Genomic DNA, 144,179 nt, shown 5'->3' on the forward strand with positions numbered 1-144,179 from the left:
TAATAGCATGGGCTGTTTGTGTTGTTTATGACCGATGCCAAGAATTGTGTGCCTCTCATGTCTAAGTGTTGCCTGATGGTGAGAATCTTGGTTTCGGCATGTAAGTGTTCTATTGGTGTGGATTGTGTACTGCCAAGGATGATTCTCAGAGCTGTGTTTTGTATTATTTGTAGTTTGTTTAGTTGTGTGTTGGATATGGCAGGGTGCCAGGCTGGGCTGGCGTAGTTTATTATGGAGCGGATGTATTGTTTGTATACTGTGATGAGCGTTTCTTTTTGTTGTCCAAATGTTGTGCCTGTTAGTGATCTTAGTGCATTTAGTCTAGGTCTGCATTTCTTGATGATGTTACTGACATGTGGAGCAAATGACATCGAAGTGTTGTATGTGACTCCTAGGATTTTTTTGTTTCGTGTGTGTGTGGAATTGTGGTGGTGTTCAGCGTTGCTGTGGGTCTGTACTGATGTTCTTTGTTGTGACTAGTGAGTAGTGTACTTGTGGATTTTGTTGGTGCTACCTGTAATCTGTTTTGTGTGAGCCAGTTTTCAAGTTGTGTTATGTAAGTCTGTACTTGTGTGGAGCATACGTTTTTGTCTGCATGTATTGATATGATTGTTAGATCTTCTGCATATGAGGAGATGTATATGTTGTTAGGTGGTGTTGGTATGTCATGCATGAATAGGTTAAAAGTGTTGGGCTTAGGACAGAGCCTTGTGGGACGCCGTTCGGGGAAGTTTCTGATTTTGGATGACTCGCCATTGTAGTGTACAAATGCTTGTCTGTCTGTTAAGTAATTGGTGAGCCAGCGTTTGGTGTTGTTGTGTAGTGTGGTGTTGTAAACTTTGTTGATGAGAAGTGGTCTAGAGATGGCGTCAAAGGCTTTACTTATGTCTATTGTGATTAGCAGTGTTCTTTGTGGTGGGCGTCTGGAGTTAATGCCATCTTGTATTTTTGTGTGAGGTTGGTGAGTAGTGTTGTTGTGGAGTGGTGTGGTCTGTAGCCATGTTGAGTGGGTGACAGTGGTATGTGTGGTGTGGTTTTGCGTAAGATGAGGCGTTCTACTACTTTTGATGGTGTGCAGAGTAAAGTTATAGGTCTGTATGAAGCTGCTTGTGTAGGTGTTTTGTTTGGTTTTAGAAGTGCTATTATTTTCCCCAGTTTCCAAATGTGTGGTATAATGCAGTGTGCGTATGAATAATTGGCTATGTTTGTCAGTGTTTGTGTGCCATGGGGACCTAGATGTTTTAAATGAATGTTTGAAATGTTATCGATGCCCATGGCTGCAGAGTTTTTAAGTTGTTTAATGATTCTAGCAGTGTCTTCTGTTGTGGCTAGTATTACTGTGTAATCTAATGGGAACTGTTGTTTGCGTCTGTAGATGTGTCTGTCTTCTTTGTATTTGCGTAGGTGGCTGATTTTTGCGTAGTGGTTTATTAAGATGTTGGCTTGTTGTTTGCGTGAAGGGATCTTGTCAGATGTGGTGATTGAGGCGTGACTTTGAATGTTCCCACTGTTTGAATTGATGAGACTGTTGATAGTTTTGTGTAGTTTGGGTGGGTTGGTTCTGTAGTCTAGTGTACCTTGAAAAGCTTGCCAGTTCTCTGTCTGTTTTTGAGTTAATTTGGTGTTTATTTGCGATTTGTGTGTGTGGGGTTGGTGTATTTCTTAAATTGTTTCGTTCTGTTATGAGTCTGTTTATGTCAGGCGTGAAGTTTGGGTTGTAGTGTTTTCTGTTGCCTTTAGGAACATTTCTTTTGTCTGCATTGTTTATTATGTCGTTGAATTGTATTGTTGTGTTGTTTAGTGTCTGTGATGATGTTATGTGTGTGTGGTTTAACTCCTGGAAATGAGCCTCAGTGGTTTCCAAGTACTCATCCCAGGCAGCGCTTGTAGTTAGGGATGGTGTGTCTTGTATGTGAGAAAGTGTCATGTGTGGTTCAGAGTGTTATTAAAATAGGAAGGTGGTCTGATGATAGGTCTGTTTGTGTTTTCCATGTGATTGATGGTGCTATGTTGGGTGAGCAAAAAGTTATGTCTGGGGAAGTGAGACTAAAGTTGGCTTGGTGTGGTATGTGTGTGTGCATATCTGTGTTGTTTAGTATGTATAGCTGATCTAATTGTGTTGAGATGTCTGTGCCTCTTTGTGTGATGTCTTGATGGGCGTACCAGTCTGTGTGTTTGGCATTGAAATCTCCTCCCAGAAGTATATCTGGGAGGGTATTCAACGCCTGCAGTCTAATTGTGAAGTTTGCTGGTAAACCCGGTGAATATTCTGGAGGGATGTATGTGTTGATGATTGTGATTTGTTTATTGTGCCCTATTTTGATATTAAATGCTTGTAGTTCTGTATGTCTGTCTACTTGTGTTAGTGTTCTGATGTGCTGCGTTTTTTCAATGTAGGATATGTTATGGTGTATGTATGTGATGAGGCCTCCGCCATCACCATGTTGTCTGTCTTGTCTGATGGCTGTGTAATTTGGTATGTTGGGTGTTTTATGTGTGTGTTTCAGTTTTGTTTCTTGAATGATGGCTATGTGGATCTTTTGTTTGTGCATGAAATGTTTTAGTTCAATGTGTTTGTTGTGAATGCCGTCAATGTTTAATTGTAAGATGTTTATGTTGCGGCGATTATGTCTAAGTGTGTGAGTGCGTGTATTTAGTGGTGCATTTCTGTGGGTGTTGGGGTTTGTGGGGATGTTTGATTTGTTGGAATGGGTGATGGTGTTCTGGGATTGGAGGAAAGTGTGGTAGATGTGGGAGATGGTGATCTGTGTGGTGTTGGTTGGTTGGTGTTTTGTTGGATAGGAAGTGCTTGTTGTGTATTGTTATTGTTTGTTTGTGTGTGTGTGTTACGGCATATGATGCACTTCCAATGTACATTGTAGTCTTTTAGTGTTCTCAGTGTGGTGCACCGAAGGTGTACCCACCCACCACACAAGTTGCAGTGGACTGATCCACCCCGGCGCGAGAAGCTGTGACTCGTGTGCTGCAGATGGGACATGTGTAGGGGCCTGGGTTTAATTCTATGTCACCGGCTAGGATTAATTGTAGGGATATAGTAGCCAGGTTACCATATCCCTTCAGAGAAAAACTGGAATCCAGTTGCGCGGCGCCACCCGGCGCGGTACCCTGCGGAGCATTGGGAACCACTCCTCCTCTTCTCCCCTCCCTTGTCTTCGCAGTGGGGTTGTATTGTGGACGTTTGATCCAGGCGGCCGTCGTTTCCACCGCCGTCTGGAGAGGTCCCACGACGATGACGCGTCCACTCCGGAACCATTGAATGGATGTAGCAATGTCCATTGCATTTTAACATACATGTTTGCTCAGTTTATATTTTGGTTATCCACAACAGCTGATAGAGGTCATTCAAATCAAAGTACTGTACAGTAATCACACTAATGGTCACAGTAAAGTGAACCCCCGTATTTGCAGGGGGATGCATACCGTAGATGCCCCCCCCCACAAATAGCTAAAATCCGCAAATACTTAAAACCTCTAAAAACACTTAGAACTGCCCATTTTGATATGTTAAACACAAGAAAAACCCTGTAAAAATGCTTATACCCGAGTATTTTAATAGTTTTATCACAAAAAAGTGCATTTAATCATGAAAATATGAAAATACAGTAATTAGTGAATATTTCTCAGTGAAAAATACCGCGAATGGGCGAATTTTCCGCGAATAATGGGTAGATATGTTCCACCGAGAAACCCACGAATGCGAGTCCGCAAATCGTGAGAACGTGAATACGGGGGGTTTACTGTATAATGTTTTTTTGTTCAAGTCTGTCATTTGATTAACCTAGGTACATTAGTCAAAGTTCTCAGTTTTGGTCAAATAATTTAATTCACAAATTTTGTCCATTGAACATATATGGAATTTTTAAACTTTTACAAAAATTTCTGGGCCTTTTACTTCCCATATCTCTTTTGGAGAGAGAAGTCTGTCTAAACAATTGAACAGTACCACATTCCTTTACATGCTGCTTATGGTGTCTTGTTTTTAACCCTGCAAAATAAGCAATTTTTGTAAATGTTCAGTAATCCTTGATTGTTGAATTAAAGTAATTTCTAGTAGCTGATTTAGACAATAGTCATCTGTTAATTGGGCATTCAGAATTCTCTAGTTTCAATAGTGACACCACAACTGGAGTACTGTATTATGAACTTGGCTCAGTTTTCACTAGTAAAACTAGTGTTTAGGATGGGTAGGGGCCTTACATTTTCTGAGAATGGCTGGACCTCAATAAGGTGCTGGCCTAATGCCAAGACCAAAATATATACCACGTTATCTAACCAACCTTCACCCCGGTCTACGAGCAGTCATTTAATCTTCAATGCTACACATGAAAATGAAAGAAAGCACAAACCATTTTTAAGTAAATCAACTAATGCAAGATATATGAGAATTCTAGGCGCTTTATCTTTGATGCTCTATCTCAGAGAAATTATTAGAAGTAAAAAAAAATTGGATTCACTACAGTAAAATTACTTCTCGTGCCCCACAAATAGCAAGAATAAGTTCAAGAATAACTCAAAATTACAAATATCATCTGATGACATTTTACAGTGCACTCCTCCTAGCTGGCTAAAAATCTGATGGCTTGCCTTTCCTTTCCCTCAGAAGTCATCTAAATCAGTTAAAAAGATAAACATTCATTACACAATAATTACCAAATGGACATAATACACATATTATTTTACAATTTTTATTTGACTTTGATAAAGCTTTGAATACATTTTCTAGTTCATAAATGTTCTAAATGCCAGAGTGAATATAATAGTATAGTAGTAGACTGTAATTTGCCATCCCTATCAATGTGAATCTCTCCTTAATTTCTAGAAATGAGAGAAATAAAAAATATTTCATAATCTTGTATAAAAAGACAGTACATTTTATCTACACAATATCTGGCGCAGAGACCCCCCAGTATATTTCCCCAATATTTTAGGTACACTTTTCTTTCCATGGGAAATGATGAGGACCACTTCCTGACCCTCCCGGAAGAGCTAATAATGATTAAAGCTCTCGCAGGGCCCGGAAGATGACATTGCTCTTCCTTGGTGGAAAGTTTAAGATCCCTCTCGGCTCCCATCTACTACTGCTGACAACCAAGCCAAAATAGCAGTATAACAGATATTACACATAAAAAGTCTCTTTCGGGACTACTTTTGTTGCTATACCATTAAAGCTGAAGTATTGATTGGTTTATGGTGGTTGACAGCAGTTGCAAGGGAACAATGCAACCCAATTATGAGTTGCCTATATATCCACACATTTCAAAAAGTGACATTCATGTTGGTTCAATAATTCTACATATATAATCATAACTATAATATTCATTTGGCTAATAACCAACAAGCAAGTTACATAAAATCCACATCTGTACACACCTACAAATCATTGTACCATGAGCAGTTAAAATTTTGCACAATTTATTATGTATATTCATACTGTATACCCTAGCTAACAATGCAATGCAGCATCCCACTGCAGGAGCTGTGCTTATACTTAAAATGAAAAAAAAAATCACCAGATTAGTTTTGAACACAGTAAATATCTCTAACAGATCATTGTGCTAACTTTGTACCTGATCAAAAGCTCCTGGATAAAACAGTTAATTCTAGCACCGTGTTACAAGGAGCAGAAACATTAGCTTGGGAAAATGCCCTAACAGTCAGATCTAAGGGCACTCATTTTGTTCACTAGGAACCAGGAGCCAAATTCTTACTGCACTCACACACACTCCTGCTTGCTTATAAAAAAGGAACAGTGCGCCATCACCGACTAGAGTTAGTCTGAGGGAGCATAAGCAGTGTCTGCTTATGCAGCATCATCTACAATAACAAATATGGATCACTAAATAAAGACATTTGTACATGAACATACAAACTAACATATCTTTGGCAATGCTCAGACTATGACTGAGATTACAAAAAATTATATAACTATAACCATTTGTGGAGGATATGATGATAAAAGTGGAATGTGGGCTGTACCTTGACTGCTATCAGTACATGCTGCTTCAACCCTGCTAGCTTATGCCAGGGAAGAGCTGGCAGCCCTCTGCCGGGGGCGTTCTCTGCCACAACCCAAACCTGGCCCCGCACCCAATAACCCGCCTCGTCGCGGGCAACAAACTATATCACAGTAATAACGGCAGTGTTCGCCAAAGTGAATAATACAGGTACACATGGCCTTCTTGTAATTTACAAGCAGTTTGACTTAACACCTAAGAAGGCTGCAATGTGCCACAATATAATTATAGTAAAGAGATGCATTAATACACCGCTGCTACTTCTCTCAGCGATGCCTCCCTGCCCAGTCTGTGACATCACCAGACAGAACACATTTGTCGAACACTGGATAAGCCTAAGCCCTGAGATGATTCAGGTGATTTGTATGACTCAGGGATGGATCATTACTGCAACATGCTAGCCACTGCCTTCATGAGACCAGGCTTGAGTGATGCTGCGGCCATGTGTTGCGGCTCTGGCCGCTACTGTGTAGAGGATGCTGCAACCAGCACCCAAATCCAACCAAACTAAAGTAAAAACTAGTGGGGTCTTCAAAACCAGAAGGAGAGACATAGACATCTCCATGCAGAGCCTCTTGAGGAATCAATCCTCTAAATATTTAATCTACTTATATAAATATAAATAAAGAACAACATAACAGTATATATTTGGGCTAAATTCAAATGTAATTCCGACAGGTTATTTTATTACTCAAATTTTTCTTCTGAGCCATCATTTTTTGAGTGATATTCATCACAGCTGCTCCAGAGGCTTCCTCAATGCTACAATCAAAAGGGACGGCAAAATATCAAATACTCAAACTTCCCAAAAGCCATGCTACAGAAGTCTACATATTATAATACCTTAATGAACGCAACAGTGTGTACGTTGCTGTTGCCTGGGTGGTCCAATGATTTCTTACTTAAATTACAATATTCTTATTACTTTTTCCTCTTCTCCTCCACTACAATAGATGCAGAGGTTCATTCTGATCTCACCCAGCAACACCACCGCTACATTTAAATATCCAGACACAAAAGTTAACAGCAGCCAACCTTGGCAGTTAGGATCAAAGGGATTGTAAAACAATGTTACACATCTGACCTGTCTCTACATCATCACCTTTACATCAGAAAGAAAAAATTATAATGTATTATATTAAAAAGGGCTTACAATCCTCAGTGCTACACAGTAGATCATGGTTATTCTATACCCATGAAAATGGATAAGAGGCGGGACCATACTATTATTATTTTGAGGCCCCTCCTCTTGATTGCAAAGTCACACACACAAAAATAAGATATAAAATATAAAAGTCCTTTTTCAAAATAAAGTCCTATTTGGTTTGTGATGCAGATTTTCTAGCAGTTAACATCAAGACAGAGCCTTCTTCGGTCAAGGTCAACATATTCAAGACAAAGTTCCAAGCTTGTGACATAAGAAAATTTCAAGCTTAAGGAGAACCCCGCAATATTGTGGTTCATTATCTTCATAAACAGTCAGCAGGGTTTGGACATTGACAACACTTAAAAGTTTGACTGCTGCTGAAAACTTTTTCTATGCCACTTTGTGGTCACTTGTTTCTGGGGACGAGTATATGAAACACTATTCATGGAAAAATTATGTCAATATATCAAGTAGACAATTACACTATGATGGGAAAATGTCTGTCAGTGAAAAGAATTATAAGTAATAAAAATAACAAATGATAATGGTATCCAGCTTCAAGCATATTTTCACTGAAAGTTTCACTTACGGTCTGTAAAGTATACGGAATCAACAAACACTTCTTGCCGGGGGAAGGCAAAAATGACCTTACAAACTAACAAGTGGGAGGAGGTGGTAGTTACACTTCCCCCAACTAAACTAAGAAAAGCAAACACTGCACTTCCACTAATTGTAGGGTCCCAGATATAACAAGTTTTGCACAAGGTGGCAAGGTGCCCAAGCTCCCGCTACCAGCGCTCAGTTACCCCACCAATCAGTCCCTGAGGCCCCGGAAGCGTTGTAGTTGTTATAACCACTATTTCCGCTGAAGCCTCCATAGCTCCCATAGTGGTTGAAATGAGGGGCAGCTGCAAAGTAAAATACCAATCATTAATCAAGTAGCAATGTTTAAAAATATTCTTAAATTTAAGATTACAGTATCTCGACAATTATGGTAAAAATGGGATCTAACTGTACACTTTTTTAATGAGGGAAAAACTGACATTAGATTTCCTTTATTAAAAATATTTTCTAGTTGTAGTTCTGAAAAGTCATTACTTGCCAATTTTTAGTGAAATGGTCGACTTCATACCATATTTTACCATATACACACATTGTATTCATGTATCTTGTAAAAAATACTGTCAATTTTCTCTTCATGGCTAAGAAACAAGGGCTCCTTCCCCAAAAGTTTTAGCTAGAACAATGTGTGCCCCTAACGTTTTCCTACTGGAGATTCCCTGAAACCGGATTTTTCACCTCTCGTGTTCTTTCCTAATTACATTAGTTATACTGAAATAGGATCAATTAATTCTGTGAATTTCTTTCTGGTAATTATATGAAAAGGCAATTTTAACAAAATTAATTGTTCAGACATTTGATTCCTTACTCAAAATTAATTGTTCTGACATTTGATTCCTTACTCAAATAAAAGGAACCACAGACCATGTATAGGTTTTTATAAACTAAAATTTGCAATCTTGTTGAGGTGTATGTCTTTTAAGGGGAGCACTGACGCCATAAGGCCCCATTATAAAGTAAATGATTGCTTCTACCCTATTCCTGAAGAGCTTTGCTTAAAATCTGTACCACTTATTCTACAACTAATAATGAAATTTCTCTTGCGGGGAAATTGAGAAATTCGACCTCCAAGTTCATTTGTTTCACAGCTGAAAAAACCATAATGTCACTTTTCAAAATTAATATGTAAAATTAAAGTTGCACAGAAAAGTGATCTTCCCGATGAAAAAATAAAGATACATAGTTATACTACACTCTGTAAAAGTTTCACTGAATTTGGTTGTCTTCTTGGAGAAATAAGCATTTAATTTTGAAAAAACTAAGTTTTGAAAAAACAGCAAAAGAAAAATAATTTTGGACTTTCAAAAATCCAGAGAGAATCTGGACGTCTAGAGCAAGTTATCCCTATCATTGTAACCATACTGTTTTCTCTGACACAACCCACAGAAAGAATGGGATATTTTAGGGGTGAAAATTACTTTAAAAAAAAAAAAAAAAATTAAATTTTTTTTTTTTTATACAATTTGTTGTTTATGGTACCATACAAATGATCAACAAACCTGTCCTTGAACCAATCTAATTAAGCCTGTTTTATGGGTGTTGGATGATAAAAAGTACATGAATATTTTTTATGTAAATTCTGAAAACTCAAAGCTGGTGAAATATGGCCATCCTACTGTGAAGGTACTGTAAAAACATTTTGCTTGTTTGTCCAAGATGAAAAATGACCATTGTGGAAAATCAAGATGGTCAAGTTCATTGCTAGTGCAGTGCATGCATTCTTGAGGAAGTTTGAAGATCCCAACAATATCCTTCAACCCTTAGCTACACAAACCCTAATGTTGTAGAGATGACATCAATATGGGCATCAACGGCATTCGAAGTGGGAGTTCAGTCATATGATGCTGGAGATAATGGCTGTCTATCTTTGGTTTCCAAACTTGCAAGTCTGGCTCCTTTTACTTGTATGTATCTAGCATTTTCATTTCCTCATTTGGTTTAGCGAACACACTTGCTTGTAAGTATATAGCATTTTCTTTTACTTCATTTGATTTAGTGAACACATCACTACTACTTTGTCTCAGTGTGACTGTACATACTAAGCACTGGAGATGATTTACTAAGAGTAAAACTATTTGAGAATATCAGCCAAAACATCAGCTTAGCGTCCACCAAAATAATATGGCATTATTCCCACCTTTGCATTTTTAGACTAATCTCCTGAAAACTTCCCTGTGAGCATCACCATATTCAAGGAATTGACTATTTCTTTACTTTCAAAATTTCACAAAAACTATGCAAAACCACTATTAAAGTACAGTCGACTGCCGCCTATTCGCAGATTTTTCTGTGGAATGTCTCCAAATTGTTTGTGGAAAATTCAGTAATTCATGGATTTTTTTGTCGTGGAATATTCACTATTTACTGTATTTGCATGTTATTTTTCGTGACTAAATACATTTTTTATGATAAAAATTATTTACTCATGTTCAAATGTAAACAAGAGTAAAATATCAATAAAATGTCATTTTTTTCCAATGCATATTTAAATATTTCTAACTCAGAGAGATAGAAACTTATGTAAGCCTTGGGAAAGAAACAGGTTTGTAAGATTTGCCCTGGTAATAAACCAGTTTTCTCTCCCCTCTTTAATGTGAACCCTCCCCAGCTCCATGAAACCGGTTTTCTCACCTCCTAGTAGCTGCTCAGAAATTATATTGAAACAAAGCTGCTCAGAAATGTTAAAATATTACAGCGATATTGAAATGTTAAAACATTAAAGTGATATCGAAATATTAAAATGATATTACTGCAACATGTTTTAGTAGGACAGTTAAGGTTACACGTAAACATATCAGTTCACCTTCTCAAGTTATCCTCTTTCTCCATAATAATTCATGAATAACTTCACTATTTTGATATTTAATGCTCTCTCTCAGTACTGTAAATATCCTTCAATGAAATATGAATTACTGTATCATTAACATAAATATATGAAACAAACTCCAGGAAGTTCACAAGCCATCAAATGAGCGCATGCATACATATGTACATTACAATTTTTTTATTGCTTTGACGTAGGCTCCATGATGACATGCTTTTGGCCGGAGGAGTTGGAAGTATCCAATCACAGAGCTTGTAGCAAACCCCCCCTCTCTCTCTCTCCATGATGACACGCTACTGGCTGGAAGTGTTGGAAATAACCAATCACAAAGCTTGTAGCTCAGATGCTTTGTGTATACTAGTCAGAAGGGATAGTTGTATTTTTTTTCTCTCTCACTGAGATATGAGAGAGAGATTTTTTATGCATATGTAACGTGTGTTATCTGTTTTGTAAAGTTTTATAGATAAACGTGAAATAATTTAGTAATACAAACCTGTTCAGGTTCAATTCCAAAGCTCATGCTCTTAGACGGTGGCCACTTGCATTATTTTCATTACATGAATTTTGAGGACCTTACTAATGTTCAGGGTGGAATTCTCCCCTAGTTTTCAACGTCTCTATTTTAAGTCTTTAATAGCATAAGAATGATATTTATTTCTCTGTTATTATTTCACCGGCTGACACGGGTCCCCGATCCAGAAAAAGGATTTTGACAAAGGAAAAATCTATTTCTGGGAGGGGCCCGTGTCACCTGGTGACCCACCCTGTTTTTCATTCTCTCCTCCCATGGTAAACATCATTCTAGTGGGGTGGGTGCTAACATGGAATGCGACTAGTGTTGCCTTGTGTACAGTCCATGAGTAGTGCATGGGCTTGTATCGGCACCTCTCTCGTTGGGACTTTTGACATTGGGAATCTTTATAGGGCAGGGTCCCGTGATTGTGACAATCTCACCCCTTTACCATATACGACTCCATTTCTTGGAGCTCGCTCTGGGGGTAGTAACCCCAGCTTTACATTTAGCTTTTCTCTGGTATCTAGCAACGGAATTACCTAGAAATAAGTGCTGAATGGATTATTTCACCGGGTGACATGGGTCCCCGATCCAGAAATAGATTTTTCCTTTGTCAAAATCCTTTTTTCATATTTTCCACGCTATAATTACAACCTTTTGCATTTCAATAACTAGGAAAATATAGTAAATTAGATAAGATTTTAGCACAATTCTATGGAATTCCAAGTCTTTTTCTGGTAGATAAGCAGGAGAGGGGTGTAGCTCTGTCAATCATTTTGACATATTGACGTGAAGGGTGCTGGGCAAACACACTCTCTCTCTCTCTCTCTATAAGGTTAACCTGAGTAGTTTTCACAAGTAGCTATAATCCATATATTTTTAAGGGCAATGTTGTAAGATGACTTTGAAATATTAAAGTGTTTTAGGATGATAGTTTAAGGTATATTTGGTGTAGGATGATAGTATAATGTATATTTGGTGTTTGAACTACAACAGAATTTTTCGTAGGGATAGGTCCCAGAACCCACTCTAAAAACACTTATAACTGCCAAATACTCTGTACCCCTTTAACTAAAATGCTTATAACTGGCTATTTTTCTTGTTCACTGTGTAATTTACTAGTTCAAACAAAAATACACCCCAAAACATCCAAAGTCATCTTACATTACCCTCCCTACATTCACTCGTACGTATATACACCCCTGAAATGCTTATGCCTATTTTAAAAGTTCATTGCCCAACTTGACAGTTCAAACAAAAATATACCTCAAACCATCATCCCAAAACACCCAAACATCATTTCAAAGTTATCTTTACGTTATGTACCCACCTACAACTGTTACTCTTAAGTATCTACTATATACACACACATTTTCTTTGGCCTAATGTAACTTTGCGCATCGTCTGCTGTACTGCGCATAATGTACGTACATTTTATTGATATTTTGCCGTGTTGTAAAATGACTCTGAAATTATATTTGCTGTACAGTACATTTTTTAGGATAATACTACTGTACAGATCATATCTAATTTACGTCGGTAGTTTAGAACAACGGGACACATTCCTCCAACAGCGATAATTTGTTACGTAAGGTTAGTATTTTTGTGATAAAAAAAATGATTTAGTACAGTAAGTTCTTGGTTTACATCGTACGTGACCTACGTCGTTTTGTGGCTAGTCCTCACCATCACCCATAAATTTATTAAAAAATTTTTGTTCCATCAATCTCTCTCTCTCTCAGTATACATAAACTTTAATGAGAAAACACAGCAAAATATCAATAAAATGTTATTTCACTTACAGAATCCATTTATACTGTATTATTATACTGATGACTTAATCACCGTAAAAATATTTAAAATCCTTATTTCATACACAGGCAACTCGGAACCCCCAGTAGCAAATTCCCTGATGACGGAATCTCTCTCTCTCTCTCTCTCCCGTACATCAGTACTGTACTGCACATATCCTTTAATGAAATATCAATTACTGTACCAAAAACCTAAAAAAGCCTGTAAATAAACCAATTCGGCAAGTTCACCACGAGATCGATGTAGGTAGTGTTGCCATATTTTTTGCTTTGATTTATTGTACCATATTTCATTACTATGATTATCACCCACATTATAACAGCACACGAGAATATTTTATCACTGTTGATGTCTCATCTCTGACCACCATAAAAATATTTAAAATACAAATTTTATACCTAGGCAACACTCAACACTCTTACTCTTCCCCATCCCCCCATAGTTTAACCGTGCCATCAAGTCTTGTCCAAAGCTAGTTACTGTGCTTAGAATTTGATGTACAGTATAAACACCTCAGTTCTCTCTCTCTCTCTCTCTCTCTCTCCCTCTCTCAGTATAGATATCCTTTACTGAGAAAATAACAGCAACTTAATGAATAGAGTGCTGCTCTACGAAAAAAAGCGAATTAAGTGATAATTTTAGAGATACGGTCCATAGAAAAATTCATGAACTAGTGAAAGTTCCCGCCTGACACTGAAAAAAATGTACCATAAAAATCCGCAACAGTGGGGGTCCACTGTATTAAAATAGGCAGTTACAAGCATTTTTAGAGGGGGTCTCTGTTGTTTGAAAGATTAAAATAAGTAGTTGTGTGTGTTTTTAGAGGGGTGTCAAGTTTTGAGGATTTTAGCTATTTGCAGGTGGTTGTGGTCCCTATCCCCCCCCCCCCAAATACCTGGGGTGACTGTATGGGAAGTCTACAAACTAAGTGGATGCGGTGGGCAAGTTCCGACAGATGTGCAGCTACACCTATTGTTTGGGAATAAAGCATTGTACAAACACCCTTAATAACAAGTTAAAGTATTACCAGATACCAAATTTTTTTTTTTATTAATTTCTAATGACATACCTGCATATGCCTCTTATAAAAGCAGTGCCAAGAGATCATATGAACACAAAATAACGATCTCAACATCTACACATTAAGCCATTTTAATAAGATTTGGAAGAACAAATGCTATCAACCTTATATAAATACTGAATGACAGTGTTCTGAATTCTCAAGTGCAATTACAAAAATATGAGTGTGTGTTGTGTCAAAAAGATCAAAAGATAATGGCAGCAGACAGGATGTATGTCTTTACGAACTGAGACAAAATTTTCCCAAGTGTAATGCAGCTGTGGAACTGAAGTAAATGCATATGAACTCCCACGAGTTTGATCCTGAGTTAAGGTAATGAAAGAAAAGGTGTCAAAAGTGTCCTTGATGACAAATAACTTCAATTAGCCTATGGGGGGCACAGACTCAAAATTTTGTTTAATGTTCCAAGTAAACAACTAAAGGTTTTCAATTGTAGCAGTCAAAAACCTTTGATACAGGCAGATGGGGCAAGTTGGTTACATCACTTTTCAGGTCGTTATAGAAATGCAACTCGATGGGATATCCCAGACTTGACTGTAATTAAATAGTTAGGTAATTTAATCTAAAAATTTCTAGTCACTTAAACAAGATTTTAGTATTAAGTACTTGAACAAATATGCACAGAACAGCGCTTGACTCTCATATGGTTGAGATGAAGGAACTTTTGAACAGTTCATTATTGTCAAAATTAGATGGCAAAAAGTACTCAACATTCAAGGCAATACTTACCTATTCAAATCTTATTGAGTGCAAAAGAAAGAAAAATACCACAATAACTAACCACCTCCAAAGTTGTTGAATCCTCCACCAGGCCGTGCAGGACCAGTAGTATGATTAGCTTTGTTTCGGTCAGCCTGGCGGTAATCACGAGATCCAAATCCACCACCAAAGCGCTTTCCGCCAGTGCGTCCACGGGCTCCACTACCCCAACGACTCTCGGAAGCAATGGCTTCCAACCACTTGGGTAATTCCTGTTTGGCTTCTTGCAGTAATTCCACAAGATCACGAACCATGTTACGGTTCTTGTCATTAAAGAAACTTGTGGCGAGACCTACAATGTTAAGATAAATCTTATTATAAAACCTGAAAACTCTTCAAATTGGAAGTTCTCAAAAAGCTTTTCTAAGCTAACCAAAATAAAACAAATTTAAATAAACAAAAAAACACACCCACCACTGAAAAAGTATAATTTTAATTTTTAATTATTTCTGTTCTTTTTTTCTGTGAAGCTTCCTTTGCAAGTTTATGTATATATAGGTTTGTTCCATTTAAATACTTCAGCATTTAAAATAATGCAACACTGTATGGCTTCCTTAAGAGATATACTTACCTAAATTACCCATACGTCCAGTTCGACCAATACGATGAACATATTCCTCTATATCTGATGGCAAATCAAAGTTGATGACATGTTTTACATGTGGAATGTCCAAACCACGAGCAGCAACCTAAAATAAAAGAAATTCATCCAGACTTGCAATCAACTCGCTGATGGATAAAGTTTCACAATTTATCAAGACTTGCAATAAACACACAGCTGGTCACTAACAAATTATAAATTCAATAAAGTAATGGAAGACAACGTACTGCAGTGGCAACTAGTATGGGGCACTGGCCAGAACGGAACACCCTGAGAGCATCTTCTCGTTCTCGCTGACTGCGATCTCCATGGATGCTGGTGACGGGGTAACCATGTCGATATAAGAACTCTTCTAAGGCATCAGCACCTTTCTTGGTCTCCACAAATACTAAAGTGAGGGATTCTGAAAACCAGTACTTACATAAATTCTCTTGAAAGAATAAGTACATACATTTAGCTTACATTTAATAGAAATTTCCTTTAGCATCTGCCTAATAGGTCCCATACCTACAGACCAAGCAGGGCTTTTGCAAGTAGATTGGCAACATTTCTGATAGAGAGAACCTTTACAAAAAGGAAGTGCTTCTTTCTATAGAAGTCCTTAAGGATGTGCCAGAAGAAAGGAACATATTGCTGTAAAGGACAAGCAAAGATTCATGGTTAACGTGAGAAAAGAAGATCATTGTCAATATGAAACTGGAAAGATATAAATCCAATGACGGGAAAACTGATAGAGCTCTCAAAACTCGACATGATTTAGCCAATGTAATGAGAAGGGGCAAGAAGCAATTAGTCAGAAAATAACAGATATGCAAGTTGAAAAGAAGTACAATTAAAAGAAAAAGGGGCATAAAGAAGAACCAAATAGGAATCAGGCAGGCAAAAGAGCATTGCATAAGACAAACGACAGTAGTGATTAATTTAATCTCTAGTCATGTAGGTAAAATATGAAGAAATAACAATATACTGTAACATACTATTAAATTTACTTGCTTATTTTCCTGTCTTCTGAACAGAAACCTTTTTTTTTTTTTTGAGTTTGGTGAAAAGTAGAGAAAAGTTTTTAAGGGAGATTACATACCGAGGTATTTAAACATAAAGGCAAGGAAAATATGATGCCCAATCAAGGTGCTGATTCAACCATCTGACTGGTCAAGCCATGATTCTTGTCCGATAATTCTTATAAAGTATTTCTCCAACCAGTTTAATTTTGTCAAGCGGTATTGTTGGCTTCATCTCTGCTCCTGCTTATTACAGTACACAGCTTTCATTCTCTTTCCTGTTTTGTTGTTATTTCAAAATGCATCATTTCACACAATGTATGATGTGTTTGGGACTCTTTAGTCAATAACATATGCATAGAAATATAGCTGTATAATGATTGAGCAGAGAGATAAGATAGATAAAAAGAGAGAGAGAGAGAGAGAGAGAGAGAGAGAGAGAGAGAGAGAGAGAGAGAGAGAGAGAGAGAGAGAGAGAGAGAGAGAGAGAGAGAGAGAGAGAGAGAGAGAGAGAGAGAGAGAGAGAGAGAGAGAGAGAGAGAGAGAGAGAGATATGTCTGGGGTGTGCGTGATATATAATTAGCCTGTCCCTCACGGGTTATGCAATAAAGGTAATGCTGAGCCTGAAGAACAAAGATTGGGAGGAGGGGGAGGGGAGAAGGGGTTGTCCAAGGGGTTGACCAGCATTTTAAAAGTATGCCTAAAAGAGGGGAAGCTTTTGAAGAAATACACCTGAGGAATATTTTTCCCCAGTGAATAAAATAGCAATGATCATATAGTAAATTTAAAAACTGCAGGGGTAAAACATTACTTTGTACACACACACAATGGTGTATGTTGTAAGACCCAACAAAAGGAATAGTACAGGAAAAACAGATACAGGGATATGTTACTACAATATTTCACTAATTTCTCACATTCTCACAGATTAGTATATTTTATGCATGGTACTTTGAATCTAACAAAAGGTAATATTTTTTTAATTAATTGCCCAAGTTCTGTTCGTCTTCACCCTTCAACTACCCAGCACATTTTTCAGGCATGTGCATACAAACTGGCTTGAGAAACCCATTCACTCACTTTTTATAATAGAAAAATAAGAATACATTTCTTTAGAGCTGTGTACTTTTTCCCTTCACTTTCAGCTTCCTTTAAACTTAATTTAATAAATAAAAAATGATAAAACATTTCAGTTTTTAGATAAAGATTTTGTTGTATGCACAGACTTTAGGTCGACTTAAATTCTTGTGAAATGAGCTCTAAAAGTAAAACTGTAGAAAAAAAAAAGCTATGAACTACTTTCCTAGCATTATACAAGGGTAGAAATTTGTACCATAGGAACAGAAAAAAGCTATTACTACTATAAAACTAAATAAAACAAAAGACCTGACAATTTTTATACTTTGAATTCTGATCTAATTTCTGAGTTGAAATCACTATAAAGGACCTTAGGTGGGGATACAGAAGTTAAGACATTCTCTCCTGGCTCACACACACACACACATTTTTGTTGTACTCTTTAATTACCGATAGTTGATTTGATTCATGAACGTTTGGTACAATGATCTGGCATTGACCAGCTGGTATTCAGTTACAGTATTACATTCTGATATAAACAAATGTTCAATTTATCAGTGTACCTTAACCTTACCACTATATTATTACATACACTTAAATCAAACCTTTAGGCACTTCAGTAATTGTCTTTCTGGTTACACAGGCACCTCGACTTAATCGTTACTTATCGGAAGTGTCATCATGCCCCCAAAAAAGGTGGATTTTAAGCTTATTATTTTGCAAGCAAAGTAGGTTTGACTATCTCTTCTCTTGTGTTAAAAGTTCTAACTAGAGTGTACAGTATAACTACATAATGTGTCTGTTGGACACTGTTAAATTTATACTTTAAAAAAGTAATTCTTTTTAAAAGTGAGTGTCACACGGTTTATCTGGCAATGAGGTACTAAGAAATTCTGAGTGTTTGGTTAAATTAAGTGCATATAAGTACAGAATCTATATTTCAGACAAACTAATGCAAATCACTGTTAAAAAATATAATTTTAGAGTCTATAATGAATTTTATTAAGTGATTTTGTCTCGCTGTTTGAGAACATGCTCTAAAGTTGTAACAGTACCCATTTGCAAAACTCTAATAATACATTTGTATCTAAACTATTGATAATTCAGATAAAACTGTATATTTACTCCATCCAATTATATAGCACTTATTACAACTTTATATGAAATAACACTGTGATCATATGCCATTTGCATTCTGGTAATGTTTACATTCTCAAAATCATCAGCTGACAGTTTTACCGACATAATTACTATTAGTTGCTAGATGAAGCATGATTCAAGATACATTTTTTTTTTGTAAATTAATAAAGCTTGGTTAAAAAATATAGCATATCTTCATCTATATAAAATTTTAAATTAAGTAAAACTATACATTTGTCCTTTTTGGACATCATTTTTGGCTATCCAACATATTTTGTAGCCTGTACTTGATTTCTTTCTTCAGTCACAGTTACATCATGCAACTTTAATGATATACTTTCTCGAGACCTTTTTCTTCACTGCGTGAAGGGTGAATAAAAATTAATTTCATTTTTACATAAGTCAACAATGAGAATTGCCAAGTTTTTAACAAGTCGACAACTGTAATGCAAGTCTAAATAAACATTAGTTATAGTAACTAATGTCACCAAACAGCCTCTTCTTGATTTAGATGATTATGTTAGAGCTTGCAGCTGTTTAGCTGACTAGTAGTCATTGAAACAATATGTGGTTGTTAATTATAAGAAATAGTAATGAATTATTGGGTAAATCTGGTTGAATGTGGCCATTTAGAGAGAGAGAGAGAGAGAGAGAGAGAGAGAGAGAGAGAGAGAGAGAGAGAGAGAGAGAGAGAGAGAGTGTGTGTGTGTGTGTGTGTGTGTGTGTGTGTGTGTGTGTGTGTGTGTGTGTGTGTGTGTGTGTGTGTGTGTGTGTTCTTGTAACTTACATTAAAACAAAGATGTTTGTGTTTTTTGTACTGTAGTGTTTTTTTTTTCTTTTACATGCCCTGTCTCTTTTACATATGAACTATAGCAATCAGGTAATGTTTTCATTAGGTTAAAACTGCCCAGCACTGTATTATATGTATTTTTATAAGCAATAATTTTGCAGATTATTATTAAGTACATATCTGAAACTGAATGAGAATAAATATTTTAGATAATGTACATATCAAAATGACAGTTAGGATAGGCTTTAACTATTTTATATAAACTGCTGTTCACTAAAAGCTAGAGAACCCTCCAGGTTACAGTATTATTTTGGCCATTTGCCAATCTTTGTTACTTAACTGATTTCCTTCATTTCTGGGAGAGCAGCCCCACAAAAACTGTCTGTTAAGTTGAGGTCTAAAATCCTTCTTGATAGTTTTCTTATTGTCTGTTTTTTTAATTACATATTAAAACTGCTGTCAGCCTTGTGCTTTGTGCACTCTGAATTTTTATATTTCCTGTATTTTGCTATTCAGTATTAGATTCTTGTGATGTACAGTAAACATTTAAAAGCTCGGGTGTTGGAACGCCACAAATAAATCCTTAATTGAAAATTCTAAATTGCAAACATTTCTATGTTTATATAAATGATTTTAAATTAAAAATTTCTTTTAAATATCAAATCTAACCTTATTTGCATTTTCCTGATATGCTAATTCCCATTCCAAATACTCCTGATTGTATGCTTTGATATGTTAAATTCCTTTCCAACTTGCTATTAGTTTTAAAGTTTCACAGTGCTGTTTGCAAACAGTACAGAAAAACCCCAGAAACTGGATAACAGAAAGGGCAGAAGCTGAGAATCAAATGTGTGCAAAAGGGGGTTACAAGTATATGAAAACCAGGAATGTGGAGCAATGGAGCAAGTGTAATCCACAAGGGTATTTAGGATTAAAGGTAATCGCTGTTGGTAGGTTAAGAGAAGAGTCAATCAGGATAAGTGAGGGTACAGGGTGTTCAAAAAAGAAGAGAGAAGTGTCTATGGAAGCCAAAGCTGAATGTATGATGGAACTCTTTGGGTTAATGCTCTTCAAGAAAAAGTCTGGATGTTGAATAAAAATAAAATTAGCTTAGGTGGAAAAATGGATTTGTATTTAGGTCATGTACAAGAATGGAGGATGACAGGTTGGTGCAGTGTGTGTAAATTGTAATAATTGGAAAGGCTACGAAGCCTTACAGAAATTCTGAGCAAGATGTAATTGAATAGGTCTTAACCCAAGAACCAAGAAAATTAGGTGCAAGACAGAGCTGTAAATGTGCTGGTAAAAGGCTTCTGAGTAGGTGAACAAAGCAATCAAGCTGTGGAAGATTTCTGAACAAGGTTCTTTCTCAGTTCAAGAATTACAGTATGAAATACTGTAATGACCAGTTTTCAGTTTTCTCTAAAACATGCCATTACAGAATACTATTGCATATCAGAAAAATATAATTACATACTTCATGGAAACAAATAGGCATTTTTTCATGCATACATCGTACTTTCCATTGCTGGAGTACACCTACTAAACTCACTGCTACAAAGATTACAAAATATGGCTAATTTTAACCATTTTGTTAAAAAAATTGGTTTTCATATCTATCTACTAAACTTTGTGAACATGCATATGAAAAACAATTACAACAAACTATTTAAAAAGTATTGGAACTAAGTTTGGCTGATACAATATGGGAATATTGTCAAAAATGTTAGAATGAACACAATCTAATTGTATATGTCCTAAGAAAAACGACATACACTGTAACTCCAAAATACCTGATTACCAATGGTTAAAAAACCTTGAGCCCACTGCTAAATACCTAAAGGAACTACAAGTTAAATTACCATATTTAGATTTAAAAATTCCACAAAAATGTTTACAACAGAACTGAAAGACAAATCAGCCATACTTTAAAACTTATGTTTAAGAGTTGTATTTTCCTATGGAACATAGCTACCCATGCAAAATAAGCTAGTAAGAGGGTTGATGAAGGAGAAATTTTTACTTTAAAATCTTGGATGGCACTGAATGATCTTACTTAAATGGAATGAACTGCACAAAAATAAAATGTGTACACATAATATGGTGACAGTATATGATACCATGCTGAAGCAATGAAAGCTTAAAATAAATTAGTCCCAATTTTAATTATGAAAGCCTAAAAATATGGTTACCAAACACTTACTATTTTTTTTTTAACATTAGGGTCTTAACTGTCTTGGCTGATGATGAACTTCACTATTCTTAACATTTCAATTTCTCCAATAATAAAGCAAAACACCATTTGTTTTACAGTTTGAAAAAGTATTTAGTGATATTCAGTAATGACATTTTTAAGTTGAAATGTATAGAAAATCTTTATAAAAAATTATCTGGTGCTATTATGTGATGACACTAACAGAGCTTAAATTTCTTGACTGATGAACTTCCCTATTTGTAAGATTACCATTCCTCCAATAATATAAATATTACTCATTACCCAGTATAAACCACAGAGAAATCCCTTAGTTTTCATCCAAAAATGTGTCAAGGACCAATTACTTTACTTGCACATTGATATCTAGATTACCTAACTAAAATATTCATTCATACATAGGGAACAGTATAGCTATGCTACCAAAGATGATGATGATTAAGTAAGTAGTTTTCAAAGGCCTACACCTTCATTTAAAATTAAATGAAATTATAAAATAATCCAACAGTCTAAAGTGTATTATACTTCTGAACTAAACAGTACTTGAAATCTCCTTAATCAAAATACTTGATACTGCCACTGCCCCTACTCTGTACACATGAATAAAACAATACATAAAAGATTATTAGAGAGCAGTGCTTCATTTAAGGTGCCAATCCAGTTGCCTTGAATAGTATACTTAAGGAAATTTCTTTTTAAAAGTTTCAAGCATAATCTACTACGGCCAATACCGCATTCTACTCCACATGATTAATGATCTCTGATGAAGCAACAGTGTATACAGCCAAGCCTATCGTGACAATAGTAAAGATGAGGACAGCAATGATGATAGAAAAACAGTTCAAGTGATACAAGTACATTAGATTTAATCACTTGGTTTTACATGCATGAGTAGAATGGTATGGCAATTTGATATAGTATCTTAAATAATGATACAATCACTAGTCCTACTGCTGATAGTTTTATGGTGAGAAGCAGAGATACAATACAAGCTACTGTGAAAATATTACCTTCTTGTGGAGGGAGTGCAACCATGGCCATTTTATTATCTGCAAAAAAATCTTTGTTTACAAGTAAATCTACTCCATAAGTTAAAAGGCATAACATACTACAGAAATAATTTGGGTTATGCACAGGGATATACCAAACAATGCTTGTTAACTTACAAGATGAACTTGGTTTCAAAACTCAGCAATTAACATCCCACAAACAATTACACATATTCAACACACATATTAGTAAAAAAAAAACTGAAACATAAGCTTTTGATATAATATGAAAAACTTCAACCAGCTTTATACATGTATGGCTAACCATTTTGTACCACACAAAAAATGTGATTAGTTGACACTACAAACAGTTCTACCCTATTCCATCTTGAGACTTGATGTACCAAACACCACCTCAACCCTAACATTCTTAAATGGTTCAGCAATCTTTAGCCAAAATAAACTGCTATTAACATACTCTTCCATTAAAAAAAAAAAAAAAAAACTGATTCCTTAGTGAGGACACTACCAATGCTGTCAAAGCTACTTTTAACACACTGGTTACATGAATCACAAAAGCTGGGAAGCATTAAAATAAAATGCATCTGCTCTGCTGATAAAATGGCACAAAACACTGCAATACTTAATCCTAGGCCATGAACACTGGCAATATGTGTACTTAGTTGATAATCCTGCATGTAATATAACAGGTAGCCAATACATCTTACCCGTACATTACAAAAGCATAATGCCAAGGTATCAACACAAAACAACAAGTTTCTACAAACAAAATGAATTTCTGCATGTGGATAATGACCGGAACATTCAATTCTCAATATCTTGGAGATGATCAATCATGAAATGAACCTGAAACATGAACAAACTTACCCTTATGTGCATTTCATAAGATTACTAAAAGTAAACAACATAAGAGCTGAACATGGCTTACTAATATTGTAACTGAAGGCAATGTATGTTAACCCTTTAACGCCGAAGCCCTATTTACAAAAACGTCTCCCGTATGCCGGCGGTGTTCGGTGAGTTAACGCCGAAGCGGAAAAAAAAGTTTTTTTCCAAAAATCACAGCACGCTTAGTTTTTTTAAGAGTTCATTTTTGGCTCATTTTTTTGTCATTGCCTGAAGTTTAGTATGCAACCATCAGAAATGAAAAAAATATCATTATCATACATAAATATTGGAATATATGACAACGAAAAAAAAAACTCTTATATATATACAATTGTATACAAATCGCGCTGTAAGCAAAACGGTTAAAGCTAATGAGTTAATTTTTTTTAGTTGTATTGTAAACTAAATTGCGATGATTTTGGTATATAACAAATTTTAAAACGATCAAAGCAACACAGAGAAAATATTATCACAAAATGATGCATGAATTTGTAATGCGCGGATGTAAAAAAGTTTTTTTCAAAAATTCACCATAAATCGAAATATTGTGCTAGAGACTTCCCGTTTGTTGAAAAATGAAGCTAATTGATTGAATATTACTAGACTGTAAGTGTTTTAGCTTACAATTGCAGTTTTCAACCATTTCGGTCGAGTTAAAGTTGACCGAAAGTCGAATTTTTTATATTTATCGTGATTTATATGGAAATATTTCAAAACTGATAAAAGCTACAATCATGACTTATTTTTTGTTGTATTGTACATGAAATTGCACACATTCTCATATATAAAACTTTATGTAACGACTAATATAAAACGGTGCAAATATTACGACAACAAGACGAAAGAATTTCTGAGATGTTCGGCCGAGTTACCGCGCAGACGTAAGGAAAATGTTTTTTTTTAAATTCACCATAAATCGAAATATTGTGCTAGAGACTTCCAATTTATTGCAAAATGAAGTTAAACGATTGAATATTACTAGAATGTAAGAGTTATAGCTTACAATTGCGTTTTTTGACCATTTCGGTCGAGTTAAAGTTGACCGAAGGTTGAAATTTTGGCAGTTATCGTGATTTATGTGAAAATATTTCAAAACTGATAAAAGCTACAACCATGAGCTATTTTCTGTTGTATTCTACATGAAATTGCGCACATTTTCATATATAAAAGTTTATGTAACGACTAATGTAAAACGATGCAAACATTACGACAACATGACGAAAGAATTTCTGAGATATTCGGCCGAGTTACCGCACGCAGACGTAAGGAAAAAAAATTTTTTTTTTTTCAGAAATTCACCATAAATCGAAATATTGTGCTAGAGACTTGCAGTTTGTTGCAAAATGAAGGTACATGATTGAATATTACTAGAATGTAAGAGTTTTAGCTTATAATTGCGTTTTTTTACCATTTCGGTCGAGTTAAAGTTGACCGAAACTTGAAATTTTGGCAGTTATCTTGATTTATATGAAAATATTTCAAAACTGATAAAAGCTACAACCATGAGTTATTTTCTGTTGTATTCTACATGAAATTGCGCACATTTCCATATATAAAACGTGACGAAAGAATTTCTGGCGCGGATGTAAGGAAAAAGTTTTTTCAAAAATTCACCATAAATCGAAATGTTGTGCTAGAGACTTCCAATTGGTTGCAAAATGAAGGTAAATGATTGAATATTACTAGAATGTAAGAGTTTTAGCTTACAATTGCGTTTGTTGACCATTTCGGTCGAGTCAAAGTTGACCGAAGGTTGAAATTTTGGCAGTTATCGTGGTTTATATGAAAATATTTCCAAACTGATAAAAGCTACAACCATGGGTTGTATTTTGCTGTATTGTACATGAAATTGCGCACATTTTCATATATAAAACTTTATGTAACGGCTAATATAGAGCAATGCAAAAATTACGACAAAATGATGAAAGAATTTATGAAATTTTCGGCTGAGTTACCAACCGTGCGTAAGAAAAAAGACTTATTCAAAAATTCACCATAAATTGAAATATTGTGCTAGAGACTTCCAATTTGTTGCAAAGTGAAGGTACATGATTGAATATTACTAGAATGTATGAGTTTTAGCTTACAATTGCGTTTTTCGACCATTTCGGTCGAGTCAAAGTTGACCGAAGGTTGAAATTTTTTGTAGTTGACGTACGGTACGTCCACTCGGCACCCAACAGACAATTTTAGTCGACGTATGATACGTCCAATAGGCGTTTAAGGGTTAACTGCAGTGTACATAGAAAATTCAACTTAGGGAATAGTTATGCTTATATGCACTGAAGTTCTTTATTTTGTCTTTTAAGTGTTGGCAACCTTTATGAAATTCATTAAGTTGTAATAAAAAAAAAAGCTACAAGACTAGACACAATGCACTTCACACTTTATAAATTAGTTTTCTAACATTAAGCTGTTGATCACAAAATGTGTTAGTTCTAGATAAAAAAAAAAAGTTCTAGGTTTAAAAAGTCACTCCTCAGAATTTACCTGCATCTTGTTGAAAAGAGGGGGGAAGGGGGGACTGCACAAAAAGCTTCAGTATTAGCTGCTTCATACACTCCAGCAGTCTCAAATATCCCTTAAACACTGTATTACTCACCTCAATCTTGTCTACCTTCTCTGGATTTTACGGCCCTCCTTTTCAGTACATCTCTCACATCATCTTAAGCTTCTCAAGTTTCCCCCTCCTACCACATTCCAACACTTCCAAATGATACACTCTAGACCTACCAATCATTCCTCCTCTCTTTCTGAGAATGATCAAACCATCTCAAAACACCATGATCATGGCAGCTGCTGAAACCAGACCACTGAACTCTGAACCTCCCTACAGTATATTGAACTTCTAACACTTCTATAAATCTCTACACTCCTCACCCTTTTAATTATTTTCATCCACAAAATGCAAACAGCATCTCAGGAACCTTAAAATTTTAACACTTCTATAAATCTCTACACTCCTCACCCTTTTAATTATTTTTATCCACAAAACGCAAACAGCATCTCGGGAACCTTAAATTTTTTTTTATTTTACACTAACAAAAAATCCACTTCAATTCTACTTCCACCTTGGCTTTCACAGATAATCATAATCTAGTCTCTTCCCAATCTTTTGCATATGCACTGCTACCTACCTAGTTTCACCTACTCTCTTTTTCTGTCATACTACACTCATGCATTACATTTATGCCCAAATACCCTGATAAACCAGCATCTTCCATTCTTCCGCCATCCATATAAACAATAACTGCATACTAACTGGTCTCCATTTCCACTCAACCATACTTGTTTAAATTTACTTGCAACTTTCTCTTATTGCAAACACTTTCATTTCTGCAATTTCTATTTGCAGAAACTGGTCACATCAGCAGTCATCCAACACACTGATTTGCTCCTCATTTTCTTAGCCCAAAGCCATTACAAATAGGACCAGTTTCCCTTCTCTGACTCCCTGCAGCATTATTCCGTCCTTAGATATTAAGGACCATGAAGGAAACTACTCTTTCTCTATTTGTTCAAAAACTTTTCTTTTTTTCAATTTAAAGTTTACTTTTATACCAAAAACAAAAATCTCCCAAATATGCTACTTATAAGATTCTTTAATGTGCCAGATACACACTCATAGGCAGTACTTAATGATGGGATATTGTAAGAAACAACTGATCAAATATAATACCTAACCAGTATAATAGAAAAAAAGAAAAACAACATCCACAAAACACCACCTAAAGAATAAGGCTAATTTTCTATGCTGGATAACCAAACCAATAAAACTCTGCAACTTGGAAGGCTAGCAGAAGGATTTCTTCTTGAATTAAAGAGGTGAAAATTAGAACACCATAAAATTACAAGTAGTTTGTAAAAAGGGACAAAAAACCTTCCATACTGCCTAGTATTTTGGGTAAGGCAAACACTTGGCAGCACATCTAGATGAAATGCTACTTCCTTTTTTACCTCATTTTCCTCAACATCATGTAATAACCATGCACACTAACACAACCACCACTATATCTACAATGCTTTACAGACCAGGAAAAGAAATTAACACTGAAAAAGCATAAAATAGCAAATGTTTCAAGTTGTTCAAGATGAAAACTCAGGCAGTTCATCTGGTAAGCAACAAAATGTGAATGACTAATATGCACCCTTGTTGGCATTGCTGAGTCGATCTAATCCAGCCGCATTCAGAATATCCAAGAGGAAAGATCGCTTATCATCCTCGGCTACCCAAACAATCTTCTGTGTAATGTTCTCTGATGTAGACCCAACACGGCCAACAGCTAAGAAAATGTAGTTGTCCAGGAAGTCCTGGAATTACATAAAAATTTTCATGAAAAACAATTCCTACTTACACACTAGATACATTTTCTTACATGTTAAGTATCTGAAGTGAGTTGAAAATCAAAGTGGCAAACCTGTGCTAGTCGCTGAATTTCCTTGGGGAAAGTTGCAGAAAACATAAGGGTCTGACGTCGACCAGTTGGAGGCATGTTATCCTCTTCCACAATACGCCGGATCTGAGGCTCAAAACCCATGTCCAGCATACGGTCAGCCTCATCCAGTACCAGGAATCTGTACAATTAATATTATTAAAAATATGTATTTGATACTGTACAAAAGTCACATTAATATCAATTCACAAAGGAAGGAAATTAATATGAAACTTACTTAACATAATCAAGACCAACTTTTCCACGGTCAATCATGTCAGCCAGGCGACCAGGGGTTGCAACAAGCAAGTGGCAACCACGTGATAGATCCCTCATCTGTGCCACAACATCTGCACCACCATACACCACACATGGACGCACTCGAGCCCTGTACGGAAGTTAATGAAATATGGATACCTTCCACAAACACCTCATCACCAAAAAGAGAAGTATGTCTACACAAATTAGTGCCCAACACTAATTTATAAAAGAAACTTAAAGATTCAAATAAAATGTTACAAATTAAAAATACTAAAAATAATCAATGATATGCTGGTATTTTAAATTCTGTACGCAGCATGTCAACAAGCAAAGATAAGGTAACACACCTATAAGAGAACTTGCGTGACTCATCGTAAATCTGTGTTGCCAGCTCACGAGTTGGTGCCAAGACAAGAGCAAGGGGATATTGCTTATTGCGGCCTCGGGGGTTATTATTCTTGACCTACGAAGAGGGAAAATTTAAGGTTCACAACTAATACAAGACATGCTTAATTAAAGCATTATTTTTTTTGGTAATTTCAGTGAAAGAATTTATCCAACCTTATATCCATTACCATTTTTCAACCAACTTTCATAAAATATAAATTCACACACCTGAACTGGACCCTGCTCATAAATCTGATTTAAAATGGGCACAAGAAATGCTGCAGTCTTTCCTGAACCTGTCTGGGCACAAGCCATCAGATCTCTCTTGCTAAGAATAAAAGGAAGAGCATATTTCTGAAAAGATAAAAATCAAATTCTCAAAAAGGGTATAAAATATAAGTAAAATATACGAGCAAGCAAAGATTAAGACCTATAGTTGACAGAAATTCAGGCAGAAAGTCACACAACAGAAAAGATTGGAGAATAAGGCTTTTCCTGCAAGAAATAAACTTATGCTAACACCAAAGGCAATAATACTGCACATATCTTAAATAATTCAAAATGCAACCAAGTACACTTCATGAAAGTATAATTTAAATGGTGGCCATGGGTAGTATTACTTGTCTCTTACGTATGAGCACCTTCTTAGTTAAATGGTTACTGACAATAATGCTGCAGCAGATACTAAACCTCCAACAGAGTTCATGTAAAAAATTACTACAACAATTATGGTAGGTTATTTGCAAGGGTTTTGCCTTCTTTACTTTGATAAAGCCATACTTTCAGTTTTTTCATACAAATCCATTAATCACATACCACCTATAAGCCAGTCCCATGGAAGTTTTGAAATTACTGAATAATAATAATAATAATAATAATAATAATAATAATAATAATAATAATAATAATAGGTCTTATTAAAAAGGATGGCTGTATTATGCAAATTCACTTTATACAGTATCTTTTCTATTTTCCTTATGATTCGCTTTTCGGGGTCAGCGATGTTAGTTAGCAAATGGCCGATATTCATATTGGAACAAGGATAGTGTGTGGAATGCGGAAAGTCTTTCATTGAAATATTCAATCAGAAATCCTTCGTCGTCTGGATCCAGGTTCTACTTCAGGTACCGTTGACGTTTCGACCAGCTTGTTGGTCATCCTCTGGACGTGGTTGAAAAAGATCTGGAGAAACAAGGTGCTTGGGTCGGTATTTATAGGGAGGGTCTTGATTGGTGCTGAATTATGATTGGCTGTCCAGGGCAGGTCATCTCGGGAGGAGCCTTCTCTCCCATGTTGATGTTTGGGGCTCTTCTTGCGTGTGAGTGGCATTGTAGTGCTGGGGATGAATGGGAGAATTTCGATCCTCAGATGCCAAATTTTGATTCGCTCGTTCGCTATGGGGGTCGCTCAGTGTAGGTCTTCTGCCGGCTGTGGGGAGGAGAAAGATTTCCCCGTAATGTTGAGAGTTGGTTTCTCCTTCCTAATGTGCAATGCACCGAGCGACCCCCATAACGAACGAGTGAATCAAATTCAGCATCTGAGGATTGAAATCCTCCCATTCATCCCCAGCACTACAATACCCCTTGCACACAAGAGCCCCAAAAATCAACATGGGAGAGAAGGCTCCTCCCGAGATGACATGCCCTGGGCAGCCAATCATAATTCAGCACCGATCAAGACCCCCCAGTAAATACCGACCCAAGCGCCTTGTTTCTCTAGATCTTTTTCAACCATGTCCAGAGGATGACCAACGAGCTGGTTGAAACATGTCGACGGTACCGGAAGTAGAACCTGAATCTAGACGATGAAGGATTTCTGATTGGATATTTCAATAAAAGACTTCCCTCGTTCCACACACTATCCTTTTTCCAATATGAATATCGGCCAGTTGCTGACTAACATCACTGAGCTCGAAAAGCAAATCAAAATGAAAATAGAAAAGATACTGTATAAGATAAATTCGCATAATACAGCCATCCTTTTTAATAAGACCTGTTTGAAAGAGGGTCTATTCCCTTCATATAATAATACTAACAATAATAATAATAACAATAATAATAATAATAATAATAATAATAATCTATGGACGAAGAAATCTCACTCTCATCACACTTGCATTAGTCAAGATCCTGGAAATTAACAAAGCACACTGGTCCATCATACCAACTCGTACTACTTGAACTTCATCCTTATTTGTTTTGTGGAAGGATAGAGAACAGAACTCTGAGGCTGAGAAGATGGCTTCCCCTTATGATAAGAGGTTTGTATATTTCAGAAAATAAAATTTTGCATTATAATAAACTATAAATTTCAGTACAACACAATGCCTCAATCACTTTTCAAGTAAAAGGCAAGCTTCAGAGTTACCTAAGGGCAAAATAATTAAGAGTGCAGTTCACCTTAGTTTGATGCATATGTATGTATATACACAGGAGCTAAAAAAAAAAATAACACTACAATACCATAAAAATATTGTATGAGAGAGAGAGAGAGAGAGAGAGAGAGAGAGAGAGAGAGAGAGAGAGAGAGAGAGAGAGAGAGAGAGAGAGAGAGAGAGAGAGAGAGAGAGAGTTCTGGACTGTCACACCAGCAATTAGGAAAATCTATATATAACTTAAAAGTAAAAATTCAGAAATACATCATTCTTAGAAGTAGAAAATTTATCATAAACTTAAATTCTACTAACCTGAACTGGAGTTGGCCTCTCATACCGGGCCATACTAATATTCTGTCTGATAATCTCTGTCAGCTTAATATCAGCAAATGAGTTGATTGATTGGGGAATGTCCTCCCCAGTAGCTTCAACTGGGATGTCATCATATTTGTCAAAATTGATGCCACTGTTTGACTGGAAAAACAAATATTAAATATTTCAAAACATGCTCACTTTTACTTTATATACTACATGCCATTTCATATATACTTACGAAATAAAGGCAATGCTAAAATCCTAGGATTACAAATCACCATACATACTGAGAACTAGTTATTAACTAAGAAAAACCACCTACCTTAGAACCACTATTACTGAAAAGTTCTGCCTCAAGGACCTCATTTCTTGCGAGAGGCTGAGACCAATCGTCTTGTTGATTTGAACGCTCTTGCCAACGGCTATTATTTACTCCTCCTGAACGCTCACGTTCATCTTCAATCCATCTGTTATTTCTTGGGGGACCATTAACGCCACCACCCCCATCTCTACTTCTTTCATCATAAGGTCCACGGTTGTCACTAAGATATATAACAAAATATACATAAGAAAATGTAGTGATTTGATAAATTCACAAAACTCCAATGCAAAATCCATCAAATACTACAAAATACTTTTAAGAGACTTTATGGTGGATCTCAAAATACAAATTCTATTGTAAGTAGTCGTCTATAACCTACTGCTGACACACACACTTTTCTAGTGCGTGTTCAGCTAGCCTTATGCCTACCCGAGTTTCACGATGCTCGTGTTATCTTGGCCAATACAATTTCCTTAACCTTGAACCACCACTACTTAAGAGTTTGCCCCCCACCCCTCAATCTCTCCTGCCCTTGAAGGATAATTAGATGAGTGCTTTAATATGCAAAATTTTTTTAATTAGAAAAAACTGCAAGTTAATTTTAAGAGTATTTAAAAGTTGTGTATTAGAATCAGATTTCCTGTAAGTTTAATTAGTCACAAAAATTATTATAATTTTGTTTATGTTAAATCAATGTGTAAGCCTAGCCCATTAGCTCCTATTTATTTATTGCAGTCGAGTATTGTTATTAATATACAGTACAGTAGTACATAATGTATAAATGCTACATACATACATTTTTCAAAGTGTGTGCACACATGTATTCATAAGCATATACTTCACATTAAGGAAACTATGCACTCTCTCAACACAAGCTTCTTGTGGCCCTCTTGTCAGCTTCTTCCTTTCTATTGATTTCTTGTGGTGACAAGATATTTAGAAAAGTAACTTTTTTTTTATTTAGGTGGGATGGATTTCATTTCTACAATGACTAACGACCGATGGTGGTTACTGTAGCTAGTCCCACAAAAACTTGGGGTACAATTAAAAAGATTTCTGGATTTGGGTAGACAGTTAAAAATACAGTAATAAAATCAAGCAAAGGTGGGATTTGTGTGTCCATAAAATAAGGCACACGACTGATGAGGCCCTGATGAAAACTGTAATAAGCAAGAACCATTATTCTTACGTTCTGTTATCACGTCCTCCTCTCCATCTGTCATCTGGTTCCCTGAAACGGTTTCCATCATTTCCCCTGTAACCCCCAGTGCCGCCACCTCTGTTATCCCTTCGCTGGAAGCTATTGGACTGTATGTCTCCGTTCCTTCTCCCAGCTGAAAATATTATATATGACATTTCTTAAATTATGTTATTTCTCAAAGGTCTCTATATACATGGTATCCTAGAATAGGTCTTAATAATACTGAACCTCAACCATCTTCCCCAAAAATTATACTAGCTCTGTAATAGAACTTGGGGAAAGTAAACTAAAGGTTCAACATCACCAAATATTAGTAAATCATGATTCACAATGCAGTAGCATGTTTCATAAACTATTAAAACATGGAAAATTCACTCATTTTACTTAGTACGAACGCCACACAAAAGGTTAAGGCTGACTATAAGGGAGAAAATATTAATACACATTATTGAAATCTCTGGCACCTATAAAATTGGGCTCCAGATAAAATCATGTGAAAACTCACTGAAAACAGGTCTGTTTACTGACTTGTCGGTACAGTATTGACGCACCTCTTGAACCCCATAAGAAGATTTTTGATATGCATACTTACAATAATGTAGTTTATTACTTAAATAAGAACATGAATTTATACAAGGTACACCAAACTCATATTATACATCATACGAAGATTATTTGGTGTGCTTTGTAAACAACTGCCCCTAAACACAAATATATCCTCCCCATCACTGGCAATATATCCCCCACTACAACCATACTACTATCATCCAACATAAATACAACAGAAGTTCATCATAGGTAAACCATAGTTTACATCAGATACCTCTAATAGTCTTTAGGTTTAAAGCACTTGCCTATCACACCAAGTATTTCGGTAATAAGAAAAGACTCTTAAAAGCAGACTTCAAAAAAAATCTTCTATACCAGCATATATATATATATATATATATATATATATATATATATATAGATATATATATCCTTGGTTATCAGCGGGGTTCCATCCTGGGGGTGTGATGATAACAGAAAATTGGCGATTTCCAGCGCTTTTTTGGGGTAATCGGCGCCAAAAAGTGCTGATTTTCGGTTATCAGTGCTTCTGTTAGGTATGTATTGGCGCCGATAAGCGGAAATTGGCTATTTTCAATGCTGAAAATTGCCAATTTTCGTCACTAGACAAGTGCCATAAAACCAGATTGCCATTAACCAAGCCTGCCGTTAACCGCGGACTTTCTGTATATATACATACATAAATTATATATATATTACTAAAAGGACCTCACTCAAACTAGATGGTATCTAATGGAGTACTTGATAATGTGGACTGTTTGTCCAAGAAAGCTTGTAACTTTTTGAATAAAAACTCCATTAGATACCATCCAGTTTGAATGAGGTCCTTTAGTAATTCTACTAATGCACAGAACAATTGTGTATGTAATAAAGTTTATATATATATATATATATATATATATATATATATATATATATATATATATATATATATATATATATATATATATATATATATATATATATATATATATAATATAAATTTTACCAAACCATAATTTGAGTTTTTATATGCAAAGAGGGCGCAAAGAATAGAGAGAGAAACTGAATAAGCGCACGCAGAGAAATTACTGATAAGAGAATGGTGAACGGAGAAAGGACAAACAATAGAATCTATGTCCACCTTACAGATAAGTGAGCGAGGACAACGGACAAAAGTGAAATAAGCCAAGCGTAAAGCAAGACACCGTGAATAGTTCTTTTATACAACAACCACCATGAAGATGGTTATATGAAGGGACCTTTTACTTCAAGCGGTGTAAAGACAAATCCCAGATTGCTAGCGAAGGATCCCTCAATGTTTACAAAATGTAGACCAGGGCAAATTTGTCCTCTTAACACTAGACAAGACTATTGGTAATCTCACACCTCTAGTGAAATGTGAGTGCCAAGAATTAATTTGAAACATACTGACCCTGGAGTGCTTAGAATTTATGAGAGAGAAGCTAAAAACTTAGACTCCACCTCTAAGAGGTCAGGCTTAACAGTTGGACCAACTGAGAGACCAAGCTTAACAGTGCCAACCTCTAAGGCCTGAACAGAACAGAAGAAGGTGTTTCCAAAGAGGGTCACAGCCAATTATCAACAGGGATTCTTTAGAACACGCCCCTCCCAAAGTCAAAGTGGAATATCGAAGGTTGTGCTAATAGAATGGAGAAGGGTATAAACACGAGGGCCAGTGAGACAGAAGGCAGAAGAGATAGGGCACCAGAAGAAGGGGGAGTGTCAAGCTAAAGTGTGGAGGTTTGACCCGAGCAGGCAACTGAGTGACATTTGCAAGCCTCAAGCGACTTTAAAGACTTGCAGAAGTTCCACAAGTGCCCATGGTAAAGAAAATTGCTAAGTCCAAGGTTTGGACTTACAAAACTTACAAAGTGCCTTATTAAGATAAAGATGTGGTCACTTACGGCTACCCATTTATAGGAGGAAAAGAAGGTGTTTAAGACAATAATAAACAATTTAGGGAACATATATTTCATTTAACCTTTAATTTTATTTATGAAAGAGACGGATAGCTAAAATCCAAGCACGGCAAGTTTAGTGCAACAAGCGAGTTGTTCCTACAGAGACAAAAAGCCCACATGAAACAGAAGTTTTCCAAGACATTCTCATTCCCAACAACAGTCACATCATAACACTGTGGAGCCTGCCAACAAAATCAAAGAAATGGTGGACGTGTATGACAGTTTATCTGTTCGAGGAAATTTGAATATACATAATGCAATGAATTCTTCTGGTGCCCATGGGAGCACACCTGAATCACTATTCTCCTATAGATTATGGAAAGGACATGTTCAAGCCATCTCTATCTCCCATTCATCAATTGTATCTTATGCTATCCAGCCACAACTAATATCCTTTCTAAAGCTTTCTTTTCAAATAAAAGGCCTTTTTAAAGCAGTTTCACTGTCATAAGACATGTCTGTACTACAATACAGACCTTGTAGACTTGTACATACTCTTAAGTACATCAAATTTAACAATCTTTTCATATTCATCTTACAATTGTAAAAATTTTTTTACTTCTCAATTAAAACTACCTAATACTTCTCCTTTCATTAACCACATAATGATCAACTGTACTTCCAATCACACATTTTTAACCACTATGCAACTTACTCGTTCTACTTTGCTTATTCATAATTATTTTTTTCCATATAATTCTCCCTCTCCATAGTACATCCAACTTTCTCAGGTGTACACAGACCTAAAAACAAGTCTACCATAGAGCACACTTCCCTATAACACTCTCCACTTCCATTCACTCTTGGCAATCCATAATTATTAGTTTCAGTGTCTTTCTCCTTGTTAGTTGCTGCTATTATGTAACTTAAGATTTAAATGGGTAACAGCTGTTGGTCAGGCTGGCCCAATCTTCACAAAGATCCATTAGCCTACAAATTAGTAGCATATAATACAATTATTAGATTGTTAACTCTTTTTTACCTTTGGTCATCTACACCCAATGAAAATACCCAGAGAGAGATATTTGAAACAACTTTGAATTTTCAGAGTAATAATTCTTTAAAAAGAAACAGTTCCCTGAAAAGCAGGGAATTACCGCCCATTCTCAATAAATTTTAAATAATTTGGAATACTGTTGACTAAGTTCAGCAATGGTACCAACACTTAATCACAATAAGCAAATATCTCTGGAGCTGCAAAACAACCGCAGCAATATACTGTACTGTGTACTATGTAAAAAATTAATCAAAAAGGCATACTGAGAAACAATTTTATCTGGAGCCATTCCATTAGTTGTCATAGGACATCCTAAAAATAAAGGATTAGTACAGCATACAGTCAGCATGCTATGAGGCTCACTTAGAAAAAAATTATTACGGTACATAAAACATTTTTTCAACAAACCCATTAACCATATACTGCACTGATTTATTTCCAAGGACATACAAATACTGTGCCCAGTTCCACTAACTTCTACAAGTCAACATTAAGAGGCCTCTACCATGCATACCAAAATGCTGAGTAATATGCCCAAATTACTCTCACAGAGCCTAGAGATCAAAACCCAGAGTGGAAGATAAAACAGGAAGGCACTCAATGATTAATCAGTCTGTACTGAATGAAAAACATTCTGCACTGAAAACATCATTGGTTTTATCAATACCCCATAAATCATACAGTTAGAATAGCCATTTAGGAGAGAAAAAAAATATACACAAAGCCCTAGAATCCAACACAAGTGTCAAACAGTATCAGAAAGCAAAAGAAACAGATACTGTAATACAATTAAGTTATGATGAAGCGCACATGAAGGTACATGCTCCCTTGTTGTTGTCAATATCTGACCTGATGCAAGAATTGCCCCCAACATCCAAATGTTTATATATCCATGAAATAAGAGTTGCACTTCCACATTCCCACTCAAAGAATGGCAGCAAGCTATGAGTCCCAAATTATCCCTGAAAGTCAAAGACAAAGACTGAGCATACAACTCATATGCTATCGTCTTTAATTGGAACATAACATCTGACAAAGTTGCAGCTTCATGAACACATGTCAGAAAGTTTATATTCTTCAAAATGCATTCATTCTCGGGGCCTGTGTGAAGAAAAACCATGCCTTGATGGGCCAAAGAAAGCCCTCACCCAAAAAGGAAGGACAGTAATAGGCAAAGACGGGGCAACTAAAGGAGTTTAGTAGCAACTAAAGGAGTGACTAAACCAAGAGCAACTGAAATTTGTGCTATGTCTATGATGTCTGGGTTGAAAAAGAATGGCAGATGGCCAGTAGAGTGGCTCAGATTGAAAATTGTTGTAACTATGATGCCTGGGTTGAAAAAGCATTGCAGATGAGCAGTTAAGAATGATTCAGATTCCCAGACATGACATGGAGCTCACTACCAAACTTGAAAGATGCTAGGGTTTAAATTAAGTGTACTCTGGGTCAAATGAAATACACCAATGAAACACAACCAAACTCTAGCTAAAAGGTTGTACAGAAGTCCTTTGAACAAGGTGACCAAGCAAAATGCTTATACAAGTCTGGGAAGTTCTGATATGCATTCCAATCTAAATATACATTTAATTAAGATACTGCATCTTTTTGTACCAAGCCACTGCAAGGATTCATTGAATGGGGTTACTGCAGCCCTGTTCACACACACACACACACACACACACACACACACACACACACACACACACACACACACACACACACACACACACACACACACACACACACACACACACACACACACACACACACACACACACACACACACACACACACACACACACACACACACACACACACACACACACACACACACACACACACACACTATTACTGATACAGTATATACATTTTAAGCTTAAGGGTACACTGTATTACGATATTCAATTAGTACAGTATAAAAATATTTAAGTAATCATTCCAACCTCCAAAACCCATTGTAGACTACCAGAATTTTAGGGTGACGGATTTACAAAATTCAGGCTGTCAACACTAAAAACTACGGCAACTTTCAGGCATTTAGCATGTAAGAACAGTGAAAAGGGAGTTGGAGGGGGTTGGACAGCAAGCTAAAGATTTCCCGAAAGTAAAGGAAATGAAGCAGAAGGCTCTGCAGGATCAACTGGGAGAAAACCCCACAACTGCACAAGAATTAACAGTTAAGAGGAAGCAGGAATGAAGGGGGGGTAGAAGGATAAGAAATGGATGCAGCTAGGGGCTGAAGGGAGGGTGTAAATACCCTTATAGTAATGCCTACAAAGCACCAATGTGAGGTGTACTCATGGCACTACTGTGCTATGGAGACTAAAAACTTAGACAACTGTATAAAATTTTCCCAAATCTTTTGTAAAAACGTAATACACTACAGTACTTTACACTTACTGATGCACACTCATAAAACCACATTCAACTTAATTTAAAGGAAAAAGACCAGCTGCACAATTCCATGGAATGTTCTCAAGTACTCTAATGAATTTAGGATAAAAAAAAATCCTACACACAAGTGCAAAACCACCACATCCACAGCAGTTATATGACTCAGAAGAAGACTCCATACACTTCTTTTAAAACCCTTATTTCCACCACTGCACTGGTAGTTTCACAGAACAAAGAGTAACGTAGGCATTACCGTCATATTTAGGTATGTGCAACACAGGTTTCCCAATCTTGATGACACAATTTGGTGTAATTGGGTACAGTATTACCTTTCATGGAAATAAAAAGCACAATATGATCAGCTGGGTTGTGATACAACACAATATAGGTATTATACTATACACACAAGGCAGCACATCACACAATGCACACAACCTTCCCATAAACCTTTGTTTACAGAGCATAACAACTTACGGTAGCCGTATGGGTCTCTGTCCTGGTCCCAGCCACGACCAGAATCCTGAGGTGCTCGTGAACCATACGAACCACTGAAACCGTCCCTAGAATTCCTATCTGAAGTATCTGCCAAAAGGAGGCAATACATCGCAAAGTGCTACACTTAAAACTAGCTATACTGATCAATAAGCCAAAATAATATTAAATCATGCAAAATGTAAAAATTAAAATGGAAAATCTGAAAGCAAATTACAATCATTCTCAACTGCAATTGCACTGCAACAAATAAAGTAGCTTCAATTAAAATAAAAGTATACTGTACTTCACTGCCTCATGATAAAACATTGCCATACCAAGTTCATTTTTAATAAAGAACTACACCAGTCTATCACGCTTACCATTGGAGAATGCCTTGCACAGCACAATATACATAAAAAAAAAAAAAGCCACAGTAAATAAAAATTAAGACATATTTAAGATCAAATAATGGCAATAAACCAAATCAGACAAATACAGACTGCAACAAGGGACTGTCAACATAAACCTAGAGTTAAAAAACACTACCAAATGTACTTAAAGCACGAGTGAAGGGTAAATTAACAATTCAAACTGCACTGATCCCCGTGAATTTGCAGTGGAAAATACTACTGAAAAAGGTGTTACTAAAACCTACTACTTTCATTAAAACTATAAATATCCGAGATTTAAAATTTTAAATTCTGATTTTCTACAGGCTAAGACATCTGTCTTGCTGAGAGAAGGAAATCTTCATAAATTTTCAATACCATTACAAAACTTTTCTCAATTCTCAACCATTGATTATCACACACACTCTCTGCATTGCAGATTGAGTCTGCCCTAGAAGAATTCATCAAACCTCTTCTTATTGATATTTATAAAACATTGCCATTTCAAGAATTTGCAGACTAGTGAATTCACAGATAATTACCCAATCCACAACTGAACGAATTGAGCCCTAAACATTTCTTCTAATAAAACATTCACTCTAACGTTCATTTTCACTATCGTTGTACTTCTTGACCATTTGCCAGGAAATGCTGAACATACAGTACAGCATACTTAACACCTCACCTTTTTCATATGCATTGCACGAATACTACGTCTTTCAATAAACAAAATGAAAAAAACTGCAGCTGATTTATTGTTATATCTACTGGTTGATTAAGATTCACTGAAAATGAAGAGAATGTCTTACTATCCGCATACCACTTGTAGAAATGGCCATTTACATAAAATGTTTATATCACATTATTTTTTACGTCTAATGCTAGCTTCCTAGATGAAGTTAGGGAACTAACATAAATCATGTTAAACAGTGATGCAGCCTGCATCAGTTCATGTCTACCATCTAGTATCTCATTCTTTCACTGGCAAGGGTATGTGGTCTAAAATGGTGCTAAATTATGATAAGGAGCCTGTTAATGAGCTCCAATATCATCTCCATAATTTGATGATTTTGCAGCAAAAGCAACAATGACGTTTAAGGTATATGAACAAGTGCTGAAGTCTTGAGAATGGCTTCAGAGTATTACCTCTTCAACTAAAACCAAGTTGTGTAAAGCGATTAAATAAGTTGCAGCATTTACATCCACTTATTGTGTACAAGAACAGGAAACAAATCTTAATCCGGAGTCTGCAAAAAATCAGCAATTTTCAACATAAATAACAGCCAATCCAGGCTTCTTAATATGTCATCCACGATTACAGTAAGTGGACATCGAGCTAAATATTGCGTAATTAAAAATTTTGGAATACAAATTTAATGTGTACACATTAAACTGAGGACGACGCTTTTTTAAAATTCCCTTGACTTAACTGTAGGAAGTGTAATGGTAGTGGGAAATAATAAGAGAGAGGGGAACAACATTTACTTTACCATGTTAGGGAAGTACTAATTGACATGCTAAACAAAAGAAGTGCACATTGTGCTCAAAAGCCTTTACCATTTGCAATTCTGTGCTCTTTCATCAGCTAACTCAGGATTCCAAGCAATGGAGGGGTTAGGGGTAATATCTTTCTATGAAGCACTTTGGGGAAAAAAAGGGACATGCAACAGCACCTACCAGGGTAATCATAACATTACTGAAGGTACTGAAAAAATTTCAGCCAGTAGCCTTACAAATCCTTTGCAATAATGTGACAGGGTCAATACAAATCTGAGCACTACTGTCTTACCTGGTGGACACTCTTCTAAGCGATTCCTTAGGTGGGGGGGAATGTAGCGACCGCCTGCCCGACCCCCCCGCCCACCGCCACGTGGACCAGTGTGGTCTCGCCCCTCCAAGCCTAGACCAGCAAACTGCAACAAAGCAAATACCATTGATTTCACAGTGCAGAAGCTGCAGACTTCTTACAAATTATCCTTATAAATTATACTTTTTTCACAGCAGGAAACCAAACACACAAAGAGAATTGCTATATGGTAGTCTTCACTAACAAAAAATCTTTAACTGCTAGAGTTGGCCTGCATTTACTGCACATGGGTGTTGCGGGCTATTTATCAAATATCTGAGGGGCAAAATACATGTAATCAATTAAAAAAAATGTTCCATAGTTCCTGTGCTACAATTTGCACATTTAGGATTTTTACCTTAAATGTAATATTTCCGATGAATGTAGCATACATTTGAAATAATAAGCACCTTGGTATAAAAATAAATGTAATATTTCAGATGAATGTAGCATATATTTGAAATAACAGATGAATGTAACATATATTTGAAATAATAAGTACTTTGGTATAAAAAGGGTACTAACTGTTAGTTTTCATTCATTCTTGTACCGAAATTCAGCCAAGAAATATTAAAAATTTCATATGCAACTCATTTTATCTGGACTGGATGTTCAGAAACATGAAAAGAACTTTCGCTGGTTATTTCTGAGTTCATAAAAGAAAAGAAACCAATGCATTTCTCACAAAGTAACCTTCCTTCACAGGGCAGTAACAATGTGCCAAAACTCATAGGACAATAGTGAATGTCTGCATAGTTTGCAAGAACGACACTCCACAAGGATATGACAGATGACAGATTACCTATGTAACAGAAACAGTTTTAACAAGTTTTAAGAGCACAGAATGTATCCATGGTGCATAACTGTGATGACAGTGGATTTTGTCTTAGTGCTAATGAAAAATCAAATAAGGTATACTTTCAAAAAGAGGGACACTGACCCCTTACGAATTGGGTGGATGTTTTTTTTTTTATAGTTTTTTTTTTTTTTAATATGAATGGCAACCTATTTCAAAGGACATGGAAATCAAAAGAGAGTAATAAAGTAATTCCATTCTTATATTCTTGTCATATATTCCTAATGGTGTATCTGTTTACATTGTACTGTATGTGATTATACATGTACAAAGATTATGAATATCTACTCCTGTGGGGTTTAAAAATTCATAAAAATGCAAATACTATGAATACCTACTCCTGTGGGATTTAAAAATCCATAAAAATGCAAATACCTCAAGGATGAAATAAACGGATTTATAAAAACAAATAGGAGTAATTATTTCTGTTACCCACTTCCAAATCAAGATCACAAACTGAGATGTCAAATCAAAGTTATGTCAGAGGCTAAGGATAAAAAGAAATTAAGATAGGCCTTGGTGTACACTTTAATTTTTCTAAATTACTCTTATTCAGTGTACAATGTCCCATTGACAGACGGATTAAATAATGCTGTTCACTGGTTTACAAATTAAATAAGCCATCTGCATTGACTGTACGTACTTTTCAGCATGACTGACTATACCCTATGAGCCTTGTGGCCCCAAAGAGGGATTAATGCAGCTTTAGAGCAGCCAATATAATCTAGGCAGATGTGAGTCTTTGCCATTTTCTGGGTTTATATAAAAGGAGCTTTGTTCTTCCAGATATATCACTTGAGTCACCTTGAACATGTGATTCTTTTATTATCTGAGAATAATCACATTACCTGATAACAGCAAAGTTACAATGAAGAATAACCATTACAGAAATTGTTGATTAGATTATCTATTTTGAAACACATCCAAGGCATGCCAAGACAGAAAGAACTTCAAGAAGAAAGAGCCAGACTGAAGGCTGTTGCAACACTTGGTATCACAAGTCCTGTCACATCTTGAGGTCAGGTCTACTGCTAAGGATGAGAAACAGAAGATGGCAGGGATGTAGAAGAAAACCAAGACAAAGAAGGAAAAGTCCTGCAGAGGCAAATATTCTTTCAATAATGATTTAAGCAGCAAAGAACCAACCACACAAATACCAGCTCTAGAAGCGAGACAAGAACTGGGCCTCCTATATCTGCCACATACCAACCAACTGCACTTGGTAGCTCCTAAAATGTCAAGCCTCATGTACTGACGTTGCCACAGTAGATGAGAGAATCCCTCAGCTGAACTAGTCACTTAAACCCAACTTAGATGGAGTAGTGGTCCCACCCAAAGGATCAAGCAGACTGCTATTTTCCTCCATAAAAATACTTTCAGCTACTAGACTCACGAGAACAAGTGTGTAAAGCTGTCACAGGACACTACCCAACCTCAGTTGGGTAGTGCACTGAAGGGTCCAACCTTCAAAGTACTTGGTACTTTCCCAAACATCACACCAGCCTGGGAATATGGCATTTTTAAGTGCCAAAAACATAAGCATTGCAGGAAGCACTGAAACAGGAGAATAATCTGTGGAATATGCAGCAAACACCACCTGGAATGTTTCAATCTTCAACTTGACCAAAAATCCAGACCAGACACAGTTGTTCAGTTTGAATAAAAGCAGTTCTTTTTCTAATACAGACTTTTTTTCATTCCTTTTAGTCCTTCTTTGTCTAAAATGATTGCATTACTCAACTGTTGCAACCACTACTATTGTTAGTGAAATCTGTGGGATATTTCCCTTAGATTTTCCTTTTTTCCCCTCCATAGTTTTTTCCTTTCTAATTTTGATTGATTGATTTTATGAAGTTAAGGTTGTCGAAACCAAGCATTAAAGTTCTTTCGGCCGTTTAATGCTCGAGACAGTGAAAAGATGGAGTTCGAGTGGTTGGACAGCAGGGTAAAGAGATCCATACAATAAAGGAGATGAAGTACAAAAATAAAGATGGAACTGGGGGAGAACCTCACTGTCAGCATAGTTGGAGAGGTTGGACTACATATTCAGAGAAAGAAAGCAGAAACGGAAGTAAAGGAAAAGGCTAAAAAGTGGGTGTAGCTAAGGCCAAAGAGATGCTGCAAACATCCTTTAATAATGCCTAAGTATATACATGAGGTGCACTAACTTAGAGCCCCAAGGGTCTCTTTTAATCAATTTTTTCCTCATTCCAAATCAAATCATCTAACATGCGATGCACTAGGAGCAAAAGCCCATGCTTCTTCATGGCAAGCATAATCTGAACATACATTTTTTATTATTCAGTTTATGAAAAGAGAATGGATCAACAAAAGATTAAAGACTAAAACCTATGCCCCTAGTACTGAACTTGGTACAGTTTGTTCAGAAACCCTCGGTTGCAATAGCTGTTGTGAAACACTGCATGTGTAAAATCTAGCATTTATAAAAAGGTCTAGATCAGTAATATAAATTGTGAGGAGTTTCATCTGAATAAAACATTTGTATAACTTGTGTTCTTTAGTAGGTGCCAATAGTGTAGTGTTTATTATTAGCCAGTTTTTACTCAAGATCAATGAAAAAAAAAAAAAGCTAAAAAGTGTTATCTCTCTAATACATATGTGATAGAAGACAATCTACCGCTGCACCAAATTTCAACACATAACAGGTATATACAGTACACATTTTAGGTGTCTGTCTTTCATTTGAAACATTAAATGTTCAGAAGTTTCAATATTATACACAAAAAAAATTTAAACACCATCACAAACTGGATCTAAATACAAACTTACTATAAATTCCCTAATTTTGGCTTGTTATTGCTTTTTTCCTTAGATGATACCTATTTGGCAAAATATTATGGGAATGTTGAAAGCATAGTGTATTTCACAAAATAATACTCAGCTTTGGACCACCATACCCAATGCAAAAGTGCACTCATTTAGCATTTCTGCCTCATAGCCAAAAATATAATTTTTGGTTGGTAATGAAAAACCATAAATGGATGGTTAGTCTGTAGTATGGATTCTACATACTGCACAAGATATGACTGTCACATCTCAATCCCTATTCTGATAGGTGCTGTACCCAGGCCCATTTATCAATTAAGGGGAAACTACAGTGGGGAAATGATTTTGATTGTCTACTGCTGTCAAGTGAAGTTAGTGGGTTCAATTTTAATGTTAGGTCAACTTGCATCCCACTGCTTTTACCTTTTAATATTTTGAAGCAACAGCAAATACACCAGTCCTGACACCTATCTTTAATACTAGGGCACCAGTAGACTTTTCTCTATTTTGATCTGCCTTTCCACCATAAACAATGATAGACAGAGATACTTGAAAGCCTTAACCATTTGAGATTTAAATAACACCATCATATTTCCAATTCCCGAGATTCTGATTTTTTAAGAACTTTGGGCAAACTTAAGAGTTTTACTTTTCTGTTAATTTCTATTTCCAAACATGCCACAATAACTTTAAACTATTTGGCTTCAAAATGATACCAAAAATAGGTTTATACCATTAACAAGGAAATCATTAGACAGCAATAAAAAAAGAAATTGCCATTTCCATAATCCTGCAGTGCATGCTTTGCCACCAAGTTTTGCAACCCTGACAAATGAAAATGTTTCTTAACCTCACTACATCAACAACCCTTACTCTCTCTCCTCAGAAGGTGTGGTTGAGGCAGGTAGCTGCATTGGACAAGAACAGCCTGTACTCAGTAACTTTACAGAAGGCTCAAAATCACTGAGCTCCTCCATGGAAACAGCAGCAGGAACAGGGGATACCTTTGCTAAAGTTAAGTGGTTGTAGTCCAGGAATGTAATGAAAGATGGTCACCTACAATATAAAGGGACAGCCACATTATCTGCAAGGACTCCAGGCAATGAAGCAGGGGTATGCAGTCATGAACCACTAACGTACAACAGTCTCACCCAAGGAGAGCTCAGTCTCGGCACACTCATCTGGTTGTCACTATTGAAAAGCACTTGCCAGTCACCTATACAAGCTCTAATACCACTCTCAGAAGGTTCTACTAACACAGAAAATGAGGTACACATCCTCCCACGTCCTTTACACGTTGCCATTTGCATCCAATACAAAAAGAAATATCATACATATAGAAAACTGAGAAAAACTAGCTTCAACTCCAAGTCACGCAGGTGACACACATGCACACATCCAAACAAGTGCTGGCTTACAGCAGGTGAGCAGTGGACTCCCCCTTTTCACCCTCCTACCACCAATTAACCACCATGTTTCAACATCACTTTCAAGCCCACACTGAGGATACTCCTGCATAACAAGTGATAGTTTGCATTCCCAAGTGAACAAAAATTTTTCTTCAGTACTTTTAGTAACGAAGTTTATAAAACGACTAATACACGTAGTCTAATTTTCTGCTCTAGTATATCAAACAATGCACCAAGATTGCGCAATTTTAGTTTAGACAAACAATCTTACTTAATAGCTTCTGAATTTGAATGCATGTGCATTACTATTTATGCCAGTGCATTCAGCCATATTTTGATGCTCTAAGGGGGAAAATCACTAATCTTCTGCTTTCTATTATGAAACAATGGAAAAATTAATTTTCCCATTTTTTATAGTTAAAACATTATTTGGCCGTTCTCAGCAAAATGAAAGACCTATTCTTCTTTCCCTGTAGTTTTAAATAACATTATATGAACTTATAGAAATGAGAAGGTATTGCACCATTTATAAATTTAGTCACATTTGGTAGTGTTCAAGTCCATTTTATCATTGTGTCACATGATGTCACACCCAGCCTTTCACCAACATGTACTAGTTTATGCAATATATATAAAAAAATAAAAAATGGTACATTTACCAAAGAACTAAGCATAATAAAATATTTGTACCAAGAAGTACTGCGGTTTGGTCTGCGCACATGCTTTATTACCCTACATCATATTTCCCTGTATACAAGTACAAAAAATCATTGTCAATTGCATACTTTTTCTTCTGTGTATGTTATGCTTTTTTTTTCCACTAACACCACTGTCAGGTAAAAAAAATCATAGCATACTGGGCATCATGCAGCTCAAAATGTGCATACACAGTTGCTACACAGCCCTATACTTTGCTTCTAAAGTAAATAAAATAAATGCTCTTGAATATTCTTCATCAGCTACATGCTTGTCATTTAGCTTGTCTGCAATACCTCAAGTTCACGTATTGATATGACTATTTAATTTTCAAGCGAGACATTTAATCCTAATAGATATTTTTTTTCATTTGTGCAATTACTTTAGTGTAGGCCTAACCTTACTCTAAAATCTCCTCACAATGTAAATTTAGAAAGACGGCTTTTTGTTTCACTGCGTGTATGAATTACTGAAAATCATTCTTTTACTCGTAAGATTTTAAGAGACTTTACAGAAAATTGTAACCAACATTCACATGTTGCATTGGACAGCATGATTATTTTACCTGTACAAAGGAAAATTGTGTACTGCATATCAAAGACAGCAATCATTTTTAAAAACTAGCTACATATGCATGGTTAATTGATACCACTGAAAAGCATTTTCTATCATTGTCTTTTAAGATAGTTTTTCAATAAGGGAAATGTCCACATGCTACCTTAGATATGATTACTGGCCTATACAGAAAAAGCTTAGCATACCTCGAAAGGCCGCATACATTAAAAAAAAATCTCTTTGCAGATAATTTTGTATTTTGATGCATATAAATAATGACAAAAGGATAATTTCTGATCACTGGTTTTCAAGAGTTCTACATTAAAGAAATAGATAAATGGCATATGCAGGTACAGTATACTGTACAGGAAAACTGAGCATACCACAAAAGGCTGCAAACATTAAAACACACTCTAAATAACAAAAGTTATTAATATATAAAATCTTAATATTCTGTAACATGAAGCTTTTAACTGAGCATAGCATAAAAGGTAGCACACATTCTTTACAACCTTTTATATTTGCATAGTTAAAATCTTGTAATGTACATGTATATAAAAATAAGTACTACTGAAAATTATTCTTTTAGCTCACAGGCTTTCAAGTTTTCATTAATGAAAAACACTGTACAGAGTCTTGGACTATTATTATTGTACATGTATACAGGAAAATTTAGCATACAGTAATATAATAAGTGCTTGCACAGATTGGAATTCTGGATGCTTTCTTGTATGGTATGATTATTTTCCCTAACAATTGCCAAAACTATCTAGCTTTGTTAAGTTTCTGCTTTGCTTAATGAATCATGGTGAAACTGTCATACCTCAGATGGCCAATATTAACGTTTTCTAAAACCTAGGTTATTTTTTTGTGAAAACTGATACATTAATTTCCTACCAAATACAGGAATTTCATCTAACTGTTTATCTCATTTTTATACATTTATTCCATTGTTGTTAGAATACACCAACTCCTTTCTTTTGAAGATGTCTCTTCTAAAATCTAGGCTTTAAAACACAATTGCAACTTGAAGCAGTATCCAGCTGTGAAAATATATAAATAATTTCACCAAACTTATGAACTACATATTTTTTTTTTTACCTTGTGTGTTTTCTTAAGAATAATACGGGCAAGCAAATTAGAGTAGCATTCCCATTCCAAGGCCTATATCTGAGAATCTTGGAGGGGGATCCCATATGAAATCAGGGAGATGAAATCCTACAGTTTAGGGGTCCAGATTCATTGCATTACGTAGTCAAGATCAGCACACAGATTTGTCAAATATTAATTGAAATGCTAAACAAAAAACAAAAATTGGCTATAGTTTCCTCGGCACAATCAAGTATTCTGCACAGTGTATAATCATGGCCACCAAAAATAGATCTATCTTTCAGTGGCCTCGGTATAATGCTGTATGAGCCGCGGCCCATGAAACTTTAACCATGGCCCAGTGGTGGCCTGTCCTATATCACTGCCAGATGCACGATTAGGACTAACTTTGACCTTATACAAAATAAAAACTACTGACGGAAGAAGGTTGCAATTTGGTATGTTTGATAATTGGAGGTTGGATGATCAACATAATTTGCAGCCCTCAGTAGTTTTTAAGATCTCAGGGCTAACAGAAAAAGTGTGGACAAAGTGTGGTTGGGCATACAAAGCCATCTAAATAGTTTACTTTTATAGAAAACTAAAATGAGCAGTTTATCTCCTTACAGAAGCAGATTGTAAAAAAAACAAAGGGAATAAAGCTTTGCCCCTCATGCAAATAGTGTAGTGTGCCCACAGTTGTAGTAGTAGTAGTAGTAGTAGTAGTAGTAGTAAGCGGGGATTGCCTTAAACTGATCTTTTTTTCATATATATTTGTTTGCAGATCTGTCAAAGAATTAACTGAAAAGAGGAAAGAGGCAAAAAACTTAAATACACACAAAGGGAAGAATAAAATTAGCAAGGGAGCCATTTCAAAAGCAAATCTTACTACTATTGCAGCCACACTACATTATTTTCATAATGTGCATTTCCATGATTCAATAAATATTTGATAAATGTGTGTGCTCATCTTGACTTTACGTAAAGCCGAGAATTTGGACCCCTAAACTGTAGGATTACCCTGGGAGATCTACAGTACCTTTGGAAATAACTCTGTAGTCTGGTCTAAATTTTTCATACTTTAATATCAGTACTTAATACTGGAGTTTTTGCCTTAACTTAGCTTGAAGTCTAATTAGGTATCCTTAGCCCCAAACCAAAAGTATACTAAACATCACAATTTTAATGTTAACAAGACAGCTACCATCTTTTTATATATTTTGATCATTCATGCCCATGGGAGTGGTACCAAACATGGGTTTCATGAAAGTGGGGCTTGCATTGAAGTAAAAATTCGTCTGGTTGTTACCTTGGTAATTCTGCTGCCAACACACTGAATTCAATATTACTGCCTGGTACGCCTACCCTGCCTCATCACCCAACCATCTAAACGAGAAAATTGGCTACCCCCAAGCCTAATTTCATCGTGCCAAATGGATTAAGCAACTGCGATTTGGAGGAATATTTCTCTAAACGGCGATAAGAGGCCTACCATACCCGTATATCGCACTAGGCAACAAGCCTTGGTTATGCATGGGGGAAACCCTGCGTTAGGCCTAGCACAGTCAGCAAACCTTACGGGTCTATGATTACTTCTAGACCGTCGCTCAACAATACAGCAACTTAGCATGACCGAAAAATGTCCCAAACACTCGGCTGAACTGAAGCCAGCCCCTGAGCATTTGATATAACAACGAGACTAATTAGCTTTGATGCTCCCCCGCATTTTGTCACTAGTCTAATAAAAGTTTGGCCCCTGCCAGAGCTCAAAGGTCAAATAATTTCTAATTACGAAGCGAATACAAAAATTCTCGCATTAAACTGCACAGCGGAACACCGTACTCTAAATTCCTTTAGCAAAGATCTCGGGAATTGATTGGATTGTCAGCTGCCAGCAGCCATCCACTCCAACAGCGGTGTACCGCTTCCGTACTACAGCTGACAACGATCATTCTAATTTCCACTTAAATATAATAAAATAGAGACTCTGCGTCCCCAAAAAGATGCTCACCTGCTGCTCTAGACCTACTCCATTGTGGGCGGGTACATTACTCATAGTACAAATAAAAATTAACTTTAGGATTAAAAGTTTTAAGGGAAAAGACTCGTCTGTCTGAACCGGAGGACAAAGCCAATTCTCTGTGGCTGTGTGACGTCACGACCCACTACCATAGTCATCATCTGTCTGTGCGGTTTTTCTCGCTGCTTTCTCATATTTTGATATTTTTTCTGCAAAGTTTTGGTTTCTATATTTACCAAAGTAGGTTCGATTTAATTAAATAAAGTAAAATACATATTAACCAAATCTGTATGAAATAATATAACAAAACTTGTGGATGTGTTTCGTATATTTTTTTACAATACCGTGTAGGAATTTCTACTACCAATCTATAAAATTTTATTTCATTGTATATTTAATTTATATAAATATCACTATTTTGCTCAATATATTGATATTTTTACATATAACAATTTCTTACGCAACACTGCAAGCATTTGTTCATTATTTTGGTTAAAATAGATATATCTTTCTCACACTATCCTGTAATGATATTGTTCGATTCTCATCATATAGATTTGGAAGGATTACAAGCTGGCACTATTTGGAGGTAAAGGGAAGATTAATAACTTTTATTTGTTATAATTATGTTTAAATAATTATTATTTTGACACATATTACAAATTTGAATGAAAATAATATAAAGTTTGATAGTTACAAATGATAATGAGTACATACGAACAAATAAACAATACTCGTAACCTGTATACATTTTGGTTCTCACAGAGGGCACCACCGTCCTAAGCTCTTTCCTTCACAGTTCGCCGCTGTGACTCAGGTTCGTCCATGTATATACTTTATTTTTTATCTATAAATATCTAAGTGAATCAATCGCTTCTTTTATTTGTATTGTCTTGTCTTTAAAGAACATTTAAGTGTTTATGGAAGCATCTGGATAGAAAGGCCTATACTGCGCCATAATCAGTTAAATAAACACAAGATTACCGATAATGTAAGACTTGAATTCATGCCTTACTGACAGGTCATAAGAAGAAAAGTGCATTAAACGAGCGAAATTATAATCACAAAAATCTGGATCTTGTTTAGCGTTCAGCTATGAGGAAAAATTGCGACGTCGTGGGATGCTGTCCCTAGTAGAAAATATAAAATGTTATAAAGGGGACCTTAGTTTGTGCAGTTGTGGTGAACCCCTAAGAACATCTTTTAATGTTGTAGACCACGAGTATCGTAGCCAAAGCTGAACCGTCCTTTGCTTAAAGAACGATGATTGATGTCGTCAGAAAACATATTCTAAATTTAGGTTAAAGGAAAGCCAATGTGATTGTGCCTAATCGCTTTTGGCCGTAGGGTATGGAGAGTGTTTATGTTTACTGGGCCTTGTACCAGCCGGTCCTCCTATTGTACGAAACGGTTTTGGAGACTTATGTGAGGTTAATTATCTAAGGACTACCGTATACCTGTTTCCATTTGAATCTAAGGGATGTACCCTGTACCATTTGAATCTAAGTGCTTTGCTATGTTCCAGCAGAATCCAAGGGCTATGTCTTGTCCCAGAAGAATCCAAGGGCTATGTGTTGTCCCAGAAGAATCCAAGGGCTATGTCTTGTCCCAGAAGAATCCAAGGGCTATCCCTTGTACCAGAAGCCATATACTTTTCGTTAGAGGCACAGTTAGCCTACCTGCTGTCAAGGTTTCGTCACCACCCCTTTAGGCTATTGTTAGGATGGGAGCATGTGGTACATTAGGTTGCACCACCAGTAATAATTAAAAATTCATATCAAGGGGTCTGCTCATATTCAGGGTTCATATAGGCCATTTGGAAAACACCAGTGCAAATTACGTGAGTTGTAACGTTACTCCCATTGTGTTGTTGCTTACCTGCTTGTTGAAACGACCCCAAAGCAAAACGACTTCACAAATCCGACCCATGCCATCAGTTTCATAAATTGCTTTAACTGGCTAATAGCCTATAAGTAAACTTAGCTGTGTTTAATGACTTACAATATTGGGATGACACAGGAGTGCAGAATAGGAAAACAAGAGTGAGGCTGCTCCCTGGGAAGTGAGTTGGTTTTGATTTGATGCCTAAACATTTGGGGAGACTTCTATTTGGTGATTTAGACTTAAGAATTCCACTTGAATCTTTGGGAGATTTGATGGTAGCATAGGGTAGTCAATATCCCACCGACGGGCAATTTGTTTGGTAGCCTATACAATGACATTATAATTAAAGTTGACATAATGATAAACTGGAGCGCCTTCAGTTTAGTTGGCCAAGGCTGTCGTGTAGGTTCCAACTAGGAAACTGGCAGGCAAACACAAACAAGACAAACTTTTCCTATAGTGCCAAGTCCTGACCTAACCAGATGTAACCAACCTAACCTAACAAAGGGCGGTGTACCCTAACCTGGCTGGGAGGGGGCTTCGCCCCCCCTGGACCCCCCAGAAAGCGTGGGGTCGCGAGCAGGGTCTGGTCGCTAAACTACTTACCTTGGCAGAGTGGTTGTAGTCCGGGCAGAAGGTGTTGCAAGCCTGGCCAACTAAACTGTAAACTACCCGGTAAACTTAGTGACGGTAGTGATGAGCTCAATTTCCAGAAGACCTGAGACACCCAATGACGGGTATCCTTTTGGTTCCCTCCATAGTTTGTATAGGGATGGAAAAATGTAAACATGATATTTTGCAATAGTGATGTTATTCAGTGTCACTACTAGAAAGCATGAATTGAGAAAGCATAAAAATAGGATATAGGCTAAGGCATGGTTAGGTGGGGAGAGATTTAAACTAGGCCTGGTATACAGGCAGGCTGTGAGAATGTCCAGGTTAGCCTTATGATAGTCATGTAAGGCCCAAGATTGCTCAATAGAAGCAGAAATTGTACCTTGTTGGGATCTTGGTAAATTGTGGTATTGACCTTTTGTTTGTTGTTACATTCCTCCCCAAAGGTGGGTACTAAACACACCTCTCATTTTGCACACCACCTAAACTGGTAGTTACTGAATCAGAGAAGTGCAGTAGTTGTTTTCAGTTTTACTGTAATTACCATGTAACTGTAGACTTTTTCTTATCAGTGCATGGGAAAACAAGTGTCTTGCAATTTGTTGAGTATTGCATTAGCCCCACTCTTTGTATATGCTACATTCCCAACTGCATTTTTCACGTTGCTTGGCAAATTCCACCCAAATCCCAGCTGTTGCGGGAAGTATATAGGAATTTTCAAGGTTACAAACAAGGATGTTTAGTTGGAAAAAATTTTGTGCCTTTCCAGGTTATGGCAAGCTGGTAATTACTATGCCAGTCATGTGTATGTGTTCATAGGCTCTTGTTACTCATATTTTTTTTTAGTTTATTCATGCTCTGCCCCGCTTCTTCCCTTCCTCCACTTTTCTTTCCATTACTACCTTCCAAGTAGATCAAATTACATTATTATGGGAAACTGGTTGAATCGTCCTATTCAAGTAGTTCCATATCCATAAATAAAAACTATCCCTAGGTCAACCCTATAGTAGTCTGTCATCAGTTTAACTGGTGAGAAATTTGTTCTTTTCGAATTCCTTCCCCCATGCCTAGTTATATTTATTGTAAATTGCACTTTTGTAGACATATAACCTTGAGTAAATTTATATCATAAGTTCAACCTGTAACGTCGTGTTTTTGCCCCAACGATAGGAAAAGTGGAGGTAATGCTGTACTTTGTAACTTCCTTAGTACCAGCTGTTGCTAAGGTACTCGTGTTTGTTTGTTCAGGAAAGTGCTAGTTGTCTAGTAAATCTGCAGCATTTAAACTTGTAAAAATGGGCACATACTTGACATAAAATTGAGTATAGAATAATGACTAGATCTATTTATTCTAAGTAAAGGGCGGTATGTCAAAACAGGCATGTTGTATGGTATTATATGCATTTTATAAAATACATCTTAGACGTGGAATGGTGCTGAGATGTACATGCACTTTGTGTTAGTGCCTGTTATGTACAGTAATGTTTTTGTTGTCTTGCATCTGAGCTAACATCTTGTTCTTTAATTACAGCACGATGGGTCGGGTAATTCGTTCGCAGAGAAAAGGTGCGGGATCGGTATTTAGGTCCCACACCCACCACCGTAAAGGCAAGCCTGCACTTCGTGCCATTGACTACGCTGAACGCCATGGGTACATCCGTGGTATTGTTAAGGTATGGTCTTTGTTTATGTGTATGTAAGGGGTTAATTCATTTTAAATAATTCTTGCTGCAAACACTTTTAAAAATAACTGCATTTCTCAGATTTAGACATGAAACTGTCAAAATGCAATAAAAGCAAGCACAAACTGCCTTCCTCTCATCAGCTCTCCCCTTGTAGTTAATATTTGAAGATGTTTCAGGGTAGTGAAATGCCAGTTTTTAAGCTCTTATGAAATAAGGTTTGTGAGATAAGATCTATCTTAAGAACAAACTAGTTCCTCGTTGGACGGGTCAGTGCCATTCTCGGCTAGCACTTTGCTGGCCCACATTCGAGTCTCCAACCGGCCAATGAAGAATTAGAGGAATTTGAATTTTTTTCTGGTGATAGAAATTCATTTCTCGTTGTAATGTGGTTGGGATTCCACAATAAGCTGTAGGTCCCGTTGCTAGGTAACCAATTGGTTAGCCACGTAAAATAAAATCTAATCCTTCGGGCCAGCCCTAGTTGAGAGATATATGTAGTTATAATTAGGGCAAGTTTGAGTAACATTTAATCTGAACACCATTTTAACGTTGCAATTACCTTACTACAAAATTGGTATGAAATGAGGCAACTAAAATATTCATGCATTTTTATTTCCAGTTTAAAGGTATAATAATCACATGCATGATCATTTTTTATTTCATGTCCCTGTAACAAGAAATTGATAGATGTTACCCTCAACAGAATATAGGCAAGGTCAACTTTTAACTGCCCTGAGTTTGTTCCTGGAATCTTAACTGATGTTTGACCATAAACTAGAATTTTAATTTCCTGGAAACTTTAGTTGCACTATTTGTAAATTGCACTTTAAGGTTGTATTGTTCTTAAGATATAGAAAGTTTTATAATGCAGTGTGAATGTGCTAAAGAGTGTTTTTGGTTATTCAACTGTAGATGATAAATTAGACTCCTAGTTTCAGGTATACCTTTTCTTGCAGAACATGATCCACGATCCTGGTCGCGGTGCTCCCATTGCTGAAGTTCATTTCCGTGACCCTTACCGTTATAAAACCAGAAAGGAATTGTTCATTGCTGCTGAAGGAACATACACAGGCCAGTTCATTTACTGTGGCAAGAAAGGTATGCTAATCAGTACAGTTTTGGAGGGAATTTTTAGTAGAAAATTTGTAAATTGAGAGGAGCCAATGAGTAGTACTGTTTTTAATTATGTTTTGGATGAGGTATATGGAATAATGAAGTTTATTTTTATTTTCAGCTAATTTGGATGTGGGAAATGTATTGCCCATTGGAAGCCTTCCTGAAGGTACCATTGTTTGCAATCTAGAAGAGAAAACTGGTGACCGTGGCCGTCTTGCCCGTGGCTCTGGCAACTATGCCCAGATTATTGCCCACAATCCTGACACTAGGAGGACCCGTGTAAAGCTCCCATCTGGGGCAAAGAAAGTCCTCCCATCAGCCAACCGTGCTATGATAGGTCAGTTTTTGTATACATTTTTTCCTAGTTATTTTCTGTTGTAGTGTCGTCATTACAATGAAGTTTTGCATACTGTTACCTTGCCTGGGAAGCTTTTGTTATTTGGAATGTGTATATAAATCTGTACAGTATAAGAAAAAACAACTTAACGATGAAACAGTAGAGAGGCAAATCATGGCAATAGGTCCAGTTTCACAGTGAAGAATTTAAACGTGTTTTAAAGGTTAACTTAATTAGGCATGCTTTTGAGCAATTACTTGAAGAGCTTAAGTGTAACTTGTAGTCTGAGTGATATTGATAATCTTGGTTGATCGTTTGAATGCCCTTTTCCAGTAGGTCTGGTAGGCCACTTTTATAATTAAGTTGCAGCTAAGAGTATTCTGACAGACCCAAAAAATCTTTGAAGTTTTTCTCAGTTGTATTGCATTTTGAAGGCTGCGTACATCTGAATGTCAGGCTTGGCTTTGAAGTTGACTAACAAGGTTTAGGGGTTTGGTATGTGCTGTTTTTTTTTTTTTTTTTTTCTCTCTCTCTCTTTCTCTCTCTCTCTCTCTCTCTCTCTCTTTTTTTTCCAATCGGAGAATTGCAGTAGATACATTCTATGCCTGATACCTTTAAAGTAGTGAATGCTGCTCATTTTCCAAGTCATTGCCTGCCAGTTCAGTTGAGATGTCACTATTTATCCCTGTCCAACACCACAGGTCTTGAGTTTTTATTGCAATATTGTGGAAGGTTGGGCTCTTAGATTTTAAGAAGGTTGCAGAGCAGCTTTGATGTGCTCAACATATGATGGTTTTGTTCTTTGTAAAGTCATCTTTGTTGATTTAGCTCCTTTAACTTGTGCTTTTTCACATATGGGCATTCTGTACTCTTAAGAGTAGCGATGTCTTGTGCCATATAAATATGGTAAATGTTTAAGCATTATGAGTAAGTTCTCCAAGATTATTAAACCTTGGTCATTAATGGTCTGTTGTATTAAGGTTTGTTATTTAATAGAATTTAACATTGAATGTTGAAAAAATGTTGCATCATTCATGGTGTCGTGTTTTTGATGCTTGCAGGTATTGTTGCTGGTGGAGGTCGAATTGATAAGCCCATTTTGAAGGCTGGACGCGCTTACCACAAGTACAGGGTAAAGAGGAACAGCTGGCCTAAAGTAAGAGGTGTAGCAATGAACCCTGTAGAGCATCCTCATGGTGGTGGTAACCATCAGCACATTGGTAAGGCTTCTACAGTTTCCAGAGGCAAGAGTGCTGGTCGTAAGGTCGGTCTCATTGCTGCTAGGAGGACTGGTCTTGTACGTGGTACAAAGAAAGATCCTAGGCAAAATAACTAAATATAAAAATAAATTTTGAAGAGAGCATATTTGTAATTATCCTTCCATTGAACTATAATACATTTCACGTGTGTCCTGTATGTTGATTGCATAACTGCATCAGCCTAGTTTAATAAAATAATTCAGGACATTCACAGTATGAAGACATGGTTTTGAATCACTGTTGGTGAATTACATAGTTTTACCAAAAGTAAATAGGTAATTGTAATGCAGGTGAGGTGCATTTTCTAAGAGAACACTGATGTACAGGCATAGTTCATCTCTAAACATCATGACGTTTCTTTTTGCTCCTTATATGTTGAACATTGAAAGTAAATACATAACTATAATATTGTGAAAGGTCAGGAAACAAAACTCATCCATCAAGGCTAATTATATAAGAAATTGATATTCAAGTATCAAACACAAGCCACATTTGAATATTTTAAGGGATATGTCTACACACAGTCAGTAGGTTGAAAGACTGTTCTGAGTCTTCAAACTAATGTATTTCCGCCGGCAAAATAGCCATACATTCAGCAAAGTGGAACACAATCTGAAAGACCTGTAAGCCATTGGTAGGACTAACAACTTAGGTGGAGACTTCCATAAACAAAATATTGAATAATTCGTGTATTCAAACGGCACAGACTTGGAAAAATTCACCATGGGAGAAGAAGAGTGCTCTTATATCCCTATAAGTATTAGCTGGGTCCCAGAAAACAAGAATTGAAAATTTTTATAAAAGACCATCGATTATCCTAACAGAATTGTACAATTACCTTGAGTCAAGAATTTTCATTCAGATGTCTGCAGGGAAGTTATCCCAGTGGTCAATCCTGGTTAGGATCCTAGCAAAGCTGGTACTGTATTAAGTTGTCTAAGACAAATGAACCTAAATACTTGACTCATAGCAAGCGCGGCTAAGCTGTAGGTATACCACCTTAACCAGCTGTTAAATGAAAAATTGTAAACCACACGTGAATGCAAAGATTTTCAATTACTGCATTACATGTTTTTGAAATAATGAACAGACTGGTTCTCTGGCCAGGTTAAAAGACACTGGAGGCTCGGGGCTTTAGTAGATAACCACATTTCATTTGTTTAAAAAATATATTCTAGAATGTTATCTTTACATAATTTTTATAAAACCATTAATCATAATAAGCTTTATCACCTGTGTAATGGAACTGGCCGCCCTGACTAAGAGGAGTTAAATATACCGTAATCCCACCATACATACGTAACTCACTGTCTCATTATTTTGTGTGCCATCCTAATCTGTCAGGAGGAGTGAAGATTGATTTATGAGTTTGTTAAATGCAAAAAGTTTGTTTTACAAAATCCATTAGTAATAATTAATCTGAATCAATTTTGGAGGTAGAATGAAGCACAAGAACCTCTGACGAGAATAGAAGACCCAGGTGCCAGAAGTACTATTCCTATGTATAGAGTGATAGATGCGCATGAAGATGTAACCCTGGGTAAGTACATGTGTAAGCACCAGAGGCATAAAGGCAGGTACTTCAAGAAAAGTGCCCTTCAGCATATGCTTAGGGGATGCAGTCTTGAAAAGGCAGAGTATGAGTGATTAGAATCTTGCTATGACAAGAAAACCTTTACTGATAATATGCCACAACCATAAGTAAAAGTAAGAGGAAGAAACTTGCCAGGCCAAAGGACTAATCTCAACATCTGAGAAAAGTAGTGCATTCAAGTCTCGAGCAATGGTCCTGAGCTGAGTGAGGCCTCTTGAGAGACGTAACCGTGTGCTACCAAGAATCTGTTTGAAGTAGAAATAAGAAGTCATCTGAGTCATATTCCTGCAAGTAGAGAGGGAGGTAGGTCCTCCCCTTTTGCTATTAATGTACCTGGTCTGATGTTTGGTACAATTTACTAGGTTCTCATCCACCCTGATCATTGGTACCCACAAAAACTGAATTCTTGTCTCTAGGGAACTTCATTTGGCCTGAAGGGTACAACCCACGGGAGGTATGATTTGAAAGTCACCATAAGGCAGAAAACAACTACAGGAGAAGAGCCAAAAACAAGCCATTATTGGAAGGAGATTCTCAGTGACAAACTGTGAAGATCAATAGTTTGGAGGAGAGTCTCTTTCAGGAAGGGTATGGAGCCCACTAAAATATTTAGAAGGGCTGAAGGTGAACGAGTACTTGGGCTTGAGAGGCAATGAACAGTAGCTAAAAGTGGAAAATGAAGTTGTGAGCACCACCACCAAGAAGTTACTTGGGTCTAATGGACGTCTTTGGAATTGCAAAAACTAAATACTATCAATATCGGCGTCCCCTCGGCCTCTACTGCAAACCGTTTAATTCCTTTTACTGTATCTCTGTTCATATTGCCCATCTTCTATCTTATTTTCCACATTCTAACAATTGTTTCATAGTACAACTGAGGTTTTCTCCTGTTACACCTTTAAAACCTTTTTACTCTCAATTTCCCTTTCAACACTGAATAACCTCTTAGGCTCCAGTACTTAAATTTTACCTAAATTTTATATTTAATTTCCAATTCCATGACCTACACTTGGTAATCAGTTTGATAAGTTGTAGGCTATGTAAATTCATAAAACCAATGGACGAAGCACATCCAAAAGACACTTCCAGCAAGAAAAAATCAGAACTGGGAATGGGGAGAGCAGAACTGAAAATCACTGCCATTGCAGTCTAAGAAAGAATGAGGCGATGAGTCTTCTGAGCCTCTGGTAACACTCAGACCTTCCAAGCCTGTCTGCACTGGCCAAACAAGAAGACCCCAAAGACTCTATTGAATGTCGCCAGACTGGACCATGGAAAAAATAGTCCGAGCCTCTGAGCTTTGCAACAGAGAACAGAACAGAGGGAATCTGATAGAGACATCACAAACAGGACCAGCCAGGGTCTTAGCACTCACCACAGGTCCTTACCGACATCCAAGAGAAGGAACCACTCCAGAAGAAGGAGCAGATGACAGGGTGATAGAGAACATAAGACATCTGAACAAGCAGGATAAATTGAGTTCTTGTGCTTTGTCTTACGTTACCATCATTTCTAAACGTATTGTTTGGGTAAGCTAGGCAATATTCATTACATAGGCATTTCTCTAAATGACCTTTGCATCCCGAACCCCATGACAATACCATTTACACCTGCTGACTGCTGATATTAATAAGGGTGATATGGCAATGGAGACATAACAGTGTTCTCTTGTTTAATAACCGTACAAAAAAAAAAAGATGCTCTCAAGGACACCCCACCTAAACAAGTCCTTAAAACACTGTGGTGTAAATCATCTTGAGAAGTGCTCTATTGCTCTAATGCTGTTTAATTTTTTATTGCAGATGTGTTAAAAGATTGACTCAAGGAGAAGCTGATTTGATGGTCAATTTTTTTTATTGGAGCTACCATTTGGAGGTGAGAAAAGCCACTACATTTGTTCGTAATGTGCCCTTTATCTTTATCAGTGATCTTAATTATTACTGTCTCAATTGCTTCAACCGAACATGAATTTCACCACTTTTAGAACAGTGCCTCATACAAAACATTGATCTAAGTTTATATTTCATTCTAAATTCCATTCATTCATTAACATGTCTATATGCATTTACTTCCTTGTAGAACAACTGTTTATTCTCCATGAAGCTCTATTTCACTCTCTTTTTGTCTTCATTATGTGCTTTCTTTTTCCTCTCATATTCCTCTTGAAGGTGTCAAGCAGGTGTTTTATTCGCCATGGCAGCCATGAAAGGGCCTCAAAAACAGTAGGTTTTTTCACGACACCGTCTCCGGCAGGATGATGCTGGTCGACACAGGAGCCTTTTGTCTTCCCAGCATCCAGAGAGGACCGCAACCAGACACCAGACCCGGCCGCCAACGGAACCCCATTATGTCGATCTCCATCCTGGCCAGAGTTACTCCTTTCTCCTGGGGCCGATTTTCATGGCGCATTCGGCCTCTTGACTATTCAATCCTGCCGGTCTCTCCTTAACGGCGGGACCCAGACCCACCATCATCTGTATGCCACCAGTACGAACCTTTTATAACTGAAATGCTAAGTCCCGGGGCCCCAGCCAGCGCACGGCATATACCACCATATAGTGACTAAAGGGCCCCGACACATGCGAAGTTATCCTTCCTGGCTTCAGGTGCGGAGATGGAACGGATGGGCATCTGCAGGAAAACCTCCAGTCCATGGGCCTCCACAGCTCCTTCTGGCTCAACATTGCAACGGAGGACCACTACCTCTGCCCAATTCCATTTCACGGGGCCAAAATATTCTAAATTGACCCTTAAATTTATTTTCAGGTACCTGTTGCGCCAGAGGACATACCAAAGACAGCCATCATCACGCCCTTATGTGTTCGCCTTCTCCATTGACGGTTCCAGCGGCTCATGGACAGCATCCTGGGGTAGAATAAGACGACAAAACTACGACTCGTGCGCCGTGGTGGTTCCGCTTAGTCGCTGGTGGGGTACGCCGACGAGAGTCGCTCAAACGCATTTGCCGCTAAGAGCGTTTTTTGGAGCCAAGACTGAGTGTTGAGTCCGCTAATGGCCCGGATTCCGGGGTCACCACTGTAAGGTGTCAAAGAAACGAGCAGGTAAAGGTTATACTTTATTACAGATTGTGTAACTGAGGGCCGTGAGAGACAATGGAATTGATGACCTGAGGTCGAAACAATAAACAATAATATGCAGTGAACGAGTACAAATTACAAACAGAGATACAGTTTGATGCCTGTGAATGAAGAAACATGAATATGTGACAGTATAAATACCATAAAGTAAAAATGATTAAAATGCGTGACCTGGCACGTTTTAGGCGTGACTAATTGAGCTTGAAGAAAACGGGAAGTCACCAAAGAAAACAAGCTCAGCGGAGACTTAATTAATTGAAACACTATCCTGGCGCCGAATTGGTGACTTTACAGACTATTCAATCCGTCCTCCTTGGCATACATCTGCATGCCAAGTAAAACATATCCTTCCTGGCAGCTAAATTTAAATTGGCCTCAGTCTTCTGACCAGAGGGGGTTCAAGTTCCATTTCCTTTCAAATGCCATTTTAGAAGTAGAATTGACTAGAGGTGCTCGCCTATCGCTCGCATTTGCTAGTTTCTTGTTAATAGTTCCGATGCAATTAATATACTGAAGTTGTGTAACAGGAGTAGTATTTGCACAATACTAAAGAACAGAGTTTTATGGAGAAGAAATCGGAGAAGAAAGGCTCTTCGAAGAGCCTGGAGATTGTCTTGAAGCCTTCAGAATTCCCAGAAGCCTCCGGCACGCAAACATAGGCAGAAAAGCAGCCAAGGAAATTAATATTTTAGAAGGTTGGATGCCTTAGGTGTTCTTACTGGCATAACCTTGAATGACAAAGACTGTCCTTTACAGCCCATATATTTGCCCTCCATGCAAAAAGACGCTCACTGCAAGGCCAAGTTCACAGAGCAAAGGCAGACAACAGCACCAAGAATTTTTCAGACTCTGGAAACACCTGGGCAGGCAGGCTGAACAGTTGATGAATGTCACTGCTGCTCATCGTGACTCCATTCATTCCAAGGTGAAGAGCCAGTGAGCCTTATCAGACTTGTACGCCTGAGAAATGACTGACTTCTTGAACTTACCAGCCATGGGTAAGGATGAATATAAAAATTTTTGTATGAGACGATTACCAAATCTTCCGACCTCATTGAAACAACAGAACTTGGCCATTTAGAGCACAGGAACAAAGTCATCTGTTCACACAGTAAGATCATATTAGCCTTCTGTCGCTGCCTTATTGCAGTAAGGTCGACTCTAGAGATTGATGTCAGAGATACCTAGAAATATAATTTGACCATATGGCCAAGATCTCTCTTTGAAGATTGACTTCAATTCTAGCAAGAACTAAAAAAAAATGATATCATCCCAAGAAACCATTGCTAGTGGAATCAAAATATTCAGTATGAAAGAAATGGTCCCATCATAAATTTTCAAACAAATTCCTCCAAGGCAATAAAGTCGTTTGCTCCCAGCGTACAGTCACTGATGGTATTGCAGTGCTGATGGGATTGTAAAAGCCATCTTGGAAAAGGCTGCCATGATCCTGCAAAGAGGGTATCCTGCGGTGATGAAAATCACCTTATTTTTTTTTATAGATATTACCTTGTCTATAAAAGAGCGAATTAAGAACTGCTCATGGAGTTCAGAAGGTGAGCTGTAGTGTCTGAGACAATACATGACCATCAGTACTACCACTGATGTTCTTTTCACACAAGAGCACAGAGGACCAACTGGCATCATACCTTAAAGGAAAGGTCAATGAAGAGTTTGAAGTGTGAAAGAAAGCTGTAATAGTTCTGACACAAAGTTTTAACTGATGTAGGGTCAGCTAGAAGAGTCTTTCTTCAAAAAACAAACACATTGGTTTGCTGGTGAAAGCAAGTTGATCTGCTAAAAAAAAACTTTCCAGAAAGTCACTTGATGACATCAAAGCAGGATTCTTTGAGCTAGAGAAGGCAGAGCTTCTAACTAATGATCTAGAAAAAAAGCTAGATATGTTTGAATGACAACAGTAAACACTTGGAACACAGCGATATAATACTCACAAACTTGAACTGAAAATTATTTCACAGGAAACAGACAAGTGAGAAAGCCCCATAGGCAAGAAGAGTCTTTCATCAGAGGATTCTTAAGCACACAACCAAGACAAGATGGAAAACTCGTGTGTAAAAGAAAACATATTGGAAAAGTTTTGCAATAAAACTGAACATACTGTAAATGTTCTTGCTCGCACAGCAGCCCCAGATGATGTGGTACTGACTCCCTTTGTATGTAAAATTGTTCATTAGAGCAACATTTGCTTTGGCATCATATACTTCTGTTACACCGGAAAATTGCCTTTTAAAGGCAACTTGTACCACTGACGCCCATTTTCATGTACCATCGGAACACTTTTGGTGCTTTTAACTATGGTCAAATATGATAAGCCTATTGATCATTTTTTAAAATCTTTTAATGGACTTTTGTTCTCACTTTTATGAATGAAATCTTTAACCTATTAATGACCATCGTTAATTGGAGTTCATTTAACGGTTTTTCGATCCTCCAAAACTTAATTTGTCGTCAAGGTCTTTATTGTAGTATTTGGTTGGCGATAACTATTGATTTTATCTTACTTTAGCGGCCATCTTGGAAGCAGTCCCTTCCCTGAAGCTGTAATAAAAAAGAAGAAAAAACCAGTTTGGGTGCCTATAATAATCGTAGAAATATTCAGTGTACACGAACTTACACAGAGTTTTGGAATACAGGAACTTGTCTTATACCTTTTAATATGTTTAGTCATCAGATGAATCTATTTTTGCCTTTACATAACTTTCTTGTCTGTGACTAATTTACCTTGATTTTAGCTTCTCTAATTGTCTTCTCACTTTGGTTTCTTATATTGATTTCTTCTTATTTCTTTTAATCTTAACTCATGTTTACTTTTAAAGTGGTGATCATATCTTTAATTTCTGGTGAAAGTCACATCTTTGACGACCATTGTGACCCGAGCTCATTATGTTTCATATTTCTATTCGTTACGATTTCAGTTTGCATTAGAAACTTTCTTTTTCCCAATCCCACTCCATCTTGAATCTTTCATATCTTTCCTGGACGGTGAAATAAACTCCCCTACTGTAAGGACACCAAAAAAACAGCTGTTAGTTTGTTAAACTTTTTGATGTTATTTGTATTTTGTTTTTCCACTCACGATTCGTGCTGCTTAGTCTCCAGAATAGTTGCATGCCCCATTTACTTTTATCAACAAATAAACTACTGCTGTATTCTCTCTACCTTTGGTTGGGAAAGAGGACTTACTACATTTTTGGAGAGGACCACATTGGCAAAGGGTTCATTCCCTCTCTCTCCTCGTCTCTTGTCAAGAACAAAATAGCTTCACGGAGAAAATAACGTAGTTACAAATATTTTATAAAATAAAAGTCGCAGTAAGTAAATAACAGAGCTGGCGCTGAACAGCCTGGTGCTGAAACGGCATCACTGATTAGCCAGTGCTGACTGAACTAGGGAACTGGCCACCCCCTCCTAAGGCACAGGAGGTAAGGGTCTGAAAGCAACAAAAAGTAACAAATACGCTATGCTTTCACTTAGTATACTTGTAAAAGTATCAAGTGCGGTAAATTTGTCGAAAATCCTAAGAAATTCTCAATGAAATTCTACATCCTTTAAAAATTTTCAGTATATTTCTTCGTGCCTTGTATACCCTGGAAAAAAATCGAACCTCTGTTTGCCGGGTTGCTCTCAGGCCCTTACCTCCTGTGCCTTAGGAGGGGGAGGGGCCAGTTCCCTAGTTTAGTCAGCACTGGCTAATCAGTGATGCCGTTTCAGCACCAGGCTATTCAGCGCCAGTTCTGTTACTTAATTACTCAGACTTTTATTTTTTAAAAATTATATGTAACCACGTTATTTTCTCCATTAACAAGAGATGAGGAGAGAGAGGAAAATGAACCTTGTAGTAAGTCCTGTTTCCCAACCAAAGGTAGAGAGAATACAGCAGTAGTTTATTTTTTGTATCTGAATCCAGTTATTCTACAGTCTCGGTATTTTGAAGTTTTAAGGTTATTTTTAGGACCACGTTACGGTGGAAGAAGAAATTATGCTTCGAGGGATGCCGACTGTTTATCGATTTGGCAAAATGAGCAAGATACAAAATGATATCAAGTTTGGGCGATTGCGAGGAAATCCAGCATTCATGCGTTAGGAGAAACAGCAATCAAGATCAGTAACAAGCACACCCAACCTCCATCTGCAATAATTGTCAAAGTGGAAATGACTGAAGCTGAGATAAGAGATAAAAAAAGTCTTTATTTGGCATTGCACAGTTGCCATAAAATAATTTGATGAAGCGTTTCTATTACATGAAGCACTCTCTCTCTCTCTCTCTCTCTCTCTCTCTCTCTCTCTCTCTCTCTCTCTCTCTCATTTGTTGACACTGTGCCTCTGAAAATTAATTTTGCAATGCTTGTACGGTGAGGTCAGCAACTTCTGTCTTTGGCCTGGCCTCTGGCAACTGTGGAGGGATGTAATTGTGCCTGCTGGTTTGAAGGGATGTGGTCGTTGTCAGTCGGAGTATAATTTAGCTCTGCAGGCACACGATCGTGACCATTACAATGCTTCGCCTGCTGTATCTTCACTGACTTCACCACTTTTTCCTGTACCATTTTAGTAGAAGTGATATACATAGAGGAACAAATTAATGTTATTGGTGCAAGCAACTGTGAAATGGTGGCTTGCTTCCCGCCAAAACTACGCCTAGGATTTAACTGAGAAGTTAATTTCATCTTAATTTCAGTCGCCTATCTAGCAGGCTACGAGGGACGAATGAAAATACGTGCTGAGAGAAATTGCGCTCGTTTGCAGGAAAATGTGGGAATTTTATAGAAGTCATGTAAAATATATAAATTAAATGATAATTATACTGGACTGGTTATGTTGTCGTCATTGACGGGGCTCTATCGTAGGGAAGCTGACTACAGCACTTTGTTTTCGTTTAGACGCATGGAGACTGTATGCGTTATGTCTCAGTGACTGATGATTTATGATTGTCCTGTGGTAGTCTGGGTACGTGTATTTACTCTCCTGGATCTTTGAAGATCCTGGAACCAGATTATGTGTTAACAGCATAGTTAAACTGGTGCACGGTCCAGATCGTGAACTGGCAATGCCTTGAGCGGGGAAGCATCACTGCAACTTTGTGATACTTCGGTCTAACGAAACTAGGGCACTAGACTAGTAGGAGTAAGGAGGAACCCAGGAGGTACTGAAGGCTCTCGTGACGTTAATCACGTCACACCTTGATAGTACCATAATACATTTTTGCTCAGTCATCAGGTGAGGCTGCCAGCAAGTTAGTCAGGTAAATCATAACCTATCCCTCTGAGAATCATCTCATCTCATCACATCATTGACAAACACTATATCCTTTTTAGATGGGTGTCATGATTTTCAATTTTCATCTTACCTGCCAAGGTAGGACGGGCACCCTTTTCACTATCAGCTAATGATACTTTAGTTTTCAGGACCTATCAAACAAAAGCTATGAAGAGCTGCCTCATAATGAGAACTCTGTGGGATCCAGCTTCCTCCGGTTACTTGGTAACATGATTTTTATACCAATCAGAGAACTTAGCTACAGTCATCGTCTGCCGAATATAATACTGGTGTGGGAATTCTAAGTATTTCCGGAACCTAAATTCTTGTTTAAAATTATAGTTTAACCAGAACGAAGTAAAGCTCGATAGTGAAAGCATCGCTGTAGCAATGTCGCTAATCTTGTCATAATTGTTTACTTCAAAAACTTTCCCCCGTCATTATTGGTAAGTAGATATAGTAAAAATTTCATGATGACATTTTTGTCGTGCGTCTTTACCTGATTTACTCCATGACAACTCCCAAGTTATATAAGTCCCCTTTCACATATTTTCAAGAAAAATGATGAAAGCTTGCGATGACAGTTATTGGAGGGTATTGGGTATTAATTCAAAGTCCTACTTCTAAATATCCAAAGCAATTCCCGTTATGTTTTTGCTGGGTGTAACTCCTTTGTGGGTCGTTTACATTGCTGATCAACGAGGCCAACGTGTCAAGCGTGAAGCTGAGCTTTCCTCTCTGGAGGCTGGGATGGATGCTGAGATGACGGAGCATTTTTCGCACGAGCGTAAAGGGAGTTTGAATAGCGGCATCTTCCTCCCCACTGAATTTTTTCTTTCTCTCTTTCCTGAATTAAATTAAGGTAAACACTGTGCGAACTTCCCCTTGTAAAGGAAAAAGACTAACGGAACTTGGATGAAAGTAAGTTGTTTGAGACCGTAAACTACGACGGCAGTATTTCAAAGCTATATCTTTTCAAAAGAGTGGCCCGTAAGAATAAACGATTTAAGGAATTCTTTTAGAAGCCGACCTCATAAAAGCTTGATTGAAACTCCTACATCTTTTGTAAATAAAAAAAAAAAAATTAAAAAGCCCGAATAACGTTTCTTTGCTCTGCCAACAATGACCACAGAGGTTTTAAATAGGAAAAAGGTCAGTCTTTTCTCATCCAAGGAATTAATATCCCTGCTGCGTTTGTGACCGTATACATACATGCTATATATATATATATATATATATATATATATATATATATATATATATATATATATATGGACAGTTCTTGAACCAAATTACAGAATTTGCGTACGGGTTTGGTCTGTTGCTGCCTAGTCATCTCCTTCAACAGTCAAGCCAACCCTTTGTTTCAAGATAAAACTTCAGAGTAGATCGTACCCAAGTTTTTTTTTTTTATTTTCTTCATGTTTCTTAATGACTGTAGGTTAGATTTATATTTGAATTTTTGTACTGACGCCCATACACATTTTGACAGTGAATTCATTAGATTTTTACTAAATTTCTGTAGTACCACAAATGTGTACAACGCTCAATTTAAAATCAAACATCAAAAATAGATTGAGAAATAGATTCTAATTCTATTTTTTTTTTTTTTTGCTCTGTTTATTTCTCCCAGAACTTCTATCATTGCTGTGCGTTCGGAAGCATTCACTCGTGGCGTTTGCAGCCGCGTCTGTCTTTAGTTTACCTAACGGAAGTCTCCAGGAAATAGCTGTTCTCTCTTATTCGTCCGAGAGAGAGAGAGAGAGAGAGAGAGAGAGAGAGAGAGAGAGAGAGAGAGAGAGAGACTCTAAATGCATTGATTTATGCACGGCAGGTAAGAAAATTTTTATTCAGTTATCATTATTATTATGTTCAAAGAAGAAATCCTGCAAACAAAGCAATTTGTATGAAAAAATGTTTGACTATAGGCCTACGCCGTAGAGTTCGCGAGGCAGCAATTTCTGTTGTTTGCGTTCTTTCCTAATGAAGCATTTAATTAACATCATATAGAAAGAATGTTTATTCCGCTATGAACACCAGTAAACTTACTACAGTCAAAAACCATGTGTGATGGACAAGAAGGATATAAGACATCTGAAAATGTCTTATCATTCAGATGTCAATGGCCCTGCTCAAGATTTCTATTAAACACCGTATCTTCTTATTTCCCAGATTATTTAATGAACCAGAGGATAAAAGAACACCAGATCGCTTTATGCATTGAGGAGCTTTATTTGTGAAGTTAATAACATTTTGTGTTAACGATATTGCTTCAATATAATTTGAGGAAAAAAAAACTATATGAGAAGAGTTTATAATTCTGGGTGCATTCGGACATTTTGCAGACAGCGTTGGCGAAGCTGAATGCCCATAAAGTTGCCAGATGTTTTAATTATGAACACCTTTTTCAGGATTGTTGAAGAACCTATAACTTGGAGAGTTTATTTTTTCTGATAATATATGCCATGCGGTTCATGATCTGTAAATGGAATTAAAACAGAGAGTGATTTCGTTAAATAAACGAGGAAAATGTTATATCCAGTAAAAGTAACATTTAGCGAGTTTCCTCTTGTTTATGGATAGTTTCATTTCTATAATTTTCGGTTATGTGGTTGTTATAACGAGAGACGATTTCATTTTATCGATAATTTACACCCGTGTGACCCATTATTTTCCATTCTCTCTCTCTCTCTCTCTCTCTCTCTCTCTCTCCAACCCACACTCAAGGAAGAAATTCTTCAGTTCCTCGTATTTCCAGTTACATACGTAACGTACTGACAGCTCTTGACCTTTGGCTTATTGAAATGCGTAAGAAAAGAGGGGCATTGCAATATTTATGATTTTCTCGATTATTGAAGCATTTCCAACAGCACCTCATAAACCCGGGAATCCACACTCGAGCCTTTCCGGGCGGGAAATTTATGCTCTGCATTGACCGTCAATGACATTTACTACGCTTTTTGCCTACGTCATGAATTCCTTGCCATGTATTACTTTCTTACAAACTCTTAATCTTGACTTATATAAGATTACCTTCCCTTTGTATGTATGGCCATTGTCACAAAGCCTAGAAATTGGGAAAAAAATTATTGGATTTGATATAAGGAAATGCTCGTAAGTGCTAATTATTCATAATTTTTAATCGTTGAAGTTTTTGACAAAGTTTGTATTGGGGTAATTTTTTCTTCCTGTCACTTTTATTATGATTATTCTGTAATTCGGTATATAGGAGCTCAGGACTTTACAATATGGAACGCTCGCAGGAACATTGGAGAGAACAGAGTTTTAAATGAATATGTATGATGTTCAGAAAAATAATAAATACAAGTTGAATTGTCTGTTGCTTTCTATATATAATAAATTTACACCTAAACTGTTCGTATCTATTAACAATGACTAGAAGGGGCAGCAACCAAAAGTTTATATAAATCTGCGTCTTTAGGTATAATCGAGTTGGAATAGGATGCTTTACACAGAGGTCCCGTTATCAATTCTGCACATGACGTCATGTTTTACCCATCCGCTTAACTATCAAGTTGATATGTTTTCAGTGTTACAAATACAGTCTTTGGATAAGTGTTGATACTTTCAGTGATCACTTCGTGACTATCATGGTGAAAGGTGCTATTTATCGCCACTATAATTCACAAAAGAACAATGCAAGTGGTGAAAAGATTAGCTTCAACCGTTTCTCCAAGGAACCCGAGCTGTGTAGGAAAGTGAACAGTGGCAGACGTGGAAATATCAACCCGAGAAACGCAAATGTATGTTTGGTTCTTTTCCAGCCCAATGATTTTACAAGAAACCTCAGGCTTGAGTTACTTAATGACTGCCCTACTATTGCAAGAAACTGAAAGAATATACATCACCAAACCAACGTCTACATCTGCACAATAGTACTACTGTTGATTCAGGTAATAGTTACATTTTGTCTCTTTAGTTTGGTTTGAGGCAACGGAAAGAACCATGGGTTTATAAGTATGCTTCTGTCTATTGAAGAACACAAATAGAATATCATCCACGCGATTCCAAATGCAAGAAAACGAGGTGCGAATGGGAGGATTGGACGTAGGCCTATGTGTTGGTGAGATTAACAGCAAAGGTGAAAATGGTAGTGTTTATATATATATATATATATATATATATATATATATATATATATATATATATATATATATATATATATATATATATATATATATATATATATATATATATATATGTGTGTGTGTGTGTGTGTGTGTGTGTGTGTGTTGTGTGTGTGTGTGTATTTTTGTATAGAGTATATATGCATATGCGTATATATGAATGTATATTTGTATCAGTTAATATATGTATATGTATATATCCAATGCAGCACGAAGGAACGCGTGCTTGAGACTTACAAAATCCACGTCAGTAGGTGAGTGGAAACAGGGGCTTTGAACAAATACTTTCGTAGTTTATTCTACATTTTCAAGTTCAAAGTCCCGGTTTTCACTTACCTTCTGACGTGGATTTTGTAATATGTATATATGTATGTGTGTGTCTGTATGCGTATAGGTATTTTTACATGTGCACATGTATATGTATATGGTGTGTACATTAATTGTATATATGTATGTGAATTTGTGTATGTGTATATGTAATGGGTAAATTTACGTATATGTACTGTATATACAGTATATGTAAAGTGTACATATATGTATACAACGGGGAGAGAGAGAGAGAGAGAGAGAGAGAGAGAGAGAGAGAGAGAGAGAGAGAGAGAGAGCAACAAAATATCGTTTAATGTAGAATTATCGAATTCGCTATACAAAAGGTATAAAAAAACAAAATTTCAATAATATTGGATATCCAATTGAAACAAGTAAGACACATAAATAACAGAGAGAGAGAGAGAGAGAGAGAGAGAGAGAGAGAGAGAGAGAGAGAGAGAGAGAATGAGCGTAAGCCGCAAGGCTGTGTACAAGCATAACAGGGCCAGGACCCACTCGCACACTATAAATTTCGTTTAAGTAGACTGCGTCACTATAATGGGTCTAGCCGAGACCACTGTCTAGCACGATTTACACTAGAGACTCAAGTAAAGAGTAATAATGTCTGTGCGCCGGAGGCAGAAAACGCGGGTAGAATTTGTATTATAATATTTTCATTCTCTTGTCTTTTTTCAGTCTTTTGAAAATCTGTGACACATGCTATACTCATCCACATTAGATCCCGTAAAAATTACGGCGTTTAACTTAATTTCCTCGTTAATTGAGTCTAAGCCACGCGGTGCACAGAGCTTTTATACTCCTGCGTCATTGAGACCTTGGGTTGTGGTTGTAAACCACACGTACCTCCAAGTGACGAGTAATTGGCAGGCGAATCTTGTTTACAATATTCTTTAATGCATACTTGGTTTTTAAACCCCCCCCCCTCTCTCTCTTCTATATATATATATATATATATATATATATATATATATATATATATATATATATATATATATATATATATATATATATATATATATATATATATATATATATATATATATATATATATATATATATATATATATATATATATATGTATATGTATATATGTTACAGTCAACATGCGTAATCAGTCATTTGAGTAATGACTGAAATTTCAGTCATCACGTAATGCACTTAGGGGACATTTGATCCCCCCAGGAGCTAGTTCTAAACACGGCGAAACAGTGAGTCACCTACACTGTTTCGCCGGGTTTAGTACTAGTCCCTGGGGGTCAAATGTATTTCGCCGTGTTTAGTACTAGCTCCTGGGGGGATCAAATGTCCCTAAGTGCATTACGCGTGATGACTGAAATTTCAGTCATCACGCGTAATGACTGATTACGCATGTTGACTGTAACATATATATGTGGAGCCTCGATGGCACAGTCGGTTACAACAGCAGCTTCGGACTTCGTAGAGGTCTGTGGCGCGGGTTCAAATCCGCAGCCGACTGATCAGAGAGGCGGACACTTTGCTATCCGTGTAGACACCCCAGGATTATGTATGTAATCAACGGATAGGTTTGCTTAAAAAGCAAATGGGTGTTACAGACTAAATACACGCACAAAACAAAGCCACTCCAACATCTAAAAAAACATAACAAACATCTCACACGTCTCGAACTCTCGACCTACCCGCGCAACAACTTCTCGCTGCTGGGAGAAAGAGCGTTGGGTCTGGTATGATACATGTACCATACGCTACCGGGGTCTAAGCGATGTCAGGCAGGGCAGCCGATCGAGACTACGGTCTACCCCAAAACCAAATCAAAAGTCCTTCAAAAGAAGGCATCGTGCTTACCCCATACAAAAATGGGAAAAAAGTACGTTAAAAGAAGAAGAAGAAGAGATATATATGTATATAAATATGCGTGTGTGTGTCTTCTTGAATCACAAAGGAAGAGTGTCCACGGAGTGCTAATTGGAATTAATTTTAGTTTTTTTTTCGAAAGTGATGATTTTAACCATTCTGTTCGGTGTGAATAATCTTGTAAGTGCATAAACAGTGCTCTTAATGTATTACTTTTACTGACTTTTTATGATGCTGTCATCTTGTGATTTCCTTTACTGTTTGACCACTCGAGATCATATTATCAGGGAATTTCATTCGCCACGTTGCAGTTACTCGTTGGTTTTTTTTTTTTTTTTGTATGAGTTTTTAACATTTTTTTATAAAGTGAATAGACTCGACATCAAAACCGTTATATTTAGAAATATTATCAAAACCGGGGAAGAATGTAAGAATGCGATGTGATTTTGGATACGTTCTTTTTCGAGATATTGTAATTTTTTTTTTTATTGTATATAGGTCTTCTCCTCTACCTCTATTGAGATTTTTATTCCTGTATCTCTGATTTTGATAACTTTCCCTAAGGTAACCTGAAATAAAAATCAACCTTTTATTTTGAAAATTATTAATATTGACCGCAAGATTAACCCTTTTTTTGGTTTCTGAGTCTATTACAGTATATTTAAACCTGAACTCTTCTCGAATAATCACTGAATAACATTTAGGAAAGGAACTCGCTCATATAATCGGTGTAAGAATAGACTCAGGTCACCCTGCAGGAATGAAGCACAGAATGTAGCCTTTATATCTACACCTTATCAACCAGTTTGTAATTTTAGTCATCTTTATATTTTCAAAATCTATCTTTAGGCCGGACAACAATGATGATATGGCTCACCCAAGAATATCCATTATGTATACTGATGAAATTACCAATTTGAAAGCCAGCCACTGTCGATACTTTCATATCTTCCTCTGTCTGTTAAGGGTTAACCCCGTAGTGAGGTAGTGCCGTCAGTGCCCCTCATGCGGTGCACTGTAGGCATCACTTAAGGTTCTTTGCAGCGTGTCTTCGGTCCCTAGCTGCAACCCCTTTCGTTCCTTTTACTGTACCTTTTTTCATATTCTCTTTCTTCCATCTTACTTTCCACCCTCTCCTAACAATTGATTTATAGTGTAACTGGGAAGTTTTCCTCCCGTTACACTTTTCAAACTTTTACTGTCAATTTCCGTTTCAACGCTGAACCAAATATGTCCCAGTGCTTAGCCTTTGGCCTAAATTCTATATTCAATTGAATCGATAAGGGTTGAAAAATATCATATTGGTTAATCTCTGACTCTGTTTTGTTTAGTCTTATATTTCTTTGATTGTAGTTGGTCTATTTCGACTCGAGTAAAAACAGCTGACTTTGACAGTTGTCAGGTCTGTCAAGTTACAAGTGACTGCTTTTGAGATTAAATGATGTTTCTGCTCTAGAAACTGGCAATCATCATTGGCTGTTAGAATTAGTATATATATATATATATATATATATATATATATATATATATATATATATATATATATATATATATATATATATATATATATATATATACATGTGCGTGTAAATATATTAAAAACTAAGACGGCAACTAAGTGAACAATTTTCTTGTAGTGTTGTCTGTTATATGTCACGTCAGCTTGATCTAATATAGATATGGATGATGATCAAATATATTAGTTTTAATTACAACTACCTGTATCTTTTCTCTCCCCAAAGCAGCACTGATCAAGATGAAAGATGGAGTAGCGACCAACTCAGGCCACCTAAAATCCCACACTAAACATTCTGTGCTTCGTTCGGAACTTCTCCGAGGCCCGTTGCACACTAACCACCAGCCCAAAGTGCGACTTCACAGCCTCGTGTGATTAATGACTGTTCCTTTTGGTTAGAATCTTCGCTCTCGCGACACCCCTACCCACACACACACGCACAGCTGCTGCCATCTGCCACTGAGTTTTCCACCCGCTTGAACTCGTGGCTGTCTGCACTCTGCAGTCTGCGCGCTACTCCCACTCGGTAAACGGCCTCTAGTGAACCTTCTCCGCGATATAATCACTGATGCCCTGGAAAGCAGACAGTGAAATTATTTGTTTACGATGTTGATCGTGCCTTATAACTGTTTCCTCCCGTGAATGCTTTAGGGTACCGGAATACTAGGGGATGTCGTTTTGCTGTGAAAAATAAATGGTAAGTAAAAGATTTTAGTTTAGTAGTATATATATATATATATATATAATACATATATATATATATATATATATATATATATATATATATATATCTATATATATGTTTATATATATGTATCTATATACACATATATAATGCCGATAAACACCAAAGTAGTGATGAACATCTTTATTGCTGAAAAACACACACACACACAAACACACACACACACACACATATATATATATATATATATATATATATATATATATATATATATATATATATATATATATATATATATATATACATATATATATATACTGTATATATTTCAGCTACTGATTTGTTCGGTGGAAAGCGGAGTTTTAATAAGAAGATAAACATCAGAGTGGTGATGAACACCTTTATTGCTTAGCTTTCGGTGAAGCTTTTCTCATTGTGAGAGCCTAACTTCGATTAATCTTAAGGCTTTGATGATGAAACCAGTTTTTTCTATAAATTCAAGCAATAAAGATGTCCATCACTATTCTGAGTTTATCCATGCTATATATGTATATATATATATACAGTATATATACATTATATATATATATATGTATATATATATATATATATATGGGTGTGTGTGTGTATATATATATATATATATATATATATATATATATATATATATATATATATATATATATATATATATATATATATATATATATATATATATAATGTATATGTGTGTATATATATATATATATAGAGATAGAGAGAATATCTATACAGTAAAGAATATATAACGTTATTCATATAGAACAGTTATATATATAAACAAATAGAGTAAATACGAATCTGAGTGTGTGTTGGAAACTGTGTGTGTGTGTAAAGTGTGTGTATATGTGTAGAGCTACGAATGAGAAATATGTTATAAAGATAGAGATAGAGAGAATATCTACCGTACAGTAAAGAAATTACTAACGTTATTCAGCGCAGTAGAACAGTTACACAGTACTTCAGTAAACAAACCTAGAGTAAACACGAATCTGAGAAACCTCAGTGTTGGAAACTGAACAGAAGTATAGCAAGCGGTCGAGCGCCGGGAACAGCCAGCGGAATTTCGCGGTTCTCAGAGCAAGCAACCAAAAATGAACAAATTTTTTTATAATATGTCACGCGATGGCGCGATCCGTAATGATGGCTTCAGAAGCACGAGTAATTTTCTTTAAAAATACTGTATTTTACTGTCGAATGTTTGATTCCATATTTTAAAGCACCTTTTTATGAAAGTGTTATAACGATTTTTGTATACAAGTCTACATAAATGATTTTAATTTATCGCCTGAGGTAGATCCGCAGTGATGAATGCGTCGGCAACGCTCATGATCTCTAAGGAAATCAAATACTGATTTCGAGTGATATTCAGTTAACTTTATTTATAAACACATGAAATTCTATTGATAAATGGCATATTCCGTTTCATAAAGTTATTGTGTTATTTAATGTATGTGTAGATCTTAATTTCTGACCAGTAAAACAGAGTAGACGAGACTAACAGGTCATCAAACTCGCCGCCAAGCGGATGATCTGAGATTGATCACAGCAGTTTTTCTAAGTGCACACATACATACATACATACATACACACACACATATATATATATATATATATATATATATATATATATATATATATATATACACACATATATATACACATATATATATATATATATGTGTGTGTGTGTGTGTGTGTGTGTGTGTGTGTGTGTGTGTGTGTGTGTGTGTATGCATATCTCGATGTACTCCACAATGAAAACGAAGGAGAAACCAGAGGAAAGATGAAATAGAGTTCTTAATTTGTGCCAACAGTTTCGCTTCCATCCATCAGGCAACTTTACTGACTAATCAATTTAAGAAAACATATACCGGACATATATATGTTTACATTTGACTTCAAGACTTACATAAAACATAAACAAGTAAAATGGTTAACGGTGCTTACAACTGTTACAGGATAATATAAAATATAGATTGTCTAGTACATATATCGTCCAACAGAAAATGTTAACAGTCTGATGAGGCTAAACAGGTAATTAAGTGAATACCTAAGTCAATATATTACATAATTTGTACTGTTTTTCAAGATATGCAGAAAGAGCCGGTCTGTCTTGAATAAGCCTATAATGCCATTAGAGTTATTGTTTTCACTATATTAAATACATGCCGTTTTTATTAGGATTTCTTTCTATAAAATTATTGTTTCTGAACAAGATTCTTGCTTGAGACCACTGGATTGGATAAAAACATTCTCTAGCATGTTTACTAATGACACTGTTTCTTTGATCTGTATCGATACTATTGCTGATTGTCCAATATAAAATTTATTGCAGCCACAAGGAATTTTGTATACTGCACCGTTGTCGTATATAGGGCTGTTTCTCATTAAAGTTCTGCCAATGGTAGTGCGATAGGAAAATACAACAGTCACATTTAATAGTTTAAGTGGGTGGATAATATGATCGAAGGCTGGCATGTATGGCAAACACAGTATATTCCTATTAAAATTCCTATTTCCGCTAGTGGAATTTCACAAACAAATCAAAGTAATTTTTGGAAAAAATCGGGATATAATTGGAAGGTTTCGTTCGTACGGTAACGTAAAGACCCATAAACCCAATTATCCCATGAGACCTATCATCAGTACAGTTGGTAGTGTAAAACATATGCTTTGTCTAGATTCCTTTGTGTCATTGTTAAAGCCGTTAGTTGATAACAATTTTCCAAGTCACATTTCATGAATTTGTGTATTGTTTTTGTTAATAAACTTTAAATCCAAGAAAGCTACGGACGATGAAATTAAGGTTAGTTTCGATGTAACTAGCTTGTTCAATTGTGTAACCCGTTACTGATGTTCTGGATTTTTTAAAAATGTGAGCTAGATAAATATGTTTTTACTTTACCAGTTAGTGTTATTTTAGTTAGTGTTATTTTACAATTAATTAGACTGCGTAGTAGATACTTACTTTGTTTTTAATGGTAAATATTTTAGACAGAAATTTGGTGTGCAGATGGGGAATTGCCTTTCACCTCTTCTTTCTAACATTTACATGGAATTTTATGAGAGTAGGCTGGCTAATTCCATTTTACACGACAATATACTTAGGTTCCGTTATGTTGATGAATGACATATTTAGTATTTGGAAAATTCACTTGGACACAGACCTCACATTAACACATTTGAATGGGTTAGTACCTTCGATCCAGTTTACTACTGAGAAGGAAGAAAACAAGAGTTTAGCTTTCTTGGATGTTAAGTCATTAGAAATAACAGTACTTTAAAGTTTAAAGTACACCGAAAAGATAGCAACAACAATCTGATTATCAATGCGAGATCTTTCCACAATAAACAAGTAAAACAGTCAGGAATAAGATCTATGTTTTTTAGAGCTCTTCATCTAGTCTGCCCTGAATTCTCTGATGACGAGATAGATTATATATATGGATTAGGTCTGAAGCACAATTTTACTTTACATGATATAGATGAGGGTTTCTCGCTAGCCAAAAAATTTTATTCCACTGGAGGAAATAGGAATTTTAATGGCAATATACTGTGTTTGCCATACATGCCAGCCTTCGATCATATTATCCACCCACTTAAACTATTAAATGTGACTGTTGTATTATCCTATCGCAATACCACTGGCAGAACTTTAATAAGAAACAGCCCTATATACGACAACGGGGTAGTATTCAAAATTCCTTGTGGTTGCAATAAATTTTATATTGGACAATCAGCAAAAAATGTTGAGAAACGAATTGCACAACATAAGTAGGTTACAGTATCGCTAAAGATCAAAGAAACAGTGCCATTAGTAAACATGCTAGAGAATGTTTTTATCCAATCCAGTGGTCTCAAGCAAGAGTCTTGTTCAGAAACAATAATTTTATAGAAAGAAATCTAATAGAAACGGCAAGTATTCAATATAGTGAAAACAATAACTTTAATGGCAGTGTAGGCTTATTCAAGACAGACCCGCTCTTTCTGCATATCTTGAAAAACCAGTGCAAATTATGTAATATATTGACTTAGGTATTCACTTAATTACCTGTTTAGCCTCATTAGACTGTTAACCTTTTCTGCTGTACGGACTTTGTACTAGAAAATTTCTATTTTATATTACCCTGTAACAGTTGTAAGCACCGTTAACCATTTTTACTTGTTTATGTTTTATGTGAGTCTTTAAGTCAAATGTAAACATATGTCTGGTATATGTTTTCTTAGACTGATTAGTCAATAAAGTTCCCCGGAAGAGGCCTGATGGAAGGCGAAACTGTTGGGACAAATTAAGAACTGTTTCCCTTTTCCTCTGGTTCTCCTTCGTTTTCATTGTGGAGTACATCGAGATATTTTATCTTGTGACTGAGAAGAATACAACTATTCACATACACACACACACACACACACATATATATATATATATATATATATATATATATATATATATATATATATACGGGATATATAATATAATATATATATATATATATATATATATATATATATATGAATATATATATATATATATATATATATATATATATATATAAGTATCCAGATATATATATATATATATATACACATGTGTATGTATTTATCTATCTATCTATCTATAGATTTATATATCCCCTTTTTTTTTACTTTATCTCTGTCTCCAGTATTATTTTTTATTCTTTCTCCATTACAGTCACGTTTTCTCCTCCAGTTATTCAGCTTTAGATTAATCAATCATTGAATCTCTCTCTCTCTAAAAACAATCTCTCTCTCTCTCTCTCTCTCTCTCTCTCTAAAAATCTTTAAAATAACATCTTCCCGTCAAATGTACCATGTAATTGGATTGAATGAATATTAATTTTATTTTTTCCAATATTCTTGCTTTATGGACCATAGAAAGTTCCACCGGCTGTCTCGCTACAGAAACTTCACCATCGTACCAGAAAATTGTTTTATTCTTTGTTCAAGAATTACAGTAAAACTGGTTCGTTAGTTTTCTCTTTATAGATATACTTAAATAAATGAACGAAGATCTTTTGAAAAAAAATTATAAACTTCCAAGTGATTTTTAAACATTCTAAATTTTTTTAAATATTTTGATTTAGACACATATATATGTGTATGTATGTATATATACTGTATATATATTATATACATATATGTATATATATATATATGAATATCTATATATACATATATATAAAGTATAAGCCTATATATATATGTATATATATATACAGAAATATATACATACATGCATTTTTGTTCTCTTCTAAAAGGGTAGTAGTGATTAAGGAAACCAATAAATATTGGGGTATACATTACATATTTTACCAGGGAAAGTGCATGGTAGGATTTTGATTAAGAAAGTGACAGGTGGCGGAGGGATTAATAAGGAGAGAACGGTGTGGGTTTAGACACGGGATACGGTGGGGCACGTGGATCGAGCGCTTGTTAAGAAACGGTTCAGTGAGAGGTTTAAAATAAAGAGTAAAGAGAAGCAATGTGAAGTGTTTTGAGATTGTATGATACAGAATATAAGTGTTGAGACAGTTAAACGAGAAAAAAATGCGCCGTAGTTTCTTCGGCGCAATCGAGTTTTATGTATAGCGTATAATGCTGTATGAAACTCTCAGCCGCGGCCCATGAAACTTTCAGCGACTGTCCGGTGGTGCCCCGTGTTGTTGGCACCTATAGCGGTGCCAAAAGCACGATCGTGGCTAAATTTAACCTTAAATAAAATAAAAACTACTGAGGCTGTAATTTGATATGTTTGGTGATTGGATGGTGGATGATCAACATACCAATTTCCAGCCCTCTAGCCTCAGTAGTTTTTAGGATCTGAGGGCGGACAGAAAAAGTGCTGACGGACAGACACAGCCATCTCAATAGTTTTCTTTTACAGAAAACTAAAAGTATTTTTAATGGAAGCGAAGCATTTGTGAGATATTAAGAGAGAAAGTGACTGGTTTGGTACAAAGGTGGGTTAGGCAAAGGTGTGTTGTGTCTCCATAGCTGTTTAATATCTTTATGGATGAAGTGATGAAAGATTCCAGAGAAAAGTCAACAAATGATCATGGAAAATAGTAGGATAAAATAATTGTCCGGGAATTGCTAGCAAACTTTTGAAGCATTTATTGCTTCTTAACCGTAGAGTATACAAATAATTTACTTTCTCAGTAAATATCCATCTATAATAGCCATATTTACATTTTAAGTTCTTGTTTCCTCACGCTTTTAGATAGGCCGTCGCTATGAGTGTCATAGTTTCTTCACCAAAATCTATTGTGTTTTAAATTCAAGATAACTATCGTCTCTTGATATTAAGTTTTCTCCTTTGGTTTCAGGAATGCACAAGAAATCACCCAACATGGCAGTTCTCTATCATGCAAGAACCACGAAAGAATAAAGGAAACAAAACAAAAATAGCGTCTGCAGTCTCTAGTCATGCCATTGCTCGAAAGTGTCCCAAGATGCGCAAAAACCCATTCTGTAAGGCGGTACTTGGCTCGGATGCGAAATTTCTGGGTTGCGTTAGGACTAGCAATTATAATGTCTTACTGCCTGGTGATGAAAGTCAATCCATCTTATATATCGACAGAGAAAAGTCTTCCTTTGAAAAATATCGTCGCTGGAAACAGATCCGTCGTAGAAGCCCAAGAATCCATTGCTTTGGTCGTTTGTCCTCCAATGCCTCCTAATCTGAGTGAGTATGATGTTATTTTGGGGTTTCTCTTTTGTTAAGGTCCCGTAGGGCGGTAGTGCCGTCAGTACACCTCGCGATGTACTGAAGGCAATGCTTATTGTTCCCTGTCTGCAACCCCTTTCATTCTTTCGCTGTACCTCCGTTCATATTCTTTCTTCCATCATACTTTCCACCCTCTTCTAACAATTGTTTCACGGTACAACTGCGAGGTTTTCCTCCTGTTACACCTTCAGACGTTTTTAGCCACAATTTCCCTTTCAACGCTGAATGCCCTCACAGGTCCCAGTCCTTGGTATTTGGCCTAAATATCATATTCCTAATCCTTATTCCTCTTTTGCTGAGCTTTCTTTTTGTAATTTTGCTGTTTCTTGGTCATGTCATGCACGCTTCTCTCTTTTGAATTTCTTTCCCATCTTTTTTAAACTGGACAGCAGAACATGAATGCGCGTCGTATTATGCAGTTAAGAAGACAGCATATATAAACAGTAGAATGACTTGTTTTGCGTAAGAACGAGGCAGTGAAATGACTGACAGAAAGAGATAATTTTTTTCTCGTGATTTCTTTCAAAAATTTTTTTTTTAACTTGGTATATCGTATATAACCGCTGATGGGACTCTGGCTGCTCATGGGTTCTGAAGAACTTTGAATATTGTTCAGCTTACCCCATACAAAAAATGGGAGAAAGCACGTTAAAAGAAGAAGAAGAATAGTAGTCTGTAAAAATGCTGGTCTCTTTGTGTACGTTTTAGTAATCTGTCGCAAAACTTGAGCTGAGCTGTTTCCCAGAGACCATTTTTATCACGTTGTGTAATTTCGTTCCTTCATCTTAATTTTGTTTTTAAATTCTAGGTATTCAATTGAACCTGTTTCAGTTTCAGGATATAGAGGGGTTTGGCTAGAAGTACCTGGATTCCGGCTATAGTAACACATTTATTCTTCCTAGTCGTGATATCTTGCGCTAACACACAGACACATGCGTACACACATGAACGCACGCGTATGGTGTTTTGGTACTGAAAAACGTGTAACATTCTGCAGTGGTTTCCAACCTGTGAGTAATTACCCACAAGTAGGTAATTTGGATAAGCTGTGTGGGTAATGGAAGGCTACTATACATTATCTATTGAGAATGAACGGAAAAAGTCTACGGTAGTCACTTGCACAACTTTACTTCCATCTAGTCTGTAGAGCAGTTTTGGTTAATTTTCGTTAAAATAAATTTCTACTCCAACTTTTACGTGGAACCTAAGCTTACCAGTATCCTCGGAAGCATTCTGTACCACCTTACATAATATCAGCCTTTTATATGAAATCGTTCTCGTGTTATAGTTTTATAATATATTTCAATTTTAATATACAAAATAAACTTTCCAGAATCTAAAACTTAAGAGAAAATGTCGAAAATAAACAATTGATTTTCAAAGATTCGATTACTGAGGAAAACCTGACTTGTTTCTGACGATCGTCTTTCAGAGGGACGACTAAAAATCGAAGAGAATGTGACCCTGGAGGAGGCTGAGGCAAGAGTGAGGGGCGTGGAGAGAGGAGGATTCTGGGCGCCGTCCCATTGTCGTTCCCGCTGGAGGGTAGCAGTCATCGTGCCATACAGAGACAGGTTCTCCCAGGTAAAGCTCTAGTGTGGTTTGTTGTTATGATGTCGATGTGTTACTTGTGATGTAAAATGTTGTCAAAGCTACTGTGAGAGAAAGTGCAAAGATACCAAATGCTTTCGAGTCACTTCAGCCTACTCTCACGGCTCAGTGGCACACAACAAAAGTTGGCTAAAAACTAACTGAAAGATTTCAACTGTTTCACAAATACAGTTGGCTAAGAAATGACTCAACAAATGCTTAATAAGCAAATGAGCTTTTAAGTAAAGAATTAGACGTTTGTCTCGACCTTAAATTAAATTTGTTTTTTTACCTGATCGTCCGATATAAGAATAGGTGCACTTTCTACAAGGAAGTTTATAAATGAAACCTAGAAAGATATTTAGATTTATTAAGCAAACTATATTGAAAAATGAAACGCCACATTAATATTGTAAGTTTTAAAAACTGAGGCAGATTCTTAAGAGGGTCGTTATAAAACAAAAATGGTAAATTTTAATCGTAAATATTAAATAGATCTTTGATATGAGTCAGGACTTGATATTTAAACTTTCGAATTATAACTTAGATGCTTTTTCCTTATCATTATAACGCGATAACAAGCCAAGTTTTTCATTGACTCCTGCTATACCTCATATTACTGAAACCTCCCCGTAGAGGGGTAGTGCCGTCAGTGCACCTCATGCGGTGCACTGTAGGCATTACTTAAGGTTCTTTTGCAGCGTGCCTTCGGGCCCTAGCTGCAACCCTTTTCGTTCCTTTTATTGTACCTCCTCTCATATTCTCTTTCTTCCATCTTACTTTCCACCCTCTCCTAACAGTTGATTCATAGTGCAACTGCGAGGTTTTCCTCCTGTTACACCTTTCAAACTTATGCTGTCAGTTTCCGTTTCAGCGCTGAATCACCTCATAGGTCCCAGTGCTTAACATTTGACCTAATTTCTGTATTCATTTTAATTTTATTGACACCATAGAAAGTTATTGTAAACCGGAAAAATGTTTTAACATGATTATTGATACTCGAAAAAGTTTCATATATTGAGCAAACTCTTGTATTTTGTTATTTATTCCAGATTGGATCTTTCATGAACCACATGCACAGCTTCCTGCAAAGGCAAGAGCTCAATTACTCAATCTACATCATAGAGCAAGAAGGTGAGCGGAGCTTTCGGCTCATTGTTAATGTACGCCATTCTAATGTAAAAGTGAACGAGTTATCACTGTGTAATTTTCTTCAGTTTTGAAATTGCTTATGAAGATTCTTCCTTCAAAAATAGGTATTATATGTATTGGTATACTCACACACACACACACACACACACACACATATATATATATATATATATATATATATATATATATATATATATATATTATATATCGGTACAATATATGCACATATCTAAAATTAGCTCCATTCATTATACGACAATTGCCTACATTTGCAACGTGGCCAAAACAAAGGCCATTTTTTGTACATTTAAATTCATTAACCTTCAGAAAACACCGACCTTAAATAGGATGCAGTTGCAAAACTATTTAAATTTTACCAGTGATCCCGGTAGTAAGAAGCCTTAATTAGGAACCACTGCTTGATCTGTTGAAGAACATGGCCCCCTGTTTCTACTCTTATACAAAGAGATGGTATATTTGCTATAATATAGAAAAAAGCGTCAAAAGGATATGGAGTGAGCGCCGGTCTACGGTATTTTATACAGACCGATTGATGCTTTATAGAAAGCTATTCCTGCATTGACACACTCATATTCTTTCAAAGGCATTTCAAGAAGTGAGACTAGAATGAAATCAACTTAAACGAAAACCAAGAACTCCATGACTAATCAATACATCTCACGGATATCAGACAATGCTTTGACCTTCCCTCTGACTTAGGAGACGACCTGTTCAATCGGGCGCGCCTTCTCAACGTGGGTTTCCTGGAGGCACAGAAGGAGGGTCCGTGGGACTGCTTCGCCTTCCACGACATCGATATGCTGCCCGAGGACGACCGTCACCTGTATCACTGTTCGCAGCAGCCGAGACACCTGGCCGTTGCTACTTCTAACCATCATTACAGGTGGAATTATACTCTCATATTTGATCAGGAATGAATTCCTTAAAATTTGCCAAAGAAATAATTTCCTTCTAATTTTGTTTGTTTTGTGGATTTCTTCCGTTACTGCTGGGTAATTGAAGCCACATTTTCACAAAATACCTGAGATGCTTTTTCATACTTTTGTTATTTCTATAGATTTATTTTTCCATTGGAGAATTGAAGCCGCATTTCTATTTACTGCCAAAACGTTGGATAAATTTTTCTCAGTGAGTCGTCAGTGCACCTGACGCAGTGCACTGTAGCACTGTAGGTTCTTTGCAGCGTCCCTTCGCCCCTAGCTGCAACCTCTCCCATTCCCTTTAATATACCTCTGTTCATATTCTCTTTCTTCCATCTCACTTGCCATCCCCTCCTCACAATTGTTTCATAGTGCAACAACGAGGTTTTCCTCCTGTTACGTCTTTCAAGCCTTTCTTACTCAGTTTCCCTTTCAGCACTGGATGACCTCCTAACTCCCCGGGCGTGTCCTTTGGCCTAGATTTTATATTCCATTTCATTCAGTGAACATCTAGTAACTACGATGACATTGTTGTTTGATGTCGTAAAACGAGAAGATAAGAACGACCTACAATATATGAAAGGGAATAAATGAGCCCCTTCTCCTCACAGATTGGTGTACTACAAGTACTTCGGCGGGGCGTGTCTCATGGCGAGGGAACATGTCGAGCTGGTCAATGGCTGGAGTAACATTTACTGGGGTTGGGGTGGAGAAGACGACGACATGTGGAGACGAATTGACTTCTCTGACATGAGAATCTGGAGGTACCACCACACCGTGGCCAGGTATAAGACCATTACCCATCCTCCGCAGGTGCTCAATAAAAATAGGTAAGCAGAGAGAAAATTACATATATTTGTAATGGTTTCATCCTGGATGCATATAGAGAACGATTAAGAATCTATAAGTGTTTGGACACGTCCTTAGGTCAGTGCCCATTTATGTGCTTCTTATAAACAAAAATGCAAGTAAGACAACATGATGGATTAAGAGCATTGCAAGTAAGAAAACATGGTTGATTAACAGCAATACATGTAAGACAACATGACTGATCAGCAGTAATGCAGGTAGGAAAACATAATTGATTAACGGTACTGCAGGTAGGAAAACATAATTGATTAACAGTAATGCAGGTAGGAAAACATAATTGATTAACAGTAATGCAGGTAGGAAAACATAATTGATTAACGGTACTGCAGGTAGGAAAACATAATTGATTAACAGTAATGCAGGTAGGAAAACATAATTGATTAACAGTAATGCAGGTAGGAAAACATAATTGATTAACGGTACTGCAGGTAGGAAAACATAATTGATTAACAGTAATGCAGGTAGGAAAACATAATTAATTAACAGTAATGCAGGTAGGAAAACATAATTGATTAACAGTAATGCAGGTAGGAAAACATAATTGATTAACAGTAATGCAGGTAAGAAAACATGATTGATTAAGAGTTATGGAGTTAAGAAAAACATGATTGATTAACAGTTATGAAGGTAGGAAACATGGTTGATTAATAATAATACAAGTAAGCAAACGTGATTGTTTAACGGCACTGCAACTAAGAAATCATGATTGATTACCAATAATGCATAAAAAGATCAATGATTAACAGTAATGCAAGTAAGAAAACGTGATTGATTAACAGTAATGCAAGTAAGAAAACGTGATTGATTAACAGTAATGCAAGTAAGAAAACGTGATTGATTAACAGTAATGCAAGTAAGAAAACGTGATTGATTAACAGTAATGCAAGTAACAAAACCTGATTAGTTAACTGTAATGCAAGTAAAAAACCCTGATTGATTAAACAGTAATGCAAGTAACAAAGCCTGGTTGATTAACAGTAATGCAAGTGAGAAAGCATGATTGATTAACAGTGATACAGGTAAGAGAACATTATTAATTAACACTAATGCAAGTAGGAAAACAAGTTTGATTAATACAACAGAGCTGTAGCTTACTCTAGCCTGCTTTTGATATTTCTGAAGACTTACAACTTAAGGTATGATTTCCTGCATTTCAGATATAAAATTTTGGAACGAAACACTGGTCGGTACACATACGACGGTCTGAACAGCCTGAAGTACGAAGTTAGATCCGTCAAGAGAAGGCCCTTGTACACTCGCATCTTAGCTTACGTTGGTTCGAGCGAGGAAAAGACGATTTCGTAAAACGAAGCAGAGCAAGTGGTGGACAGTTCGATGCAATTAACCTTTGGCCCTGAAGAGGCCTTCGAAAATTAAAACAGATTTAAGTATCGTGTATAACCCTGTCTCTTTAGAGTTATGTACAGAACGTAGCCTACTTAGCAACACATTGAGGGGATTATTTCAGAGTATTAATAGTGTGCTCTGTTGTGTCATCGAATAGTATGAACTTTTGCTTATTTTATCTAAAAACAGCTTTTGTTGTTGTTAGTAACCTTCAATATAAACGTTAACATATGATTTTTTTCTTTCTATGTTTTAATTTCTTTCATATATTAATTTGCTTGTCGTCTTCTTGAGCTCTCATTTATGAGCAGTCTCACCAATAAGCTCAAACGTCCTGGCTTGATATCTTAGCATTGCCATCTTTTGCAAGAAAATAATACTTCAGTAGGAAAACGTACTGTACGCAACTGCCTTTAAAAGCAAAGCGAGAAGAAAACGTGTCCCATCTGTAGGTCAAAGAGTGAAGTTCGAGTTGTAAACCAGAGAACTATAGGGAGGTCTGTGAGCCGTGGTCTAATTTCGTTGACCACTGTATAAACAGTTCTTGCTTCTACATTTGAGGACGAATATGAATAAAAACCGAACACAATCAATCATTCCTAGAACAAGAGGATTTTGAATGCAAAGGTGAGGAAGGCAAGAGAAAACAGTCTCTCTTTAGCATGTGTCCTTTGTAGACGAGCATAAACAAAGGACAACCATTGTCTCAGTCTGTGATTTCTCGGGAGGTATAAAAGGGAAAAGGAACCCACTCTCGTTAGTTTTAATGAATCTGCATTGTTGTGTCCCGAAGTTTTATCCTGCCTATGAAAGTCAACTTTCCATTTCATAATCATTAAGACACATATACATACATACATACATATATATATATATACATATATATATATATATATATATATATATATATATATATATATATATATATATATATATATGTGTGTGTGTGTGTGTGTGTGTGTGTAACTGAATCACGAAACCTGGAACGTGATGAATATATAAATAACAGCAATACCACGAAGGAAAGTCAAACAACGGAATGGTGCTAAGCCTTTCGACTTACTGTCCTTTACTTAGCCAAGTAAAGGACAGTAAGTCGACAGGCCTACCACCACTCCGTTGTTTCACTTTCCTTCGTGGTACTGGCTTTATAGTATGTATGTATATATACACATATATATTACTAGTTAACTCCAAGACAACGGTCAACCCGGAATGAACCTTACTCCAGATACGTCTTCTGTGCTGCTTCTTACACTGGTGCAAAAGTGTATTGACCGTCCCCAATCTCGCCAATCCACTTGACCCTCTTGGCAGATCAACTGTGTTTTACAGGCACTCTTGTTTCGGTAACTCTCCCAATCCATCTGTTGAGCAATTGCTCTGCCTCTCTTCCGATTCATATACCTTTTCCATTTGCTTGGATGAAATTTTGCAGGGGTATTGCAAAGGTTTAGAGTCCACTACACTGCTATGATTTTGCTTCTCGAAAAAATGACTGAATTCTAATTTTGTTTCATACTGTACTGCGATAACGGTCACCACGAGGTGAAAAGTGTAGTGTGATTCCCGTAGAGTATCCTGGAATCCAGCACTTGTGAGAGATGACTGATAACCTAAAAAAAAACGTTAATGAATCTTACGGGTTCTGACCAGTCTTTATATATTAATCGGAGGAATGAAAGAGGACTTAGGAAATCCAGTAACCATGCTGAAATCAATCGAATAGAGTTATCGTTATCTTTTCTGTGTTCATTTAATTTACCTGTTAACTTGAACCCTAAACAATATAATTTTAGATTCGTTGAAAGAAATAGCGCCAGGAAGAAAAATGAAGATTTTTCATTTGCATTTTATTAACATTTAACTACACTAGTTTAAAGTGTATAAGTCTTAGCATTATTTAACACACAGAAAATGAAATTAATCTTCAAACAAAGTCTGTGGTGTCTAGATTTTTCTATTAAGACTAGATTTTTTCAGGGATTGCTACAACTGTTTTTTTCCACTCCCGAAATAACATTCGATGTAAAGACATCATTGCTACAAAATAAGAATTAAATTAAAATCTTGTTTTCTTAAAACGAAAATAACACTAAAACTAATGGACGAATTTCTGAGATATTAAGAATTTTCCTACATCAAATATCTGCTTGATAAAGTTAGGCTGCTTTTATCCTTGACCAAAGGCAACTTGCTTTTACCCTTCATCAAGAAAAAGACCAAACTATCTCCTTTGGGGCAAAAGCCACTCCACACGTCAACCGACTGTCCTCCTTCTCCGGAAGTCGACTGATAACTCCCAAACCATCACCAAGAAGGCTGCGAAGTGACCGAAGAGAAGGACGAGGAATGGTCCCTGCAGGTGGACGATTGACAGAGGCTCGGCAGAAGAAGAAGAAGCCAACGCGATCTGGAGGAGAAATATGATTGACAGATTAAGAAGAATAACCTGAAACGTCATCGTGGATATTTGGTCAGGAGATACCGCAATAACTTGAAGAAATTTCGTCCTTATGGGCAAAAAAGGTTATTCAAGATAAGGGCACATCGTTAAGAGATGTAATAAGCAACTACATACGTCAGGGGTAACATGAAAAATAAAACTGTTACTGCAAAAATAGTTTCCCTCTGAGGCAAAGAAAGGATATTCTGAGGACATCTCATCCCAGAGTAAAGATAAGAAAACATAACAGAAGAGAGTCTATCCTGCAGATAAGTAGGATATCTAACCAAGGAGATATATTAGAAAAAATGGGAAATAAATGAAAGAAGATAGTGCATTAGAAATGCCATTAGCCTGAGTTCAAACGCAGCAAGGAGACATGGTTAAAAAGCGCATTCGAAAACTCATATACTGCTCAGAAGATGCATTTACTGCGTTAAGGTGTTCTCTAAATTTGGAGAAAATAAACGGAAGATAATAAAAAAACCTGTATATCAGGACACACGTATTATTATCCATTTATGGCGTTCATTTTTAGTAAATATTAAGAGACCACTTCCAGGCATTAATAAGCTATTATAATGCATTTATTCCAGAGTAAATACAGAGATTTAACACTGAGTAGTAATTAAACGTTCAGGACAGTTCTATTAATAGAAAAGTTATTTACTTTCAGCGAATCTGATTGCGGTTTGTGACAAGGAATAAATCATCAACAAGTTACATTTTTCTTTCTCTTCTTTAAGTAAAATCTGTCACTTGCACAATATACAAAGCAAGAATGGAATGTGAAAAATCGAGGTAAAACTGCATATGTAGGAAAATATCAGCCAGTGCAAAACAACCATAGAATAGACTTTCTTTACTACGATTTTCGTGGCTACTACGCGAACGTTGATTGTTTTTGGCATTCTCATATTCATAGACCTAGAATCATGCACGATTTGGTGAAGGTAGGTTTACCTGGCTTGAAATTGTTCTTCTAAACCCAGCCGTGAACGCAGCCGGTTGTCTTTTTGGTCTCATTGTGAAGTGAATCGTGTCGAAATTATGCGAAGTTGCCCTCTTTGTGAATCTAATCTATTCTAAACATGTCAATAACGCACATAGTATTAAATATAAAGTATACGTGCCTTAATACAGGTGTAAAGTCAATTTGAACGGAAAAACAGTTTCCGCTGCGGCAGAATTACTCATGGATGTAGACTAAACACCCTCGGTTTGAAAGGAACGTAGTTTGAGAAATCACACAACTGGGGCCAAAATTTGTTTTTGTGCCGAACCCCACCGTTAATGGCTGGTATATTTTTGTCTGGAAGTGGTGTTACACAACACAGAAAGTACCAGCACCTAAATCGGTGACCTAGGAAAGATCATGGAAACTGACGAAGCCAAATTTGGCAAAAGAAAATATAAAATAGGAAGGGACATTGAAGGAGTGTGAGGATACATTAGTTTCGAACGTGAATCGTGATTCGAAACGAACTTTTGTGGTCTCGGTAACCGACCGAACACGCGAATCCCTCGGTGAGCAGATCCGCAAGTGAATAGGAATGCCAGGTGCTAAGATCATTTATGATTATAGCTCGGAATATTCCAAACCAGAAATTGAGGAATATAGTCGCGAAATAGTGAATCATTCCCAAACTTTTGTAGACCCCGTGACTGGTGCTTCTGCACAAAATATGAAACGTAACAGTAGGTGAGATGCAAGAGGTGATTTACCCAACACGCCGGGCGACGAGGAGTGTTCACCAAGAATTTATCCTTCCCTTCTTCAAAAGCCAAAATCCATGAACAGACGCCAGGTTTGACGTGTTCGTGGATACAGTCGCTACCCTATACCCACTAACAATATCACCCTTCGAAGTCACCGGTAACCTCACAACCAACAGCCTAGGTAAGATCTGTTATGCATAATATGAGCTGAGAAGGTAGCCTGAATGTATCTATGTTAAAATAGTAAAGGATGGGGGGTCCAGTAGGGCGAATCCAACACCCACCCCAACCATTTCATGGCAGGAAAGCCCTAGGCTAAGTTAGGTTAAAGAAGGTTAGGCTAGCATGCACCCACGTTGAAATGTCTTTCGTTTGCTCATACACTGGCTGCAAATAAGCCAAAATGACCGATTTTACCAGATTTTCGGTCTGTGACTCGCGGAAACTGTTCAGACAACTATTCCCCTGTTTTACCAAGATAAACTCTATAATTCCAGGGGAAATAAATGTGCCATCTTCTAGAAATGGTAATGTTAAACCAGGGAGAACGTCAACATGTTTTCGTCACTTGGATACTTTTATTTAGCTTATCATTCTTCACGATGAACAAAGTTTGACCACTTAAGTCCAAAAATGAAGTCTCATTTTACGTGAGATTTATTTTTATTCTAATACTGTGTATGAAATAATTCATTGAATTCTTAGTGCAACCTTTGTCAAATAATTTTCTTCGTCTAATGCAAAAATATGAATGCAAAGTGATATGTCGTAGGGTGGGAACACAATCCAGAAAAACCCCAAATGATTAAACTCGGTACAGGAGAGCAACAGCATGTCAACTTACTTCTTTGGTGCCGCCCATGGATTCCTCCATGGCCTCCTTCATCCATTTCTGTATGAGACCACATTCAAAAAGCCGCTGCATCCCAATGTCAAACTTGTGCTTCCAAGGAGCATCCTTCCGTATTGGGAAGGTTAGGTAGGATGGGTATAGTTGCTCCTTGAGCGAATACACTCGAGAATTATATCCCAAGCGGCTGTACAAGATTTTGACGTACGAGTAGGTCTCCAAGTGACAGTGGGAACCTTTGAGGGTCCGCTCAACGCAGCCTTCCTGCCCGATGTTCGGCAGTTTTTCTAGCAACGGGACGAGGTCTAACTTCTTCCCGAGGGCGGATAACGTTGGGTGGGTCGAAGTAGCCAAGGCTTCGATGACGAATTCGCCGTAGTTCAGCATACATAATCTGAAATAAGGAGGCACCATCTTAAACCGTGCTGTATTCTAACTTAGTAGTAGCAGTTTTTCGTTTTCCCTTCTCTTATACTTTTGTTTTTTTTTAATTTTTAATACCAAGGGAAGTAAAACACTTGGAAAATATTTGCTATTGCATCAACATTAGTCATGTAAAATGTATTTATACACGCACACGTGCAGTAGATACATATTGTTGGAATTTTGAGCACAATTGACTCACTATCAAGGAAGGTAAACTGGTACAGAAAAGGAATAATGTCAAGAGCCTCAAGGCGGTGGAGTGGTTCCTTATACCTTAAATCTCAATACTTCAGTACATGGAAACAAATCTCTCACTGTTTTACTTATTAAGATAAATACTAGCCATATCCCACTAGAAACTAATTCACTAAATAAATCCAAACTTATCCCCCGACGGCTGAAACGTCAAATATGTGGTTTTCGGTACCCACGCTCAAGATTAACAACCCAACCCATGCCCCCAACAGATGGGCAACATGAAAAAAAAAAAGATTGGTTACGTTATCAGAAGGTCAGCGGCGGTTCTCGTAAAGCTTAAGAGTTTCAAGTGCATATCTGCCGATATACGAAGGTATAAAACAAAAGATAAGTTGTTGTAGGGTCAAAAAGTACAAACATTAAATCCAAATTTCACATCTTCGGGATTACATAAGTGACCCATTGCTATAGGGCTTTGCGCGACTCATTTTAAAAGAAAATGAAGTGTGTGTGTGTGTGTGTTGTTTGGGGTGTGGTGTGTTGTTGGGGGCGGGGGCTCTTTAATTTTGAAATTCGGCCGGGTTTTCCTACAAATATATCTAGAAAAGAACATACGTTCTCCATTAAGGTAAAAATGTCCACGAACCGCCTCTATAACTCGGATGCCTAATTTTTGTATTTTAAATAAGCTGCGTCAAGCGCGTGGTGGGGAACTTGTTGGTAATGTTATAGTACATGTCTTTGTCAATATTGAAAATTATCTTTTTTTTACAGATCTGTTATTCAGCTGGTACTTCGAAATGCCTTAATGTGCGACATGATAGGTTTTTAGTTTTTATCACTAACAACATTAACTTAGTTTTGTATGAAATGCACTAAGTTAAAGTTTTCGTTATTTCCAATCAGTATGAAAAAATAATCTTCAGTCACAGAGCCCCATAGTTTACAAAGGAACTTATCCTAAAGTGAAAGTACCTTCACTGCTCCTGAGCAACATGGAACGTGCGCCTACATCTCTTTCGTGCCGCATGGGAAGTTTTCCGCGATTTCCTACTGGATAAAGAACTGCGCAATTTTCTTACCTGTAATTGCTCTTGGCTAGTTCCTGCGCCGTCTGAATCTTCTTTGGGAAAACAGGGATGGTCAAGACCGCGATCAAGTTGCAAATGTACGACAACTCCAAGATCCAAGACCCAAGCCACCAAGGGAAGAGGAAGCATCTGATTCGCCAATCAGAAGAAATGTCATCCGGAGGGCACACCAGGAGTCCCTGACGAAGGTATGAAGAGAGTGGACAATTAAGAATGATTATAAGAAGACTGCAAAGGTCGAAGAATACAAGGAAATCAGTAATAAAGAAGTTTTTAGTAATATTTTTTCAAGAATAACCAATAAATATAACTAGATCATGTCCAGTCAAGTGAAATTCATAGCAAAACGTCAAATTTACGGCCAGGGACTATACGCAATTTATATTAAAACATAACCGGTTGACTGGTTATTGTATTCTAAGCCAAAGAAGTGGATAAAAAGACACATTAGGAAATGAAAAACAAAGCTGTGGCATTTTAATCACAAACAGGCTTAATATATATTTTACTAAATAAGGAACGATCGAATGATAATGGACTCTTCCAAAATCGATTGAATTCATTTGAGTGCATAATTACAGCTGCATAACGATGGACATGGAAGGCTAGAGTATTGTTAATTGTTGCCTGATTCCAAATACAGCCTACTCGGTGTGTTGAAGTAGGACAGGCCACTCAGACTTAACCCTAGCTCATTTGAATCTACTTTGTACTCATAAGCTCTCCTTTCTTTCTTCCTTCTCTTCAAATTTAAAATGTCTTGATTATGTATAAACCGCATTTTCTGACCTTGCGATTTAACTGTTTTGACTCTATTCGCGCAAAAGCATATTTACATTTCCTTTGACCGGTTATACGTTTATTGATCTGAAAGTATATTTTATACATATGGCAGTTAGTCGGCTGTAATGAATAGCAACCAGGTTGGAGAAGGGCATAAGACTGAAGAACTTCATCCCGTTATCTAGCCAGGGACCGGAAGCCTGAGGAGTGTCGTCGAGAATTACTGAAGCTAAGTAATCTTACTTGGCTGAAATAAAATACTGTTCTCGCAACTGTTCAGTATTACGGCTTACTCATTCTAATTACCTGCCCAATAGTTATGAGATTGAAGACGAAAGATTTTTCGTGTTGGCGATTGAGTAGATGAAACATGACGGCCGTTATGAGAAGAGACACCAGAGTGCCGGTCCACACTTGCCACGTGAAGGGGTAGAGAATGTTCTGCCACTGGGGAAGAGGAGGAGGCGTCTCCAAGATCAAGCCGAATCTGCCAATAGGAAAGACCCCGTAGGGTTGTAGTACCATCAGCGCAGCTCACGCGTTGCAATTAGGCATTACTTTTATTGCAACTGCAGGTTTTCCTCCTGTTACACATTTAAAACCTTTTTAGTCACAATTCCCCTTCAGCGCTGAGTGACCTCGTGGGTCCCAAAGCTTGGCGTTTGGCCTAAATTTTATATTCCGATTCGAAATAGGAAAGGAGAATGTTATCATAAAAGAAAAGAAGGGCGAACATTCACTCATTCCCGAAATAATTTATGGAGCCATTAAATGAGAATGTTTCGGTATGAATGAAATGGTAGGTCTAGCTTTGCAACTCTCAGGGCATCTTGGTTTTTCTGGTGGAAGGAAAAGAACGTTATGCTTTTAAAGTTAATGCAGCGCGAAGTCTGATAAAAAGGTAAAATATTTCGGTACAACAGACAAAAATGAGTTAACGGAGAAGTTAATAAAAGACGAAAAGGCTAAAACTAAGTGGTAAACAAACGAGCGAACACCGACCCTTCGTAATGATAAGGAATCGATAGGGCGAAGTCTCGGTTCCTTCCGGGCGTGATGCTGGCGAAGTTGAGCATCAGGTCGTTCTTCCCTTCCTGGATGAGGCCCTCGATGACCGGCCAGGTGGCGTCGTCTGTTGAGCGGTTTGCCAGGAGAGTGAAAAAAAGGATAATTCGATTACATCATATTTACATTAGAAGAAGTTGTACGGCTCACCTTCATGTGATATTATAAAACTATTTTCTCCCTCTTTTCCCCGTAGGAGGGTAGTGCCGTCAGTGCACCTCACGTGATGCACTTTAGGCATTAATTAAGGGTCTGTAACCTCTTTCATTCCTTTTACTATTCCTTCGCTCATATTCTTTCTTCCATCTAACTTTCCACCCTCTCTAAAAATTGTTTCTTAGTGCAACTGCGAGGTTTTCCTCCTGTTGCAACTTTTAAACCTTCTTACTGTCAATTACCTTTCAGCGCTGAATGGCCTCAGAGATCCCTGCGCTTGGCTTTTGGCCTAAATTTTCTATTCTGTTCTCCTTCATTCTGTCAGAGCATTACCTTGTGTGCTATCTCCCTAACTGATACAATTCTATAGCGAACAGATTCAGGTATGGAAAACATGTGTGCGCGCGTATTTGTGCGCGTGTGAGAGAGAGTGGGAGACTGACATTGAATCGGATATATATATATTTAATAAAAAAATTTTGCAGTTGATATATTTTAGTATTAAAGTTCCATTACTAAAGTACATTTCACCTGTTAAAACAAGTGCACTGAAATTATCAAAATGAATTCAAACCATTAAATCCAGATTAAAGGAGGTACAAATATTCATTGTTACATATATTTAATTATTTTTAAAAACCACACAAACAGCGAGCAGTTAGAAATCACTGGATGCTAAGATTTACCAAAGATTTAAGCAATGATTTATGTCGAAAATAGCCCGGTAACTAAGCTTCATTATTAACATACTAAATGTCCAAGACATGCTCTGTTCTTAGTTGACTAAAATAGCAGTTACCTATACTATACTTTCCCAGTACTAATCTGGTTCGTCATTAAGATGGACTGTTCACATCAGTGAGGAGGCTAATTCAAAACTGCCGTTTCATTTCTAACTCTGCATGCAATGATTGTACAAATCGCTAGGAAGCGCAATCAAGCATTCACGTAAGGGGAACTGGTTTGTTTCATTTGTTTGTGTGTGTGTGTGTGTGTGTATGTATATATATATATATATATATATATATATTATATATGTGTAATATATAAATATATATATGTACTGTATATAATATATATGTGTATGTATAGTATAACTGAATCACGAAAATATTGAACATGATGAATATGTAAATAAAGACAAAATCCACGAAAGAAAGAGAAACACTGGAGTGCAGCACTCCAGTGTTTCTCTTTCTTTCGATTTTGTCTATATATATATATATATATTATATATATATATATAATTATATATGTAATATAAATTATATATATACATATATATATATATATATATATATATATAATTATATATGTAATATAAATTATATATATACATAAATATATATATATATATATATATATATATATATTATATATAATTATATATATAATATAAATTATATATATACATAAATATACATATATATATATATATATATATATATATATATATATATATATATATATATATATATATATATATATATATATATATATATATAGACTTTGCGGTTAATGGGGCATGACAATCAAATTATTATTATTCCGATATGCTTCATTATTTATAGAGAATTATTTTCATACACTTCATCATCATTGTTTTATGAATGTCATTATAGTTATCACAATTAACCAAGATAGTAACATACTTAATATGAGTTTTATTGAAAAGTGACGTCATTCGTGATATTTACGAGTGAGCTGGATGTCGTAGCTAAAACCGAGCCACTTGGAGAGGGCATCAAATATCACGTAACTCAGCCCTTTTGGCGGAGCGCCCTCTGCATCCGAAAAGAATATTGGCACGTCCAGACGGTTCCCGTAGACGTGCATCGTCAGTGCCCTCATATCTTGGAACCTGTCAATGAAAAGGTCGTTCCAGAAGCTGAACGCTCCGGGCTTCCAGACACCGAGAGAGACGGACCCGTTATTGGAGGCAAAGGGGAACGATGTCCAGACCTTAAAACGGACTGGGCGACTCTGGTTTTCCATCCTCTTCCCTCCAGGGCAGATGAGCGCTGCCCAAGGTGCTTGCATGAATTGCGCTTGGAAAAAGTCTTTCATCCTACATGGAACTGCTATCGAGATGAGCACTGCAGAGCCTTTAGACCAACGTCGGGCTGTAAGCCAAAGAGGCCACCAGCCCATGTCGCTAGAAGTTACGATGGCCACAACAGCGTCTGTGCAAAATCAGGTGTTCAGTATCGTTAGGCGGCTGAAACTTTCTATGAATATAGTAGAAAGAGGTAAACAATATAATAATATGCAAAGACATAAAGTTAAGACAAGCCTTCCCAAAGCTGCTTCTCGAGAAATATAATTTTTATAGTATAATGTTGTACTGCAGTAATGATCGGTAATTATTAAAATTTCCGACATTGACCTTAAGAACATTTTATAAGGACTACACATGCATAATGGTCATCCAAAGAACTCACTTGCAACAGCAGTGGAAAGGTTAGTGTCGTTGTTTTCACGCAAGTTCTGATCTTCCAGAGTGTTATTCTTGTCGTCTGAAAGGCTCTTAAGCTTTTCTCCGGAAAGCCTTACAACAGAGACCGGCGTTTCCAGAAGTGGTAACAGATCACTGATTCCGATTGCTTCCTCAGGCATGAGTAGTGTGACGCTTTGCTCTTTCAGCGGTCCTTCAAATAACCCTCTCATCAGGTGAAGAATCTGTTGGTCATAGTCAGTTTCCCACGGGCCATGGCTTCCAGGAAAATGTCTTCCATGAAGTGCATTCAAGGGGGTCAGAGTTATTAAGCCGATGACGGATAAGAGTGACGACAGTCCTCTCATCTCTGGGGGTGCTGGGATCCCAGTGAGAGAAGGCAAGCAATTTGACGGTTCTAAAGAAGAGTCTTTCAAAGCTTGTGGAAAGAGATTTCCAGAGCCTTCCTTCCTCAACGCTCAGAGCGTCAGTGCGGAATGAAGCAAGTGTCCACAGTGCGCGACTGCGATCTTTCATGTCATACCAATAAAAATCATTATGTTATTCCTTACTTCTTATTGGACGTCTGAAGATCTGTGTCCTCCAATGAGCTTCAAGTCTTTCAGTCCATGAAGCTTACTGGAGGGGGTTATTGGAGATGAAACTTTGAATAAAAATGACCTGATTAATATTAAAAAGCTTAAAGCGTCGTTTTTCTTGATTTTTGCTCATCTCTTATGAAGGAAGAATGTGTTCCCTCCATGGAGGAAATCACTGACTCTAACAGAGGTAATTTAAAGTTAAGGAAAGACGTACACATTATTATGTTTTTTAATTTTAATATATATATATATATATATATATATATATATATATATATATATATATATATATATATATATATATATATTATGACAGCAAGAATATATATGCATATATATATATTGATATATAAGAACTATATATGCAGCATATATATATACTGTATATATAATATATATATTATATATATATATATATATATATATATATATATATATATATATATATATATATATATATATATATATATATATATATATATATATATATATATATATATATATATATATATTGTTGATAGCAGTTCTTGTCGTCATTATATAATGCAATATTTGTATTTTTAGTATTTTCCATTAATTTATCTCCTGATGTGTGTGTGTTTTTCCTTATTTGCATGGTATCATTAAATATACTTCATAAGAAATTTAATATCTGGGGTTATTTTACAAATTATGTATTTGCTTTTCGTGGATTACGAAATCTTGGAACTTGGGTAACACTCCAAGGAGTATGGAAGAGGTAACAAATAGCTGGTAATGTGGCACTTGTTTAAACACCCTGGGTATGAAATTCCCCGTAGGAGGGTGGTGCCATCAGTGCACCTCATTTGGTGCACTGTAGGCATTACTTAAGGTTCTTTGCAGCGTCCCTTCGGACCCTAGCTGCAACCCCTTTCATTCCTTTTACTGTATCACCGTTCATATCCTCTTTCTTCCATCTTGCTTTCCACCCTTTTCTAACAATTGTTTCATAGTACAACCCCGAGGTTTTCCTCCTGTTGCACCTTTATAACCTTTTACTTTCAATCTTCCTTTCAGCGCTGAATGAGTGGCATCAGGCCTAATTCTCATTCCAATTCCCTGGGTATGAAGGCACGAGGTTACTTGCGCCAATATTAACATGCTTAGGATTACACAGTTGCTAAGAGTGACTTGGATAAAACTTATTTAATGTGAATTGGTATCAAAGCACCTATTGTTGTTCATATGTGTACTGGGTATCAGGAGTAGTGTCTACTGTGAAGACTTTTCTCAGGCTCTTACTGTAGGTCCCGCTGCTAGGTAACCAGTTGGTTCATAGCCACGTAAAATAAATCTAATCCTTCGGACCAGCCCCAGGAGAGCTGTTAATCAGCTCAGTGGTCTGGTTAAACTAAGGTATACTTAACTTTTTCTTAGTCGAAACGAAAATACACAAGAGAAAACAGCATGCCTATAGAATCACAGCGTAAACAGTCGAGTTTTTCTTCCCAACAGCCTAGGAAAGCGGGGATTTTGATTGAACTTCGTTGGGATGACTAGTATCAGGCATTAAAAATTAATATTCAAGAATATCGCGGTCATACATAAAAGCCATTAACCTTTATATATGGATATCTTTTCAAGGTATAATCTTGCTCTTTATGATGTCTACCATGTTATCATATCTTTCCGTTCACTGATCTTCCCCTTGAATAAATAAACTCTTTGTTCAGACAACTGTCTCCATTTATTGCATGTCGGGTCATAAAAAACGAGTTAATAACAACATACGCACCACCTATGACCAATAATAATCTTAGGAAGCAATTGAGCAAATATTCAGGCTAAATCTATAGTACTGTACGCGAAAAATAAAATACTCGTTCCCTTAAGTCTAGCTATGGGTCTGTTCATTAGGCTAAGCCAGTCAGTGCGGCGTAAGAAAGAAATATTAAGAAACAACGAACAAATTGTTCATTGCTGAGCGCGTGCGTTGGAAGGTACACAGACCCAGAATTCATTATTGTTCTGAATGGTGTAGCACAGAACCAATCGCCCTTGGAGAGAAAGAACACCCATTGCTCAGGTTTCCAGTAGGGCAGCGGCGTTTAACGTGCTTAAATCGCTTCACCTCTTCTTGAGATCTGTTCTCTTGGCCTCTCATTTGTAATTCGAATTTCGTAAGCACTAGTCACTGGCCCCCATTTTGCATATATATATATATATATATATATATATATATATATATATATATATATATATATATATATATATATATATATATATATAATGTGTGTGTTGTGTGTGTGTGTGTTTGCATGCTAATCCTTAGATAGAGAGAAAGACAGATTAATCGTCGCGCTGCTTTGAAATCGAAATAAGATACAATGGTCCATGATCTATGACCACTGAATTGGGGAGAAAAGTCTTCGCGCCGCAGTTATGATGTCTATAAAAATTATCGTTCTGTGTGGCATCGGAAGATGTTTCGATCTCCACGGATAATTCCCCATCGATTTCTGTCGAAGGGAATTACGGCATTATTCCCGCCAGACTTCCTTTTCCTCGATAAGACGCCCGTCATAAAAGCAAACAGTGTGAAACAATGTATTTGTCAATAAGCAATAAAACAAATATTATTACCGTCGCCTCATAACGTTGGAGGAATTCAACTTTATGACGGCGATTTAGCAATTATATGTTTTGGCAGTATCAGTGTAACAAAGCGAAATATGTCTTGACTGACGGAATTTTGGTACCGATTATGGTCTCAAGACATTTTTGCATGGGAAAGATGAAGATAAGCTTGGCTACACAAATCCAACACGATCTGACACTGTAAAAACTGTTTTTAACAGGGACAGGGAATACAGACGAATGATAGAGTCGAACTTAGTGAAAACAAGTTATAGGATAATGGGAAGAACTAAAAGGCCAGTTAACGCTTGGGTTTGCGAGCAGTGAAGTTTTTGATGCAGCCCTTTCTAGAATAGTAGGGTACAGTCCTCCAGAGCTGACTTGACCAGTTTAATTGATGCGGTCTCTCCAAAGGAGGCTACTATTTTCTTTTGCGCCCAAAATGCAGGAGCATATATATGTCATTCTAAAATCCTTAAAAAGCATTATTTAAAGGTATAAAAGGTAAATTTGTTTTGGAAGCTATAAAACGAAAAAGTTTGATCTGCCTTATTCAATTATAATTTCTTTCTATCTCTCTGTGTTTTATAGCTTTCCCATATCCCTTTACCAACGTTAGTAACCAGACTTGGCCAGCGATCTTAAGTCCAGCGCAGCTCAAACTGAGAAGCTTCCAGGTACTAGAAACACTGTACAATGGACGTAGGATGGCTGGAGGTTTTTGGAGTCCTCTCCGGAGCGGGGGTGTTCATGGAGAGGCACTAGCCCGAGAAATATGTTAATAATTTTTCAGAACTATGAAGTTTGTAGTAAATTTTTTAATTGTTAACATTCCATTTTCAATTCTTGTTTATCGATATCTCTATTTTTTTGGGCTGAACTGTCGTAGATTAGAATAGAATTCCATTGTTAATCTTGATTAGCCCTTAAAGACCATGGTGTGTATCTGCCGTGCTGTGACCAGTGGTGAAGAAAATTAACTGGAATTCCGAAGGAATATCGGGTTTTGGCTTAGCCTCATTTTTTTCTTTGCTGTTCCCTTTAGATTTTGATGCCTTCTCATAATCTCCTCAAAGAATCCAGTTTTTGAAGGCTTCCGTTAATGTTGTTAAGGGAAATTTTTATTTAACGCAATGCCTAAAAGACAGAAGATCCTCAGGAATATCTATGCCTGAAGACACAATCAAGCAACACTACACGAGTGGTGTTCATGAGGGTCGGTCACTCGTGCAAAGAAAGTTTTGCTCCTGATGCATAAAAAAATGCTTTGTTATCTATCATATTTTGTAGTTTAGGACGAGGTTAGTACAAACATGACTTAATTGACATCTGAACCATTCGGAAGTGCAAGGAGGAGTTCATTGCAACATAATAGAATAGAGAATGTCAAGCTCCACTGATTAAATTGCTATGGTTCCCACCCTTACACGCTTTTGACGTTTTCTGTGTATATAAATAATAGAAAATGGCATAGGAAAATATTTAGGTAACGACAAGAAAGTTATTCCTTCCATATTCATCTCACATCTCTCTCATTTTATGTTACCAGCAGCTTTCATTGCCACCACACCGTCATACTTTCTTTTTAGTAGAACTACATAGCTCCGCATGGTGTATTACCTTGGAAATTGACCTTTTCTCTAGTATTTTGGTTGCTTATCAAGAATTTGCCGTTATTTTTTGTCGGCCGACTGTATTTAACCTCACAACTGATATGTTTCTGTATGTTGGCCATCCTGGAATGCTATCGGGCATGAGCAGTATTATATGGGAGCTTTTGGTAAAAAGTGGAGTTTTCTTCACTGGGGGGCCCCGGCTAAGTAACATGGCCTGCTAGGTTAGGGTATATTAGGTTGATATAGGTCCTGTTATAATAGGTTTCCTTAGACAATCCCTTCTTGAACACATGGCTCCCTAATGATTTGTGCATGCGCGGAACCACTCCATAACAACAACATGGCAGTCCGGTCTTTCTCCCAACGATTTCCTCCACACAAAAATCCCTCGTTCCCGAAGGGTTCCCAACCATGTTGGGCAGATAAGATATGAGGTAATGATAATTGACCGACAATAAACAACACCATCCTTCGTCAGCAACACTAAAGTATAGGGAAAATCAATTTCCAAGATAATTGTAAAGTCACCACATCGACGTCAGTGGAGTGCTTCACAGGCGTCATTAATTAAGTCTCCGCTGAGCAAGTTTTCTTTGGTGACTTCCCATTTTCTTCACACTCAATTAGTCACGCCTAAACGTGCCAGGTCACGCATTTTCTACCATTTCAACTTTATACGTATTTGTACATCTGTCATAAGTTGTGTATCGTATGTTTTTATTCGCAGACATCAAGACTGTATCCATATTGAAGTTCTGTATGTTTCTATATTGTAAATTGTATTTGTTCACCGCATATTATTGTTAATTGTTTTGACCTCAGGTCACGCTCAATGTCATTGTCTTCCGCGGTCCGGCGCCAGTCGGCCGCTATATAAACTGCCTGGATCTGTAATAAAGTAGCAGTAACTTTTACCTGCTCATTTCTTTCGCACCTCTTACAGTGGTGACCCCCCGGAGTATCCCGGAGCCATTAGCGGACTGACATGGCGACTTAGTCTTGGCTCTAGGAATCCTCCAACGCTCTTAGCAGACTAAACACGGTGCTGTAACCAGCGTTTGAGCGTGCTGACTCTCGTCGGCGACCCCACCAGCATCACTAGCAGACCAACACGGCGCACGAAAGTGCGTTCTGACCCGAGTACCCCACTCCAGTAAGAGGGCAAAGAAGCGGGCATGGACGCGGGTATCCCCCCTTTCATGCAGTTAACCGCAGACCTCGCGGACTCGGAGGTCTCCCTACCTCCCATCTCACCCGCACCCGTCACTGCACCGAGGCCCTCCCGCACCTCCACACCCACGCCAACGCCCCGAACACTCCATGGCCCTGGCAACACAATCGGGGCCGCCCTCTCCATAAAGCTGCCACCTTTTATACAGGGGAACCCAACGATGTGGCTGCATAGGGTGGAGAGCCACTTCAGGGTGGCGGACCTAACAGACGAAATCTTGCAGGCCGACACAGTGCTTAACGCCCTCCCGGAGGACGTGTACAGAAAACTCGTCTCGCGGGTACCCGAGACACACACCCTCACATACAGTGCTGCGAAGAAGCTCCTCCTCGAAACGTGCTCCCTGCCGATCGCCGAGCGGGCCGCCCGCGCTATTGACCTCGCCATCAACCCACGCCACAACCTCAACGCAAGAGACGCATGGAGCATGGTCGTGGATCTCCTGTCACTGCCAGTTTTCGACGGCACAAAAAAGTGACAGGAGATAAGCTTTGCGCGGGAGATCTACCTTCGCCAGCTCTTCCCGGAGGTCCGCACCCAGATTGCTCACCCCTACACCATGCCGCTCGAGGACCTCATAGAGACGGCGCAACACCTCACAGACTCCGTAAAGGCTACACAGCTAAAACCGCCCACACAGTCGGTCAGCTCTGTCCAGCCGGAAGAAGAAGTGGAGCAGACCCTCAACGCCGTCGCCAGGAGACGTCCACCGAACCACAACAGATGGAGTTCCCCGGGCTTCTGTCGCTACCACAAGTGGTTTGGAAAGGACGCCTGAAACTGCCTGCCGCCCTGCTTGTTCGCCTGTTCAAAAAACGGGGGTGGCGGCGGCCAGCAGGACAAACCGCCATGGCAACCGAAAAACCCAGGGGCTCAGAGCCAGTAGGTTTCTATGTCCGCGACACCGTCTCCGGCAGGATGATGCTGGTCGACACAGGGGCCTTTAAATCGATCTTCCCGGCATCCAGAGAGGACCGCAACCAGAAACCAGACCCGGCCGCCGCCCTGACGGCCGCCAACGGATCCCCCATCCTCTCCAACGGCACCAGGCCCCTGTCAATCTCCATCCTTGGCCAGAATTACTCCTGGGACTTCATCGTCGCGGACTTAGGAACCCCTGCTCCTGGGGCCGACTTCCTGGCGCACCGGTCTGCCAGTCGGCGTGAGGCGTGGCGCCTCCTCGATACCGACTCCTGCGGTCTCTCCCATTAACAGCGGGACCCAAACCCACCATTAGCGCCGTTGCCCCCCACCAATATGCACACCTGCTGTCAGAGTTCCCTGAGGTATTCAAGCCCGAACTTTGTCAAGTCCCCGGGACCCCAGCCAAGCACGGCATATACCACCATATAACAACTAAAGGGCCCCCGACACATGCGAAGTTCCGAAGGCTTCCACCACAGCGCCTTCAGGAGGCGAAAAAAGCATTCGCGGAGATGGAGCGAATGGGAATCTGCAGGAAGGCCTCCAGCCCGTGGACCTCCCCCCTCCACATGGTGCAGAAACCAGATGGCTCCTGGAGACCTTGCGGCGACTACAGGCAGCTCAACATTGCAACGGAGCCTAACCACTACCCTCTGCCCAACATGCAGGACCTCACGGCCTCTTTTCATGGGGCCAAGGTATTCACTAAATTGGACCTTCTTAAATCATATTTTCAGGTACCTGTCGCACCAGAGGACATACCAAAGACCGCCATCATCACGCCGTTCTGGTCCTGTGTGTTCGCCTTCTCCACCTTCGGATTGAGGAACGCCGGGGCGACCTTCCAGCGGCTCATGGACAGCATCCTCGGGGACCTAAAATTCTGCGTCTGCTACGTTGATGACATCCTCATATTTTCCAGGTCAAAGGCACATCAGGGCAGTCCTGCGGCGCCTCCAAGAGAACGGCCTCGTCGTCCGTTTTGACAAATGCACCTTCGGCGTCAAGAAAGCAGAGTTCCTGGGTCACGAGGTATCCCCAGCAGGCGTCCGCCCACTCACATCAAAAGTAGCAGCCGTAACCAGGTTCCCGACCCCCACCTCCGTCAAGGCCGTTCAGGAGTTCCTCGAGATGGTGAACTTCTACAGGCAGTTCATCCCCGGGATTGCACACACCACGGCTCCCCTGACGGAAGTCCTGAAAGGCCAACCAAAGTCTCTGTCTTGGGGACCCAGCCAGCAGCAGGCCTTCTCCCTGACGAAGGCCGCCCTCATCAAGGCAACCGCCTTGGCACACCAGGATCCCAAGGCCCCTGTCCAGCTAACAACGGATGCCAGTAATGTCGCCTGCGGTGCTGTCCTGGAGCAGTTCATCAACGGCGCCCCCCAGCCCATCGCCTTCTTCAGTAAGAAATTCAATCCCGCAGAGACCCGCTACAGCACCTTCGACAGGGAACTCTGCGCGATGTACCGCGCAGTCCGGCACTTCAAGTTCCTCCTGGAGGGGACGCCCTTCACAATCTTCACGGACCACCAGCCACTGGTCCACGCCTTCACGAAGCAAGGGGACGCATGGTCTTCCAGGCAGCAGCGCCACCTCTCAGCCATAGCCGAATTCACCTGCTCCGTCAGGTACCTCCCCGGCAGGAAAAACCCCGTGGCAGACGCCCTCTCCAGGGTGGAGTTGAATGCAGTGCAGCTTGGCGTAAATTACCAAGACCTCAATGTCATTGCCTTCCGCGGTCCGGCGCCAGTCGGCCGCTATATAAACTGCCTGGATCTGTAATAAAGTAGCAGTAACTTTTACCTGCTCGTTTCTTTCGCACCTCTTACATAATAGTCCGCACGGAGCTGTTCTGTAGTTTTATTTTTTTTCATTCAGATGATTCATTCCAACAATTTTTTTTTTCCTCTTGCTGTTTAAAAGGTAGTCTGTGAATGGCTCTGAGGACGGGGCGATCTGAAAAGTTCCTCTCTCAATTTAGTGCATAATTCATAGGTTTAGGTCTATAGTCCTCCGCCATCACCTTCGCAACAGCGACTCCACCTAGGGCTACGACGCAACCACCACTGGAAGCTGATTCGATTGCTATATAGTATTGGTCTATTTGTATCGCCTTTGATTTTCATTTATTTTTGCAATGATTATTTTACCAAGTTGAAATGAAAGTTTTCGTTACTCCCCAAAAAGACATTATTGCGAGAAATATCAGAATCAAATCTAAATTTTTATAAAAATTATAGAAAATAGAAAAGCATAACGTATAGCCTGCAATAAGAGTTGTGAACAATTGTGTTCGAATCGGTGCACTTCAAGTACGGGATAATTTACCTGTTGATTTTGTCAAGTATTATATGCTCATCGTTGTCAATCAAAACACATGAGCTATGCAAACTGGTATTTTCTTTTATTTTGAGACAATTTTACCTCATTAATACATTCATAACATCCAAATAATTTTTTTGCGTTAACACATTCGGCGAGATGACCTGCAGCCTAGTTAGGTTAGCTTATAAATCTTTATCAACACGTATTAAAACACTTATCAAGAATAAAATTTTAATGAAAATCGTAGCTTTGTTTATTTAACTGTCTTTCACAATTTATACATAAAAAAAAAACATTCACAGTTTGTAACAAATGCAGATGACACGGAAATGACATGGGATGGTAATCTCCCTAACAAGCCTGTGACTTGGGCGGCCATTTAGTGCATCGTTGCACCTCATGTGGTGCACTGTAGGCATTACTCAGAGTTCCTTGCAGCGTCCCTTCGGCCCCAAGTTGGAACCCCTTTCATTGAGTTCCTTGCAGCGTCCCTTCGGCCCCAAGTTGGAACCCCTTTCATTCCTTTTACTATGCCTCCATTCATATTATCCTTCTTGCATCTTTCCACCCTCTCCTAATAATTATTTCTTAGTGCAACTGCGAGGTTTTCCTCCTGTTACACCTTTCAACTCTAAATTTCCCTTTCAGCTGTCAATGACCTCATAGATCCCAGCGCTTTGCCTTTGGCCTAAATTATATATTCTGTTCTATTCAGGCGGCCATGCTGAAACTATTCTATAGAAACAATGCACTATTTTAGTCCATCGCTCTCCTCTCCCCCACCCTCCCCCCCGTTTAATGATTATAAGAACATCTTATTTCATTACAGGTAAATTAACCATCGCTGTACAATATATTTCGAAATATTGTTCTGAGATCTGTTATAGTGGCAGTAAAGAATACTTTCTCAAATATTAGAAAGCATTTTGTAAACAAACCAATGGCAGAAAAGGCTAGCAAAGTTAAATATTTCTTTCTGTTCTAAGGCTTTGGAACCACACTTCGAGAGAATTGTTAAAGGAAGCAATTTTGACTAATTTAGAATGAGATTGTTCTTCAAAAATGACAAAACAATGAAAACAACTACCAAATCAATAGGCATAAGCCTCGCGCTTGCATGACCAGCTTCTTTTCCTTGTTACCATCCTTATAAGGAATTTATTTTCATGCGGTGATGCTTTGGTAGCTTTTACCATACAGAAATCATTTCCAGTTATTCGAAATTAAGTTACTCAGATTTGCTGAGCTCATGTATTATGTATGTGTATATTAGAACACACATGTTTCATATCATTATTTTGTTTAATAAGACCTCGTGCATTTCGTGTTGAAATTTATATATATTTTAAAAGTTAAGCGTTCGTGTTTCGTGCGTTTCCTCAACAGCAATTAGCCAGCTTTTTTCTGTTGCCAAAATTTTAAAGCAGAAAGCCTCAAAGAATACTTATTTTACAACAAAATACGACATTGTTGAAAAAATGCCTTAATGATTTTTAATATGCTTTGTATGATTGATTTAAAAACAAAAGTATAAAATTTTTATTAAGGTATTTTTTACAAAAATACATTTTTTATAACCACGCTGCTAATAAAGAGTAAACAAATTTTTTTTGGGAAACAGACCTAAATTAGAATACAATAATACAATTTTGTTAAATGTACCATTTTTTTGTCATATCGCAAATAATGTATAATTTAGCTCTGGTCTATGTTGGCTCGAAAGACTATAAAAAAAAAAATAATTTTGCATCAAAGGCGTTCAAGTTCCTACTTCCCAAATTTGGCAATCCTTATTTTGTACTATAGTTATTTAAATAGTGCATGTAACTCCCACTAACTAGCATTAATTAATAATTAGTCAATATTAATATTTTTTACTATTACTGTATATATATATTGAACAGATAAAGATTTCACACTTTACTCCTAGAATCGTAAACTATATAAGAAATACTTGAGCGATATGGCTAATTACTGTGTATCGCAATAATTTAAGTAAAGGTTTCAGTTAATTTAGTTCTTACTCAAACATACGCTTATAATTGTAATTTCATAGCTATTTAGAAATAAACTAACCGCTTTCTACGTGCTGATTTCAATGTTATTGTACAGTATTTACTTTTCAGTTCTGTTTCCCATTTAAAATGTTGTCTGGGATAATGTAAAAGACGACTTAACATAAGCTCTCAAAAGTGCCTAGTTTTCTGGTAAAGTGTAGTTTTTTTGGTGCTAAAAGCTTGTGAATACTAATTCTAATTTAATAAGATGCCCAAAATTTTGAGTTTTTTTTTTTTTATATTATATCGTGTTTTACTTTCAGCTGTGCGCCAACTTTGAAAAAAATCATGTGACTGCTTCTTTTATCAGATGTCCTTCTCTGAATATCTTTAAGATTTTTCATTTTTAATTAAAACACCACAACTTGTTCTTGACATTGAATGAAAGAGCTTAACAAGATCTTTCATATATATATTTTCAAAATTTCATTGGAAATATTTCTTTTCATGAATATTGTAAAGCCTAGACAATAGTTATATATTTGTGAAGACCTGAATCACGATACTTGGTTACTGTGCAGTGTTTATTTCGATTTGTTTTAGCAATTTTTGCGGAAAACAAGCATTCATTTATAAAGAGTAAGTATACCTTAGTTTAACCAGACCACTGAGCTGATTACCAGCTCTCCTAGGGCTGGCCCGAAGGATTAGACTTATTTTGCGTGGCTAAGAATCAATTGGTTACCTAGCAGCGGGAACTACAGCTTATTGTGGAATCCGGAACCACACAATACCGAGAAATGAATTTTATCAGCAGAAATAAATTCCTCTAATTATTCCTCTAATTATTCATTGGCCGGGCGGAGAATCGAACGCAGGCTCAGCAAAGTGCTAGCCGAGAACGATATCGACCCGCCAACGAGGAACTAGGCATTCATTTATAAACCTGTATCCTATATTACTTTGGTGAAGTTTCGTATATCATATGTAAAATCAAAAGTCAAATCTTCAGCGTAAACACCGACAATTCTTAATTACTATTTATTGTTAATATTTTTTAGTTACTTCGTGTGTCAATAGATGCCCAAACTGTTAAAGGCCACCACATACACTCACATTCTTAATATTCTACACTGCAGCCAAGTAATTCTGCAAAGTTATCGTAAGTAACCAAACAGTACTTTGAGTTGAATACTTTAATAAATTGATTTTCGTAGAATTTTGAGCTTTTTAAAAATTCAGAGGAAATCAGCAAAAAAAATATCCACTAAAGTGCCGTCTGCACTAGCATTTTAATCTGGCCAAACGGGTTGCATTGCTAAAATTGCGGTTTTCCCGTTAATTTGGCAACACTGACACTGCTCTCATCAATGAACGTTATAGTAGCGGCCTTAAGGAAATAAGCTTAAAATAAAATATGTAAAATGCTGCGAAGTCTTGAAATCATCTAATAAATGGTTATCATATATTAATTTAATATCGACGAAATAGAACATTTTTATAATCATAATTCTAATTTAACTTACATGAGACGGAATGTAGGTGCTCATCTGTTTTCCCCCATTCCTGTAAAGTCTAACTTTATTGTTGATTAATACTGTTGTGATCTTTGATTTTATTCAGTCCAAAGTTATTAAATTATTTATTTGACAGTAACTTGTTATAGGATGTTTTTATATTACTTGTGAATCGTTTGCCAGTTTTCTGTTAACATCACTAGATTAGAGGGATTTAAGGAAAATCCACTGATGTCAGGCGTGTTGGTTTGTAGAATTTCTGAAAAAATGTACGTAGGTAGTAGGTACGCGAGCGGCTCATTATAAGTGTTTAAACTGGAGTATGGCCGTAACCAGCATAAAACTCTGGGTATTATCTTACTCAAAACTTACTTGAAATTGGAGTTTTTATGCTGTGATCATAGGCCTCGCAGACATGTTTATCATAACACTCACGCTCAAGTGTAGGGAATGCTGATTTGCTGTTACCAAGAATTTTACAATCTTTTGTTGATGTTTTACAGCTCATTCCGTTTGGGCTGGTGGTGCTGAGGTACAGTAGACCTAACCCACCCCACAGGGGTCAAATTGTCTCAACGAAACACGTTGTTTAGGAACATCCTGAGGTTAGGCATATGCAAGTGCTTGTCAATTTAAGTTCCAGAGAAACCTAGGCTGCGGTCTGTAGCCGAGGAGGTAATTTTTCGGAAGACTCCAGCCAGACATTTTGGAAGGTTCCAGCTAGCCATTTTGGGTTTTTCATTCAAAAAAGCCAGGAAATGATAGGGCACTAAAAGAACCTAAAAATACCAACCTGACGTAACCTAGGGGTGTTCATTGGTTACAGGTTTGCCGTATTAGCTATGGAGGGGGTTTGGGTCCAGTATTGTCTTGCCTTAGAAGTCGTAATTGATTAATTATTTTACTCTCATTAAGCATTTGCGAAGGTCATGTGTTGAGATGAATTTTTTTGTTTTTATGTGTTTTACCCAAGAAAAATATAAATGATAAAATATGGGAGGTGGCTGGAGTCTGTTGAAAAATAACTGCCGAGTCAGTTTCAGTGAGGTTGGGGGTTGGGCAGTTATACTTGGCCCTTGCTAGGTGCTTGAATTGTGATGCAGGACCAGTGTTCATTTCTGTGTGACTGAAAACTCGTTAGAGTAGTATGCAGATGGAAGGGTTATGACTGATTTGGGGGTTAAAGGGAGGGAGCCTAGCCCTCCTCCCCTTCCTCGCACAGTCCAGGTAAGAGAATGATTTCTTAGTTAAGGCTAGGTTAAGGGCCCAGCTCTTTTGACCCCTCCATCTAGGCTACGCAGCTCCAATTCATCATTCCACTGAAGTGATGTAGGCAGAGAGTTAGCCTAGGTGGAATTCTCAACGCTTTAGCCTAAAAGTTTTTCTTTATTTCTTAAAGTAAGCATGAGAGTAGTTGGTACAATCTTAGACAGCACTGATATGTAATTGAGAGCCACTGCAGAAGGGGGGGAAGGTGAAGGATGTTTTATGTTTTTTGCTAAATATGCCTTAGAAAAATGTGCCCCCATTTTCCCTTAACTTGTGCCCTAACAATTGGGGTGGGGTTTGCCTCAGTTTTACAAAGTTTTGATATTTTTGGCCAAATTGGCAATTGTTTGTTTAGTTAAAGCACTGGTAAGATTGAATGAAGTGTGTTTTTGGTAGAAGAATGGAAAAGGGTAAGATGTCAAGATTCTAGGCTACATGGTGGCTGTAAATAAGAAGTGTTTTTTTTTATTTACAGTATATAATTCTTGTTGATATTCCAATCTTAAGTGTGTTTGAAGATACAATCAGCCTAGGACTTCAGTGGTAAAGTAAGAAATAATATGGATTAATATTTATGTATACTGTAATACTGGTGGGACTTTTAGTGTATTTTTTTTACTTTAGTACTTGCTCATGATATTGGAATTTCTTTTACGTTGTTGTTAAGTCTCTTTTTATTTGTTGTTAAGTCTTTTTGTATTCAAATTGAAAGTCTCCTCAGTATGCTTAATTCAAAAAGCAACCCTCAGGTCTGTTGTAAATTTGTTACTCATTCTTTTTCGTAACTGTTTGTTTGAATGTTCATGCAAGTGGGGCTCCTGATTGTATTTTTTTTTTTGTTGCAGTGTTTTTTTTAAAACCTTTTGTTATATTTTTTTAGAAATGTGGACAATAGTGAAATTTGATCGGTGCTTTTGTTTTGAATTTAACTAGTTAGCTGAGGTCAGCTGATGAAAACTGTAGTAAGTAAATAACTGACCATTGTTGTTTGTAAAAGTGTCCTCAAAATCAGTAGCAAAAAGAATTTAAATAACTTTAAAAGTTTTTTTTTTTTTATCCGACCTCAAGCCAATTTACCAAAAAATTTAAGCATGTATAAGAGAGATGGGCATATTTTTGATTGTGGTAAAAACAACTGTGTTGTTGGTTGTTAAAATTCACACAGTTTTTTCATCTGTACAAATGTCTGTATGTATTTTTTTTATAGGAATTAATGGTTGGTGGCAGAAGTGTTGTTAGCTGATGAAAGAAAACAACTAGCTGTTACAAAGGGTAGCTTAATTTAGCATAAATAAACTTGCTCAATAAGATTATTTCTTCTGTTTCAGTGGCAATTTTTCAAGGAAAGGTTTTGTGTATTGCAAGTTTTATGTACAAAGACCAAATTTTCTTGATAAAAACTAGCTTACTGCACAGTCCTGCTTCAGGCTAACTGCAGCCCCGGATGCCTAGGTTAGCTGTGCAAACGTTGGGCTTAACAAGTGATTTATATATCCTAGGGAATTGTATAGTGCAATATTTCTGTAATTGAAGACTTGCGTATGTCATAAATATTTTTATGAGATTTTTGTCCTGTTAATATAAATTCACTTTTTTTCAGGCAAGGATCTGGCTTCAAGACATGGTTGCTTCAATACACATGCATAAAACAATTCAACACAATTCAAAATTTCTTTCAAAACTCCCGGTAGTTCTTGAATTATCTCATGGAAAGAAAATGCAAAAATTTGATTTATGCCACCACATGTAATAAAGCATTACTATACTTAGAATGCTAAGTCTTGGCAAGGTTTTTAAACCTATAAACCCAAGCACATGAAAGAAAACTAAGAAATGTCCCTCAGCACAATAGTGCTGTGTATTCTTTTCAGATGGTTCAGGTGAAGCGACAATTTTTACGACCAAAAATTTTTTTTTTATCTTATCATAGATAAACATTCAAATGTTGGAATAAGACATTTTTGATTATGAGGTTTTAATTAACTTTAAGATTATGAAATTAGATTTATGATTCAGCAAACTGGTTGAGGGTCATAGTGGTACAGTAGACTGGAAAAATCAGTTAGTTAATTTTAGTATTAAGATAATATCAGTTAAGCAACTTTTTGAATATAATACAATATACTGAAGTACTGTTATGTATGTAAATGTTACTCTAGTATCTGATGAACGCCTGTAAGCGTAAAGCATATATGGTCAGTTTAATAAAAAAAAAAACTTGTAGATGTCTGAATTCAAATTTTAGTCTTAAAATCATTTGTATAGAAATGAGTTGGGTTGCATTGAATTGTTTTTATGCATTTATTGAGACAGCTTCAGATTGTATTATTGAAATATTTGGACTTCGACATCAAAATGGATATATGATAGGACCAGAGTCAACTGGTAACTACTGAAATCTGTAAGTTTATAAATGGCGAACTTCAGTTTTTTTTATCTGGTTTGGTAACCTTTGAAAAAGCATATCATGACTTTTCATGAGAATGGATAGTTTGAGGCTTTTTGTATCAAGCAATGTTAGAGGTAATGATTATGATGTTAGGGTAATAAAGTTTATACTGTACAGAAGTCTACATTACTTGTTACTGTAAGTGCCAGATGAAATGATATCAACACGACACTGTAGGGTCAAGAACTTCGCCTTTTTTAAGATTTTTCAACATGTAGAGTAGGAGTTTACTTTTTTATATTTCTGGCTGGTTACTGACTGTTGTATATACTTGCATATCATGCGACTTTTGAAGTTATGCTTTACTTCACTGTATCCAATAATATTGTTTGTACAGTATTCTCATATTACTATTCTCATAGCAATCATTACCATTTACATTGTTTAGGTTTTCGTGAAACTATGCCTTTCTGGAATTTTTTGACATCAATTTCCGTTTAAAGATAATCATTGAGTGAAAGTTGTCCATCTATATCTACTTTAAAACTACAGTACAGTAAATGTGTTCTTTCATGCCCAGTAGTTTTGATTAAAATACCTTCTCTCCAATTTTATTTAAGGTCAAGTTTGTTGGCATATCGAAGTTTAGGGGAGTTTCATCCATGTTGCCAATGCACAATAATTTATAGTTATTAGCAACCTGACACTTGTTTTCTCAGCTTCAGCAACAAACTGTAGCTTAAATTTAGCAGTATATTTCCATGCCAATCTTTTCTCCATAGCGAATAAGGGTATACAGTACTGTAATGTAAAAATTCAAACCTGTTCTACTTAACATCATTTGTAACTTGAATAAGGTAATTATTTACTATTGTACGATGGTTGAAATGCAAGCAAAACAGCTGTTGTTATCCGGTTCGGTTGTTCATAGTAAGACAGCTGTTTCTTGCTCGGTTCTTTTTGGCTGTACGTGTTTACGCAATGAGTATAGCGTTACTAATGATACTTATGTCATTCTTTTTTTACTTTTTAACGTATTTAATAAAGATGGGATAGAGATTGAGGAAAAAGAGCTTAGTCTATTGTAATTTGGTAAAAAAAAGAAAAGAAAAAGGACCTTGCATGGCTTTGGATATGATAAAATAATTTTTTATGGGTGAAAATTTGGGGGTTGCACGATACATGATAAAATAATTTTTTATGGGTGAAAATTTGGGGTCATTACCACAATACATGAGTCATGTTGAGTATATATGGTAATTATTGCTTATTAGGTTAAAGATTAATTATGAATTTTTTAAGACAGCATGGCAGGGCATTTCTCAAAGCCTGTTTAAATGTTAATTGATTAGAACGTTTGTAGAGTTTAAAGTACAAAACTATATGACTACCCCAAAAGATTCATTCTTACCCCTTTCACTTGATTAACAGTGTCAAGAAGTTTCTCAAATATTTTCTCTGCTGTACAAGGTTACATTACTGTCCTGAAACTCAAGGCGGCTTTTTTTAGCCCAGCGAGAGTTTAGGGACTGAGTAGTGGGGCACACCATGGTGTTGACGAGCAACAGCACTGAGGTAGTAGCATACATCAACAAGCAGGGGGGAGGAACGTGTCTTTCCAGCCACACAGGTTGATGGTACAGGTGCACGAGTGGGCATAGCACACTCGGTGGAGCTGTCAGCCAGGCGCATTCTGGGTTGCCAGACAAGCTCAGTCAACAGAGCCTGGTGCGACAGAAGTTACTGGAGTACGGTTTGTTTGTGCTGGGCCTTGGGTTGTGATGGAGGATGTTTTTCCAGCACCCAGGGAATGTTTTAAGAGGGTTACCTGTGAATAGGTGGTGAAACTAGCAAAAAACAGTGATTACAAATAGATGGGATCTCACTCTTGCTGGTAATGTTTTCTTGTCTCTGCTGTCACTTTTTCTTTCCATTACATTCTCTAATGCATATTAAGCATGTTTTCAAAGTGCTATTCAGACTCTGCCTTGCTCAGCCATCTCAGGGGATCTTTAAGCTTGTCATTTTTTTTTCTTGCAGACTTGGTCTAGATGAGGACTTGAAGTTAGCCTTAAAAAAAGAACCAAGAGAAATATACTCAAATTTGGTTAGATGAGAGCAAATTTTATCCTGATTCAAACAACATGCTAACAAGGGGATGATTTCCTTCTGGATTGTAAGTGGATGTAAATTTAGAGTAGGTAAATTAGAGAGGGAATAGCCATTCCATTGATGTGTAGAAGAAAAGACAGTCATCAGGTAGTTAACTGCAGAAGAGAAAGGAAAAGACGAAGAGCCATTTCCCAAGTAAGAAACAGTGGGACAGTAGAGAGGGGATCTTGACTGCTTAGTTGATGTCTTGTGGAACCTATTAACTTCACCAGTGAACTGTAGGGAGGAAGTCAAGATTATAAAAGCAGGCAGTGACGGAGCAGGCTTTACAGAGGTGTGGCTGTCTGCCATGCTAGTCCAGCTGGTGGACTGGGTACTGATCATGTATTGGTCTCCCTTGGCCAAAGGGGTCAGTTGTGCAACATCAGTGTTCTCAAACCCTGGCTTGCTGTAACCTCCACTCCTAGGTCTGCCAGTGGCTTGGCTTTGAGATTCAAGAGTCTTGACTGAGTTGTTGTTAGAACTTCTCTCTTGATTTTTTAAATCTGTTAATGTACTTTCTGTTGATATGGCTTTTATTACAACATTAAGGTATCCTTAGGACGTGTGCATGAGGCCTCTATAACTTTATGTAGCAGACATGGGCACTGACCAAGAAATTAACATGAGATTTTGAAAATATGTAGTAATAGAATGCAAAAGATTCATGGCCAGGGTATTGTTGGAAAATCATGTTACTAATAGGTATATGGAAGTAGAACTAGATCTTGAAGGTTTAGATGGTTACGAAATTTGATGAAAAGGGATGGGGAGCCATTAGTCAGAAAAGTAGTAGTTATTGAAGTAGCACTTGAACCTGTTGAAAGACCAATGCAGGGTTGTCAGAACAAACTTTCATATATCAAATCAACCTGTGCAAGAGGTGGAAAATTGTTGAAAGACAGATGTGAAAGTCTAAAATGGATAAGGTAGAAGAGATACAAGAGTACTCATTTTAAACTCCGTGAAGGGAAAAGTGACCAAAAAGTATTCTTGATTTTTATATAACAACAAACCTCGCAGGCCACACCATTAAGAGTTAAAAGTTTCACTTGATTACTAATAATCAGGATTCTTCTAAATTCTATAAGACCTTGAGTACTCAAAGGCTTCCTATTCAATTTGAGAGAGCTTGGACATTGATATTTATGTAGCATTATCATATTGTGACAGTTATGCCACTTCCACCTTGCGGTACTTTGCATTTGCAGTTTTCAATGGATATTTACCAAGCATGAATTATATGCTTTTATTTAGCCTGCTTTTTTGTCTGGGACAAATCTTGTAACTCGATTTTCGACCTGTTCCCATTGTCCGATGGACTTGAAATTCTGCATGGTTACTCAATCCCGGTGACAATACAACCTTACAAGATCAGTAAGTCAACAGTGACCTTTCCTAGTATCTCAGGATTTATATGAAACTTCGGATTTTTCATACTTTCTTTGACTCGGTAGAATAAGTAAATAACTCTATGGATATTTCAAACCTTCTTTGGCTTGATTTCAGTAGCCACGATCATAAATCGGTTACAATTTCTATCAAAACTAAAAAAATAAAACAATAAAAATTAAAATTCTTATATTAAAATGCGCTAAAAAGTAAAAATAAAATTTTTGAGACACCAGGATTTTCTTACAATTAATGTTAAAAGTAAAAGCGTGGGTGCTAAACATGGAAAGGAATGCTACAAGAAATATAAAAAAAATATATTTCATTTCTTGTAGCATTACCTTCCATGTTTGGCACCTGCACTTTTATTTTTGTAGACATGATTACTGTAATTGAAAGAAAATACTGGTGCCTTAAAAAGATAATTTTTACTTTTTAGTGCATTTTAATAAAAGTGTGTTTAATTTTTTTTTTATTTTTATATTTTCTTTGGAGACATACAATCTTCAAACAGCTGATAACAATGGTCTTGCTGATGAGTGATGTCTTTAAGAGTTTATTTACATGTTTCTGGAAAGTGCCCACCTCTCAGCTTCTCTAATTGCTACATATATTTTTCTGGAGACAGATTTCAGGAGGGCTTATGAAAGAAAAGGCTGGGTACTCCCTTTAGCAGATGGGGCTACAGTTATCACTTTGGGTAGTTTAAATAGCCATTTGGTTAGTCTGCTGTAAACTACATTAGGCACGAGTGGGAATAAAAATTGTGTATTTATGGAACAAAAATTGTATTTAATTAAACATACTGTAATGGATTATGTTAATGAATTGTATTGACAAAATGAGAGTAATATTAATTATGTAAGTTGAAACACCAAGTAAAAATTAAATTGTAGGAAAGCAAAGAAGAATAAAATACAGTAAACCCCCGCATTCACGACCTCACGATTCGCTGACTCATCTATTCGCGGATTTCTCTATGGAACATATATATGCATTATTCACTGAAAATCTGCCAATTCATGGTATTTTTCACTGAGAAATATTCACTAATTACTGTATTTTCATCTCATTTTCATGACTAAATGCACTTTTTGTGATAAAATTATTAAAATACTCGGGTAGTGCTCGAGTTACGGTATTTCACCTTGTGATAATTCGATTTTACAATGGGGTGAGCAATTAATACTTATACGACAATATTTATAAAATATTTTAAAATTTTGCACGGTGCAGTCAGTAGCGTACAATCAGGCAGTGAGAGAGACCAAAATACAATAGACCAGCTTCTTTTCCTCCAACTCTTTATCCCATCTTCTAGTTGTTAGTAATGTTACACTTGCGTAAATGCGTACAGCCATGAACAACCTACCGAGAAACTGTTTTGTTTATCACCGAATCAGATAACACCAGCCCTTTTGCTTGTATTTCAACCATCGTACGGTAATACTCAGTTACCGGAGGTTATAGTATAAATGACGTTAAGTAGAATAAGACTGATATATTTTTACATTATAACCATATTCGGTATGGATAAAAGATCGGCAAAGAAATATACTGCTACATTTAAGATGCAAGTTGTAGCTGAAGCTGAGAAAACAATGTTCAAGCTGCTAATGACCATAAATTAGCGTGCATCGGCAACATGGATGAAACTCGACTGTAATTAAAATTGGAGAGGAAGTATTTTAATCAAAACTACTGAAAGAACACATTACTGCTATTTTTACGCCGATAAACTATAAATATGTAAAGCTCGTATTATGATGAAATCAAGTGAAAATAATGAACGGAATCTAGATTTTTTCACAAAAACGCCCCCAGACGGCCAACGTCATCTCTTAACGAAAAAAATAGCTAAATTAATTTCACAATGAGATGTATTTAAGTTATATTTTGTCTTAAAAACTTTATTTAAGTGATATTTCGACTTAAAAACACTTCGTACAGTATAACGAAAAATAACTTTGCCCCATATAAATAAAGCATCTAGAGATTCATTTACGCTAACTAGAAGGAAGAAAAGCGCTCTGAATTGAGTTAAACACTGTGAAATAAACGCCGCATAAATGATTTCCAAACCAAAACATTGATCGCTATGATCACAATTTATAATACAAAAGCAATTTAAGAATATATATATAATATTGGATACAGTGAATTAAGGCATAACATTTTAAAAGATTAATGGAAAAGATGCATATTCGTTATGTTGATGCTTGTATAGTACGATATGTGAATATAGAGTACAGTATAATGTAAGCTATGCTACCATATATGTATACGATATATCATAGTGTAGGCTAAGCTAATTCTTGTTTGTTATTCAATTTCTCTCTCTATTGAATTATCATAAGTCACTGCATGAACCTCCAAAATTAGCTGATGATAATAATTACTATACTGTGTATGTATAGAGTAAACTTTATAGTGTAGACTAGGCTACCATACTGTATATGTATACATGGTACTGCACTGAATATCCTAGTGTAGGCTAGGCTATATTTGAGGTACGTTTTTCCCAAAAAACGATGGGTTTTTTGGAACCTAACCCCATTGTAAATAGGATAATTCCTGTATAAGCATTTTTATTTTTGTGTGTGTGTGTGTTTGAACTATCAAAATAGGCAGTTCTAAGTGTTTTTAGAAGGGTTGTAGCTATTCATGGGGTGGTGTGGTATGCATCCCCCGCGAATACGGGGGGTTTACTGTAACACAGTAAAGAACAGTAAAGTTGAAGAGGAGGATGCTGTGCAGTGGTGTTAATTTCTTTAACAACGGGAGGAAAGTGCAAAGTGGAAAAAAATGCTATGAACAGATGATGTCTTGGTAGAAGCGTAAGGCCATCATGAAGTGAGTATATTTTCAGCATGAGTAATTTATTGAATGTTTTATTGTACTAAGAGAGAGAATAAAAAAGGTAAATGAACAGAGCAGTAGTGCAGTACTTTGTAGCTTATAAACAGTTTAGTTAATCACATTAAACAAGTGTTGTAAACTAATGCTGGTGTAAGTCATAAAGAAACAGCCAGTTCAGTTACATGATTAAAGAAGAAGCAAAATAATCAGGAATTATGAGAAATTTGCTGTTTAAAACCATTTTACTAATGATCAGCCTTCCCCACCACTTGCAACCATAACACCTTTGACTATGTGTCACATTAATGAAAATACATACTGTAGGTATTGTGTACCAAAAGAAGGGATGGGTTACAAATTGCTGAATACCTGTTGCATGGAATTACAATTATTACAGGTGTTCCTTCATCATTCATATCAGCTTTTATTACCCATTTGCAAAGTAAACATGTTGCTAGAAGGAATGTAAAAAAAAAAAAAGATTACAGATCATAGCATGTCATTTTGATTAAAGCAAGTTGTCATCATCATAAACATTTTGATGTTGGTTTTTCCTTGAGTGGTGAGAGGTGAAATGAGTTCTCTTTGATCTCTGTCCCTTACTCTTTCTGCCTGAACAAGAAGCAGTTCTAGGTGCCCATTTACCCCCGTTTCTCTGTAACATCATGGACATTCCAGCAGGTTTTAGTATTATTGCTACTTCCATATCTGCTTTTCTGACAAACTGTTCCTCATCCCTTTTCTTCATATTTCCAAACCATCCTCATCAGTTTTCCATCTTGATATAATTTGTAATATGATGTTCCTCCATACTTCAGCCAAGAATCTTGACTTTCTGTGGTCCCACTTTTTCAAATTCTCATCCACTTTCCTTGTCAGTGCCCATGTTTCTACTTTGCAAAGTACTGTATTACAGACTGATACACCCATGGCAAGTCTTTGCTCCTTGTACTAATGGGCCATTTCTCTTTACCAGTAGTCTAGCCATCTCTTTCCTTAACATCCATGCTGCAGCTACTCAACTTTGCTTTAAACTCCAGTGTTTCTTCTAGGTAACAGTAGTGCTCTACATCTTTCAAGACCTGTCTGCCTGTCACAGCATATTGCACAGCCCCCTTCTGCATTTGCTTTTGTAATACAATTTTGTTATTGAAAATCTCGTAATGTATGTTTCGTAATTTTGATTACCATCTGTCAACGATGGCACACAGCACACTTTCTTTTGCATCCTTTTTGTTCACCATTATCCTTGTTTTGCTTACATTTATTTCCAGTTCTCCTCCATTCTCCCCTCCCATACCAAGCAACATTGTTGTTGTGGAGGGGGTTTGGGTTTATTGACCAGGGCCTGATTGCTGGGGGCCCCGACCATTTGGCCTCCACCTGGACCCTCCTCCAGCGTTGGGGTTTGCCCTATGCTCAACCAATTTTGACTTCGTTTTTTCGTAATCTTTCATTTTATCACTTCTTTCTCACTGTCCTACCAGTTCTCTTCCTCTGCCCCCCACCCCATCCCTTAGGTATGAGTGACCGCGCTGCGAGGGTAGAAGGCCAACTTCGGGTTGGTCTTTAACGGCCCCCTGGGTGCCACAAGGCACAGAGTCCTTGTTTTTTTCTTTTTTGCCTTACTCTTTCGTGCTGGGCTCTCAAGGAGCGGACATATATTTCCCTAGCATATACCCAGGTCTGTATGGCTGATAATGGAAATCATGCACACAATCAGTCCCCTGATGTTTTGGGCTTTTCTGACTTGGCTAGTTTAGAGACCATGTGCCAGACTACTTCCCCCCTGAAATCCCCTCATCCCTATCCTCTTTTACCATGTTTCCTGTCATCTCGGCACATGAAGCCCCATGCTCCCTTTTCACTAGTTCGTGTTTGGTGACTACTGTACAACCGTATGAGAACCACAGTGTTTTACCATGAAACAGCGGGCCACTACAGCGCCTGTTCCTGAAAAAAATTTTCTTAGGAGTCAACGCCATCCTCTTCTGCCCACCTTAAAATGTCCTCCAGTACCCACACAGCCCTTATGTCAATCCTCTTTAGACCCCAGAAGTGGACAAGTACTTCACCATCCCCTGACTGCTCCTTATGCGAACAATACACTCCACTTTCAAAATTCCTGCAGAGGCAGGTAGGAATGGTGAAATTCCACCCTCGAAGACCTACAAGGTAATGCCTTCCCTACCACTCCACATCCTCACCTCAACAGTTGCACTGGAGTAGTGGTGATTCTCATCTGAGCAGTGCCCAGTTGACAATGTCAGCTGGAGTGACTGCTCAACGGATCTCAAAGAACTCCGAAGTGACAGCCATGAAATTTCCATGTTACTTGCTATGCTCATGGGGACAAGAGCAACAGAAAATATCCAAAAAATTTTGTAAAGATCACATTCAAGGGGTGTGCTTCCTCCCCTACCATCGGTAACTGTTACCATAACCACCTTGCAAAAGTTTATAGGCCGGATTTCCAGCTCACCGCTGAAGGGAATCCCATATGTAGACCTCAGGTTTGTATGTTAGGAAAACTACAAATTAATTAAAAAATTTGTCATATTACAGTACTATTGTGGACCATCTATAACAGTACCAGAGCAACTTCCAGTGTTTGCATGTCATCATCTGTAGCTAATTTGTGAATTATAGCTGGATTCCCATTTGGTCCAGGTGCTCATCCGAACTCATCTCAGGGCTTTTCCGCCATCATATTTTCTGCTGTGCTTGCTCCACCTTCCTTCTCAGTACATATTCAAACTTTATCTTTGAGCTCTCGGGTCTGTTTCTCATCCTCTGAATGCTATACTGTATCTCTTTATTCTACAAATTCCTCTTTGTAGTACAATCAGCTGGATGCATTCCAGCCATAAATAGTACAACAGGCATTGTGCATGTATTGTAAATTGTACTTTTCACCAGCAGGATGCATTAAATTTACTAGCATTCCATTGATCCCAGATTATTGCTGCCCATCCTCCTCTTTGCTAGCTCTTTTGTCTTCTGGGTATAAAAAATCTCATACTCTGTCTAATTGTGGACATTTCTTGTGACACTATCTGTTACCTTGATACATACAGCGATAGCATCCCTTCACCATGTCCACAGCATTTTCTCTGTCACTCATTACATGCACTATAATTTTACAAGATTTCATTTGTCGGTTTTACATGCAGTGTAGGTTTTGTCTGACATCTAAGATTTTTTGTTTGTTAATTTTTTCTACTTTAGGACTCATTATTTTGCAGATGCACTTTTATTGTTGTTTTAATTTAACACAGGACCTCTGTCCTTATGCTAAGGTGTTGATGCATTTTTAACAGGTTTTTCATTCTTTGTGAAGTTTCATGTCTTGCTTTTTTCAGATACATAAGCTTTGGGTCCTATCCTGCTTAGAGTTAGAGGCGTTAATTTTTTCTTTTTTGTATTTGGTCATTATTGTCCTCCATTAAACCCTTCTTTTCACCTCCGTCTTGAAGTAACTTAGTGTTTCTTGGGGCTTTTAACATTTCATGCTCTTTCTTGTGGTTGGTCTACATTATATCAATGTAGTCCAGAAGATGACTTCCATTGAACCTACATTTCATCGTCACTATGAGCTTTGTGGACCGTCTGATATCACTGTCTTCATAAGTTTTTTATATCTGGGTTTTCCTATGTGGACTGAAGACATGCACAGTAATGAGGTCTTTCCTTGCTCGTTTGTGGTGTGCAATTTCTTCCTGAATTCTCATTTGTTGTGGGTCTTCATCTTCACTGCCCTCCTCCTGCCATTTGTGGCTACAAATTTTTGTACTTTATGCTCACTCCCCTCGTCATGTGTCAGTGTTTGGGATTTTGTCAGTATTTGAACCACCTCAATCCAAAACATTGCTTGTGAAGACCATAGATTAAATTCATGGTATTGCATTCCCCCCCCCCCAACCTCTCCCAAGTCTTCTGCATGGCTACTCTCTTAACTTGAAGTTATAATTTTTCTTTTCTTTTTATTTACCACATCCTTGGTTTTGTTGTTATTTTAATTACATGTCCTTCCCTCTTTTCTGTATTTTGAACTTACCTAATACCTCTTCCCAAGTCTTTCTCTGCTGGTTACACAAGATTGCGCTGTACTGCAGCTCCTAGGTGTCTTGTTTGCATTCCTTTGCGACATCCACCTTTACTGTAATCTCCAGAAGCACTGGTTTTTGATGGACTCCAGGATGTAACTGATACAGTAGTGCTTGCACTGTAGCTTTTTCGTTATTCCTAGTACCTCAACCTGTATCACGAGTTTTTTGTAACACTTCTCTTAAAACTGTACTGTATTGTGTCATACCCTCTCGAGATCCTTGAGCGTGTGCTGAGAAATTCATTTTTCCATAGTATTTTTATGTACAGTAGTTGCATCTGTAAAACGATTGTATATGTTGATCTCCCTCTCGTAGAATCAAACTGACAGTTGTCAAATTTAAATTCCCTCCACTACCAGGGGCTGTTTCATCAGGAAGATGGAAATTGAAATTCACTCTACTGCCATGCAAAGAAAAAAATTTTGAGGTCTCTCACAGGCTAACTTGGGATAGGTATAAGAGTGGAGTCTGGCAGAGATAAAGCCCAACACTTCTTTAGGGTGGTTGTGATTGATTCAAACATTTCAAGGTATTGGAGGCTGCACTGTTATAAGGTTGGGTGTTAATGGCCAAAATACATGAAATGACTAATGTTATGCTGGTTTAATGTTGTATAATTATAATTTGTCTCTGATGTGAGTGCTATTTAATCACTACTTTTAAGCCATGAAAGAAGAAAAAAGAAAAATTTCAGTCATGTTGGAGAAGGCAAAATGAATATGTAGTGCCTTACTTTATTTATTTCCTCCTTTCATGGTCACTAAACAATGAATTTTACTTGAGCATACTGTAATTAGAAACTATGGAAAAAGTTTGTTGTATGAGTCAGTGCATTTTGAGTTTTTTGCTTTTACTTTTAAGGTTAATTTAAGTTTTTATAATTTTTTTAGAACCCTTCCCCATCTCTCTCTCTGACAAATCTTTTGCATTGAATGGTTTTATTGTTCATTTACACAAAATAGACTAGAGTTCAGAATCAGAAAAAGAAACGAGGGGGTAATTAGAGAACAGGTAAACTTTTTCCTCTTTTAGGTGGTTCATCTGTGCTACTATTAGGTTTGAATTTTCATTTGACTGTTAATGTCAGATTTTTGGTGTTGTTGTCCGAGGTAAAAACCATTATATGTTATTTTTTGCTGTAAAGACAGACAAACCATGAAAGCACAGGTCTTCTGGAAGAGTTTGAGAATGTATGACAAGAAGCATGACTCCTAGTCATTTGTTAGGCCAGTGGTTCTCAACATTTTTTAGTATCGTTACCCACAGCGGTGATTGATCACCATTACCCCCTACCCCTACCCCATTCCTCTTCAGTTATAATATAAAGGAAAGAAGAATATTGGAATGCTTAATTTCTAATGCATTTTATATGTAAGAAATTAATTTTACTTTTACTCAAGTCTTGAGTAACGAATTTAGATTTTAGACATTATTCCTTTGAAAAAAAAAATGAAGCATTGCTCCTTTTATTACAAATTCTTATTTTTGGGGATTGAAGAAAATGAATGTTGGGGGTACCCCCTCGGGCCTATTCGCTTCTTATCAATTCCATATCATGCCTTATTTTTGCCCCTCACTTCTCTTAGCTTCTGGGAATTTTATTTTCATTGGTACAATTAAGTTTATTTGTTTAATTTAAATCCCCAGTCCAAAACTGACACAGGTATACAAACTCAGACTGTGTCAGCTTCCTCAAAAATTCAAAATGCCCTGGCTTTGTGGACTTATGAAATTTGCGGCTCAGAGGGATGCTAATGTTGATCCTATTAATACCGTGTTCTTGGAATCAGATAAGCGGGTCTCTACTCTACGGCAGTACGACTCAGCAGTTAAGAAGCTAGCACTCTTTTTGAAGGAATCTAAAGCTACAGTAATGACCACAAATTTGGCAATCTCCTTTTTTAGGTCACTGTTTGAGAAGGGTTTAGCCTCCAGTACTGTTACTACCATCAAGTCGGCTTTACGGAAAGTATTTTTGTGCGGTTTCAAAATTGACCTCACAGATCCTTACTTTTCTTCCATCCCTAAGGCCTGTGCACGGCTGAGCCCAGTAATCCGTCCACATACGGTTTCTTGGTTTTTGAATGACGTGTTGAAATTAGCTTCAGATATCGACAATCAGTCTTGTTCCTACCTTTCCTTGTTGAGAAAAACGTTGTTCCTAGTCAGCCTAGCTTTGGGTGCTAGAATTTCAGAGCTGTCTGCACTCTCTAGGAAACCAACCATGTTGACTTCTTCCATCAGGGAGGTTTTGCTGATTCCTCACCCTAAGTTCCTAGTGAAAATGAAGATCCGCAAAATAGGTGGTCGCCTTGGAAAATTCTCCCCTCAAGACCTGTCCCTATGTCCAGTTCATACATTGAAGGCTTATTTAGACAGGTCCTCTCACATCTCATCTGGGCCTCTCTTTATCAGAGAAGGGGGGCGGGGGTAATATCTCTATGCCTGCTATTAGACAACAGATCTTGTACTTCATCAAACAGGCTAATCCTGACTCAGTCCCAAGAGTTCATGATATTAGAGCTGTGGCCACCTCCATTAACTTCTTCCATTACATGAATTTCACGGATCTTACCAAGTACACTGGTTGGAAGTCTCCCTTAGTTTTCAAACGTCACTATTTGAAATCTTTAGAAGCCCTTAAATTCTCAACAGTCGCGGCAGGGAACGTTGTCCCTCCCTCTAGAACCCTTTCTGATTCCTAGTCAGTTCTTCCTCCACTGCCTCAGTTATCCCCTTACAGTCATCCCAGTCAGGCATACCTTGATCTTGTCCCCTGACCGTGTTTTCTGTATTTTTGTCCAAGTGACACATTTATTTTATAATGTTTACAATTTTGTATAATTGTTTTGTTTAAGTATATTTTTACATTGTCATGTTAATCTTAAGCTCCCACCAGTTCCATTTGTACATTACTTGTTGTTATTGCTAGCAATTAAACATGTTCGGTGGACTTTTGGTCTTCTGTTCCCCTAACATTTTATTATCTCTTACAGCATAAGAATGATATTTATTTCTCTGTTATTTTTTCACCGGCTGACACGGGACCCGATCCAGAAAAGGGATTTTGACAAAGGAAAAATCTATTTCTGGAGAGGGGACCGTGTCACCCGGTGACCCACCCCTATTTTATGTTGTCTCCCTCCCATAGTAAACGTCATTCTAGTGGGGTGGTGCTTTCATGGAATGTGGCTAGCGATGCTTTGTGTACAATCCGCAAGTGGTGCATGGGTTTGTAACGGCACCTCTCGGTGGGACTTTTGACTTTGGGAATCTCTGTAGGACAGTGTTCCGTGTTTATATAGTTCACCCTTTTCCATACACGACTCCATCTAATGGAGCTCGCTCTGGGGGTAGTAACTCCAGCGTTTCATTTAGCTTTCTCTGGTATCTAGCACCGGAATTACCTAGAAATAAGTGCTGAATGGGCTTTTTCACCGGGTGACACGGTCCCCTCTCCAGAAAAGATTTTTCCTTTGTCAAAATCCCTTAATTGATAAAAATTAATCCATACTTTTGTATTTATTAATTTTATTTTTCATAAATTTACCAAATTTTACTCCAAAGAACTATTACCTTTAGGAGGTGTAATTACCTCCAGTTTGAGAACCATACCTACTTTTTTTTATTTATCTTGCTAATTATCATACATTTTTCACTTTGAATTGATTATGTATGTTTTTCAAGACTTTACTTATGAATACAGTAGTCACTGGCACTTGATTATACTGTATACCTTTATGGTCTTCTCATAGTTGCAATATATATTCAAGATCAAGTGGTCTTGTGAGTAGGGTATTTTTAATTGTTCAGGTAAAACTAACCAGGTACTGTACTTCACTAGGTGACATAATAACCATGCTGTGGCCTTTTCCTTGGAATAACAAGCATTCCATGTTCGTACACCTCAGTCTGGGATCAACATATAACCAGAGGTTTGTTATTCATTCATGAGCTCCACTCCTTGGGCAGATTAGTTCCTGTTCCACCTCTTCCCCTTTGCATATTCTTGTTTTTCCTGGCAAACACTTTCGTTAGATTAAAAATGTCCCTTAGTAGGATACAACCTCAGATGAAGAGACCAGGATTATAGAAGTACCCTGTGCAATAACTTTCAAAGATGAAGCATTTCCTTTCACCTGTCTGCATTGGCAAGTGTTTGAAGCTGAGAAGTGCCAGATGTTACCTGTTCTGTTGTTATCTCCTAAGTAATGTATTCTCACCTGCAGACTAACACCATTATTTGTACTTCATATAAATATAACAGAATATTTCAGTTGTGTTAAAGAGTCCGTCTCCTCTCACTTTCACTATGGTGCAAGATCATGTTTTCAACTCTGGAATGAGCTGTTAAATGGTGGGGGGTTGCAAGACAAGTTGTGTGTCATAACCGCTCTTGCATGGTAGTCATTCCTTTCATTAAATTGTGAATTCCTTTCATTAAATTGTGAAATTTTTTCTCAAGCAATTTTCATTTGAATTGATGTGATTTTCACCCTACAGAGCAAAATGTTAGAAATTTTTTAGTTTTCTGTGTATGATTTTGAATTTCAATTTTGTTTATAATGTCTTTTGCAGGTGCAGAAGAAATAATATAAGTTTTCTATGAAGTATGGGGTCAGTTCTTTCTCATTTGAATATTAATTTCTTTGTGGAAATTTTCTGTATTGAAAATGGTATTTTCATATCTCGACTTAGTTTAGCTCAACCTGTATTTCTGATGTGTCGTGTCCAAAGCCACCCATCTTTCACGTGTTCCTGTAACAATTTGAAATTGTATCTTCATCCCTAAATTGTCTTTTGCAGGATTTCTGTTCCCTCATGAGTTATTCTATTTCCTTTTCATATTGTCATCCTTAAGACATGCTCAAGTAAGCAGGCCTTTCAACATGTGGGCGAACATGGCATGCCAGATTGTCGAGACCCACTTCACCATTTTCATGTGTATTTTGTCCAACATTATTTCTGCTTCCAGAAAACCCATGCTTATGCACCATAAGTCAAGATGGTTTATGCATTTTACAGAACACTCATTTTGATTCATGGTTACTTTTTCTGTGATTTTTGCATCTACTTCATCTCTGCCATCTGCCAATGTTGCCTTTTCTGTCTCTAATCTACTGTTCTCTATCTTGCATTTATAACTTTCAGGTATTCCCAAGAGTTTTCCTTGTCCAAATATGCCAAACCTAATGATTATTCTTCTCATTGCATAAAACCAGAAGGGTAATGTAACATGCAATTGTTTTGTCTAAGATTCAAAACTTTTTTGTCTCTGGTGACGTCCAGAATTGTATGGTATGGAGGTTGTCTTCCAGCAGTGATTTATTCTGAAACATTATTGCATTGCTTAATGAAGATACATTAATTGCCACATTTCAGGTGCATATTTTCCCCCATCCAGGTGTACCACAGCAATTTTGCCAGTTTGAATGCTTCATTATTAATGCTGTCCCTTTTGGAAGCTAAACTAACAGGGATTTATTTCCATTTTGCCCATTCCCAAAGCTGCCCTCTTTCAGTATTGCTTACTATTACTTCATCATATGTTACAAGTGAAACCCTTAACCATGCATACCAGTTTCAGGTCTTGTCGTTTGGTCTGTTTTTATTGAATATTTGGAATTTTCGTTGCCTTTATTTGATTGTCAACGTTACTAATATTTTCTCAAGGACATCCACTATTTGAAGTAGGGTTGGGCTTGATGTTGTTATTACCATGCAGTTTTATCAGTTTTCCGGTTTGACTTTTTGTGCATTAATTAAGAGACACCTTTCCTTTTCAAGCTGCTCTTAATCCCTTTAAATTTGTTTTCTTTTTAATGACTTTACGAGGTAGGTTACTGTACTTGACTGTGTACATTACACCCAAAGTACATTGCAGTTTTCTTTTGTAAAATTAAATTAGGTTGTTTTCCTCAACTTCTCATATTTACAATCAGGTCTGACACTTTTTCTCTCTCAGCTTTTTACATTTTGAGCTCTCATATTCCTGTGTAGCTGTGAATGAATTATTAAATGTACCCCAACTAGTGCAGAGTCGCATGGTGTGCATGCAAGTCATGCTGTCTGAATTGTCTCTACTCTTTACAATATCTTGACATTTTGCCAATCTACGGACACTTCCTTGTAACAGGTATTGTATAGTAGTCTCATTGAACTTCAGGTCTGCATATCTGTTATTGGATCTGCATTCTCTCTTGTTCTCTCTTTTCAGTTTTATATTTCCTGTGGTTTGGGTCATTTTTTTCATGGTTACTGCTTTATGCTAGGTTTAGATCCAGCCAAGTTTCACATCTTGCATGCTGTATTTATTTTTCTTTTGTTGCCCATGTTTAATTACTTATGCCTCTCGTCTGCTTGAGCTGATATTTTTTCTTATCTTTACACTCCTTTCTTTTCTATTGATTGCTTTTATGCACTTGACCCAGTCTTCCCCCCCCCCCTTGCATGCATTCACTGGTATTTGCATTTTTATTCTTAAAGCTTCTCTTCATAGTGTTATACTTGGTCCCTGTTAGATCTTTGTCTTTCTCTTTAACTTTATACTGTAGTTGATGAAATATCCTATCCTTGGTCAGTTCTTCATAGGTTATGGTACATGACTTGGCTATCTCTGAGACAGGTATGAGGCCTTTTGTAGGTCCCTCGTGCCTACCTCCCGAATCTTCAACAGCCACTGCTTGATGTCCCTAGTTCTCTGCTGCTCAATAGTATAGATACTACAGTAACCCCCCCCGTATTCGCGTTCTCATGGTTCGCAGATTCACGCATTCGCGGGTTTCTCTGTGGAACATATCTAGCCATTTTTCGCGGAAAATTCACTCATTCGCGGTATTTTTCACTGAGAGAGATTCACAAATTACTGTATTTTCATATAATTTTCTTGAATAAATGCACTTTTTGTGATAAAACTATTAAAATACTCAGGTATAAGCATTTTTACAGGGTTTTTCTTGGTTTAAGCTATCAAAATGGGCAGTTCTAAGTGTTTTTAGAGGGGTTTTAAGTATTTGCGGATTTTAGCTATTCACAGGGGGGGGGGAGTGTGGTACGCATCCCCCGCGAATACAGGGGGTTCACTGTATAATTTATATGTAGCGTATTTGTTATTGTATAATGTATTCTCGCCTCCCATGTATATAACATTGTATATTGATAATTGGCAACTGAACACATTCAAATCCAATGCCTAGCAGTATGCTGCTTCCCCTAGCCACGTTAGGTTGCTCACTCATATTGTCCTTGTTGCATGTAACCTTACCTAATAAAGAACCTACATTTTAGATGAGCTTGTTTTACGTCTCAGCCCAACCAACATGGCGCAGTAAGGTATTACAGGAAGTAGTTACAAAAAAGCAAGTGAAGATACAGGAGACTTACAGTGAACTGGAAAAAACAACAGAGGACCATACACCAACAGTTACCTGCTTCTCTCACTCCGCAATGGATTTTATTTGCTGGTATGTACAGTGTATCATATATAGTGTAAAGTGGTGCTAATGAGCCAACTAGTGCCAATATTTCATGTACTGCACTTGAAATACTGATATTGTAAATTTCTGTTAAATTATTCACAATGGATTCTCCATGTTCTCAGGACGAATGTAATGACACCTCACTTGCCCAGCATTTGCAAACCCTGTCAACCGTCCACAGTCCCCACCCACTCTCCATCCCCAGATGACGATACCCCAATCAGCTGATTTCCTTTCGCTCATACAATGCCTGGAGAAATCACAGATTGGGGATCATGCCAGGATCAGACAAGAGGAGAAAGGGAGTAGACAAAAAGAAGAGGAGATGAAGAAAACAGGAAGAATTAAGGGTCCAGCGACGGAGAGAGAGGAGGACAAAATTTGCAGGCAACAGGAAGTAGACCACTACAGCATCTTTCTCCAAATGCTAGCCCCCTCATACAGCAAGCAACTACATGAAGGCCCAGTGCACCTCCTCCAACACCTGCAGCTCCTACACTGTCAGTACCCTCTCCACAGAATGCAATCGCCGAGAACCCACCCCCCATTTGCCCAGATGCAACTTTTCACATTTTTTGGGCATGGCAACGTCACTGGGATGATTATTCAGTCATGGTGGATCTGCCCATGTTACCCAGAGAGAAACAATTAATCCAGATGAGGATGTGTCTTGCCTTGGAGACACAATGCATCCTCTAGTACACCCTAGACATACCCCTAGACACTGGATTAAGTGTCAACGAAGTCTTGAATGCCCTTCAAGAACACATCAAGAGCCTTCGCAACGAGAATCTACAATGTAAGGAGCTGCTCACCTGCAAGCAGTGAGGGAAATAGAGGGAAAGTCTTTTTCAGACTTTACATAAGACTCAAGAACATTGTAGAGGAAGTAGACGTCTGTCCCGGTAGATCTTCAGTTTGTGAGCAAACCCAGATGAAGATGATTATCCTCACAGGGATGAAGAACTGACTGAGAAACTCATAGCCCTTGACAGCAATGCCTCTCTACAGGATATTATCAACATGTCACACCTATGAGGCCACTTGTGCAATTTGTGCTTCGCCCTTTCAACTGTGTGCTCTCTCAAACTACAGGAAGCAGAAGAAACATTGAAAGGGTGCCAACCTTACCACACCATCACAGTGTGTTTCATGCCAGTCGTGCAACCGCATGCATGGATCCACAGAGAAGTGTCCAGCAGCAGACAGCATCGGTGCCCTCAAAGGGCATTGAGCCAAGGCACAGAGGTGCCCTGCCAGACAGGTCCAGTGCAACCACTGCAACCCACAGGGACATTGTGACAAGTGCTGCTGGAAGATGAAGGGATGTCAAACAGGGTGCCACTTCCAGTGCCAAGCCTACACCACCCTCTCCGGGCAAGAACCCCAGCTGTCGTTGGATGGGAAGACCCTTTTCTATCAAGACACCACTGCCAATCTCTGTATCCCACTCGCATGGTGACGTAACATCCAAGATTCAGATGTTGCCAGCCACAGGTGCTGACGTGTCTGTTATGGGCCCTCAGCATCTGCACCTTCTGTGCATTCCTAGGAGCGCAATAGAACCCCCACCAGTTACCCGATGTTCACTGCACGTGGTTCTATGATGGCACCTTCCTTAAGATCATTCACAGCCACTCTCACTGTAGCTTAGAGATCTTACTCAGTGAGGATCTAAGTCCATGAAGGTGTTCGAACACTACTGCTGTTATATAGCCACTGCAAAGAGTTGACCATTATTCCGCCAGAGTTTCCCAGACCTATTCTGGATGTTACCCATGTCAGTAGGTGTTCAGAGCTGGCTCTTCATGCCACCACGTCGCCTGCCAAAGCCAGAGGCTTTTTTGCTATGAGCGTTCAAGGATGTACTGATCTCCAAGGAAGAACTGAAGAAAGCCCCACTCAAGCCGATGGAAGGACCTGCAATGCGAATCCATCTTAAGGAAGGTTCTGTGCCTTTTGCCCATCAATGCACCTTGCCAGATACCACAAGTCCGCTGGTGATGAATCCTCAGACTGGTGTCACCTGCTTGTCATAGTACCTAAGGACAAAGGCGTTCAAATCACCGTTGACCTGAAGAACCTCAACAGCCAAGCAAAACACCCAGCCCACCCGTCACCCTCACCATTGTCTTGTGTCCGCAGCATTGATCTGAAGGCCAAGTTCTTCACCACTGCAGATGCCCTGCACAGGTACTGGCAAATGCAACTTGCAGAGGATGATCAAAAGTTAAACACATCCATCAACCCTATGGCCGATTCCAGTATTGCAGAGGTTCAATGAGACTTGCAGCCACAGGAAATGCTGTCTACTGCCTTCAAGGAGACAAGGCTCTGCAAGGTGTCGGGAATTGCATTAAGGTAGTCGACGACAGCCTGCTGTTTGACAAGGATTTTCCCAGCCATCTATGCCGAATCCATGAGATGATGACAAGGTGCTGCAAGTTGGCATCACACTAAAAAACAAGTTTGTAGTTGCTGCCTCCAGCGTTACCTTCTGCGGATTTTGGAGCTCTGTAGACGGCACTTAAGTGGACCCTGACAAAGTGGCAGCAATCAAGGACTTCATCCCCTACACTGATGAACTTGATGGATTTTTGTTCATTCATGGGGTTAGTGAACCAGTTGGCAGACTTTATGCCTGAGATACCTAATGCAGCTCAGCCTCCCATACCCCTTGTGAGCCTCAGGCATGCATTTGTATGGACCATGGATCAGGAATGAGCATTTTGCCGCAGTGAAGACTGCCCTGGCTAGCCCACCAGTCCTTGTCTCCTTTGATCCAGCCTTCCCAATTATCCTACAGACAGACGCTTCTCGACTCAACAGACTAGGATATGTCCTTCTACAGGACCACAGCAGTGGGAGACTCCGCGTAGCACAGTGTGGTTCTTGTTTCCTCGCAGAAGCTGAGATGCACTACTCCACAATCGAGTAAGAGACGTTAGCTGTAACCTGGGCTATGTCCAAATACCAACTCTACCTGCTAGGCCTTCAACATTTTATGTTGATGACAGACCATCACCCACTGGTGCCAACTCTCAACCATTACACTCTGGATGTGGTTGAGAATCCCCATTTGCAACGTCTAAAGGAGAATCTTACTGTATCTGTTCACAGCTGTGTGGCATGCTGGCAAGCAGCTTGGCACACCCGATGCCCTGTCGTGTGCCCCTGCCAGCCAGCTCACACCACAGGATGAAACCAACTGCATTGAGGCTGGGACATACATCAGGACCATTGCCACTGCTGACAGGATTATTCAAGATCTTCATGCTTCAGCAAGAGAGGACGTGTTGTACATCTGTCTTCAAGACTGCATGCCCTCAGAATTTCCCACCAATTGTTACAACTTTGAATTATACATAATTCATTGCTCCCATCCTGGAAACTATGGACAGACTTTCAGTTGATGCTGAACCCATACTTTATGGAGCATGGATTGTGGTTCCTGCCGCCCTTCACACTCTATCACGACTCCACGACAGCTTGTGAGCCTTGCCAGGTTTCACAACCCAGCCTCCAGCAGGAATCTCTTCAAAACAACAACCACCCTATTAGGCCCTTCAAGTCCGTGTCAGTGGGCTTCTTCAGTGTTGTAGGGAAGTCAGTCCTTGTTGTGAGCGACAGGCCTTTTTGGCTGGCCTGTGGTTCTGAAGGAAAGTTGGTCAATTCAGACTACACAGTATAAAACAAAATATTAAATGTTTATTTCCCGGATAACATGGAGGGTAATACTTCCATTAGGTAACTAGAAAAAGGGTCTGTAGCAAATCAACAAATGTCCATTTCACATACCTTAATATGCTGGGTAAGCCAATCAACTTACAACTATATGTCAAACTTGTTAGCAACATAGGCTATAATGAAGGTAGGTAAATCTGCCTGAACATCTATCTTTCAGGAAATGCCAACAATGCTTCCTGAAAGAATGCAGTGAACCACAAACTTGTTTTATTAACAATATAAACTTGTTTTAAAACATATTATTATCACCAATATTTCAAACAGCAAGAATCCCACCCGTTACAGTCCTCAGTAGACAATACAAGACTATTCATAAACATAAATTAATAAATATGACCATTTGCTGTAGGATCGCTACAACAGAAAGGTTAGATTACTTGGCTAACAGGCTTCTCACATGACTAGCCTAACCTTTTGTCTAAGATTATGGGGCTAGGTTACAAGTGAACAATTACAAATGTATACAAGATTAGCATAAGGACTGTAATGGGTCAGCAAAGTAAACAATGGATTGAAACCTAGGGGGGGGGGGGTAAATAGTCGCACGGGTATTAGTCTTAACAACACGCAGTTAGGCCTAACCAAGTAGAATACTCTAAGCTGTTTCCACGTGAGGCCTACAATGCTGGCTGACTAGCCTAAAAGCGATCAACAGATCAAATTATGAAATAATATGCACGGCAACTACAATCATGCTGCAAAGCCTAAATCAGGCTGCTCAAAGATAAGAGCAAAAATGGTCTCTAGGACATACCTAAAAGGCGAATGTCGTAGTCTAAGTTAGCTAGAGGTATAAGCTATCCTCTGTTAAGGCTATCATACAATAACTGGAAAGGATGACTACATCGGACAGGCCCATCACAACATACTCACCGCTACCCTAGCATTAATGTCTATATGATGATGAGGTTCGTATGTTGCAATAAACAATACAATGAAATGAATGCTTGGCCATAAGGTAGTAAAAGGGGAGGGGGGGACATTTCTAGATGGAAAAATTAAATGATTTAACAATATCAAAGATTTAATAACCCAATTAATGATGACTATTGATAAACAACATTAACCTCAATAATACTTGAGTCTAAGTCACGTCCGAACTCCGAACACAACTCTCAAACGAAACTGACTTATTTGTACAAAACTGATAAACTTAGGAAAATGAGAAATACCTTCTACTGAATACAACAGCAATCATTCCCCCCAAAAATATATCTCAATTCCAATTAATAACACTTTGGGAGTCGAAAACTCGACAGTGGTTGTCCCATGCTGCAGACACCATTGCCTCTGCAACGATAAGGATCTTCTGCAGATACTTCAGGGAGGTCAGTGTCCCACTTCATCTAAGGACCAATGGTGGACCTCAATTCACCAGCCGTGAATTCAGGGGTTTCATGGAGCGATGGGGAGTACATCATCTCATTATTTCCCTGCACTACCCACAGTCCAATGGCCATGCTGAAGCAGACAGTGCCCTCAGGCAACATCAACTGTGAAGACTTTGACCTTGGCCTCTTGGAGTTATGGAACACTCCAAACTTCATGGGCTGCTCCCCTGCACAAATCCTACATGGGCACCCACTTCACTCCTGTGTGCCTGCTCATCCTCAGTCATTCTCGCAGGAATGGCTTGAGAAAGCTGAGGACTGTGATTGCTGCCAGAGCACCGAACTTGTACAGAGGTCGTACAATCAACATGCACGTCCCCTACCCAGGCTAGAAGTTGGACAGTCAGTCAGGATTCAGGCTCAGACTTTTCACTGCTGGTACAAGGTCAGGATAGTCATGAGCTATGGCAGGTCAAAGGACTATGAAGTGCGTCTCCCCAGCAGACGAGTATACTGGAGGAACTGGCGCTTCCTGTACCCAGTACCAACCCTTGGCACTGACCCTCTACCTCACATCCCTGTGGACCTTTACATGGACATAAAAGAGTCCTCTGACAGCCACACATAGATCTCCCAGGTTTTCCAGATGAAAAACCCGCTTGAGATGGGACTACGAGTGTGAAGGGGGGAGGGAGGTGTAAATACTATAATTTATGTGTAACATATATTTGTCATTGTATAATGTATTCTCGCCTCCCAGCAGTACGCCGCTTCCCCTCTCCGAGTTCGGTTGCTCACTCACATTGTCCTTGTTGCATTGTAACCTTACCTAATAAAGAACCTACATTTTAGGTGAACTTGTTTCATGTCTCATCCCATCCAATAGGTAGCAACCCTTAAGCAGGGCACCACAGTTGAGTTTTTAGTCAGATTTCTTGGCCTTTCTATGATGATGTCATCCTTATGCTGCACATAACAATGTTCATCCAGGTTTCCTCTCTGGGGAAAGTGTTTTCAGTCACATAACCTTTTATCCTCCATTTGTATGTCTCCTGTGGCTGGTCTGGCTAGCTTTCTCTTCAAATGAATAAGTATCCTAACAGGGAGGTCTTAGTTGCTGTCTAATGATCATATCATGCTGGAATTTAGAACCTGGTCATTCCAAGTGTTGCTGAAGGATCTTTTTAATGACTTTCTTGCTGTCTTTTTCTTAATCTGAGGCTCTATTTCTTGTCTCACTGTTTGCTTTCGTTGTATTTGTGATTCCCTCTTCTTTATCTTTTCTTCTTCTAGTCTCTTTTTTTCATCTCTTTCTGCTTTCAAACATGCGATTCCTTGACTAGATGAAATAGCAAAAGTTTTATCCCTAATTGTTTTCTTTTTCTTAGCCCCTTGGTCCTTTCTGGGTGAGGGAGAAAATTTGAATGATTTGAAAATATCACTCACTTTTTGAGATGAAGAAGCAACTGGTGATGATTCTTGTACAGGCTGCTGCATATGTTTGTGTGTTTTGCAAGGAGTTTCAGATGGTGTTCGTAAGTATGACGTGACTGTCTTAGGCTCTGGTGTAACTGGTGTTTTAGCAGCCCTTTCTTTCAGGTCTCTAATCTCTGACTGTAAACCCAGTACAATATTAAATAGGTTTTCTACATTGCAGCAATTCGATGTAAAGGCATCCACTGAAGCCACTGACGCAGATGTTTGCTCCAAAGATAATGTAGAATGTTCTGTATTGAGGCAATTGGCTAGGTTTTGGTCCACTGGAGAAGCAGCAGTATTATCCTTAGGTCTGTTTTGAAGTGAAGGGAGTGACAGAAGATTCTGGGTTCTCCCTTGGTTAGTAAAGTTGGTCTCCTTATCTTCAGTGGATGACATGTCATTAATACTGACTTCATTTTCCTCAAAGCTGTTTCTGTAGTCAGGTGGCGACAATTTGTGTGCTGAATCATCAAAATCTATAACTTCGGTTGCACTTTCAAAACCATTGTAACTAGATCTCAGTGATGACCATTTCTTAACAGTAGTTATCTCGGCAACTAGATTCATTACTTGCATTTTGTTTATTAAAGCCATATCATCATTGAAAAAAGAAAAGTCCTCATATTTGCATCTCTTCATTAAACCTTTGAAGATTTCTATATCTTGAGTAGGAGTGCATACATTTATGCCAACATTCACTCTTATGTGATGAGTAGTCTCAACGAACTTCTGTCAACCTGCCCACCTATTAGAGAATGAAAAAGAAAATATCAAGATTAGATGTTCTGTGATTATCTAATATACTTGAATATTTTTAATTCTGGATATCAAGTTATTGTATCATCTTTCCTGTGCAATGCCGGAAATGAAGAAAAAAAATTACTCAGGTCTTAATCTAAATTACTCAAGTAATTGGGTAATTATGTAAAAAAAGATATTTAAGATGTAAGTGCTCATTCCTTTTTTATATTAGTGAAATATAACTAATTCAGTACTACCCTACCCAGATCAATGTTTTCAAAGATGGATATGTTAGGCACATGTGTGATTGCAGTTCTTATCTTAGAGTAATCTGGAGCAGAAGAATCAAAAGGGTGCAATCCTGCTGTCCGAAAACCAATTATCACATTTTCCTTAGATGTGTTTTCATAGAACATTGGTACCACACATGGGGCAAAAGTACTCATGTCCAAAGTACTATCATTAGCCTCTTGCCAGTCTCTAACAGCTGTCTTCCACGCCTTCTTCAGTGGCCCAAACACAGCCACATCAAGGGGTTGTAAAAAGTGTGTCGTGTTTGGTGGGAGGCCATACAAAATAATTTTCTGTTCATTTAGTTTTTTGGCAAGATGATACCAAACTCTAGATTCATGCCAATCCGTCCATATTACTACTGGGCGTTGGATGCTATTATCTGTTAACCATTTACATATGTGATTGCACAGATATTCATAAAAAACTTCTCTAATGATATATCCACTGTTACTTTTTCCCAAAATACAATCAATATCTTCTGCATGCAACAGTATTTCTTCAGACAGTCGCTTCCTGGGGTATATAATCATTGGAGGAGGTATAGACCCATCACCACTTACACAAGCTAGGAAAGAGAAAGTAAAGCATTGTGCATCTGGGTACCATAATACAATGAATATTCATAATACTACCATGGAAATTTATGGCTTATATTTGCTTTTCTGAAGCAATTTCTACTCTAAATGTATTTGTTCTCAAACCCAGCCTAGTCATGCAAATTCAGTAGTACCTCATACCCTGAACATGCTGTCATTGCTTTGAACATTAGGCTACTTACCTAGAACAGTAATATTTGTCTTTTCTTTCCCTGATGTTTCAAAGTAAACATCCTTTTGGCCTTTTATGGCCAGAACTCTGCCAGTTGTTGGAGCTAAACTAAAACCGGTTTCATCCAGGTTGAAGTTTCTGTGAAAACAGAAATATGTATAGTTATAATTAATCTGTAGCATAAGTGTTACTGCTGCTAAGATAAAGCATAATCTGCTTTGATGTTTTAATTAAAATTTGCATTTGGATATTATACAAAAGTTTAGGCTTTATTAACTTACCTGGAAGGATCTAAAAGCACAGACTCAAGTTGTTTTCAGTGAAATATTCTTTTTGCGCTTGCAAACCATTGGACGACTGACTGCTTAGTCACTGATTTCCTGGCTTGGGAGAGGTTTTCAGGAGTTTGGATGGTAATTGTGTTCCTTTTTCTGGATAGGGTCCACCATTTTTTGCTTGGTCTGAACTTTCCTTCAATGCATCCAGGTGGCCTACAACGTTTGATACCTTTTTGTGCCTCTTTAGTAAGAATAGCCTCAACAGTATCAAAAATTCTTTCAATTGTCACTGGCATAGCCCTTCTTTCACTAATGTGTGTATAGTTAACAAGAACTTGCTCCTCTTCCTTGGTGAGGAGGGGAGGTGGTCCAGGTTTTCCTCCTTTTGCTTTCCCTTTGACATTTTCATGAAGAGCTGACTTAGGTATGTCAAACTTAGATGCTGCTTTCCGTAGAGTCAAATTACCTCTGAAAAAGAAGTTTCGCCTTATGTAAAAGAAGTTTCGCCTTATGTAATAATGAGACATATATGAATTTACATTATCACCAGATCTGTTAATTATGATGGTATGCTGGTACTTCAAGGTTTTATAATGAAGACTTGATACAGTAATTACTCACGATTTTACTTCATCCACAGCAGTCTTAAGTCTTTCAGTATAGTCTGTTGCAGATTTCCTTTTCTGGAGAGTAGATTTAGGCATAGCCTTTTTGCGTGGGTGGGGTGTCATTTTATTTTAACCTGTTTTTAGTGTACTTTGTCTAATAAACATTTGTATTTCTGGATCAGGGTCCCGTGTCAGCCGGTGAAATAATCCATTCAGCACTTATTTCTAGGTAATTCCGTTGCTAGATACCAGAGAAAAGCTAAATGTAAAGCTGGGGTTACTACCCCCAGAGCGAGCTCCAAGAAATGGAGTCGTTTATGGTAAAGGGTGAGATTGTCACAATCACGGGACCCTGCCCTATAAAGATTCCCAATGTCAAAAGTTCCAACGAGA

At 37.5% G+C, this 144,179-nt stretch overlaps 6 protein-coding genes and 1 long non-coding RNA gene across 23 annotated transcripts in view; 3 read left to right on the forward strand and 4 right to left on the reverse strand.

Annotated features, from left to right (window-relative positions):
• Window positions 1–4,692: 4,692 nt before the first annotated feature.
• On the reverse strand, window positions 4,693–51,021 carry bel (ATP-dependent RNA helicase bel). 12 transcript variants are annotated; one of them, XM_067116159.1, is made up of 16 exons: window positions 50,843–51,020; window positions 41,383–41,506; window positions 39,205–39,312; window positions 32,794–32,938; window positions 31,605–31,824; window positions 31,280–31,441; window positions 28,822–28,947; window positions 28,554–28,669; window positions 28,184–28,333; window positions 27,931–28,087; window positions 27,661–27,823; window positions 22,625–22,663; window positions 15,622–15,797; window positions 15,365–15,482; window positions 14,819–15,085; window positions 4,693–8,090 (listed from the first exon to the last, which is right to left on the reverse strand). In XM_067116159.1, the coding sequence occupies exons 1-16, from the start codon at window positions 50,885–50,887 to the stop codon at window positions 7,981–7,983; spliced, it is 2,226 nt and encodes a 741-aa protein (XP_066972260.1). In that variant the 5' UTR covers window positions 50,888–51,020; the 3' UTR covers window positions 4,693–7,980. The 12 variants fall into 12 exon arrangements, with proteins under 12 accessions (XP_066972260.1, XP_066972262.1, XP_066972261.1 ...); XM_067116161.1 differs by having other exon boundaries at window positions 39,205–39,303; window positions 50,843–50,999; XM_067116160.1 differs by having other exon boundaries at window positions 14,816–15,085; window positions 39,205–39,303; window positions 50,843–50,999.
• A 589-nt stretch (window positions 51,022–51,610) lies between these two features.
• RpL8 (ribosomal protein L8) lies at window positions 51,611–57,848 on the forward strand. The gene is made up of 5 exons (XM_067116172.1): window positions 51,611–51,668; window positions 54,882–55,023; window positions 55,992–56,133; window positions 56,270–56,488; window positions 57,550–57,848. The coding sequence occupies exons 2-5, from the start codon at window positions 54,886–54,888 to the stop codon at window positions 57,822–57,824; spliced, it is 774 nt and encodes a 257-aa protein (XP_066972273.1). The 5' UTR covers window positions 51,611–51,668; window positions 54,882–54,885; the 3' UTR covers window positions 57,825–57,848.
• A 13,372-nt stretch (window positions 57,849–71,220) lies between these two features.
• LOC136845809 (beta-1,4-galactosyltransferase 4-like) lies at window positions 71,221–89,143 on the forward strand. 2 transcript variants are annotated; one of them, XM_067116174.1, is made up of 8 exons: window positions 71,222–71,627; window positions 75,767–76,237; window positions 82,612–82,970; window positions 84,445–84,596; window positions 85,655–85,736; window positions 86,475–86,658; window positions 87,307–87,525; window positions 88,723–89,143. In XM_067116174.1, the coding sequence occupies exons 3-8, from the start codon at window positions 82,712–82,714 to the stop codon at window positions 88,868–88,870; spliced, it is 1,044 nt and encodes a 347-aa protein (XP_066972275.1). In that variant the 5' UTR covers window positions 71,222–71,627; window positions 75,767–76,237; window positions 82,612–82,711; the 3' UTR covers window positions 88,871–89,143. The 2 variants fall into 2 exon arrangements, with proteins under 2 accessions (XP_066972276.1, XP_066972275.1); XM_067116175.1 differs by lacking the exon at window positions 75,767–76,237 and having other exon boundaries at window positions 71,221–71,627.
• Window positions 89,144–90,750: 1,607 nt separating this feature from the next.
• Window positions 90,751–98,596, reverse strand: LOC136845810 (ionotropic receptor 21a-like). Its single transcript, XM_067116176.1, has 5 exons — window positions 97,428–98,596; window positions 96,732–96,912; window positions 95,634–95,821; window positions 93,922–94,321; window positions 90,751–91,325 (listed from the first exon to the last, which is right to left on the reverse strand). The coding sequence occupies exons 1-5, from the start codon at window positions 97,499–97,501 to the stop codon at window positions 91,173–91,175; spliced, it is 996 nt and encodes a 331-aa protein (XP_066972277.1). The 5' UTR covers window positions 97,502–98,596; the 3' UTR covers window positions 90,751–91,172.
• LOC136845811 (ionotropic receptor 21a-like) overlaps window positions 91,319–144,179 on the forward strand; it is a 132,020-nt gene continuing 79,159 nt past the window's right edge. For both annotated transcript variants that reach the window (XM_067116177.1, XM_067116178.1), the window contains exons 1-2: window positions 91,319–93,258; window positions 115,763–116,563. The gene's annotated coding sequence lies outside the window, so the exon portion shown is untranslated. The remainder of the gene's footprint in view (window positions 93,259–115,762; window positions 116,564–144,179) is intronic.
• LOC136845808 (uncharacterized) lies at window positions 140,317–143,034 on the reverse strand. Its single transcript, XM_067116173.1, has 2 exons — window positions 142,101–143,034; window positions 140,317–141,842 (listed from the first exon to the last, which is right to left on the reverse strand). The coding sequence occupies exon 2, from the start codon at window positions 141,734–141,736 to the stop codon at window positions 140,747–140,749; it is 990 nt and encodes a 329-aa protein (XP_066972274.1). The 5' UTR covers window positions 141,737–141,842; window positions 142,101–143,034; the 3' UTR covers window positions 140,317–140,746.
• LOC136845812 (uncharacterized) overlaps window positions 143,328–144,179 on the reverse strand; it is a 41,453-nt gene continuing 40,601 nt past the window's right edge. For all 4 annotated transcript variants that reach the window (XR_010855261.1, XR_010855262.1, XR_010855263.1 and 1 more), the window contains exons 5-6: window positions 143,800–143,920; window positions 143,328–143,646 (exon numbers count right to left, since the gene is read on the reverse strand). This is a non-coding gene — a long non-coding RNA (uncharacterized lncRNA). The remainder of the gene's footprint in view (window positions 143,647–143,799; window positions 143,921–144,179) is intronic.

The sequence above is a fragment of the Macrobrachium rosenbergii genome, chromosome 14 (assembly GCF_040412425.1).
Source record: "Macrobrachium rosenbergii isolate ZJJX-2024 chromosome 14, ASM4041242v1, whole genome shotgun sequence".
NCBI classification, from domain to species: domain Eukaryota; kingdom Metazoa; phylum Arthropoda; class Malacostraca; order Decapoda; family Palaemonidae; genus Macrobrachium; species Macrobrachium rosenbergii.

Coding starts and splice junctions, on each gene's coding strand:
- LOC136845809 (XM_067116175.1), top strand. CDS start 82,712: ATGCCATTGCTCGAAAGTGTCCCAAGATGCGCAAAAACCCATTCTGTA. Junction 84,597..85,654: donor ACAGAGACAGGTTCTCCCAG/GTAAAGCTCTAG, acceptor TATTTATTCCAG/ATTGGATCTTTCATGAACCA. Junction 87,526..88,722: donor CAGGTGCTCAATAAAAATAG/GTAAGCAGAGAG, acceptor CCTGCATTTCAG/ATATAAAATTTTGGAACGAA.
- LOC136845810 (XM_067116176.1), bottom strand. CDS start 97,501: ATGCTCAACTTCGCCAGCATCACGCCCGGAAGGAACCGAGACTTCGCC. Junction 95,822..96,731: donor ATCTCATAACTATTGGGCAG/GTAATTAGAATG, acceptor TACCTTCGTCAG/GGACTCCTGGTGTGCCCTCC. Junction 91,326..93,921: donor CCATGGGCGGCACCAAAGAA/GTAAGTTGACAT, acceptor TTTCTCCTCCAG/ATCGCGTTGGCTTCTTCTTC.
- RpL8 (XM_067116172.1), top strand. CDS start 54,886: ATGGGTCGGGTAATTCGTTCGCAGAGAAAAGGTGCGGGATCGGTATTT. Junction 56,134..56,269: donor CATTTACTGTGGCAAGAAAG/GTATGCTAATCA, acceptor TTTTATTTTCAG/CTAATTTGGATGTGGGAAAT. Junction 56,489..57,549: donor AGCCAACCGTGCTATGATAG/GTCAGTTTTTGT, acceptor TGATGCTTGCAG/GTATTGTTGCTGGTGGAGGT.
- LOC136845808 (XM_067116173.1), bottom strand. CDS start 141,736: ATGAAGAGATGCAAATATGAGGACTTTTCTTTTTTCAATGATGATATG.
- bel (XM_067116157.1), bottom strand. CDS start 50,887: ATGAGTAATGTACCCGCCCACAATGGAGTAGGTCTAGAGCAGCAG. Junction 31,825..32,793: donor GGAGGACGTGATAACAGAAC/GTAAGAATAATG, acceptor TATATATCTTAG/TGACAACCGTGGACCTTATG. Junction 28,088..28,183: donor GTTGGTCTTGATTATGTTAA/GTAAGTTTCATA, acceptor TTAATTGTACAG/ATTCCTGGTACTGGATGAGG.